Source organism: Xenopus laevis, chromosome 7L (assembly GCF_017654675.1).
Source record: "Xenopus laevis strain J_2021 chromosome 7L, Xenopus_laevis_v10.1, whole genome shotgun sequence".
NCBI lineage: Eukaryota > Metazoa > Chordata > Amphibia > Anura > Pipidae > Xenopus > Xenopus laevis.
Genome location: NC_054383.1, coordinates 24,131,384 through 24,257,489, shown reverse-complemented (window position 1 = coordinate 24,257,489; position 126,106 = coordinate 24,131,384). Strand labels below are relative to the sequence as shown.

Here is a 126,106-nt window from a genome sequence, read left to right as displayed (position 1 = left end):
TTGGTCCAATAGTGGGTCCATTCTGAGGACCTCCAATCTTCTATTAATTATTTTCTTAATCTGATTTGCTTGACTACTAAAGGGAGTGATAAACAATGTTGATTTTTCGTTAAAGTGTCTTTGCGAATTATTTGTTTTTTTAGCTCGCTTGCTATTAGATTTTTTATTTGAGGTTCTACTTAGGAGATCATGTCTGGAGGTGGCCACTGCTCTCTCATAAGCCTCTTTGATATCTCTCGTATCGTATTCCCTCTCCAGCAGTCTATCCCAAAGTGCCATGGCTTGGTCCTGAAAGGCATCCCAAGTAGTGCAAATACGTCTTAGACGCAAGAATTGCCCCACTGGTATGCCCCTCAGGACCGATTTGGGATGACAGCTGTCGGCTCTTAAAATGGTATTTCTCATAATGGGTTTCATATATACATCACATTCTATTTTGTCATTAATGGTACCCTTCAGAGAAATATCCAAAAATTCAATTTTGTTTTTTTGCCAATTATGTGTAAAATGTAAATTATGATTATTGGTATTACAGTATTCCACAAAAGTGATTGCTTCCTGTTCAGTACCCTCCCAAATTATAATCAAATCGTCTATATAACGTTGGTAACTTTTTATACAATGTCTGAAGGGGTTAATGTGTCCATAGATGTTGCACCGTTCCCACCAACCCATTACTAGGTTAGCATATGTGGGGGCAAATTTTGCCCCCATTGCGGTGCCCCGTCTCTGGAGGTAAAAAACCCCATCAAACATAAAGTAGTTATGTGTTAGGAGGTATTCAATACTGAGCAGGATAAACCGTTGTGTATCTGTGTCGTAGATATTTGAATATAATAGCCAAAATTCAATGGCCTTCATTCCTGTTTCATGCTGTATACTGGTATATAAAGAAGTGACATCTAGTGTCAACCAACTATACTCCGGTGACCAGTCAATTTTTTCCACTATATTCAAGTAATGGCCAGTGTCTCTTACATATGATGGCAACAGTTTAACTATGGGTTGTAACATGTTGTCAACAATACGAGAGAGATTCTCATTTAAGCCGTCAATACCGGAAATTATAGGCCTCCCTTTAACATGTTCAATCCCTTTATGAACTTTTGGTAAAGCATGAAAGATAGGTATTTTAGAGTTGTTGGATATTATTTCATCATGTTGGTCTTTGGTAAAGACCTTCATGTCCACTCCAAAGTCAAATATTGTTTCTAAAATAGCTTTATAGTCATTAGTTGGGTCACTGGGTAACGGCTCATATGTCTCACAGTCATCCAATTGCCTAGAGCATTCCGCAAAATATTGTAGTCTATCCAATACCACCACTGATCCGCCTTTATCCGAATTTTTTATTATAATTTCTTTATTTTGGGACAGCTCTTTTAATGCTTTTTTTTCCCCTTGGCTAATATTGGAATTAGCTTTATATTTTTTTTGTACATAATTAGTTTTGTATGATAGTTTTTCTAAATCCTGTTCAACTAATTTTTGGAATAATTCAATATACTGCCCTCTATGTTGGATTGGGTAGAAGGATGAGGACCGGGCTTTGTCAATTTTCGTTGGGGTCACTTCTGTAAAAACATTTCTATCTAGACATGCATCTACAACATTACATACATCAATAAAGTTAGAGCCATCATATGTCATATTGTCACTTTCATCATGTGAATTGGAGTTTCCTTCTGAAATAGAATGTGAAGTATCGTTACAAAGAATTTGATCTACATTATGTGTCTGTTTGTGAAAGAAGCGTTTCAAAGTGAGTTTTCGTGTAAATCGGTTCAAATCCAATACTGTGTCAAAAAGAGAAAAATTATAATCAGGTGAAAAATTTAGGCCCTTGTTCAAAAGCGGGACTGTCCTGCAGAAAACGGGACTGTTGGGAGGTATGCATATGCGGATACTGTGGCCCTGCCCATCGCGATACCTGCAGAAATTCGGGTGGGCCTCAGAGCTGGTCAGGTCCTTCGGTAGCCTATGTGACCCCCAGTCCAACACTGTAGGTGACTGGTAAAGCCACTCCTTATTCCACTTGATGGTATAATTCTTTCATAAGAGCACTGTGTTTCCTTAAAGGAGAAACAAACCCTTAATTGAAAAAAAACCCTACCCCCCTACCCTACATAGACCCCCTTCCTTCTCTCCCCCAGCCTAGCTGCCCCCCCCCCCCGGGCAAATGCCTCTAACTCTTTACTTACCCCTCCGTGCAGATTTTGTCCAGCGGAGTTCATGGGCGCCATCTTCTTCTCTTCGGTAATCTTCGGAATGAGACCGGCAAATCGGTGCATGCGCCGAAACTCACGAAAATTGCAGAAGTGCCGGTCTCATTCCGAAGATTACCGAAGAGAAAAAGATGGTGCCAATGAACTCCGCTGGACAAAATCTGCACAGAGGGGTAAGTAAAGAGTTAGGGGGCAGCTAGGCTGGGGGGGAGGGGGTCTATGTAGGGTAGGGGGTAAGGGCTTTTTTTTATTAAGGGTTTGTTTTTCCTTTAAAAGGGATCTAAACTCAAAGCATGGATGAATGTAAACTTACTCGGGCTTCTCCTCTGAGCACTTTGACAACTTACATTCATTTTCTAGTTTTTGAATTTTCGCAGATATTTAAATTTTTTAGACTAACAAAAAAATCCTATTTTATCACATTAGTCAAGCAAAATAAACTTTAATTACATTATATAAATTATTTGAATCTTGTTTCCTTTGGTCTGGGACTTCATAATTATAGCAAGCAGGCAGCAGCCATTTTGTGGACACTTATTAAAGGACAAGGAAAGTCTAAAATAGAATAAGGCTAGAAACGCTGTATTTTGTATACTAAACATAAACATGAACTTATTGCACCACAAGCCTAATCAAACAAATGATTTATGCTTTCAAAGTTGGCTACAGGGCGTCACCATCTTGTAACTTTGTTAAACATCTTTGCAAGACTAAGACTGTGCACATGCTCAGTGTGGTCTGGGCTGCTTAGGGATCGTCATAAACAAAGCTGCTTGAGTTCTGCATGGCTGGGAAGTAAGACGGGGGCTCCCCCTGCTGTTCATAAGTATGATTGTTTCCCTGCTCAGCAGTTAGGGACCATCTGACAATTCCTATCCACAGCAGTAAATGAAGGGAGAATTTCACTGCATACAGTCAGGTTTCTTATAAAAATGGTACACATTTTTTAATTAAAGTATATTGGAGATAGGTTTCTTTTTCATTAAAGAAAGTAAAAATGGGATTTTATTTTTCTGCCTTTCCTTGTCCTTTAAGGCACCAGAATGGGGGACCCAATGTCCATCCCCATGCCCTGGCTACACAATTGAAAGGGGGAATGTGGGGAGAGCAGTGACATCTAGGAAGTGCTCAATGGAAAGTGAAAGTAATTGTCTGTCCCGTCTCTATGCTATTGTGGAGGCAGACAGTAAATTTAGGCAGTAACGTTCACACGTGACACCTCTATTATTCACATCCCTAAAGCCCTGTACTGTTCACACCTCCCAGAATGTAACTCATACCTCCCAACATTTTGGAAGTAAAAAGAGGAACAAAAAAAATTTTCAGCAATTTTTTTGACCACACCCCTTTCTGTGGCTGCACCCCCTAATTACCATGTTTGTTTTACAAAATTTGCCAGGTTATGAAAGTTTGAAAATATTTCTCCTTATCTAAACTGTGTTTTTGTGTCTCAAAATTGTTACAAAGTATCTTATTTGCACCTGTTAGCTGTTCTGTGCTCTCTGCTAAAAGCCAATTAAGTGAGAAACTTTGTTTCTTTTTCTGGCTGTTCAGTGCATAGAAAAGAGGGACTTTCCAGTACAAATGAGGGACTGCAGGTTGAGCTGTCAAAAGAGGGACTGTCCCTCCGAAAAAGGGACAGTTGGGAGGTATGGTTACTGACCATATTGTTCACAGGCAAAGGTTAAATGACTAAAGTGTAAAAGCTTTACAAAATATTGCAGTTAATATATGTTTCTGAAATCATTCAGAAAGCTTGCAATTTGTAGCATTTTCTCTTCCACAGATTGATAGGTACACAAATAAAACATTAAAAACATAAATGCCAGGGGTCTTCTGAATAGTTTGATACCCAATATGCATAGCCATATAGGCAGGTATTTGTCTGGCAAGAGCCAGGGTCGGTATTACTAATTTGCTGGCAATGTAGTTGCTGATAAATTTGTGATTGCCTCTCTCCTCCCCTCCCTAAAGTTTTTGTTGCTAATTCCTCCCTTTTAAACCCTTCCTATCTTCTCCCCAGCCCACCCATTTCCCCACCTGACGTCATCATTCTGCCATTCCCCACCCCATGACATCACAGACCCACCCATTCCCTACTACATGATTTCACTGAGCACCAAAAGGTTGGAAAAGTTTTGCAGAAAGTTGGCAACCCTATAAATATGTAGAGGACCCCAACATTTCCCATTGAAGTTACTAGGCCAATTATTTGGCTTCTGAGCCAACAATCAGATTGTGAATTAACCCTATGCAGGCCTTTTTGGAGGTCATATGAATGGGCCAATGAGGTCCTTGCCCAATGGGATTGTCTAACCTGCCTGTAAGATATCTGACCTGTAGTACCATTGATTGTCGCCTGGGAACAGGAGGGAGATACAGGAGGGAGATACAGATCTACAGAGTTGAAGCAAATGCTTCAACTACAGTTGGTGGCACTTAGAGGGTTAATGCTTATGTAATAGTGTAGGTGATGTCATTTCCGGACGACACACAAATAACCGCACGTATATAGAATGCAAGTTTTTACAATTTATTGGTTATACAGTAAAATATGATTTACAAACTGGTAAAGAGAACAACCCCAAACTGGAATATGGAAAACAAACACTATTAACGGGTCGGCTGGCGAGTCTCAGACGCCACTGACAATTAACCCTGAAGCTCTATCATTGACTGAAATATATTGTTGTGATTGCGCCAGTCCCGTGACTTGTAACTGCCCCGAGGCTACTCATTGTGCTACTTTCAATGTCACCTGCCTGTGCTTTCCCAGCATGCTCTGTGAGTCAATTTGTCCTATCGGAATCCCCCCCCCCGGCAATATGAAGCTTCACAGACAGAGTTTGGTCTCTGCATTGTCTGTACAACTGAAATATTTTTGTTTTTAGTTATTTCAGTAAATAAACTAGACAAACTCTAATACAGGAGTTACGTATATCCTTACGTTTAAAAAGCAAAAGCTGCGGTTTGAACTCCAATCAGAATCAAGTGCAACAGGAAAGCAGTGGCAACTTCTTGTAGGAGCCAATAGGCTTCGGTGCTACACCTTTCCTGGGATTGATCACCGAGGAGCCCTTCATCATATTAATGGTGCAAATGGAGGAAGAGGCTATGGATCCAGTAATGTGATCCAGTAATGTGAGCATGATTCTCTAGGAGGGAACTGTGAGGACGTTTTGCCATTGAAAGACTCTCTATCGATACCAAGTGCACTGCTGTTCCGGATAATAACAAAAATAGCCCCATGGCTGCATTGCTTCCGAAATCTCAGCCGAGTGACAACTCCATTGGTTTAGTTACCCAATCAGCAATGATGGGATCTTGTCGGTGGAGCTTAAAACGAGCAGGTGATAATATTTTGGATGTGCTGTGACGGAACTAAAGGAATTCCAATATCAGGCAGAAACACAACATATACTCAGCACTATCAGTTGGCAGAAAATCGGAATAAAAACAGACTTGTGCTATAAACTATTCCAGTTAAAACGCAATTCAAAAAGAAAAGTCAAATCAGCTCACAGCTTCTCCGGGTCCCAACGAACCCACGGAATTCACTAAAAAATAGAAAAAAAAACAAAAACAAAGAAAAAAGAACACAGAGCGAATTGTATGATAGTATAAACATACTGATAATGGAATATACTCTCAATGCCAACACACGGGGGTTGCTTTATTTTGTTTGGACCTAAAAAGCCTTTAAAAATCCTTAAAGGGGAAATATTCCAGGCATCTGCATTGCTTTCTTAAAGGGGAACTCTTCCAGGCATCTGCATTGCTTCTGAAATAGTTCAAGAAAAGCTAAATTTGAATTTTCAGTCCCCTTTTGGGCATGTACCAGAGCTGCATTGCATAGACGTATAAGAACAGTTGGCTGCACCTGGGGAAACAAACTTTCCAGGTGTAACAAACCAGCTGCTTTCCGACTGCAAAGTAATTGTGCTTTTGCACTAGGGAAATAAAATCACAAGCTATAGGGAAAAAATATAGCAAGGAAAGAAGCAGATTTAGCATATCATACAGTCTGTTTGTTTTTAAAGACGCTTTTCTCTGTGCGTTTTCCATGCCCATTCCAAAGCAAATTTGAACTCTTTGGATTTTAACATGACAGCTCAGCAATAGCGAATTCTCCCGATGGTCTTGAAAAGGCAGAAAAACAGCATTGGTTAAAAAAGAGAGATGGGATCGGCCCTGGGCCCCCGGCATCAGAATGGGTAGAAATGTTGCTTAAAGTATATTATTATAATTACATTATTATTTTGTGCAACAGTTTAGTATATTTATGAGAGATGGCCACTCTGCAGCACTAACAGCTCCAGCCGCTGGGAACGGTCGTTCAGCTTCGGACATCGCTCGGATTTGGATTCCCCATTTCTGTTTTTCCAGGGGTCTCCTCTGTTCTATGTTTGGCCCTAAGAAAGTAAGATGATGGCTGCCGCTAAGGTGAAATCTGAAGCCCCCCTTTGGGTTGTTAGAAATACGGATCGATTCCAGATGAGAAAGAGAAGAGTGGGGAGTGAATACTGTGCTGTGTCTCCCAGAATAGAGAGCAAGCGATTCCTTCATGCACTTGCACGGAAATGCACGGGAAACAATAACAACGTGCAAATGTCTCGGATGGGAATAGAAAACTGAACTGCAGGAGCCGCTCAGTTACACGTTCAGTACATATCTGCTGGTTCAGCACGGCAGTAAGAAATATCCTGTGTGGATATTCCATTGCTTTATTCTTCTTCTTCCTCCTCTTCTTCCTCCTCCTCCTCCTCCTCTTCGTCGTCATCTTCATCGTGGCAGTGTGTTATTTCCCGGGGTTTCTGTGGGAAGAGGTTGGGTGGTTTAATCTCGCTGATGGAGCGGGTGAGATGGTGCCGCTTGAATTCGGAATCCTTGAAATCCAGAGAGCACCTGTTGCGAGTGGCCATTGGTGACTCTGATTCATGAATGTCCACATGAGCGTGTTCCACGGTGGATTCATGGGGCATCTAAAACAGAAGAAGAGCAGAGCACAAGGTGAGAAGTATGGCACCGACGTATTGGGTTACTTGTTAAATGGAAAGGTCAACAAACAAGAAGATTTCTGCCATCTAAACCCTAAATATGAATGTGGCTAAAAAATGACATATTTTATATACTGAACTTATTGCACCAGCCTAAAGTTTCAGCTTCTCGAAAAGCAGCAATGATCCAGGACTTCAAACTTGTCACAGGGGGTCACCATCTTGGAAAGAGTCTGCGACACTCACATGCTCAGTGGGCTCTGAGCAGCTGTTGAGAAGCTAAGCTTAGGGGTCGTCACTAATTATCCAGCAGAAAATGAGGTTGGTCTGTAATATAAGCTGATGCTACAGGTCTGGTTATTACATTCTGATGCTAATTGCACTGGTTTCTGTTCTGCCATGTAGTAATTATCTGTATTAATTACTAATCAGCCTTTTCTTGTGACATTTCTATTCTATGTGTACTGTATATTGTGAGTGGGTCCCTAAGCTCAGTAAGTGACAGCAGCACAGAGCATGTGCAGTGAATCAGCAGAAAAGAAGATGGGGAGCTACTGGGGCATCTTTGGAGACACAGATCTTTACTGCTAAAGGGTTGTGGTTGCCTTGGGCTGGTACAGAAGCACAAAACATAATGTACAACATTTCTAGCTACTTCTTTAGTTAAGCTTTAGTTCTCCTTTAAGCCTGGGTGCAGCGCAGCGCCCATTCAAGGGAGGACACATTTTTCAGTTTATTGTACAGCCCAACACACCTATTTAGGTGATCAGATCTGGTCACCCATTTATTGCCAATTATTGTTTTTCTTTTTTTCAATTATTATTATTATAAGTCTCCTGACTTGTATAAAAGCACTCGGCCTGCAGACTTTATACAGTCATAGAACTCCTAATCGATAACCTATATTTTAGGCTCTGTGGGGCAGGGATTTGCCACCTACCCAGTAGCTTCTTAATTAAACTATATGTATATGTATTTATTGCAGTATTTGTTCCCACTATTTGTAAAATGAATGACAATGTACATTGTGGTAGCCAAACATTGCCACCTATTGGGCATTTGTGCTACTGATTTTCTCAAAGAGAAATATGTTTTTCCCTTTTTTTCTTTGGATTTATTAACATGGTGTTTAGTGTACATATTTGATAGCTATTAATTATGGGCAACAAGTCGAATACACCCTCTTTCACTGCTTATTTGATTGAATGCTGCCTGGTAGACATGAGCAGCTTTCCCGTTTCTGGAGAATAAGGCACAATGCCATTGACATGTGTTACATAAATCATAGGGAGACATTTGTAGCACACGCTTCTTTCTGTCTCTGCACTCGTGTTTGGGGAATGGAGGGAGCCAGTAAGAAATTATGTAGGGAGGTACTCACCAGGACATGTGCAGCTCTGAAGAGGTAACTGAATGGATAATACAGAAGATTGATGAAAGATGCTGCATAGAGATCAGCGTAACGCATCACCTGACTTGCAAAGAGAGTCTGTCGGGAGCCACTGCGGAACAAGCTCCCCATCATCCCGTAGCACATGTCCATGTCATGTGTCACTTTCTGTACAAAAATACAGGCAAATAAAGAGGAAGAAGTGAACAGAAGTTTTCTACCTTTATTGCATCATTGCACCGATTATCAGTGGTTTTCAATTGAATGGAGCGACAAGACATGGAGGGGGTACCGTAGAAAAAGGACCTGTGGGACCCCATGAGATGGAAAAGCTTCATTTATGGAAGAGAGAGGGATTTGGTCAAGGAGAGGATCATGGGCAGACTGGAGCTTGGGAGTAGTGATGTGCGGGTCGGGTAAAACCCGCTCTCCCTCAACCCGCGCCCGCCCAACTTCTGGGTTCCTTTTAGAGACCCGCGACGACCACACACGTCTATAAAGGCCTCCCCACCCAGAGGTAACCATTGGACTAATAATTAGGGGCCTCCTGGCGGAAGGAGTCCGGCTAACTTAGTAGTATTGGGCCCGTGATTAGTGATGGTGGCTGTAAGAACGAACATAATGCAAATCTTAAAGGAAAACTATACCCCTAAACAATGTAGGTCTCTATAAAAAGATATTGCATACAACAGCTCATATGTAAAACCCTGCTTCATGTTAATCAACCATTTTCATAATAACATACTTTTCTAGTAGTAAATCCCCTGGGATCGTACGATTCACAGTGCACACAAACATACCAACAAACTATACTTGTAAGGTCACATGAGCCAATTAACAGACAGAGTTGTGTCTTTTGCTTCAACACTTCTTCCTGTTACAGTTAGAGCTGCAGTATTTCTGGTCAGGTGATCTCTGAGGCAGCACACAGACCATCACGAAATGGTGGTTCAAGGCAAGAGATGTAAAAGGGCAATATTTACTTAAATATATATTCCAGTTGGGTATGTCACTTAATATGATATAAACTATCTTTTGCTCAAGTGTTCATTTTGGGGGTATAGTTTTCCTGTAAGAAAAAAACTAAAGTGCAACTTTGTATGAGGTCCCAGTCTGTTTTGTGTTCTAAACTGTTGCTTATGAAAAATAACATCCACTGAAAAGATTTTTGCATGCCGATATGAAACGCTGCTTTCCAAATTGGTGTATAAACCGTGAGTGCTTGTCGTTATACTGGGTCTCATAACAACCCCAGGTGGGTGGGGGGAGGTCTACATTTTTTTCAACATTACCTTAACACGCCTCTGGATGGAGCTGATATCTGGCCGTTCATTGCTGCTACTGTCCAAGTGCCTAAGAGTTAAATTGACAGAACACTTAAAATGCATACGAGGCTTCAAGGGGAAACATTACAAATGTTAAATAAGTCTACATATTATCTTCTGTGGTCCACTATCCTGCCCTCTGACCCCAGGCAAATATGTGTGGCTAGTTATACTGTATGTGTTTTCAGACTCATGGGCAGGCAGTAAAAAGCATCCGATTTATTTAGTACTGAGAAGGCTGGCCCCCGAATCTGACAGATAAGCAGTACCAATGCTCGCCTAGTACAGAAACCCCCAGTGGAAGCTTAAAGGGATTCCATTATGATTTTTATTGTGTCGTTTTTATTTCTAAATTACACTGTTTACATTGCAAATAATTCACTCTACAATATAAAATTTCATTCCTAAACCATCAAGTGTATTTTTTTTTTAATTTAGAATATTGATGTGTAGGTGCCATCTCAGCTCATTTTGCCTGGTCATGTGCTTTCAGAAAGAGCCAGCACTTTAAGATGGAACTGCTTTCTGGCAGGCTGTTGTTTCTCCTACTCAGTGTAACTGAATGTGACACAGTGGGACCTGGATTTTACTATTGAGTGTTGTTCTGAGATCTGCACACAAACTTCCAGAACGAATAATTCCACCGGCACACAGGTCTTTAGTTGCAAGCATGTTGCATCACGCAATTATCCCTGCTTGCAACTAAAGACCTGTGTGCCGGTGGAATTATTCGTTCTGGAAGTTTGTGGGTTTCCGAAGCCCTCTCGGCCAGGCACCGGGCAATATACGATTTGGAGAGCCAGGGTGTGCAAGCTGGTAACTATATCTTGTTCTTAGATCTACCAAGCAGCTGTTATCTTGTGTTATGGAGCTGTTATCTGGTTACCTTCCCATTGTTCTTTTGTTTGGCTGCTGGGGGGGGGGAAGGGAGGGGGTGATATCACTCCAACTTGCAGTACAGCAGTAAAGAGTGATTGAAGTTTATCAGAGCACATGTCCCGTGACTGGGGGCAGCTGGGAAACTGACAATATGTCTAGCCCCATGTCAGATTTCAAAATTAAATATAAAAAAATCAGTTTGCTCTTTTGAGAAACAGATTTCAGCGCAGAATTCTGCCGGAGCAGCACTGTTAACATTTTTTTCCCATGACAGTATCCTTTTAATGGCAGGATTAAGCAGAGTAATCAGTGCTATGGTACACGTTCTTTATTACCCTGTGTGCTTTGTGTGTGGCTTATCAGTGCAACGCACATCCCCACAGGTGAATACGTAAAGCTGCAATAAAACACTCCTGCGTCACGACTTACTTGTACAACTCAGCTAAGAATATATCCAGGCTCTGGAGCTCTTCAAAAAGGGCTGTTTTAAAACGAAGGGGAAAAAAAAGCGAAATATTGAGCAAAGGCATTTGGCTTCAATATATAAAAAAAAAAAAACCACAATAATGCCTAACATAAGCACTATATAGAGAGAGACAACAGAAAGAAAAAGACAGAGCAGGACTTTTCTAGGACACAAAATAATGACAATTATAGAAGTACGGATAAAGGGGAGCACTGTGTGGGGAGACAAACTGCCCGAATCATTACAAGCACAAACGGACGTTAACCCTTTTGCTGCCGTGGACACTTGAAACAAGTACAGTCTGTGGCAGTAAGAGAGATAAGAAGAGAAATGGCTCTGCTAATGTGCAAGCTTTACCCGGAACATTACATGCCAATCATAACATGATGACTGAGCACAGTCGGGGCACATTAACATCGACATGGAAACAGCCAGAATGGAAGAGAACAAAAGAGAAACGTAAGCGAAAGAATGGCAGCGAAAGGGGAGGGGGGGTCGAGAACTAAAAAGCGAATAAAAGAGATACACTGTAAATGTGCAGATATATTTATATAAATATATATTGAGTATACATTTTATCTGAAGCAGCACTCAAATAGGATTGAGGGGGGAAAAAAATAAATCTTACTTTTGGCACTCAGCAAAAAAGGTTGTGGACCCTTGATGAGGCACCTCATGCACATGTGATGCTGCAATCCTATGTAGGGTTAAAGTTCCTCTGGGTGACATGAAAACATGTCCTGCACAATATAAATATTTTAACCCTCACCCCTGCCATCATCATGATTTCACCTGAACACCCCAGCAGGCATTAGAATGTGCGGTTACCCAAAAAACCATTACATGTCTTACTTCTGTAACTTACACGTGTATATTCCCTGTATTTCTGCTACAAACCCCAGTTACCTTATTACCTGCACTCACAAGCCACCTCAGCAGCCATGTTGCTTTTAAACTGCTTGTTTATTAGTGGGGACAATTTGTTTTTCGGTCTGTAAATTGGTTTTGCATTATTTCCGTGAAATAGATCCTGGTACAAGAAAAGCCCCTTTAGTGGCTGCAACGAACATCTCCCACTATCCTTTCAGCTGCTGGGAGCTGAAGTTCAGCAATCAGGTCACAAAATAATAAGGTAACCGGGAGTTTCAGTATGTATAAGGCACAACGAGTACATTCTTTGGCTAGCAACTGTGACGTGATACAAACTTCCAGGTGAGTGACTTCTGCTCCGTTTAGAATGTGACAAACACATTCAAAGTCCTAAATCAGGTATAATTAGGTATATAGATGACACCTCAAATCCTCTCTATAGGCCATATCGAAAGTACAGGACAGGGTGCAAAGTGCTCCCATGTGCTTATCCCATGACCACAGCCTTGTCCATGTTCGGCAGCCCTGTAATCATGAGGGGCAACCCCTTAAATGACTCTTAGCTTGTGTGTCATTTAAGAAGAATGAAAACTACTAGGGATGCACCGAATCCAAAATTCGGTTCGGGATTCATCCTTTTTCAGCAGGATTTGGATTTGGCTAAATCCTTCTGCCCGGCCGAGCCAAATCCGAATTTGCATATGCAAATTAGGGGTGGGGAGGGAAATCCTGTGACTTTTTGTTTCCCCCTTCCCCACCCCTAATTTGCATATGCAAATTAGTATTCAGATTCTGTATTCGGCTGAATCTTTCACAAAAGATTTGGCCGTTCGGCCGAATCCAAAAGGGAGGGGAGGAGGGATAGAGGAGCAAACTGAGCATGCTCAAGCCCTAGCCCTGGAGATTTATGGTGAAAACAGGAAGTCCGATACAGAAGCCCATGTATACACAATAGAAGGAAAGAAATGTGATGTTTCTTTTGACAGAGGACTCAGAGCAGCATTACTTTGAGGGTTTACTGGTGTATTTATATAGACCTTTCTGATAAATCTTACTTCATTTTAGCCTTTCTTTCTCCTTTAAGATTCACAATATTCATTGAAAGGTGCAAAGGGCAGGCTGCGCTGAAATCCCCTGGATACAAATGCTCTGTATTTGAGCACTAAGTTGTGTGATTTTGGGAAACTGATAAATTACCCCTTTAGGAATCAAACAAACTAAGCAGCTGAACTATGAACTGTGGCTGGAATGGAGCACGATTTCACCCTCATACCTCCCAACTGTCCAGTTTTCAGAGGGACAGTCCCTCTTTTGACAGCTCAACCTGCAGTCCCTCGTTTGTACTGGAAAGTCCCAATTTTCTCTGCACTGAACAGCCAGTACAAGAAACAACGTTTCTAACTTAATTGGCTTTTTGCAGAGAGTCGAGAACTGCCACAGCTACAGATAAGATAGTTCTGTAACAATTTAGAGATAAGCAAATATTAATTGTAACAATATAAGATAACCGGCCTCTTGGGAGAAGCAGCCAGACACTCCCATTGTGGAAGTTTGTATCAATACACAGCACTTCAGCAGCCAAATAAGGTACTGGAGTTTTTATCTTCTAACAGAAATACCAGGTCACTGCTATAAGACAAAAATAAAAACAGAAACAAAAAGTGTTGTTAAAAACAACATTCAAATTTACAATATCAGATTTCATATACAACTATAGCTATACAGATAACCTGGATTTGTAACAAAGTGTGATGCTACTATCACTTTACATAGTATTATATACAGAATATGGAGATCAAAATCACACACACACTGATAAAATGACACACAGTGTTCAGTAACTTTATCTTCCTGGTCTATTCACATTGGAACTATACTGCGTATGTATATAATGTAGAGAGATTGTCCTCACCAGCTCATTTAAACAAATGTACAGAAATGTTCCCATTGCCTCTAACTTCCATTCTCCTCACATAAACCAAGATAAGAGGATGCAAGCTAACACTACCACCCCCCATGGATGGGATAAGCTACCACTGGAGGTCCTACTGTCTATGAAATAACGTTTCTACAGAGGTTAATTATGTGACTAATTAGCTGAAGTATAATTGGCTCACACACACACATTGGGGTTCATTTATCAATACACGGCAAATCTGCCCATGGGCAATTACCTTTAGCTTTTTAAAGGCAGCTACAAGTAGAACAATGAATATAGAAATTTGATTGGTTGCCATTGCCCATGGCCAAATTTGCCTAGTGTTGATAAATGACCCCCAATTGTTGGGTAAAGTGCCCTGATCTGACCAGTTGGGCATCAGTCAGACCACTTGGCAGATATACACCAACATACTGTTCCGATTTCTCTAGTTTTGTGAAAAATGTTAAATAGGAGGACAGGATCCTCACTTGTTTGATCATCTTACACAAATGCTAAAAACTGCAGAGACATAACCCATTAGGGAATGCCTGATGGAGCTCGAACGCTGAAAGTGTTGGAGCCCATTTCCCTGATTGTGTGAAGTTGCTACTTAATACTTCCATGCTGCATTCATTTAAACAATATGGAATGCCTTACAGCTTTTGTCAGTCCAGACGTGAAGTTCTTGTGCCAGCTCGGGAATGACCAGGAATGTTCTCCATCCCTGTCGCTTCTTCGATTTAAGAATGTCGCCAAAGATGTGATCACCAATATACAGGATATCTTTTCCTTTTGCACCCAGCAGGTCACACAAAATATCAGAGGAACCTGGATGGCAACATTAAAAGGATTCTGTCATGATTTTTATGATGTCGTTTTTATTTCTAATGTACACTGTTTACACTGCAAATAATTCACTCTACAATATTAAATTTCATTCCTGAACCAGCAAGTGTATTTTTTTAGTTGTAATATTGGTGTGTAGAAAGAGCCAGCACTTTAGGATGGAACTGCTTTCTGGCCGGCTGTTATTTCTCCTACTCAATGTAACTGAATCAGTCTCAGTGGGACCTGGATTTTACTATTAAGTGCTGTTCTTAGATCTACCAGGCAGCTGTTATCTTGTGCTAGGGAGCTGTTATCTGGTTACCTTCCCATTGTTCTGTTGTTAGGCTGCCGGGGGAAAGGGAGGGGGTGATATCACTCCAACTAGCAGTACAGCAGTAAAGAGTGACTGAAGTTTGTTAGAGCACAAGTCACATGACTGGGGGCAGCTGGGAAACTGACAATATGTCTAGCCCCATGTCAGATTTCAAAATGTAAAAAAAAAAAATGGATTCTGTGGGAGATGGCCTTCCCAAATTCAAGCTTAAGTACATAGGTGCTTCAAAGCAGATTAACAATAAACATACAAAAACAACACTTCTGTTCTTTCCCTCCACCCCTACCCGTTATCACTTATTGGTACATTTTTGTAATGATCATTATCACTTTGAAAAATAATTGCCATAATTTGTTACTTAATTTTCTTTCCATGCTGGAACAATTTGTTCCATTGTGTAAAAGAATTGACCATTTCCTCTCCAAATGCAGTTTACATCAGGAACGAATGATTCAGAAAAGAGTTAATATGCAGTGCTGTACATGAGCTGCCCTGAGCGCTGACACCAACTGAAAATCAAGGTGTGACTGCTCAAAGCAGTCAAAGACATTCTGATGTCGATTTGTAAACGCGCTCCTAGCAGATAAGCATTGTTAAATAGTAAAAAAAAAATCACCCTGCTGGGATTGCTTATGGATTCTCCAGTTCAATCTACCATCTCACATATCTCCAGCATGATTTTCCAACATAATGTCCAAGGTTAGAGCTTTACACACAAACCTTACCTCCTGAATATACAATTCCATGTTGTAAAGGACCGGTGTAGGTACCGATTTTCAGTTTGCCCGTATTCTGCATTGGGAAGAAATACTGGAAAGTTAAATCCCTGAAGAAAAGTCCTAATTCAAACGTCAAATTAGTCTTTCCATCAAGTGACAAAAGGGGGCAGCAAAGTTACAGATACAGTTAGAGTAACTGTCTGGATTCGCATACAGGGCCTTATTGAAAGGTGATGAAGTGTTGATGATGCCAGTAACCAGAGCCCACATTAAATTATACTGCAAGGCGGACAAACAAAAACACCAATACGTTTACCTAGCACGGTCTCAATTTTCATGTCAGTGGAGTGTAACCTGGTACTTACCGTATCCACTTGCCGTAACACTGTTCCTTCTCCAAAGAACAAGGGCTTGCGAGCATCAACTAATATAAGGTCAAAATAGGACTGCCAAACTCTGTGAGAGCTGTCAGGCTGGAACGGCAAAAGAAAATCATTATAACAAAGCTATTCCTTATCACTGAGCCATTTCTGTTAATATGAGAGTGTGCTGCAATGAGCTGTCAGCACTTCAGAATAGAAGTATATACAAGCAGCATGCATCCTCGTGCCATAAAGTGTGGCAAGTGTTAACCAGCATAAAATCAGCTTGTTTTATGTGTTTTTTTTTTTTGGTCACTGATTTTATGCTGTACTTTCATCGACATGTTTTTAATTTCCACCAAGTTCTTCCAATGTTAAACTGTTAATTTATTATGGTGCCAACCGTCACTCTGAAAGATACCACTGTCCTTGCTTTGAGGCTAGTAATAATTATTAGTGATGAAACTGGATGGATCTAGAGGGAAGTCTGAAAGGACAGATAGAGAAAAAAAAACTAAAAAGTATATGAGACTTTTTACTTTTTCTCTTACTAGGAACACAGTGTAAATCACATAAAAGTAAACGAGGGTCGGGGGGGGGGGGGTATACCTTTACACAGCCTCTTCTCCCAGGCAGCATCTGTGCATTTTCTTTCTTTGGTTTAGGAGAGAGACAGACAAACACATAACTGTCGTCTCCTTGTGACATGTCTCCTCTCCATGCTGTCTGACCCTGCTAATGTGCATGTCCCCAGCACTGGCACAGCTAACCTTTAGTGCTGCAATTGTGACTTCACCCTGGCTTTATAATACAAAGCTGTGGGGATAGTGTGTTTATAGATATAACAGTTGCACTTTAAGGAAGACATGGGTACCTTATATTATATAAGTTGTGGCTGGATGCCCTTCTTATTGATCACTGGCCAATTGGCTGTGCCCAAAGGCAGTTTCCTATGCACCTTATCTTCATTATAGTGACAGAGAGTGTGGGTGCAGGTGCTTGTGACTAATGCAAAAAAAAGAAAAAGGTTTTTGCAATTCACCTGCCTTTGCTCCACTTCCTCAAGCCATGATAACCAAGCCCCTACTTCTGCCAACCATTTGCCGTAGAAATTGCTATTGTGTATAAGCTTTAAGCAAAACGGTCGGTGGAGTGGTATTTAAAAAATTCCATGGGCTCACACTAAAACTTGGTTAAAATAGGAAATTGCCGGTATCACAATGTATGACTAATTTTATTTGCACATTACCTTCGGTCCGTGTGGCAAGTCAAACAAGTAAGTCATGATTTTCTGTAAGGGAATAATAAAAATATAAATAATTAGCATTTCACCCTAAATGTGATCAGTAGGCACGTAATCATTGGTTTCAAAAATTAAAGGTGGCCATACACGGGCAGCTTATTGGCCCGTGTATGGGGCCACCTGATCGAGATCTGGCCGCATCTGTTCGTTGATGAGGTCCCGCGATCCGACCGCCCGTTTCCCAAGCGTTAGGATCCGATAGTTGGGCCCTAGGGCCCACGATCAGATCAGCGCGACATTGCCCACCTCAAGGTGGGCATATCGGAGAGAGATCCGCTCACTTGGCGACATCGACAAACGAGTGGATCTCTCAGTGTACCTTAAGTCTGTATGTGATATCTTAAAGGGATTGTTCATCTTTAAATGAACTTTTAGTATGATGTAAAGACTTATATCCGGAGACAATTTGCAGTTGGGTTTCATTTTTTATAATTTGTGGTTTTTGAGCTTTTTATTCTACAGCTCTCCAGTATGCAATTTCAGCAAGCTTGTTGCCAAGGTGCAAATTACCCTAGCAACCATGCACTGATTTGAATAAGAGACTGGAATATGAATAGGAGAGGCCTAAATAGAAAGATGAGTAATACAAAGTCGCAATAACAATACATTTGTAGCTTTACAGACCATAAATCCAAAACTATAAAAAAATAAATTCCAAAACTATAAAAAAATAAACAAAAAGACCAATTGAAACGTTGATTAGAATTGGCCATTCTATAACATACTAAAAGTTAACTTAAAGGTGAACCACCCTTAAAAGCAGGGGTCCCCAACCTTTTTTACCCGTGAGCCACATTTAAATGTAAAAAGAGTTGAGGAGCAACACAAGCATGAAAAAGTCCCTTGGGGTGTCAAATAAGGGCTGTGATTGGCTATTTGGTAGCCCCTATGTGTACTGGCAGCCTACAAAAGGCTCAACTTGGCACTATACTTAGTTTTTATGCAATTAAAACTGGCTTCCAAGCCTGGAATTCAAAAATAAGCACCTGCTTTGAGGCCACTGGGAGCAACATCCAAGGGGTTGGAGAGCAACATGTTGCTTACAATATAGTCCTGCATCGGGTCGGGTACCCGCAGAATACCAGCAAGATGGTCAGGTTTTGGGCCTGATTGTGCAGGTATTCCACAGGATTGGTCCCTCCGCTTCCGTTTATTAAAAGTGACGGCCCTTTGGTTTTGTGAACAAATGGTTGGGGACCACTGGCTTAACCCAAGTTCTAAGGATAAGCAAAGTACTTACGTGGGTATATTTATAGTCGCTGTTAGTGACTAAGAACACTTTCCCAACCTCATTCATGCGGCTCAACAATAACGGCAACTTGGACTGCAGAGAGAATAATGATGATATTATTAGCATTTTTATTTGAGGTGCCACTGGGAATTTAAGGGCACTAAATGTTTTCTATTTAAAAATAAATGAGATTTTTTTGTTGTGCTGTAGACTTATTTAGTTAGTTGACTACCAATTCTGATTATTTTGTTTTATTGCAGAAAAACAAATCTGAATATTTAGAAAAACGCAACCAATATATCTTTCATTTGTTGTCACATTTGTGAATTTCAGCCAAAGGCAAGTATTGGATAGGGCTGTAACAGAAGAGCATGAATGGATGAATGCTTTGTGCTGCAGATGAAACAAGTTTACAATGAAATAAAGCATTTCCCAGACATACAGACCCTCATCCGTCCGTCATATAATATAAAATATACAGAAATAAATATACATTGCTGGAAACCCTTTGCTCTTGCTAAGGCAAAGTAAAAGTTAATGGGATCCTCCACCACTTTAACTGCATAATGAAAGAAAATGTACACTCAATATACATTGGTTTAGCATTTTCACTGGTTGTAAAGTTATTTATATTGTTTATATTATTTACACTCCTGCTATAATGTGGCAGAAACCACCTGATTCACAGACCTGGAATAGAACGGACTTGTGCTACAGTATTTCAAGAGTCTGAAATAGAACAGACAGAGGTGATTTAAGCAGGTGTATTTAAGATAGGCAGGTACACATATAATTGTTTAGTGAGTGCCTTTAAATACACTTGTTTAAATCATCAGGGCAAACTAGTGCAGTGAATCTTTCATCATCCATTACCATTTGCACTTTGCTTTGCTGCGCTGCTGTTTTTCTATTGCTATGACAAAGCATTTTTGATTTTGGATACTATAAGAAGCAGATGATAGCACTAGTAGTGAAGGGCAGAGCCAAGGAGCAGCTGTGAGATGAAAATAACGGACAGGAGCATATAATGACAGCAGCAGACAGAAAGGCCAATTACAAGTGGCTTGTGCAGCAGACTCGAGTGTATTTCATAGATGTATAAGGTACAAAATTTATGCAGCAAGAAAGTGAGGTTGAAGCTATAATGAAGAGGGTTTAAGCGGCACAGAAGAAGCCGACAGAGAGAACTTTAGCTGTGCAGTTTATGAAGTGTTAACCTTCAGTCTAGAGAAACAAATGCAGGGTCGGACTGGGAGGCATGGGGCCCACCGGGGCTACTGCCCCAGGGCCCCCTCCAGCCGCCACTGCCGCTCCGGAGTGCTGCAGGCGGCTAGTGCGCATGCGCGCGGCGCCGCGTTTGTGCGCATGCGCGCGGCGCCGCGTTTGTGCGCATGCGCAGCCCTTCTATTCTACCGCGACCCCAAACAAAGTGGGGTCGCGCCGCCCCACTAAGTAGCGGATCTGGGCCGGCGGGGCCCACAAGAGCCCGGGGCCCACCGGGGTTTTTCCCGGTGTCCCGCCGGCCCAGTCCGACACTGAACAAATGCATCTAGTGATGTAAACAATTGATTTGATGATGTAACAAATGCATCCGGTGATGTAAAATGCATCTGGTGATGTAAAGTAGACAGAAGAAGATAAGTGGTACAGGTGCAGGTTGTACCATAAGCAAAGGTGATATTAAAGGAAAACTATACCCCCAAAATGAATACTTAAGCAACAGATAGTTTATATCAAATTGAATGACATATTAAAGAATCTTACCAAACTGGAATATATTTTTACATAAATATTGCCCTTTTACATCTCTTGCCTTGAACCACCATTTCGTGACTCTATCTGTGCTGCCTCAGAGATCACCTGACCAGAAATACTACAACTCTAACTGTAACAGAAAGAAGTGAGGAAGCAAAAGGCAGAACTCTGTCTGTTAATTGGCTCATGTGACCTTACATGTGGTTTGTATGTGTGCACAGTGAATCGTGCGATCTCAGGGGGCGGCCATTATTTTTTAAAATGGCAATTTTCTATTTATGATTACCCAATGGCACATACTACTAAAAAAGTATATTATTATGATAATGGTTAATTTACACGAAGCAGAGTTTTACACATGAGCTGTTTTACTCAGTATCTTTTAATAGAGACCTACATTGTTTGGGGGGTATAGTTTTCCTTTAACTGACCAGGTCGTACCATTTTAGAGCGGAGATCTAGAGCAGAGGAACATCACCCTTATGTCACCTGCACAGCATTTGCACACTGGTGAGGATAAAAGGAACTGTAGCGTGTGGTGTTAAATAGAGAGTAGACAAGCATGTCACATATACATTGTGAGGGGCTGCTCAGTGTGCCCAGTGTGGGGTAAAAGACTACAGCACTTTTTTTTGGGCTTATTTATGTTCTAATTATTACCGTACATGGGAAATACAGAGGCAAAGAATTTACAAATGCTGCTTTTATTTTGATTTGTATTGCCCCCAGCCTTCCTTTGTCGATCTATACTAAATTGCCACCATTTAGGCAGACTGATCATTCAGCATGTTTCGTTATAACAGCCTTCATTTTAGTGTCAGTCTCCTGGCACTGTCTCTGCTGAGACCATTTTAATCCGGGTTTAATCATTGCTGGGAAGAGGGCAGATGTTATATTAGTGTAGAACGTCTTTTATGGCTTGCACATTTTTTTTTTTAACTGCTGCAAAATAATTTACATTCGTTTCAATATGAGTGTCCCTTTAAAGAAAGGAAAGAATGTTTAAGTTCACCAATTAAACCTATTTCATATTTCTCTACTGCTTAACCTGCAACAAGACAAAGGAAGACTTACATCTTTAACAACATACTTCGTCAAATTCTCAACCGTCTTTTCCTTGAGGGATCCCTGGAAAACAAAATGAAAAGAAATCTAATGTTAAAGCAGCAATATGCAAAGATAAAAATAACAATGGTCTGCCCGAGTCAACAGCTTGGCCTGTGTATGGGGCCTGCCCAGTTCATATCTGGATGTATGGCAGCCATGTTATCTATTGGCAGGTTTAAAAAATCCAATTGGGAGAGATGTTATTCGCTCCCCCAGGCAAACAAACAGATTCACCCTGTATGGTCAGATCAAAGACAATGATCACCTTCAATGCGTCTGGCCTACATTCTGAAGATCTAGCATTACCTTATAATGGACCCAGTCAACAGCATCTCTGACATCCTGAAACATGCTCCGAAAGGACATGAAGAGGTCGCCATCTTTAAACCCCGTTTCACAGCTGCAATAAAGCAACAAACTTTAGAATCAGGTTAAGACAGGAGAGAACAAATAAATCTACTGACACAATGAACCTATAACTAGGCAGTGTTCATGGAGGATTCCTTTTCTGACTTAAAGGACCAGTAGCAAAAATTATTTATTTTTTTTTTTAAAAAAAAAAAAAAATTAGTTTCTAGATAACGAAAAAGAAAACATCAAGATACACTAAAGTGGACCTGTCACCCAGACACAAAAATCTGTATAATAAAAGTCCTTTTCAAATTAAACATGAAGTCCAATTTCTATTTTTTATTAAAGCATTCATAGCTGTTGTAAACTCATTTAAACATCTCAGCTGTCAATCAAATATTGTCTGCCCCTCCTCTATGCCCTGGGCATAGAGGCAGGGGAGACAATTACTTTCACTTTCCATTCCCCCCTTCTGTTCACCATTTAATTGTGTAGTCAGGGCATGGGGATGGACATCAGGTCCCCCATTCTGGTGCGCAAACAAGATTCTGAGATGATACAAGGCTTTCCTTAAAAACAGTGTCCACAAAATGGCTGCTGCCTGTTTGCTATCATTTTGAATTCCCAGACTGAAGGAAACAAGATTCAAATAATTTATACAGTGTAAGTAAAGTTAATTTTGCTTGACTAATGTGATAAAATCGGATTGTGAATAATTTTTTTTGGTGATGGGTCCCCTTTAAAAACTTTAAATTCACAAAGTCTTACCCAAACTCCACTTCTCTTCAGAAAAGGCGGCAGGGCGACGATACATCGTGCGGCGCTCAATTTCTCTTCCCTGGCTATCTCCTGTACAAGGCAGGGAGGAGAAATCGAGCGGTGCACGATGGATCATCGCCCTGCTGCCTTTTCTGAAGAGGAGTGCAAGCAGAGTATATAAAGACTTTGCGAATTTAAAGTTAAGGGGCAGATTTACATAGGGTCGAATATCGAGGGTTAATTAACCCTCGATATTCGACTGCCGAATGTAAATCCTTCGACTTCGAATATTGAAGTCGAAGGATTTACTGCAAATAGTTCGATCAAACAAAAAATCGTTCAATCGAACGATTAAATCCTTCGAAACGTTCGATTCAAAGTATTTTAATCCATCGATCAAATGATTTTTCTTCAACCAAAATAGAAAGCCTATGGGGACCTTCCCCATAGGCTAACATGGCACCTCAGTAGGTTTTAGGTGGCGAAGTAGGGGGTCGAAGTTTTTTTTTAAAGAGACAGTACTTTGAGTATCGAATGGTCAAATAGTCGAACAATTTTTAGTTCAAATCGTTCAATTCAAAGGTCGAAGTAGCCAAAAAAATACTTTGAAATTCAAGTATTTTTTATTCTATTCCTTCACTCGAGCTAAGTAAAATGGGCACCTAAATGTGTCTTGGTGGTAGAAATGTAGAAATTCATTTATTTTTTTAAAAAAAAATTATGTTACTGGTCCTATTGACCTTTGTACTTTACAAACAAGAAAATAGGGATGCACCGAATCCAAGATTCGGTACAGGATTCCACCAGGATTCGGCCTTTTTCAGCAGGATTCAGATTCGACCGAATCCTTGTGCCTGGCCGAACCGAATCCGAATTTGCATATGCAAATTAGGATTCTGATTTGGTTCGGTATTCGGACAAAACTTTCACCAGGGATTCGGGCCGAATCCCAAATAGTGGATTCGGTGCATCCCTACAAGAAAATGAAGATTTGTAATTGCAAAGTGATATTCTGGATGATTTTTTGAATCGAAAGAGAATCAAGAGTACTAAATTGCTTAGTGATAGAAATTTCTAGTGCTACAGCATAAGAGAAACTCCCACATTCTAACTACCGGCACCTCTGTAATTGGTTAAAGGTGGAAAAAATCCTTCATGTGTATATCAGCCGACCTTGGTTCTAAGATCCAAAGTTCACTACAGTACAAGATGTGGAGTTTTATATAAATATCTGATACCATGTACTACATCGTTTTGTAGCAAATAAAAATGTAGAAATCACAGAAAAACTTGTCTATTTTCCAATGTAAATACTGCATATCTTTTTCTTGTGTACATAATTCAGAAACATCTTGTTTCTCCCACAGTGGAGTAACTACAATACACCAGGCCACTCGCCAAAAAGTAGTTGGAAGAGCCTGGCACACAGAGCACCCCCCCCCCACTAAACCACTTAGTTCACATTCCCTAGCAACAAAGTGGGTAGGAAAGCAGCTGGAGGGAATTCTAGCAACTATAGAGGAATCAGACCCGCAGACTGGGCCTCCCTGTATCCCAAGCCCACCTGCGAGGTTTGCTTCCTCTATAGCTATACCAGCGTTTCCACAGTAAAACTAAATGATTTGTGCGAGTTCAAATCAATAGTTGAAACTATCCGGTTAGTAATACCATGTAACCTGATTGCAGACCTACCTTGAGTACCTGTCGCAATTTGTAAAGAAGTCCACCAGGCAAGCCAGAAGGTAGGTTTCTGAAAGAAAGGTGAAAGAATTGTGTTATTTCATTGAATTCCATTCAGAATTTTATTCATACAAATACTCAGATCCAGCATATACACTTGACCAGTTCTAACAGGGGAACTATTGCGAAAATGAAAATTTAATATAAGCTTCCTCGTAATGAAGTAAGAAAATTTCTAAATACAATCAATTAAAAGTTCTGCAGTGTTTCTGAAATAATTAAGTTTATATTCAATATTCCTCTCTCAGTGTCTGTTTCTCTTCATTCTGTCTCCATGCAGCAGTTGGGTGTCAGATATTCATTGACAGTTAGATCCAATATATCTCATAGGGGGCTCCTTTTGCCTAGAAGATGTATTAGAGCTCATTCTATTAAAATCACCAATACACAGTCTAGGGGGGGCTTTCTTTCTCAAATAACGGATTCCGGTACAAACAAAATAACTGCCTTTTGCACAAATTCTGCGTGTAGAGAGAGAATTTTTGGTGATTTTAATAGAGTGAGCTCTAATATATCTTCTAGGCAAAAGGAGCCCCCCTATACGATATATTGGATCATTCATCTCTGAATGAAGACAGAATGAGGATAAACAGATGCTGAGAGAGGAATAGTGAAGATAAACTTGATTGTTTCAGAAACAGTACAGAATTCTTAATTGATTGTATTTAGAAAGTGTCTTATTTCAGTATGCTAAAGCTTATATGAAATTTTCATTTTCGTGATAGTTTCCCTTTGAAGGGGTGGTTCACCTTTAAGTTAACTTTAAGTATGTTATAGAATGGCCAATTGTAAGCAATTTTCCAATTGGTCTTCAGTATTTATTTTCTGTAGTTTATGATTTATTTTCCTTCTTCTTCTTCTGACTCTTTCCAGCTTTCAAATAGGGGTCACTAACCCATGTAAAAAACATACTCTGTAAATCTACAAAATGTATTGTTATTGCTACTTTTTACTACTCACCTTTCTACTCATCCCCTCTCCTATTCATATCCCCGTCGCTTATTAAAATCAATGCATGGTTGCTAGGATCATTTGTACCCTAGCAACCAGACTGCTGAAATCGCCAACTGAAGAGCTGCTGAATAAAAAGCTAAATAACTCTAAAACCACACATAATAAAAAATGAAAACCAATTGCCTTTTGTCTCAAAATATCACTCTCTGCATCATTATAAGTTAATTTAAAGGTGAACAACCCTTTATTAGTAAAAACCCTACACTGAGCATTTCTTCTATGACATTTTAACTAAGAGTCATCTTCAGCAACTATATTCTCCCCTGCTAAAAAGTCACCCAGCGAAAGTCATTAGCATTCCTGTTAGCTGTTATGAGCAATATGGTCACTGGCAGGAAATTATGCCCATGATTTTACTCTGATTTAATAAATTAGGCCTTTGTTTTTTAGGTAACTTTAACAAGCTGAATGTCAAAAGTGCACCACTACTGGTCCACAGTTTTGCACCTTGATGGTACAATTTGGTCCATTGCCAATTGATGGCTCTCCCGTACACTGATGTGCAGCACTCTTGTAAAGACAGTATTCCATTAACTATAATCTATATAATCTATAATCCATATAGTCTGCACAGGCTTGTATTTAGCCGTAGCACTCTGACTACTGCACCCTATCTAATCTCTGAAAGCTAGGAAATCTTTTGAATGGTTTAAGCCGACATTTAGCAAATAAGGTGCATCCATTTAATAATGACTTTTGCATCGGTACCGTTATCTGCAGGAAATGACTAACCAATGGAAAAGCAAATAGCAAAAATACTAAAGTAAAAGAAGCAATGAACCTGAATTGGCTCAGATACCTGGTAAGTTAAAGAGCGTGTTGAGGATGTAGAATCGGTCGGTGTCATCTCTCTGGATGAATTTATTTGGGTATTGCTCCCTTGTTTCTGGCCTGCGGGGGGGGGGAGGGAGAGAGAGACCATTTTTTTATTGCACAGTTGAAATATGTGGGTCTGGGAAATGAAAATACTGTCCTTTAGCAGTGCAGGTCCAGCACATTTGCCACTTTACATCCAATATTAAAGGGGTTGTTTTTGGATGGATCACCAGAAATAATGACTTTTTCCAATTACTTTCTATGTGTCACAGTTTTTCTAATATTGAAGTGTAAAGTTTCATTTTTCAACTTCTAAAGCAGCTCTGGGAGGTAGGGGTCGCCGACCCTGTAAACTGTTCTAAATTGATACATTTAGTTGATACATTGCATCTCTGGGTTTGATTACAGGCAACTGCTGCTGAGAAATGTATCAACTAAATGTTGCAAAATTGTAACAGTTTATAGTCTGCACCTGAATAACTGAGCCGCCAGACTCAGACTCAACTTTAAACTTAGATTTTGGAAAACCAGTAAAAAATAAATAATGGAAAATAACTGAAAAAAGTCTTTATTTCTGGGGAACAATCTTAAAAACAACTGAACTGGAAAAAAAAAAGTGTTTGGAAGGTGAACAACCCCCTTTAAGACTCACACTTGAAGATCACTTAGGTACCTCTCTTACTATTGACTAACTCCACCTGCGTCAGTACTACTTATATTATTACGGTAACTGTCTGAATAACGACTGCCTATCAACGACTTGTGACATCAAATAATAAACTCACAACTCGAATGGTTTCTCATTTCAGAAAAAACTGGAATGTAAAAAACTGGAATCAATGTAGTCTGAACAACCCGAAAACTCGAATTGATTGACTTTTCCCCGTGGTTTTGAGCGAAACCCACCGAAAAAAACTCAACACGAAGGCTATTACCATCTTGAAATGGTTCAAGGGAACTCTGACATTGACTTCTACATGACCTTAACAGGTTTTAGATGGTGTATTTTCAGATTCAAACTATTTCCAGCTTATAATAAATCTAGGAAAATTTAATTTTTTTTTTTATCTTGAAAATCCAAGTTTTGACTTAAAAATACCCTTACAAACTCGAATATTTTGAGGAAACAACTTGATCTTTAATAAGTCTCCCCCTTTAAGTATAAAGATCCAAATTAAAGAAAAAGAGCTCTTATCTGAAACCCCCCCATGTTCCAAGCATTCTGGATACTAGATCCAATACCTTTAAGTAGTGCCTGCTGTCATTGTAATAAGGAGATGTCCGCAGACTGCAATTGCTACTACTGCTGTCAGAAGCTGAAAAATTAAAAATAAAAATAATTGCACATAAATGCTCATGTGCAATTACCCACACCAAGACATTAGCTAGATCAGCTTAGTGCAAATTAGACTTACAAAGGCTTAAGATGGCCAATAGAATCTGCAGATAGAGCGAGTGTATGGGGCCCTCCTATGGGCTTCCTCAATCAATAACAGGCAGAGAGTCGCGCGGATGTCGATCGGGCATGGCAAAAAATCCTGTTGGATTGTTGATGCTGTCCCGCAATCCGACCGCCCGTATACCTTTCATTATGATCCGATCATTGGGCCCTAGGGCCCACGATTGGACCAGTCAGATATCGGGCATATTGGGGAGTGATCCGCTCATTTGTAGACATCGCCAAACGAGCAGATCTCTCTGTGTATGGCCACCTTAAAGGGATACTGTCATGGGAAAAATGTTTTTTCCAAAATGCATCAGTTAATAGTGCTGCTCCAGCAAACAGATTTTTTTTATATTTAATTTTAAAATCTGACATGGAGCTAGACTTGTCATTTTCCTAGCTGCACCCAGTTATGTGACTTGTGCTCTGATAAACAGCAGTCACTCTTTACTGCTGTACTGCAAGTTGGAGTGATACCCCCCCCAGCAGCCAAACAACAAAACAATGGGAAGGTAACCAGATAGCAGCTCCCTAACACAAGATAACAGCTGCCTGGTAGATCTAAGAACAACACTCAATAGTAAAATCCAGGTCCCACTGCGACACATTCAGTTACATTGAGTAGGAGAAACAACAACCTGCCAGAAAGCAGTTCCATCCTAAAGTCCTGGCTCTTTCTGAAAGCACATGACCAAGGCAAAATGACCTGAGATGGCTGCCTACACGCCAATATTACAACTAAAAATAAATACACTTGTTGGTTCAGGAAAATAAATTTTACATTGTAGAGTGAATTATTTGCAGTGTAAACAGTGTAATTTAAAAATAAAACTCATGGCAGAAACCCTTTAAGTCTAAACCTTAGTGTACCTAAACTAGCAAATGTGCATTTGATTTTTTTTAGTATCACATTGTTGTAGCTCTGCAGTACTGTCATGCTTTTGCTTATAGTAATACATGAAGAATGATAAAATCATTGGTATAAAGAGAGCAGACAAGTCTGAGGCTACATTTAGATACATCTATGACTAATCTAATAAATAACTTCCCTATACGCAGGAAACGGCTGCACGTGTGTTATTTTTAGACTTGCCTTAATTATACAATATGCAACTTAATTGTGTCATTATAAAACACACTCCTCGTTATTATTACTGTTTACGCGTGAGGGTACGTGACCAAATGTAACACAACTGGCCTCTCCCGCTGGTTGAGTGTGTTCTGATGTATGATCCGAACACATTTAAAACGACACGGTAATTAAACAATTAGTCACTGTGTTTCCTCTCTTAAAAGTCACATTGTTCAAATAAAGCACAAACAGGTTTGTTGCTTGTCAGAATGAAGCAACACAGAGAACACAGGACTTTGAATGGGCGTGTTACTGCTCATCAGGTTTCCTTTCTTTAGGTTGCATCATGTGATGACCAAATAATCAGTCCATTCTGAGCTGTAATCAGTAATATATAGAATAAACACCGGAATATGAATACTAAAAAGGTATTGTTTGCAGACAAATGGCTTTTTAGCTCCTTTACAAACACTGGTATCAGTTTTTTAACATTGCTAATTACCCGTGTATCGAAGCGACTGTTTATATGGTTTCCTAAGCTATACTGCAGTGCTACGGACACTGGTTACAAGCCCTGTATGGTTTTGTTCTTTTGGTTAAAGGAACAGTAACACCAAAAGGAATGACAATATAATGTACTATTGTCCTGCACTGCTTAAACTTGTGTGATTGCTACAGAAACACAACTATTGTTTATATAAACAAGCTGCTATGTAGTCATGGGGGCAGCCATTCAAGCACAGGATACACAGTAAATAACAGGTGATTTCTGAAGGACCCCATTGTATACTACAGAGCTTATCTGTTGTGTAACCTGTGCTTGAAAACTGCACCCATGGGCTACACTGCGGTTTGTTTATATAAAATATTTCTGTAGCAAACACACCAGTTGTACCAAGGCAGCACAACAGTACATTATATTTTCATTAAATTAGACTTGGATTTTTTAGTGTGAAGGTGGCCATAGACGCACAGATAATATCGTACAAAACAAATTTTCGTCCGATATTCGGTGTGTGTATGGTGGAAAAAGAGCCAACCGATATCGGCAGAAGACTTGGATATCGGTCGGCTCATCGATCTGGCTGGAGGGAAAATTTTGATCGGGTGCCTTTGAAGGGGCCCAAACATCGGCCATTGCTAGTGCTGAATCGTCAGATACAGGTAGAATTCTATTGTTTCTTCCCGTATATCTACCTGTATATCTGACGATTCAGCTCTACACGTGTATAATGGTTACGTCTATGGCCACCTTTACTGTTCCTTTAAGTCAAGCAAGCATTATATTATTTTGCTTATCTCAGTTTAATAGCACAAGACAGAGTTTCCCAAACCATAATGGAGGTACAAACGATAGATAAGGGAGCCCAGTGTGTGGGTAAGATTTGAATCAAATGTTACTTTAATGGTCCTGATGCTTGGTGAACTAGGCAGAGTTTATAGAGAGTGTCAAATGCATGTAGCCATGTTATTGGTTTAAATGGGCATAATCAATACCAGCCCAAGGCAACCACAGCCTTTTAGCAGTACAGATCTGTGTCTCCAAAGATGCCCCAGTAGCTCCCCATCTTCTTTTCTGCTGATTCACTGCACATGCTCTGTGCTACTGTCACTTACTGAGCTTAGGGACCCACTCACAATATACATTACACATAGAATAGAAATGTCACAATATAAGGCTGATTAGTAATTAATACAGATAATTACTACATGGCAGCACAGAAAAAGTGTAATTAGCATCATAATCTTATAATCAGCTCTGTACAGGCCCGGACTGGCAATCTGTGGGTTCTGGCAAATGCCAGAGGGGCTGCCATAAGGTCCCATAGAAATTCAGTATTCAGTGGGCTGGTGGGGGCTGTTTGGGCCTCTGTGTTGGCTGATTGGGCCTCTATGTACCTGAAATTGCAGGGCCTATTTTAATTCTCAGTCCGGGCCTGGCTCTGTAGCATCATCTTATATTACAGGCCAAACTCATTTTCTGCTGGATAATTAGTAACAACCCCTAAGCTTAGCTTCTCAACAGCTGCTCAGAGCCCACTGAGCATGTGAGTGTCACAGACACTTTCCAAGATGGTGACCCCCTGTGACAAGTTTGAAGTCCTGGATCATTGCTGCTATTGACAAGCTGAAACTTTAGGCTGGTGCAATAAGTTCACCATTTAAAATATGCCATTTTTTGTTATCGCTACTTTTTATTACTCATTTTTCTATTCATATTCCAGTCTCTTATTCAAATCAATGCATGGTTACTAGGGAAATTTGGAGCCTAGCAACCAGATTGCTAAACACTGCAAACTGGAGAGCTGCCGCATATAAAGCCAAATAACTGAAAAACCACAAATAGTAAAAAATTCAAAACCAATTGCAGATTGTCTTAGGATATCGCTCTTTACATCATACTAAAAGTTAACTGAAAGGTGGACAACCCCTTTACCAAAAATGTGCAAAATAATATATGGTTTCTCAACGCTCTCTACTAGCTAACCTCTTATTGCGACTTTCTGAGGCAGCTTTATTCTTATTTACAAGCTTTTCCGCTCATTTTATTGTTGTTAGTGCTGGCTCATTACTTGCCACCTGTCGTTGCTATTGCTTTTAGTGCTGGCTCAGTGAGTACTCTCCTGCTCTCCTTGCTGCTGCCTAGCCTCTAAACTGTCAGCTTAGTGCTCACTATGCAGCCTTTCCACATGCTTTGCTCCCATAATGAAATAAATCAATTTTTATACAAAGGGTTGCCACCTTTGTAAAAAAAAAAAAATTACCGGCCAGCGGGGGGTCGGGAACTAAAGGGGCGGACCGTGGTGCAAAAAGGGGTGGGGCCACACCACAAAAGAGGCAAAGGCAAATTGCGCGAGTGCAAGATGAGGATGGAAAGGTAAGTTTCCACCCGAGGGCAAGGCCTTTTCTTAATGGTATTACAAATTACCAGCAGCTACATTGCCGGTAAATTTGTAATACTGGCCCCGGCAGGTGTTTTACCGGCTAGGCTGGGTGGCAACCCTTACACAGGCCACCCTTCCCAAATACATTACCCAGACCTCAGAGAGGGGCTTTCTGTTCCCTTGTACAGGCATAGGAACAGAGAGGAATAGGGAAACCAGTCCAATCCATTCTCCTTTTCCCTTTAACATGGAAAATATTTACGGTGTGGTTTTTTTGGTGCTTCACACCTGCCACAAGAGACCACTGATGATGTTAAAATATTAACCCTTTTATGTGTACTTGGGTAAAAAGAGTTTCTGTACTTACCCTCTCATGAAGTTAAAGCCATGTGCACAGACAAGGATATTACCATAGGCATCAACCTTTATAAGATTTCCATAGGTTGAATCAAAAACAAGACCCCTGTGGAATTAAAACAAAAAGAACAAATTCCTTTTACAATTTATAACAGGAAATCCAAATTCACTTAAAGGACAACGAAAGCTAAAACATAAGTAAAGCTCTATGGCAATTCTGGTAGAGTAATTACTTACATAGCATAGTAATTCCTATCTCCCTGGTGTCTAGCTGTAGTAAACGTGCTCTAATGATAATGCGTCCGCAGGACTCCAGTGATGTCACTGAATTTTCCTCTAGTTCCTTTAGGCTGCCCGAGGCTGCCTTGAGTTGGATTGGGCCAAATTTGCTTCTATTGCACATGCTTCAGAGGCGCAGTTTTCCTGTCATCTACGACTGTTTGTTTAACGCAACGGCATTAGCGAACAAGAGGAAAAGGAAGCCTGTAATACTTTACCAAGATGGCGGCCGCGGTTTACTGAATGAGAGCTGAACATGATGCACAATTTACTAGTTATATATACACATAGGTAAGCTAAAACTAATGCGATTTAAGACATCTAAATAAGAACTTTTGAGTGAGGTAGTTCATAGCTTTTGCCTTTCCTTCTCCTTTAACAGTGCTATACATGACCGTCTTGTGTATGCCTATACGTATAGGATCCGTTATCAGGAAACCCGTTATCCGAATTACAGAAAGGCCATCTCTCATAGACTCCATTTTATCCAAATTTTTCAAAATGATTTCCTTTTTCTCTGTAATAATAAAACGGCATCTTGTACTTGATCCCAACTAAGATATAATTAATCTTTATTGGAGGCAAAACCAGCCTATTGGGTTTAATTAATGTTTACATCATTTTATGGGGCCTGTTATCCAAGAATTCCGGATAACAGGCCCCATACCTGTATTTCTTAGTAATTCAGATCCAACTAGTTGGTCTGACATAACCTTGACAAAGATAATACTGCAATGCATTCAATGGCAGTTACATGGACTCATGTTAGCTATGCAATTTTGGCAAAACTGTTATACACACAGCTAGAGATGTGGCAGTGTGTTACGCTGGCCATAGACGCAAAGATCCAATCGTACGAATCCTAGATTCGTACGATTTTTGGACGGTGTGTGGAGAGTCCCAACATTTTTTGTCCCATGGAGATCGATCGTTTGATCGCCAGGTTAAAAGATTTCTGTCGGCTGCCGATAATATGTCTGCATGTATTGCCGATCTGGCATTTTCAGTGGGAGACTCACCAGCTTTGTCGGACATAAACTTTTGTATGATTGCTGTCAGGGGCAGAACATAGGCTGAACTGTTCTTTTACTACTTTATTTAAACTGAAGGTTAGTGGCAGGCCGGGAGATGGGGGAAGTTCGATGGTTCAAGGATATGAACAATCAGATCTTTGCGTCTATGGCCAGCTTAAGGCTGTTAGAGGTACAATTTTCAGTGGTACTAGCACATTTTACAGCCAAGTACCGTGCTTTTGTTTATAAGAATGAAACTGCCCACCCATTCAGACATAACAACAAAAGTACATCTAATAGAAGTGGGAAGACAAGCTCAGGCTGCTGGGGTTAATATTCAGCAATACAATGTGCCCAGCTTGTAAAAAATACTCACCTTGTAGGAAATGTGGGATCGTAGACAAAGTTTAGAAGCTCTTGCGGGTAACCAATGGATACAAGTCTTTCGACTGTAAGATCAAAGCCAAGGGATTCATACTCTGGAGACTTGTATACTGAAACAGAGCAAATATATATATATTTACAGTGAGTCAGTGTGCATGCAGCAGAAGGCAGGTAGGTTGAAATCAATATGCTGAAAGTGAAGGCTGTATTTTATTCAAATATTAGCTTGCTTTTACTCACTGCATTCTGTTCAGAATGTACACATGTTTGTACTGAATATTGGATATTAGAAACCCCTACTGTAAAACATAAGGATATTAGAAGTCACTGAGGCCTTCCAAGACCATATGAAGGAACAAGCGGAGTATGTCCAGGTTGAACTCCAATATATTTTATAAAGTAAGTAGGTTCATTATTCCCTATAACCTATATTCAATAGTTCATATCACGTAAAAGTTATCACTACCCAGTAGGGAATAATGCACTCCTTATTGTAAAATATAAAGAAATTAGAAGTCTACATTATAAAAGTTTTCATCAAGCGCAATGTTTGCTTTATTCACATTAATATACGATAAAATAGCATTGGAGTTGATCCATAGTCTTAGAAACAAAGAAATGGCTGATGGAAGAAGCTGGGGGTTTCCATTAACTGAAGGGCAAGGAAGTTAAAAGCCAACTAGCAGCTTGAAGTATATATAGTGGATAATGTACCCCCTACTGTAATTTATAAAGATATTATGTTACCGAGGAGTTATGTGACCATATAAAAGCACGAGGCCGCAGGCCGAGTGCTTTTATACAGGTCACATAACTCCGAGGTGACTATTAATATCTTTATAAATTTTAAGTGGGGGGTACATTATCTATTATAATCTACAGTTTCTGGGTTCAGTTTTACTTTTTTTGAAGTGTCTCTACAAGTTGATTTTTATCTTTAACTGCAGCTCTTTTAGGTACCTGTATTTTATTGTTGCTTTCTAAATGGCACACCTCTCCTGCAGCTGCCTCCCTGGTCTCGCTCTTTTCCTCACAGGATTCCTCTACATTTTCACTTCCCCTCCCGTCCACTATCTAAAGAATCACTCCCCCTCTGTGTCACATAATTTTCTTTTACCGGTCATGCAGGGAAGGAGGGGGAGGGAGTGGACGGGAGGCAGAGCGAGACTTTGTAGTGTAAGGGAGGCAGAGCGAGATTTAGGCAGTGTAAGGGAGGCGGAGCGAGACTTCAGACACTGGACGGGAGGGGGAGTGAAAATGGAGCCGAATCCTATGAGGAAAGCGACACCAGGGAGGCAGCTGCAGGAGACTTGTGACAGGAGTGAGAGATGCGATGAAGGAAAGAGAAGCCCTTCATCGCATAAAAGGGTAAATCCGTTGTGGGAAGTGACTAAATGTGGAGCCCGAAAGCTATAGCGGTGGGAAGCAAGGCAGCAGCTGCGAGTGCTGTCTCTTTAAGCTTATAATCGGCGCGTTCTGACGAAAGAACGCGCCGTTTATAAGGATATAATTTACAGTCTGGTCCCATAGGGAAATGACCAGACTGTAGATTATACAGGTATAAATGTTATAGAATGTCCTGTTCGTAACAACTTTTTAATTGGTTCTCGTTTTTTATAGTTCTATAGTCTGCCTTCTTTTTCTGCCTCTTTCCAGCACTGACCCCGACTGACTGTCGGTTTTGGCCCGCTCCTTTTCATTTTCAGTGTATTTCAAATCACTGCCTAATTGTCGGGGTAGATTAGACCCTAGTACCATGATTAAATAATTGATGAACAAAAAGAACAATCATTAAAAAATCCACACAAAGTAAAGAATGAAAAAACTACGAACTTTGATTGAAATTCACCCTGTCTACATCATATTTAAATTTACTGTAAGGTTGGTGGCACACGTGAAGATTCGGGGGAGATTAGTCGCCTAGTGACAAATCTTCTCTTCTTCGGACAAATAGTCTCCCAAAATGCCTTCGCGCTGGCAAGAATACGGATCGCCGGTGGGATGGCATACATTTTCAAAGTCGAAGAGATTCATATGCCATCCCACCGGTAATTTGTATTCTTGCTAGAAGGAATTTGGGGAGATTAGTCACCAGAAGAAGAGAAGATTTGTCGATGGGCGACTATCCTCCCACGAATCTTCACCTGTGCCACCACCCTAAGGGTAAGGGCAGATTCTGGGAGATTAGTCGCCCTGGGGCACAAATTGCCTCTACTTCGGGGCACCAATCTCCCTGAACTGCCTTCCTGCCGGCTATAATGAAAATTCGCCAGCGGGATGGCACTCGCGGTGATTCGTTTTCCAAAGCTGCAAGAAAGTTTCCTCATGAGGCAACTTCAGAAAACGAAGCGCCACGAGTGCCATCCTGCTGGCGATTTTTCATTATAGCCGGTAGGAAGGTAGGGGAAAGCAGTTCGGGGGGATTGTCGTCCGGAAGAAGAGACGATAGTCGCCGGGGCGACTAATCTCCCCGAAAAGGAGAAGGAAAGCTACGGAGGCATTTTATTGCCAATAGATTAGCTGCAATAGTGCAAGCTAGAATGCTATATTTATTCTGTAGAATGTTTTACCATACCCGAGTTAAAAGCTCTTTTGTTTAGGATAGGAGCTGCAGTATTAAAATGGTGTGACATCACTTCCTGCCTGAGTCTCTCCCTGCTCTGGGCTCAGATTACAGTAGAGAAGGGAGGGGTGGGGGGAGAGGAGCAAACTGAGCATGCTCTTGCCCATGGCAATGAGGTTTAAGCTGAAGGCAGGAAGTCTGATACAGAAGCCCATGTGTACACAATAGATGGAAAGAAATGAAGTGTTTCTTTTGACAGGGGACTCAGAACAGCACTACGTTGGGGGTTTACTGGTATATTTAGATGGACCTTTCTGATAAGGCTTACTTAGTTTTAACCTTTCCTTCTCCTTTAAGGTAAACTACCCCTTTCATGATCAGCACAGTAACCTATTGATAACTGTTTGAATGAAAATTCCATTATGTTATAATCAATCAATCGGTGCTGGTAGATGACACAGCATAAAAACCAGTAATTCATGCTAGGCGTCTAATAATAGAGAACTACAGTACTGAAACCAATAAAAAGTGGGTAAGGCTCCAGATAAGCACAGGTATTATCAGAGTGTTGCTGAAAACTTTATCCTGAGAGGATTAGAAAGATTCTGGCTTTATCTTGGGAATGTAGGAAATTATAACACAAGAAGCACTTGGATTGCACTGTTTTATCCTGCGTGGGCAATTTGCAAGTTAAATGGCACAGGACTTTTCCCCACTGGATCCCTGGAAGCTTGTAATGTCAGCATATACATCAGCGTTATTATTACACATATATCCTTCAACAGCTGCTCATTAAAATAACTTCTAAGTGTACTGAGAAGCATCAGGCTCTACAGGGAACATTATATCTCTCATTCTCCAAATGAGAAACAAGAGGAAATTGCAATAGGGCTATGGGAGACTTTTCCATTTCCTTCAGTTTTTATTAAGGTTTGCACAGTAATATGAGGGTGGGTGTTCCTGAGCATATCCAGTGTTCTGTACCCCAGCAATGTGTGCCAATATGTTAGGCCCCAGTAAATCAAATAGGGTTGCCACCTTTTTCATTTATTGAAACCAGCCTTCTGGTCGGTGAGTGGGCAATGATGTCATATGAGGCGGTCGGACAATGACATCACTAGGCAGGGGAATGGGCAGAGTGGGTGAGGGAATGGGCAGAGTGGGTGAAGAAATGGGCACATTGGGTGGGGACATAGGCGAGGAATAGGCAGTTACTGGCAACAGAGAAAGTCAGGGAACTGAGGTTTTTTTTAGGATGTTACAAATATACCGGAAAGAATTCCTAAGTTCGGCACCGGCACTAGGGTCCAGATTTATCAAAATGTGCGAATAGACTCACCACAGAAAAACTTTCTATTTATGGGACCTATGGGATTTTTAGAATCATATTTAGCAATGGAGTTCACCATTTGATAAATGAAAAGAAAGTGAGTTTTTCTGTGGAGAGTTGTATTCTCACATTTTGATAAATCTGCCCCCAGCCGTTTCTTTTTTACTGGGCTTGTGGCACAAAAAGGTTTTTCCCAGGACTGGCACACTTTTTAGGGAAAAAAATTTACCAGCCAGGGAATAAAAGTACCACAGTTCCACACCACCATCTTACAGACTTAGAAGCAGATTTATAAAGGTTTGAGTTGTGTTTTCCACAAAATTGCGTTTTCGAGGTTATTTTGGAGTTAAAAATCAAATTTTTCAAATCTGAAAATACACCATCTGGTCCCTTGAACCATTTGAAGATGTTTGTAGTCTTCATCGTATTTGAGGTTTTTTTCTGAGGGTTTTGCTTCAAAACTCAATCAAGTTAAGTGGTTTGAGTTTTTTCACCAAAAACATAATCAATTCAAGTATTCGGGTTGTTCACACTGAACTCGCTGATTCAAGTTTTTTCTTAAATTAGAAACCATTTGCAAACTGAGTTCATTTAAAATTCGACCTTTGATAAATAACCCCCTTAGACTCACACATGCACAGGATTTTTTGATCTTATTTTACTGAATATTTAAACCATATGTCTGCGCTAGGGTAGCCTGGGAAAATACACATTCTCAATGATTTTAAAGTATTAATAAATGTCAACTTTAAAATTGTTGGAAATGTTTACTTTATGTATATTGGAAAGTTGCCAGGAACTGCATTTTCTTTCATTACACAAAAAACAGTTTACGTGTGGACACGGCCTTTAAGGCTAAATTAAAGGCATGCTAAACTGAATACAAGTACTTCACCATATTGATCTTAAAAAGGTGATGAGCAGGGAAGAGAAAGCATTGGCAGAAAGATTTATTTTTCAAGAGAAGAACAGGGACTAACAGCAATTACCTTTAGTAACTTGAAAGGCATCTAAGAAACGATACTTCTGGGCAGTGTCAGACTTCTTGGAACACACTTTAGGGAGAGACATACTCCCTGCTTTTAATTGCAATGGAAACACTTCCCAATCTGGCACCAACAGCCACCCATGGGGGTCAGACACATTAGTGTCAGCTGACAACTGCACATGTCTGTGGTAAGATAATAGTCTCTCTGTCTCAAGGCAGCGAGTCTCCTAATTACAAAAAGATTCACCATACACCAGTAGTAGCTTGCTATGTGGTTCATCATCTGGGAAATCCCCTCCGTCTGCCTCCAAATCCAACAAATAAAAAATGGCACAACGAACAACTAAAAGCTCTCTATACACAATATGCCTTCACCACAAATCTCACCTTTAAGGAACAGTAACACCAAAAAAGGAAGTATGTAAAAGAAATTAAAATACAAAATACTGTTGTCCTGCACTGGTACAAATTATGTTTGCTTCAGAAACTCTACCATAGTTTATATAACAAGCTGCTGTGTAGCCATGGGGGCAGCCACTGAAAGCTGAAAAAGGAGAAAAGGCACAGGTTACACAGCAGGTAACGGATAAGCACTGTAGTATACAACGGGATTCTGCAGAACGTCTATGTTATCTACCGTGTAGTCTGTGCTTGAATGGCTGCCCCCATGGCTACTCAGCAGCTTGTTTATTTAAACTTTAGCAGTGTTTCTGAAGTGAACATCAGTTTTACCAGTGCAGGGTTACACTACATTATATTGTCATTCATTTAAAATACTTTCATTTTTTGGTGCTACTGCTCCTTTAACTGGCCTTCAGACAACAGTTTGGGCACTAAACTCACTAAGTCAATCATTGGCCCAATATATTGGACATATGGTGTATAGTGGAGCTGCCAAATTAATTATTGCTGGCAGGTAATGTTATGTTCGTGCTGCTCATGAAATGGAAGTGTGTAATTTTGCGGTCTAGGCCATATAACGTGCAGTGGGCCAGGGGCCAGAAAATGCTTTCTTGTCAGCACTGCTAGGGTGGGAGGATCAGGGTCTGTTAGTTCTTCTTGGAAAGATAACAGACTGTTCAGGACAGGATATATTTAGTACATAGTGCAGGACCCAGAGCAAAGTATGCAGGCTGATGGACAGCATATCTGATGGCCAGTGAGAGAGAATACAATTCTGTGGAGAACTAACTCCCCCCAATAAGAAAAGCCCCTACCTACTAACCCCTCTCTGCTCCCCCCCCGCATAGTTGGTTACCCCTGAAAGTGCCCCTAACACATTACTCGTGTATCGGTGCAGTGTAAGAAAAGCAGAGCTCCATCTTACAGTGCTTCAGTATTCTTCGGGTCATCTTTCTTCCCTTCAGCAATTTCCAGCACTTTTGGCGCATGCGCAGTTGCTACAGACTGCTGCAACTATGCATGCACCAATATCGCGTTCACTTAAGGAAGAATGCCGAATAGCCAGTAGATGTAGCCCATGAACTCCGCTGGGCTCACTATGCAGCGATATGAGAGTACTGTGTTAGGGACACTTTTAGGTGTAATCAACAATGTGGGGGGGAAGCAGGGAGGGGGGACTATCTAGGGTAGTAGGTAGGGGCTTTTCTTATTAGGAAGGTTTAGCTCTCCTACATGTTTGCTTTTTGTCCTATGCCTTTGTAGAAACCCAAGACCAATTCAGGTACAATTTGGTGTCTGCCACTAGAGATGAGATGGTTGGAAATTTTACAACTTGAAGACCTTGCCAATTGTATGACCCATTCAGATAGTATTACAGATGGGCAGAATCAGCACAGTATTACTGTAGAGGAACATCAACATGGAGAAGCCCCTTTGAAGTTTGGTCCATCAGCCAGTGTCTTGATACGAACACATCCGACCCACAGATCACCAATTAACGTTTGCTAAAAATTCTTGGGATGATAAAAGATCTAACTTAATGTTTTTACATATCTGTCACTTAATGAGATATGGGTTCCAGACCAAACTTTGGACTAAATGGAAAACTTATAAAGATTATAAAGTCTGAAAAAACAAGAAATTTGAAATATATCCTGTTCACTTCAATAAGCCTTCATTGCCCTTTTCTGCCATTACTGGAAAAATGTTGGCAAGAATTCAAAATGCACAGTATTGTATTATTTTTAGGTGGCCCTGGATCCAACGAGTCAAATTCTTTGGCTGTTGTATTAGTACAGGGTGTTCTGAATGCACAGCAAGGGGGTAGGGATAACAGAAACTATAGTAAGAAAGAAACCATATTACAAGAAGGAATAAAAGAACTGGCTGAGGATGAAAGGAAATTACAGAGATAATGTTTGTGCATGTGCGGTACTGATATGCCATACCCCCAAGGAAAATCAATTTGTACAACTGAATTCCAGGAACAGTGAGGGTGAACTTTAAAGACGGAAAGTTATTCAGCATATAAAAGCCTATAATTACCACCCTCAAAAGGTCAGGAATTATAGATGTATATATCTGCAATTATAGCTGGCACTTGCATAGTGTAGATTAATATTAAATCCGATGCACCGAATATTTAAATATTTAAAATATAGTCCATGCAGTTCATCATATAGACAAGTGTAATATACATTGGGATTGAATCTCATAATTTGATGGCACGGTTTGTACTCCATTCTTTTTTTCTACTGGGTTCTAGGAGCAGGAACATAATGTGAGACTGTGATCCATTGGCTGCTGGAGGGTACAGGGGTATAAAGGACTGGTAGGGGTTAATTTACAAATGCGCGCGAGGCATGCAAAACAGATTATCCTCTTAAATTGAAATGAAGCTCACTTTTTCACAGATTTTTTAAATGTAAACATGCAGATACATAGTAATAGGCCCTGTTTGCCTACTATAATGGCTTAAATGATGGTGTTTGCTTGTTCCTAGAGCAGTTAAGTCTCATAAAGGGCAACTAAGGATTCAGTGTAACACTAGCCTTACCACATATAGTAATTGACGGCACCAGTCAGCGATTTATTATCTTAAAATGCCTTTATTGGGACATAGGCTCTGACCCCAAACACCCGGCAACGTTTCAGACCACTCTCGGTCTTTTCTCAAGCCTAATAATCTTCACCTCTATGGCCAGGTTAAGGCAACACAGACTAGAGTCCTGCAGTGGGTCGGGTACATGCGGGTTCTTATTTTATATTATATTGTCTATATTTACTCCTTTTAAAATTTTACAAAAACTTGTTTCTGTCCCCACCCACTTTTGATGATGTCACTTCTGGTTTGCAGCAACATCACTTCCTGTTTGATCGTGGTTGGCAGGTTGCGGATAAGGCAGTTGTGGGTCCGGTAGCGAATCAAAGTGGGTAAATATGCGGGTTGTGGTTCGGGCATGCGGGTTTGGGTCACTAGACCGTCACTATTTATTGTGCCTCTGGGGGCTTTTTGGGTCTCTGTGTACATGAAATGCCAGGGGATATTTTGAATCCCAGTTCAGACCTGCTTTAAACCTGCCTAAAGGACAAGCACATTTGCATGCAGTTTACAAAAAGATACAACATGTATCACTTACACGCAGTAAGAGGGTACTATCTAAAGCAGTGATCCCCAACCAATGGCTCGTGAGCAACATGTTGCTCTCCAACCCCTTGGATGTTGCTCTCAGTGGTCTCCAAGCAGGTGCTTATTTTTGAATTCTTTGCTTAAAGGGAAGCTTCAGTTACAAAAAAAACATGTGTATTGCCAAACAGAGCCTCCTGTTGGCTGCAAAACAACATAGAAGCTACCAAATAGCCAATCACAGCCCTTATTTGGAAGCCTCAGGAACTTTTTGCATGCTTTTCTTGCTAACATTGTTTTTCACTTGAACGTGACTCACGGGTAAAAAAGGTTGGGGACCCCTGATCTAAAGTAACTCTGTGGTCTCAGCACATATTTATTGTTCTGTTACAGCATGTGACTATATTGTGATATACAAGCTTCCTTATGTGTAGGTGTTCTCAGAGAGTGGCCAATTTGGTTTCAACTGGATATTTACATATTACATACTGCTGTTGTCTTTGAGGTCTCCATTTAGTCACTGCAGAATTAAACCCACCAGGTGTGTTAGTACACGACGTATGGAGTAAAGTGCTACTTGTAACTGGTTTGTATTATATGGCTTTTGAGCTCAATAAGAGCTCAATCAGTGTGAAGGGTTTTAACCACCAAAATGTTCAACTATGCAATGACCCCAAGAAACCCATGACGCAACAAGCGATGCACAGTCAGAAAGCTCCGAAATACAGATAGTCCATCCCCAAAAACTCAATTTTATCCAAATAATCCAAATTTTTAAAAAGGATTTCCTTTTTTCTCAATAATAATAATAATAATAATAATAATAATAATAATAATAATAATAATAATAAAAATAAAAACAGTACCTTGTACTTGATCCCACTAAGATATAATTAATCCCTATTGGAAGCAGAACAAGCCTATTGGGTTTATTGAAAGGAGAACTAAGCCCTAAAAATTAATATGACTACAAATGACATTTTATATACTGAATTTATTGCACCAGCCTAAAGTTTCAGCTTCTCAATAACAGCAATGATCCAGGACTTCAAACTTGTCACAGGGGGTCACCATCTTGGAAAGTGTCTGTGACACTCACATGCTCAGTGGGCTCTAAGCGGCTGTTGAGAAGTTTAGCTTAGGGGTCGTCACAAATTATCAAGCAGAAAATGAGGTTTGTCTGTAATATAAGCTGATGCAACAGGGCTGATTATTAAATTCTGATGCTAGTTATAACATTTCTAGCTACTTCTTTAGTTAATCTTTAGTTCTCCTTTAATGTTTAAATGATTTTCTAGTAGACTTAAGGTATGAAGATCCTTAGTACAGAAAGATCCACTATCTGGAAAACCCCAGGCCCCAAGAATTATGGATAACAGATCCCATACATGTACAAAAAAACATAAAAAAAAGCATTGTGGCCGGCTCACAATGAATAACAGCTGAGAATATAAACAGGTCTCTGCTGTACACAGAAAACTGAAGCAGCTATCCATGTTTACAAGTATACTGGCTTGACAGACAGGTGATTTTGAGCCGCACTGCTCTCATGTTTCCAGAAGCTGCCATTCAATAGCCCTCATGTGAATGCAACCCCATGCACGGTGTCTCTAATGTTCTGAATGCCAGTGATCCGTGAACTTAAAGCAGCTTAAGGGGTGCACAAGTAACCCAATACACAAGTATTGAAATAGACTATAATTCCAAAAGCTTTAAGTGTGATGCTTGACGAAAATGACCTCGGTGCCCCTTCCAGCACTAGGCAGAATAATTCTTTGCCTCTGGCCTCTCATGAAGAATGGGGAAAATACTTTTCCGCAGCATTTGATTGATATACGGTAGGATGGCTGACGTGTTTGTTTATATAAGAGTCAAATATCTGTATGTTGACTTAAACAGTATTCTGTTTCATAGGACAGATTTTGCAATGTACTGCACACAGCCATAATATTTTATAAGACATTTTTATTACTTGTAAACCAAGCAGAGAAACAGACCCCCTGGCATGCCAATAACTCATTCAAGGAGAAGGAAAGCTACCGAAGCAGTTTATTGCCAATAGATTAGTCACAATATTGCAGGATACAACACTATATTTATTCTGCAGAATGCTTTTCCATACCAGAGTAAACAGCTCTAGAAGCTCTCTGTTTGTTTAAGATAACAGCTGCCATATTAGCTTGGTGTGACATCACTTCCTGCCCAAGTCTCTCCCTGCTCACTCATAGCTCTGGGAGGGGAGAGGAGCAAACTGAGCATGCTCAAGCCCTAGCCATGGAGGTTTATTCTGAAAGAAGGAAGTCTGATGCAAAAGTCCATGTATACACAATAGAAGGAAATAAGACATTACTTTGAGGGTTTACTGGTGTGTTTATATAGACCTTTCTTATAAATCTTACTTAATTTTAGCCTTTCCTTCTCCTTTAACAACTTAATGATGTAGTGTGCTACCCCTAACCAAACCAATTGCATATGCTCAACACAATCTCCATCCTTCCTTCCATCCCCACATTATCTCTATACTAGACTAGACTTTTTCCATATGTTTTTGTTATCTTGATAATGAAGAAAGACCTCCTAGGGCCCACCATATATTATATATATATATATATATATATATAAATAAATGATATATATAAATGATATATATATATATATATATATATATATATATATATATATATATATACCATTTATTTATTTTTTATAGGCCCATGATGGACATGAAGATGGATTGACATAAATTCTTCTAGGCTGGGGCCGACTGGAAGATCCTCTGGTACTCTTGTCTGACCCTGTTCAATACTATTTCTTCAACATATACTTAAGTTCTACATCTTCCCCATATACTTGCACTACATCACATTTTATGCAAAACTGACAATGACAGAGCGAACTGGTGTAGGTTTCTTAAATGAACAAAAAAAAGGAAATGAAGAGGACAACTCAAGATGCCACCAAAATGACATACAGGCTTCTAAAAGAACGTTTTAGATGGTTTGTACTATTTTCCAATTTTTGCATTGCACAAGCCAAAATACTACTTTGACTGACTAATTGCATTGTGTTGTATTGGTTTGAATTAATGCAAAGTTGGAAAACAAAGGTAACCCTTTAATTCAGCTACATTACAGCTGCAGAGAGGCCAGTCACCTATATTTATCATGATTTCATTAAACAGACTTTTCAGATGGACAAAAAAAAATGACAGAAGTAAGAACCACCAACACAACTATCCTGTCTATGAAGAAAATGAACATGTCTTCATGGGAATAAAGTGAATTGCATTATATAATATTCAACTATAGCTTAGGTGATTAGGTAGAACGAAGAACCATTGGGAAAATAGGATAAATTTAATGCTCTCTCCTGAATTTGGCCGTAAAGATTATGATTTTTTTATACTGCCCAGCCGACGTGCATGGGTTAAACTAGATAGTCAGTATATAAGGGGTAATGTTGACCCAAATAGGCTGGGAAATCTGTCAACTTTTGTAAAACCAAACGCAAACTAAATATAGGTCACAGCACACTAGACACTTTGTATGGCCTCAGATTCTTTCCATGCTCACCAGCGAGTGTATAATCCATATCGAATCCAAAGCACTTGATTTTTTCCATGGCAAGACTTCTGTTCACAAAGACCCTAAACGACAAGAAAAGAAATGACATAAGTGAGATGGTTAGGGAATGATACGCAAGCTTATTTTATTGCTTCGGTGAAGCGAAATAAAGTCTAACAACTGCTTCTCAGGATATTATATCACCGTAAGCTAAACTTTCCTCGCATATCAAATGTACGTAAAGAAAATCCCAGAAATAAAACAAACAAGGAAAGTTCTGTTTTTTAAGACTCTGATGTCTGCTGACACATTGTTTATGTTACTGAAGGATTTAAATCTCGGCACAGTGACGGAGAAAAGAAAGTTTAGTAAAGCACAGCAAAAGAGAGACATTTGAAAATGAATACGTGTTTTCACAGCAGTTATTAGCAAATAAAACTGAATTGGAAATCATTGGAAAAAAAAGGAAAATATGAGGATGAGAATGTTCATTTCCATTTATGAAACGCTCCTGTTTCCAGCCTACCTCATAACAAAGGATCCCCTCCACTGAATCCCCTTCAAAACTCCTAGAACAGAATGGATGCATCTGTTTATAGAGCTTTCTAAATGCCAGCTGCATCCCTGATCCATTTCAATCAGGTCTCTACAAAGACCATTCTGATGAGAAGCTTTAGTAGGTCAACAATGAGATTCAAGCTACAAAGGAGCAAGGTGTTATTGATATTGCATTCCTATATACCCTCATTCAGTAAAAAGTGGTACTCTTGCCCACTCTACTCGAATACATAACCTTATAATCAGATCTTGGTTCAGAAAGGGTCTCCCAAAAAAAAAAAACCTTGGGCTGAACCTCAGACTCTGCTCTGGATGTTGATTTGCTCAGTGGAAAACATCAATATCATTACATACGGTATGTATATTATTCTAAATATTTGCTTCTGGCAGTAGAATAACAACTTATAATGAACGATGTCAGATGATCGATCTGTTGCAATAATGACTATTTAGCAGAGCAAACAGGGTCATATAAGATAACATAAGTCAGCTGTGGGACCATAGCAAAAAAAGTAAACAGGGTTGGCATAGCAAGTCATTGTTTGCTCATAACCACACACTGCCTCAATTCATAAACAAACCCAGAAGCTTCCAAACCATGAACATTTCAATGCAGATACAATATAAAGGTATAGGACCTATTATCAAGATGCTTGGGACTTGGGGTTTTCCAGGTTAAAGGAGAATTCAACCACTTATTAAAAAAAAACCCTACCCCCCTACCCTACATAAACCCCCTCCCTCCTCCCACCCAGCCTAGCTGCTCCCCCGGGTAAATGCCCCTAAATTTTTATTACCTACCCCTCAGTGCAGATTCTGTCCAGCGGAGTTCACAGGCACCATCTTCTTCTCTTCGGTAATCTTGCTGTATTGGCACATGAGCAGTTGGCGCAGACTGCCGGTCCTGCGCATGTGTCGAAAGTTATGGCAATTGCCAAAGCGCCAGAAGACCAGAAAATTACCGAAGAAGAATAAGCTGGCTGCTGTGAACTCCGATGCCCTGAATCTGCACCGAGGGGTAAGTAAAAAATTAGGGGCATTTACCCAGGGTAGCTGCTATGCTGGGGGGAGGAGGGAGGGTGGTCTATGTTGGGTAGGGTTTTTTAATAAGGGGTTGAATTTTCCTTTAAGGGGCCTTTCCGAAATTTGGATCTTCCTTCCATAAGTCTACTTTAAAACCATTAAACATTAAATAAACCCAATAGGCTGGTTTTGCTTCCAATAAGGATTAATTATATCTTGGATGAGTGGTGAAATGTTTTCAAGAAAAACTCTAAATGTCCAGTTGCCTTTGGCTTAATTCTTTTAGATACTGTATTCCTCCTATACTCCTAGAAAAAATAGGGTTCCATGCACCCCTCTGATTAACTGCCCTTCCAGCTCTTTTTCCACATGAAAACAAAATCTATTTCTGCTTGTTTAGACGCCTCGGTCCACTCTTTTCTTTGCTTTCTACAGTGGATAAGACAGTTACAATCCTTTGAACTACAACCCTTATGATAAGTACATAATAGGGCATAGAAAATTAATACTAAACATACAGAATAATTTTTCTGGACCAACCACTGCTTACTAATGCCCCGATATATTAAAAAAATGTTCTTTAAATATTAAATCATGTTACTGCTGTAAGAGGTTTTGTCTACTATCTTGCTTTCCTATTAATAACACTGACAGAAAGAATTATATTTACAAGCCTGGTTGTTAATATACCTATACTTGTTGCCCATCAGATGCGGTTTACTACAATTTAACAGAATTTACATGAAAAAAAGGACCAAACAACTGCATTGTGCACAACAGCAATTGGCATTTATCCAGTTCAGCCCTCAGCAATCTAATCACAAAAGACTATGAACAAAAACCCAACAGAAATCCAAGAACCTCCAAAACCATGCAGTTTTTCTATACTAGCCAATAGATCAGAGAAGAAAAAAAATACATGGGTGGCAAAAATGTGATACCTTTATTTGACAACTACATATAATTGTACAAATTAAACCTTATGGACTCTGAGGTCCCATATTCAGGCTAGCTTTCTCAACAGAAGTCCAAAGAATCCCTGAACGGTCAACTCATGGAGCAGTGGGTGACTAGTTTTGATGGAGCAGTGGGTAACCAGTTTTTGGTTAGAAACCACCAAATTGCCCCTATCACAACTTATCTAAAACATAATAGTGACCAAAAAAAAATACCATTTAAAATGAATGCTAAAGAGAACCCTGATGTCTTTATTAAAGTAGCTATTAAAGTAGCTTAGTTCATGTTATAGGATATAGCTTCTAATTAAAATATTTATATGGATGAAAGGATTACCATCACTCATCATTCTTTTGTTTCGTTACAGGTTTAATCTATCTGTTTTGCTGTGTGCTGAGCTGACATACTCAACATGGAATGTAAGGCAGCCAATTAAACAGATACAGCTCTTGGGAACTCACACAGGGAATCTCCAAATGGGTTATTGAAAGAAAGGCTCCATATATATTTGTTTCAATCCCTTTAAGTTGCCTGTTGTTTAACTTCAGGCATGTGGTACAATTTTTATTTATTTTGGTATTGCAGGCTTCTTCAAGGAAAACGATATATGGAGATAATGGAAGAAACTATGACTGGAGTGGAAAAAGTCAGGAATTATGAAGTAAGGAAGTGCAAGAGAGAGAACGGTGTAAAGGGCAGGGATACAAGTTGAGATAGGAATAAGATAATAATGAATTCAGTGAGAAATCCATCCTCTTATTAAGGAAGGTCCTAAAGCTGATGGAAAAAACATCAATAGACCAATACTATTAATTTAACAAAACATCTAAATCAATATCTCAGAACATAGCCATTTCAAAAAGTTACAAAGAGGATGGTGTAGAGTAGACAATAATTTAAAAAATTAAAAACTCAACCAGTAGAATAAACACAACTTTTTGGTTCCCACCTAACAAGAAACACAAGAAAAAGTGAAATCTTTCAAAAACACTCATGTAGTCAGAAGGGCCCAAGAGCCAACGATTTATGATAAAGTACCTGAGCTCTCCCTCAAGATCAATGCTGTTACGATGGGTAAAGTGTACCACACTCTTCTCCATTTCGGAATCAAGCCAAATTTTTTAAAGGAATCAGAGAGAACGCAAGCTGGCCACCAATGGAGGATGATATTGATGCCAATTGTAGACACCAAGGGCACAGCTTCAATCCACTTTTTCCAGCAGAAATTTCAGTCTAGTGTTTACGCGAACACACAAGGATATGAGGACATTTATTGGGCCTGACAGCAAAACAAGCTCAAATAGAGGGCGGAACATTTTTGCATCCAAATATTAATACAATGTGTTACTCACCCACATCAGTAAGACATTGTAACTGATGTTTATGCAATGACACAGCTTTTGGCCCCACCCAGCAAAAAAAATCACCTGTCTCTTCTCACAAACAGGGATACAGAAAATCTCTTGATGTGACCAGCTAGGCATTCTAAGGCTCCACTGATCCCTTAAGTATGAACTGTGATTTTGTAAAACTATGGGTTTCACTAGAGTATGCAAAAGCAGGTGCCGTGCATATTATACTCGTTGCTCCTATCAGTGATGGAAGTAGAGCCAGTAAAGGGATGTCCAGCTACAGGGGCAAAGTTTGCTCTCAAATCTCCACAAGTAGGGAAGATTAGCTGGAATGGGGAACATATCTATACTAGGATTTGTGGGACATACCTCCCCTAACAATTCCCAATGACCATGCAGCCATTATAGGTCCGTTAAATATTCTAGGACACTAGGAGATGTCATGATTTGTCCAAACTCATAAGGAATTTTCAGTGGGAATTACATGAGGTCACTTTCTTTAGATCCAGTGTTTGTCATTGGAAAAGTTTGCTTTGTTTTCACTAATATCGCCAACAGCATTAGGGCAATGGCACACCAGGAGATTAATCGCTAGCTATAAATCTTTGCTTCTAAGGGCGTCTAATTTAGTATAATCTCAAGTAAAAGCTTTCCCATAGGCAATAATGTGATTCGCTGGTGGTAAAACTCATGCGTCATTCAGTCTCCCAAAATCGCTTCCTCTTGCAGCAACGACAAATCTTCTCTACTTCGGGCAACTAATCTACCCAAATGCCTTCCCGCCGGCAAGAATACGAATTGCTGGCTGGATGGCATGCGAATCACTTCGGATTTCCTAAATCACCGGAAGTTTCCTGGTGACGCAACTTCGGGCGACTTTGGAAAACCGAAGCGACACTTAAGACATCCCGTCGATTATTTGCATTCTAGCGGGAAGGCATTTCTGGGAGATTATTTGCCAACAATAGCGAAGATCTATCGCTTGCCGACAAATCTTCCCATGTGCCACCACCCTTACAGAATGAAACATGAGGATTAAAGGGATTTACAATCTAAACAAAGGTAAGGAAAACAACACATACAAAAAGCTGCTTGATGATTATCATAATGGTATGTTGATAGGCTGCATCAGACAGGCCTACTTAATCAGGTGTGTCTCTTGGGAGGATTTGGAAAGTCAAGAGGAGAGATTGATTGGCCACGGCAGGAAAATCCATAGAAAAACAGAAGTTTGATGTAACAGAGCAACAGAAGTTGTAATGAGTATAGAAAAGGAAAAAATAGGCCAAGGTCAGCTGTAGACATTGAACATTGAAGGAGGATAGTTGAAGATGACAGGTGAGCTGCAGTCAGCATATGCATTATTAACGATGTGAAATGTTAGTGTTAACTCACTGAATTTGAGTGAAAGCTGCTAAAGAGATGTGAATAGAGGTGCAGCAGATACAAAACACTGGGATATGAGGATAAATCTAATAGCAGAATTTATAGCAGTCTGATTGGAAGACCACGGGGAAGATAGGGCGTTTGCCACCCATATCCAGCAACAAAACGCCCTAAACTACCTTGTTAACGGGATTAATAGAATAGATGTAATGTTGTCGGAGTGTAATATAGTAATTGTTTTCTTTTTGGGCCTAAGAGAAGGCAGAAAGTGAACTAAAGCTTAATAAAGGGTAGAAATGCTACGCATTATGTTATGGGCTTTTGTACCAGCCCAAGGCAACCAAAGGCCATTTGCGGTGAAGATTTGTGCATCCAACATTCCTCTACTGGCTACAAAACTTCTTATATGCTGATTCACAGCACCTGCTCTGGGCTGCATCAGCTTATATGCAAAGCAAACCTAATTTTCTTCTTAATGATTTGCAATAACCCCTAGGCTTAGCTTCTCAACAGCTACCTAGACCACACTGAGCATGTGCGGTGTCACGGACACTCCTAATAAAATCCAAGATGGTGAACTATGATAATTGTGAAGGCCTGGAACATTACTGTTATAATGCTGTCAAAACTTTAGGCTGCTGCAGTACATTCTTTGTATTTGTATAAAATATGAAATTTCTAGCCATATTCACTTTAAGGGGATGAGATCTACCTTGAAGTAAAGGGAGTCAGTCAATTTGAGATTTCTGAAAATCTACTACACAGATCTCAGAGGTGTGTGTATCTTTAGTGTAGTCAAGGGTATGAGATTATGAGAATGACTGTGCTGTGATTGCACAGAGGCATGGGAGGAAACAATGAAGGACAGAATCAAGTAAAAAAGTAATAAAAAAATGACTCGGGATCTAAGAAAATGGCAGGAGAGACTGAAACGGACAGTTAGCTACAGCAGATAGGTCAAAGTGCAACAATTCTATGAAACAGCTGTTTTTGTCCAATGCTTAGAATCAAAGAAAGAATCAATGGAGACAACAAGAAGGCCAAGACTGGGAGTGGTCCTCAGTGTGGCAGCTTATATGCAAGTGAAACTTGAAAATTAAAATGACATTCTCTTGTTACCCCATAAATCTGTTTTCACACAGAACTTGGCCGTGGAGGTCAGCAGCACATATCTTAGAATATGCAGAGAATGCTCTCATTCACAAGGATAACTATACCTGAAAAGGTATATTCCCTTAAAAGAGAACTAAACCCTAAAAATGAATGTGGCTAAAAATGCCATATTTTATATACTCAGCTTATTGCACCAGCCTAAGGTTTCAGCTTCTCAATAGCAGCAATGATCCAGGACTTCAAACTTGTCACAGGGGGTCACCATCTTGGAAAGTGTCTGTGACACTCACATGCTCAGGAGGCTCTGAGCAGCTGTTGAGAAGCTAAGCTTAGGGGTCGTCACTAATTATCAAGCAGAAAATAAGGTTGGACTGTAATACAAGCTGATGCTACGAGGCTTTCTAAAATTGTATAAAATTTTGCTGCTAGTTGCACTGGTTTCTGTGCTGCCATGTAGTAATTATCTGTTTTAATTACTAACCAGCCTTTTATTGTGACATTTCTATTCTATGTGTACTGTATATTGTGAGTGGGCCCCTAAGCTCAGTAAGTTACAGCAGCACAGAGCATGTAAAGAAGATGGGGAGCTACTGGGGCATCTTCAGAGACACATCTTCCTTGCTAAAGGGCCTTGTTTTCCTTGGGTTGGTACAAAAGTCAGAACATAATGTACAACATTTCTATCCTACAGATTAAATTTAATCTTTAGTTCTCCTTTAACCGACTTTAAAGAACCAAACATGACTATGCAGTTTGTAGGTATATTAAGTAGATTCAAATTAATTAGAACCAACAAACCACTTCCTGCTTAGCACGGCAATATGTCACAATGACAAATGTGTTCACTATTCCTGCCGTCATATGCTAGAGACATTCATTTATTTCCCCTTATTGCCTAACTGTGAGCTAAAGTATTACCAACACTTCAGTATTAAGTAATATGAAAAAGGAAACACCTAGCCTTTCCCAACACCTTTTATTTGAAGACTCCATTTGCAATCTTGACTTCTACGTGCAAAGGTAATTTATATGACACAAACGTGATCTGGGAAGAGTCATTGTCAGTTGTTAGGCAATTGTAAGGAAGTACAGTAATCAGGAATATTCTACAATTGGGTAACATTTCAGGGCTATTTAAAACCAAACCTTCTTACATTTAATTTTCATTCAATTTATCACCAAACATTCAATTCAACACCAAACCCTCTCACAACCCTCCTACATGACAAATGTTAGTCACCCCCAATTGATTGTATTGACTTACCTGAAACCCCGGGCTGGTGCTCCTATCAGCAGAAAACTGCACCAGCCCAAGGTTTTTCTAGCGAGCACCACAGAGAGATCTTCTTCCTGCTTCCTCTTTCTTTGCTGGTTGCGAATGCGCAGTACAATGAAAAGCCAAACTTTAATTAAAAAGTCGGCTATTTCATTCTACTGCGCAGGCGTTTGCCCGGGAAATTTGAAGAAAGAAAAAGACGGAAAAAGATCTCAACGTGGTGCTCACTGGTAAAACCCCGGGCTGGTGCAGTTTTCTGCTGACAGGAGCACTGGCCCGGGGTTTCAGGTAAGTCAATACAATCACTTGGGGGTGTCTAGCATTTGGCACCCCTCAAGTTGAAACAGACTTTCCTTCTCCTTTAATAGTGACTTCTCAACTCCCACATTCCTGCTTATGAAAGCATACCTTATGCCCATATAGGCTTGCATTTCAATATTTATTGAATCAACAGAAGCAATTTTGTTAAAAAAAGTAATCATTGCCACTAGCTTTCTATAAGATATTTGGCATAGTCTGGGCTAATGATTGCTGAAGGCTTGGGCAATAATAAATATTGATATTTACTGAATCTATTAACCTGAGCTATGACATCAGTCAACCAGTTCTATTCATAAAAATCCCAATCATAGTTTGAACAACTGTGAATCCTGCAATATTATCAGCCTCAACTTTGCCCCTCAGTGTGTTTACTTTCCATGTACGGTAAATGCACTAGAGTCGAATTCTGTATATTTATGGCACTTGGCTGCTCAGAGAGACCTTCAGATTTCTCAAGTCATAGAAAATTAAGATGTCCTTCTTACCTGTGGTAAGCTTCACGTCTATACTTCTTTAAGGCATGTCTATCCATATTGGCCGGGAGGTCCGCAGCATTTTGGAGGCGATCACTCCAAGAAGTTGTCATTTTTAAACGTGGACCTTGAATCTGCACAAAACACAAAGTAGGTAAATGTGATGCTAAATAAGTAAAAAAAACAGGTATAGGCAGCATAAAGAGATAAACATTTGCTATTAAAATCACAGATTAACCCAAACTAGAGGATAAATTAAAACAGATTTACTAACAACAGGCAAACATTTGTCTATGCAGATTAGCATTTACCTTTGACCAACCCAATGCAGGTCGAATATAGATAGAAAATAACTGGCTGGTTGCTATGGTTTTATTATACCATGCAAATTGGTTTCTATGGGTTAAATATACAATTTTACAAGTGTTTGCTGAACTAGCCCACAAAATTATTTTGCATATTATCGGCCAATACAAAGAAGCTGGTCACACCCATATTGGATACCCTGCTATAGTACAGGTATGGGGATCGTTATCCAGAAACCTCTGAATTACAGAAAGGCCATCTCCCATTGACTCCATTTTATCCAAATAATTGAAAATTTTTTTAAAGTATTACTTTTTTCTCTGTAATAAAAAAACAGTACCTTGTACTTGATCCCAACTAAGATATAATTAATCCTTATTGGAAGCAAAACCAGCCTATAGGGTTTATTTCAAGTTAACATGATTTTGTAGACTTTTGTAGACGGAAAAATCCGTTATCTGGAATACCCCAGGTCCCGAGCATTCTGGAGAACAGGTCCCATACCTGTATAACACAAGACCCCCCACACATACAGATTGCAATATAAATTCAATACAGAAATGAAAAGTACAGATGACTGTCACTGTCGTTCCCCAATTGGCCATATTGCTTAAAATAATATTTTGCTCCACTTGTGCATTTGATTTCACAGCACAATTGCCCATGGTGAAAGGCGATTACTACATTTAAATGGAGAAACCGTGGGAGGCAGAAGCTGTTTGCAAACACGTATGCAGTCAAATAATCTGATGTTCATCTCTAGTTTTAGAAGAGTTTTCCAAAACAAAGATGTTAATGCAAGCCAAACACCAGGCAAATGCTCTGATAAAATAACTCTATATCACAATTCTATGTCTCGATGTATTCTGTTACATTTATTATACATCACTTTCAAAGTTAGTCTTTGACATTTGTAAACGAGAAACCGTACCCTACTAGACTGGGCAATCATTTAGCACTGGTCTTCTAAAGAGCTCAGTAACATTAAGCGCATTTCCTTCCTCAGCAAGTTATTTTTGTAATGACCCTTAATAAATGGATCCTTATAGCCGAAATAAAGTCCTTTTACAGAGATCATGCACTGAAGCATAGTGTGAAGCTAAATGATTTACACTCACTAGATGGTTGCTCTGCATCATCTTGACAGTCTGGCTGCTAATGCACTTTATTCAGCAGCCGCAGCGCCTTATATTGGCTGTTATTTATTATAATGAAAGGGACACCGGTGTCATACTATACCTGGCACAGACTCTGCCAGTGACCAACGGCTTTAGGAACACGATTACAGACACTGCGTTAAAATAGAAGCTCTGGTAATAGCAACTTTACTTTTAAAATAGCAGCTGTGTTGATAACATTAACACTGAAATATGCGGAGGGGGATCTGTGATCTCTATTGTATGGTGTTATGTTCTTCACCTATTAAGGTCAGACACAATATTAATGTTAGAAGGACACCTCTTCGGCTTAGTAAAGGAATGGCTGGCATCCCACAGATCTAAGATGTAAGGAAATGCCTTCAATTTTAGACAGGGAGTGGAATCCTGCAACTGGCTAAGGACCCGACATAACAGGTGCTGGGCGGTAGATTGTTGGTGCAGTGGATTTACCTCTTGTATACTGTGGTTTCTTGCATGTAAGCAGGCAATGAATTGGGCTTTTAGTAAACACATAGGGTTGCCACCTGCCCGATATTTCACCAACCAGGCCGACATTACAAGTTTACTGCCAGTATACTTGCCTCTAAATTTGTAATGACTGGCTGTTCTGCCTCAACCCAGCCTGCATTCCCCCCTCTCCATCTGGCCCATCACCTGCCTCCACCCAATCCTGGTCCTCTTTAGCCACAGACGCCCGCCCCACCCAACATTATAGCCCTGCCTACTTTATGTCACAATCCGCCCCTTTCAGTCCAGCAAACCCCCCCCCCCGTTCCTCTATCATTGGCCAGTCGGGACTAATGAAAAGGTACCTCCCCTTTGCATCTCCCTTTTTATTTATAAAACTGAAGAGCTGGACAGGATCTATTTAAAGCAGGGATCCCCAACCTTTTTTACCCATGAGCCACATTCAAATGTAAAAAGAGTTGGGGAGCCAAATAAGGACTGTGATTGGCTATTGGTAGCCCCCAATGGACTCACAGCCTACAGGAGGCTCCGTTTGGCAGTACACCTGGTTTTTATGCAATTAAAACTTGCTTCCAAGCAAAAAGAAACACCTGCTTTGAGGCCACCGATGGCAACATCCAAGGGGTCAGTGTTCCATTCTCACAGAATTCCCTCTAAGCACCCAAAGCTTAAACACTAGGTTTTTAAAAGTGCAGGAGCATGAATGCAATAGTTATTTTAATGTATGTGCATGTAAATAAAGTTGACTATTTAAAGGGTAGCTTCCCAGCACCTTTGTTGCACCCTAGGCAGATGCCTTTTCTGCCTACCCCTAGTTCTAGCCATGACCTTTGACTATATGAAGCCGTTGGAACATGTGCAGTTAGGTCTAGTCAGAAATCGGCTTCAACTCTACCTGTTCCCTCAGGCTTAGGGTCTGTGGTGAGACAGGAAGAGAATGTGAACGGGCAGGAGATGCCCGGGAACTCTGCTGCTCAGCATTTTAGGGTCAGATTTTTTTTTAAGGGGAACCTTTTTGACTAATGCACAGTGCGGGGAAGGAGAGGGGAAGGGGCGATGGCAGGCAGTTACGGGGGGCTTTTGTTACTGGGGGGGTTTAGTTCTTTTAAGCAACTGGACTTGCTGAGTAATCCGTGTCCCTTTAATAGTAAATATTAAACTTCTGATTAGGTCAGACTGTTCTACAACTTTATTAATAAAGTCCAGCTCTCTATAACAGGTGCCCATTAAACCATAATCTCTGGCTAAAATACTTAATCTCTACACATACGAGGATAATTTGCTACATTCTTTCCGTACTTGAGAATTCTTTGAAGGATAACGGATATACAGTCACGTGACTGAGTTACTTTAATATATGGTCACATGTAAAGCGTTCACAGACTGAAGTGCCACTTTCAAATGTAATTTAACCACTAAAGGAGGATAATATTTTTCATGGCTTGTCAGTTTTTAACTCTATTAATTGGAATTGCTGAACACGTTCTTTATCAGTACGCCCATCACAGCAGTTCCCTCTCATGAATAAATACCAATATGAATGGGGAAGAAAATAAGGATACCTCTGCAGCATTTACTATGCCAATATATTGTATTAAACAATGGGAAAGAGAAGTCACTGTAAACCCAAATTACAAATAGGATGTATCTCTGTAATTTTACTTTGTGTACAATCAATGCCAGATTGGCACAGGGTACAGGTATGGGATCTGTTATCCAGAATACTCAGGACCTGGGGGTTTTCGGATAATGGATCTTTCTGTAATTTTTGATCTTTATACTTAAGTCTACTAGAAAATTATGTAAACATTAAATAAACCAAATAGGCTGGTTTTGCTTCCAATGAAGATTAATTATATCTTAGTTGGAACTAAGTACGAGGTACTGGACCCAGACTATTTATGACTTCTGTTAAAATATGATATTTTACATGCCCAAAAATAAACCATTTTCAGGGACAAAATGTCAAATCCAAGAAGTGTATCTACCTGGAAATTAGGGAAAGCTGGGGAACGCAATATAATTAAGTCAACAAACTGGACCAGTTTCACCCAAATTCCACTATGATTCATTTCATGCTGCCCAGGACTGGGGGGCCTGGGGCCCACCTGTGTTGCTGTTTTAGGGGGCCCCCTCGGCCTCTCTGGTCCCCCCACCCCTGATGCACACCCATGAGAGGCAGGGTCCATCGTTTTTTCCCCCGGTCCAGTCCAACCCTGGGTGCCGCTACTCTGCCGCTACTCTACTCACATCAATATCCGAAAATCCCATAAATTAGATAGTCATACTTCATATAAATAACAATGGCTCACATACATTCCATAAAATCCTTAGAAATCCCTAAGACTTTAATCATCCAGTAAATAATGTAAATGCTAAATACAGTTCAAGAAGGAAGGCAGTTTAATGTCTACAATAAATGACTACGTATGAACTCATTCTAATATCTTTATGCAGACTGACAACGCCACACTCAAATAAAAAAAAAAAACCACACCCTCCACTTTTGACCCAAGACTGATAAGAGCAAACGTCTCAATGCTGCAGATCAGAATTGCAGGATACAGCTCATATTACCCAGTACACCGAGCATAATAATGATACCGAAAGTCTGGAACTGACAGCAGATAAGAACCTGCTCACTCACAGCTCAGACATTTTCATCTGTATCGAGTGATTAGAAGAGCTATGCATCCCTGGGATCCTTGTAATGCTCCTATCATTTCTGCATGTGGCCCATTTCATACATTTATGAAAATATATAAATTATATTTAAGCTAACAGCACCAGGAACAAATCCTATAACAGCAAGGTCTGGAAGCCCTATTAAACTATTTATACCATTTGAATTTCGCGCCCTTGCACGCTGATGTCATCACGCCAGTGCGCCTGCGCCTTTAAATATCTCAGTAGTGCACCGCGCGCACCCTAGAGAACAGGCGCCTGTGGCCTAATAGACACAGCACGGAGCGGCGGGGTCCCTGCCGGGGGGCGGCAGGTGTCCCACCACCCTCACCAGGTGAGATCGCTACACTCAGAACTGATCACGACATCTTCAAATTGTAAAAAGGACATCTGCAGTTGACTTCTACATGACCTCGACAGGTTTGAGATTTTGGATTCGGACTTTTAGCAGCTTCGGGATATAATAAATCTCAAAATGTGAGGTTTTTTTTTTCCCACAAAAAATTCGAGTTGTTCCCCCCCAAAAAATGAGGGTTCGTAAATGTTGAAAGTGATGCTATTTGCACCCACAATTTGCAAAACTTGCTTGTGATTTAACAACGTGTGTAGCGCACACAAATTCATGACCAGACCCAATTAAGGTGATATTTTGAAAAAAAAAAACATTGGTCATGGGGTTTTAAAAATGGCAGCTTATTTATGTTTTATCACTTGCCTTACGCTACACACATAAGATGATGGTTTTCCAATAACCTCATGTTATTATTATGACATTTCAATTCGGTTTGGCCGAATCTTTCATGAAGGATTCGCAATTCGGTTGAATCCCAAAATAGTGTTCTTTTTTCCAAATTTGACGAAGAACTATTTATTATTTTATTTTGAGGGATGCACCGAATCCTTTGCGAAAGATTTGGTCGAATTCAGAACCGAATCCGCATATGCAAATTAGGGGTGGGAAGGGGAAAATGTTTTTTACTTCCTTGTTTTGTGACAAAATGTCATACAATTTCCCTCCCCGCCCCTAATTGGGCATATGTAAATTATGATTCGGATTTGGTTCGCACGGGCCTGAAAAAGGCTGAATCCTGGCCGAACCGAATCCTGGATTCGTTGCATCCCTATTAATTTTGGACCATGCTTCTCACATGTCTCCAAACTGCATTGTACCAATTACCCCTTTACATTTCTATCAGACAGTAAACTATATCTAGTGGTACTAGAGCAAGCGAAGTTAAGCTGCCAGCAGTACTGTACTTACTTTGCCTTATATACATAACCGATAGTGATTTACTCAGCCTCATAGCTTGAGCTAATGTATCTGACCTCAAACATATCAAAATGGTTTACACATACTTTCTAGGTTACCTATGAAAAATAGCACATGATCAGGGACCAATTATGATGGCTATACAAAGATGTCTACTAATGTAGCCTAACATAAAGGAGAACTAAACCCTAATAATGAATTTGGTTTAAAGTGCCACTGAACTTATTGCACCAGCCTAAAGTTTCAGCTTCTCGAAAAGCAGCAATGATCCAGGACTTCAAACTTGTCACAGGGGGTCACCATCTTGGAAAGTGTCTGCGACACTCACATGCTCAGTGGGCTCTGAGCAGCTGTTGAGCAGCTAAGCTTAGGGGTTGTCTCAAATTATCAGAAACAGAAAATGAGGTTTGTCTGTAATTTAAGCTGATGCTACAGGGCTGATTATTAAATGCTGATGCTAGTTGCACTGGTTTCTGTGCTGACATGTAGTAATTATCTGTATTAATTACTAATCAGCCTTATATGTGACATTTATATTCTATATGTGCTATGTATTTTGATGTGGCCTCTAAGCTGAGTAAGTCACAGCAGCACAGAGCAGTGAATCAGCAGAAAAAAAAGATGGGGAGCTACTTCAGAGGCACATTATCTTTAGTGCTAAAGTGGTTCCCTTGGGCTGGTACATAAACCCAATTATAATATACAACATTTGTGCCCTACTTCTTTGGTTAAGCTTTAGTTCTCCTATAAGCCAAACTGACTAGAATACACAGTTTAGGCCTTCAGATGCAACATGATGAACACCGAGTCCAAAGACCTCTAGAATGTTTTCTCCACTATGAACTACTGAGTCATAGGCAGCTTGTTAAATGAGAAACAGTCCATCCGACAGTTGGCACTGGCACCTTTCCTTGACTGTCAGCTGTCAAACAGAAAATCCACCTGTTTATCGTGCTGCAGGGCCTATTTTCACTGCTGAATTCTGGTCAGCGGGATTGCGCCAGTAACAAGAACCGATGGACTAAACTTACACTAAAATTGCTGCGCTGATATGTAATTTTACTTTATTTGTTCATTGAGACTTCCATTTATCCCATATAGTACCTGGTTATCAGCCGTTTATTCACCTCTTTGCACCTACACACACACGCAATATGCACACAAGCAGATCGATGGGTACAGAAAATGTGTTTGCTATCTTCTAGTTATCTTCCATGAATTGCTTTCCTAAACGTTAATGTTAACAGGAGTCAATACTGCCATTTTCCATATATGCTGACTGTAAGAAAAACAACATGGTCTCTATAGAACTGTATTAATCGGAATGAGAAGCCTTTGTCACTGCTGCATAATATTGCATAACATATAATCTTCTCACCTTATAGCTGGAGAAAAGAGGGCAAAAGATGAAACAGTTGCAAGCCTCTGAAAAATGCATCAAGGTCATTAGGCCTCTGCTCTGCTTTACTGCCTCTGTCTTGTGTAAGGCACTGGGAGCCTAACATTCTAGGTAGAAGGCAACAAGGACATTACACCGACATGTAACAAAATAAATGGAAGTAGGACATTAAACCTGACAAACTATAACATGCAACAATGAATTTCAGAAAAGAAACACTCATTTTACCAAAAAGCTTTGTCCACATACCATATTATAACCCACTAAACTTACACATACACAACAAGGACATAAAACCGTGCTAGGTAATTGCTAATGCCCAAATGGAAAACAGAGACTCTCCTAACAGCAGAAAATGACATAGCTTGTAGTAATGTATGGAAGACTCAACCCACCCTAACCCTAACCTGTGGCCGGCTTCACTACATCTTTTATAGACCCACCGAAGACTTCACAAAAGGGGCAGGCGCGTGCCTATAAAACCGGAAGCCGACAGTCTAAAATCACAACCCGCGGGTATGGGCCTGGCTCGCACATTAGTATCTGGATTAGCACGTATTTTAAACATGCGTACAACATCTGAGCTCAGGCGTTTTGAACTCATTAATCTCTGCAGGCAAAGAAACACTGGGTTTAAAGGAGAATGAAAGGTTAAAATTAAGTAAGCTTTATCAGAAAGGTCTATATAAATACACCAGTAAACCCTCAAAGTAATGCTGCTTTGAGTCCTCTGTCAAAAGAAACACAGCATTTCTTTCCTTCTATTGTGTATACATGGACTTCTGTATCAGACTTCCTGCCTTCAGCTTAAACCTCCAGGGCTTGAGCATGCTCAGTTTGCTCCTCTCTCTCCCTCTCCTTATCCCTCCTCCCTGCTCCTCACCCTGGGCAGGAAGGGATGTCACACAAGCTAATATGGCAGCTTCTATACTAAACAAACAGAGATTTACATGACCAGGGGCAGCTGGGAAATTGACAAAATGTATAGCCCCATGTCAGATTTCAAAATTGAATATAAAAAAATCTGTTTGCTCTTTTGAGAAATGGATTTCAGTGCAGAATTCTGCTGGCGTAGCACTATTAACTGATGCGTTTTGAAAAAAACATGTTTTCCGATGACAGGATCCCTTTAAGTCATGTTCACATTAAATTAACCCAATAGGCTAGTTTTGAATCCAAGTAAGATTAGTTATATCTTATTTGGGATCAAGTACAAGCTACTGTTTTAATAACATAGAGAAAAATGAAATATTTTCTAAAATTTTAATTATTTGATTAAAAGGTCGTCCAGGGGAGATGGCCTTCCTGTAATTTGGAATAATGGTTTTCCGGATAACCGATCCTACTGCCTTAACTACTTTATTGAGGGGTTCACATGCTTTCTAAATGACTCAGTATTACATACCATATGGCTGAAGCTTTATATATGTAAAGCTCCCTCTCTAATTTCACTTGGATGGATTTATTTTTCAGTTTATAAATTTGCTCATTTTGGAGCAATAGTAACATTGTATTAAAACACTGTATGTGGTTCATCTTTCAGTCTTTCCTGTCTTATTTGTAGCAACTTTGCAATTGGTCTTATTTATTTTCAATAGTTTTTCATTATTTGCCTTCCTCTTCAGCAGCCAAAAAACTATTGTTCTGTAAGGCTACAATGTATTACTTTTGTTCATGTATCCTCCTATTCCGCTCCTCTCCTATTCCAGCCTCTCATTCAAACCAATGCCTGGTTGCTAGGGTTAGAAGGAGGGTTAGAAGGACCCTAGCAACTAAATAACTGCAGAAATTCCAAACTGGAGAGCTGCTGAACAAAAAGATTAATAACCAAAAAATAAATAAATGGAGGCCAATTACAAATCATTTCTACATCATACTGCATAATTTAAAGGTGAACTACCCCTTTAAGACATCATATCAAATTGCTTCATGGCCATCATGGCACCTGCTGACAGCTTTCCCACGCTGCAAACATGGGGTCCAACATTACTGTGGGAAAATGTGGAAGAAGGCATATTCCTCCAATTAAGTCTGATTGTTCAATATAAAGTGTTTTCCATGGGGTGACCCACATTCTTCTGGATTAAAAGGTTTTTTCAGGCTCTTTGTTGCCCATGTGAGAGGCAACAAAGTGGTATGTGAGCTATTGCAAGACTAGCATTGACATATTGGCATATTTTTATGGATTTAAAATGCCTTTATTCAACTACATGTACTAGGAGTTTATTCAACTTCTTGGGCAGGTCACATAGAAAGGTTTCTGAAAGCCTCGGCTAGATATCAAGCTCAGCCTAGTTCCTTTATCAGCTGGATACAGTGCCTACGCTTGCCTGAAATCTTGCGGTGTGGAAATAGTGGAAATACCCTGAAGTTAAATAAAGGCATTTTTTATCCTTAAATAAATGCCGGTTCATGCTATTCTATACTGATTATCCAGTGGCTACTTTTGAACAAGCGCTAAAGAATTACTGTACAGTGAAACCTCGATTTTAACTCCCCTAATTTTAAGTTTTTCCGCATTTTACATTTTTTATTTGTGGTCCCACCAATTTATAATGCATTTCAATAGGTGCATTTCCCTGATTTTAAGTAATGTTTTCCCAGATTTTACATCAACATTTTGTCATGCTGTACCCAAAACCGCTTTTTTTCCCCCTATGAATGTTATTATTTGTGAAATAAAGAGGATTAAAATACTAACCAGATGTATCTTTTGCCATGGTTCTGCATGTAAATGGTCAATTCCAATTAGTCTGCCCCTTATACAGTCCTGTACCAATCACGTATTGCTTTAGGTTGTGTATGTGACTGACAGAGAGTCTTGCACTTGCCCCCCATAGTGTAATATTAATGCTGCAATGCTTAACCCTTGTTATTAACACAGTAAATATTGTATCTCAAAGTAAAATGGTCTCCTGTGCTTATATCCTTTCAGTACTTGAAGAAAAAGTTACTTTAACACATTTCCCTGATTTTCCCGGATTTTACATAGTTCTTTCCTGGAAAAATGGGGGTTCTACTGTATATACACAAGAGATTATTTTGAGTACAAACCCCCTTTGCTTGACGCTGAAAGAATTCTAGGCATATGTATTTTTCACAAAGCAGCAGGAGCAAAGTAGGTTAATGGCACATCCTGAAATGGAACAGTGCAGTTTTTTGGTTTCGCAGTATGAAAATAACGTAATGCACATGCACAGAAGCGACATTATTCACGTGTGTATTACATCACCTCCGTCTGCCACAGATTAACCTGGTAACCCCTCAACCTACAGCAGTGGAGGCTTTTTTTTTTTTTTAAACATTTTTATCCACCATATAGGCACCCAAGGGCCACCCCCTAAAACTGCCGCCCTAGGCCCTTGAAAGCCTATACGGTAAATTTGGCCCTGGAACAGTACTGAAAAAATATTGGTAAATGAGATTTATTTTGAAGTCGAGAAGCGAAGCTGAGGTTGAGGGGATACATACATATATATATATATATATATATATATATATATATATATCATCAATAAGGAGATGTCAAATGTAAATGCACTCTATATTTTTGGAATTATTCCATGACTAAGCCTATCCCCTACCTCTATTTAATGCTATGCTGTCCTAACTTCTGCCAATTATCAGCAACATAATTACCTTTTCCCTCAAAATATCACTTGTCAATTCATAACACAAACATTGATCTCACTTTTACAGTGTCATACTTCTACCCACCGCATATGAAAATCAAGCCCTGACCAGCTCTGTACACCACAAAAACTGTCCGAAAAAGACCTGACAAACCTTTGCTCCATGCTCTTCACTTGTCTCGCTGCAAATTCTGCACATTATTAATCAGCCCTGAGCAAACATGCTACAAAGTCCCGCTTGCCTGTCTTAGTTCTTAAGCAAATCAATGTACGATCGGACTTTCCCATCTCCCGAACTGCCACTAACCATTCGGATCAAAGTCTTACAATTCCGACCAAATAAAGTAGTTAAAGAACAGATCAGCCGATGTTCTGCCCCTGACAGCAATCGTACGATAGACAAAGTTAGTGACAGTCTCCCACTGAAAATCGTACGATCGGCAATACACGCAGAGATATTATCGGCAGCCGACCGAAATTTTCTAACCTGTCCGATCGACCAAAACGACCGATCCCCGCCAGACAAAAATGTCGGGACTCTCCACAAACATTTCGAAAATCGTACGATGAGATCTTTGCGTCTATGGCCAGCTTTAGTCTTCCATCCAAATATCTTATCAGTACGACTTGTTGTGCTTCCCCTTATATTATTAAGCCATATCTTCTTCTCTCTTTATACCACGGCAACAGACAACTAAGTACATTCCTGCCATCTAGCATATTTACTGGCCTACAGCAGCGCCCGCAACATTTTCCACTTATTTCTTTATTCACCAATTTATCACAAGCTGTATTAATAAATGTAAGGTGCTCCTGGACAGAATAAGGGAAATGAAGACCCATTGGAAGGCTAGCAACTGGGTATCCCTATCATATGGTAAATCTAAATGATTGTGTTATTATTGCAACTTACTTGCACTTGTATTCCTGCAGTTACCCATTGTACCCCAGAAGTTGGATAAATTACAACTATTTTTATTTCCCAAGCATGTATATCCGTGCCATAGAGTAGACTATAATTGATGGTTTGGTGCATTGTTGCTATTATGAGCATGCCCCAGGCAAAGATTTTCAACACAATAAGGATAATGAACACCATTAGATGCAAAATGTAACAGTGACAGAGCTGACCGTATAACAGAAATAAGGTTACAGTTTTTTTTTGAGTAGGTAATTGGGCCTAACCTCGAATTGCTTCTCCCTGTGCCACTGCCAAAGCCCTCAGTATTGCACTTCTTCTCTCTGTGCTCCAATGCTACTTATGATTCATATAGATCTGCTCCTATCACTGTTGCTCCCTGTATAGCACTGTGCTTCTATCTTTACCACTCCAGGTGACTTCCCTCTGTATAACACTGCCCCATTCCTTGTGACATTGCTGAACCTTGCTGCCCTCTGAATACCACCGGCGCTCTCCCTGTGCCACTGCTAAGAACTAGTGCCCTCTCCATAGCACTGATCTCTCCTTCTGCCACTTCCAATCTTAGCTGCCCTTTGTATAGCACTATTCCTCTCCAGGCCACAGCCAATCCTAGCTGCCCAGGGTATAGCACTACAGCCTTCCCTGTGCCACTGCCAATCCTAGTTGCCCCTGTATTTATGGTTGCCACCTTATCTGGAAAAAAATACAGACCATACTATATATTTATCTTTTTTAACAATGAATAAAATTGGGATCAACCATCGTTTTTACAAAATACTGGCCAGGTTGCAACACTACCTGTATAGCACGGTTCCTCTCCTGTGCCACTAGCAATCCTGGCAGCCCTCTGTATAGCACTGTTCTTCTCCCTGTGCCACCAACAATCTTAGTTGCCCTATGTATAGCACTGTTCTTCTCCCTGTGCCACTAGCAATCCTGGCTGCCCTATGTATAGCACTGTTCCTCTCCCTGTGCCACTAGCAATCCTGGCTGCCCTATGTATAGCACTGTTCCTCTCCCTGTGCCACTAGCAGAGCCGGACTGGGAGTAAAAAGCAGCCCGGGCAAAAAAAATCAAAGCAGCCCACATGTAAACACACAATTCTCTTGGTGTCCACCTCGTAGGTCTGTTCACCCTCCATGTATGAAGATAAAAATGATCCTCAAAATAACAGTAACGCTAGAGAAAAGTCGCCATTGTTCGATGCCCGAACGAAACTTTGCATTTTAGTGAATTAGAATATTTGTAGTGTATTTGCCCCTGGCAAAGTGGCGCGATGGGTGCAAAGCTGACGCTGGCGAAAATTCGCCCGTTAGTAAATTTGCCCCATAGTCTGAAAAATTTGGGCTTTTTGGGAAGGAAGGCTGGAAAAAAACTACAATTTGTATTTTTTTATGTTTGTCCCTGATATAATTCAGAAAAATCTGGACTTTGATAAATAAGGCCCATAGTGTTCTAATGTTTACATTATATAAGGTCACTTATGTCTGTCATAGGTGGAGGAGTTCCCAATTATTTTAATGGAAAGTGAGCACATGCAAACAAAAGCTTTTACCACAATGGTCAGAATGATTCATGTGACATGCCCAAGTGTTTCCTAAACATATGTCCATACAGCATTACTCCAGTTGTTGGGGAACTACTTTACATGATTCTAATCTAAAGCAATATATAACTATAGCGGAAACTCTGCAATGTACAGAAGTTACTTATGTAGATCTGAATGGTAATTCATTTGGTGAAACACCCAGGAAAATGCACAGCAGAAGATTAAGAAAATCGCAAAGAGTTGCAGTCAATAGAAGGAATGCAAATAGCGTTAGATCTGCCTATTTGCCCGATGGCCCAAACAAGAGGAATTGAAAGTAGGAAGATCTGTCAATGCCTCCTGTACATGTTGAGAAGAAGAGGTGCCAGTAGATTAGGTTGTACTTTCTTGAAAAACTGACTGAGATCTGGTGGGAATTCAGAAAAGTCTGTACAAGCTGCTTTATGAATCACCCACAGATGCAGCGATATGTGGGTGCTCAAGCCAAATTTGATCAAATGGCTAAAATATATCCTTGCATGTATGGAAATCTTTAGAAAACACTGCACCCCTTTTAGGCACAGACAGCACAGCTCATCTTGTCTTAAAACCATGTTCTTATATATACTTTAGTTATATTAAATCAATATAACAGCTTCCAATAATAAGCTAGATTTAATGACACACACATCCCCCCCCCTCTCTCTCACACCCTCTACCTCTCCCCGGAGCTTCTTATTCCAAAGAACGAGGACACAAACTCTCGTTTGCTGATTAGCTTCTCAACCCGTCTGCTGGAAAAATGCGGGGGCGTGGTGTCACGGCCAGTCATAGGAGGAGGGAGGAACGAAGGGGCTGCTTAGTACGTCTGTGTAGGGAGAAGCACAGGGACAGCGTGGAGTCTCTACCAGCCCGCGATAATCACTACAGTTCTTCACAAACAAGAAGCAGCCCATTTTAACTGTAAATGCAGCGGCCCTTCGTGCAATTGCCCGTTCCCACAGATTCCCAGTCCGGGCCTGGCCACTAGCAATCCTATTTGCCCTCTGTATAGCACTGTTCTTCTCCCTGTGCCACAAGCAATCTTAATTTCCCTATGTATAGCACTGTTTCTCTCCCTGTGCCACTAGCAATCCTAGCTGCCCATTGTATAGTATTGTTCCTTTCCCTGTGCCACTAGCAATCCTGGCTGCCCTCTGTCGCATTACATCTCCCTGTAACACTGACAATCCGTACAGTCCTGTATAGCACTACAGCCTTTCCTGTGCCACTGTCAGTCCCAACTGCCCTCTGGAGAGAACTGTTCCTCTGCCTGTGGCAATCTGTGGGTTCTGGCAAATGCCAGAGGGGCTGCTATAAGGTGCCATATAAAGTCAGTATTTAGTGGGCTGGTGAGGGCTATTTGGGCCTCTATGTGGGCTGATTGGGCCTCTGTGTAGCTGAAATGCCAGGGCCTATTTTAATTCTCAGTCCGGACCTGATTACAGCAGTGCCAGTGCCACACAGAATTCCCTCATTACAGCCGGGCCCAGACAGACAGCGCTCCCATCACCGACACAAGGTGCAGCGCTAATCTCTTTCTACCAAACATGAACCCTTCACCCAACTGCACTTGATGACACACGACATGTTACATGAGTACAGCGCTGGTGTATTGGGATCCCTCCCTCACTGTCACACAGCCCGGGTAGCCCTGTTCTGCAAGCCTCTGCTGCTGTAGCAATAAAAGCATTTGTTACTAACAAAGAGACGGTGCAAGTAACTCCCCCTCCCCTCTGAATTAACCCCTGTTATCCCGAGTGCACGGAGCCCCCCTTACCTTCCGCTTCTGACAGGAGACAACAAACTGCACTAGCTGGCTCACTACGTATATGCACTGCTCAGGGACAGACAACAACTGCAAACCTCTGACACAAACGAACACCACAGCTCCCGTCTGTAAAAACGTCACTGGCCTGCCTTACTGAGTGACACAATCTCCTCCTACAAAGTAAACATGTGGCCCACGCCCCAATTCCACCACTTCTATTATTATTGGATTAAATTCTGCAATACTTCCCGCTCCAGCCAATTGGAGCACGCAGAGGGTGGGTATTTGTCGGTAACACCGATTGGGCTGTTTATAATAAACATGAGCCAGCCCCCTCTGATTTGTGGATGGTTGACGCTTGCTAGGGGTGGGACGGAGGCGGCAGATGACCCTGTAATGATAAAAATATAGGTGGAGTTGGGGGAGGGATTACACCTCACTAAGGAGGAGGACGCTAAAATGCCTGCTTACTGAGGATTGGGAGGGTGTAAACCAGTGATCCTCAACCAGTGGCTTGTGAGCAACATGTTGCTCACCAACTTGTATTTTGCTCCCATTGGCCTCAAAACAAATGCTTATTGTTGTTGCATAAAAACAGAGTGTACTGCCAAGCAGAGCCTTCTATAGGCTGCCAGTCCACATAGGGGCTACCACTGGCCAATCACAGCCCTTATTTGGCATCCCAAGAATTTTTTATTCTAGCGTTGCTCCGCAACTGCTTTTACAAGTGAATATGGGTCACGAGTAAAAGGTTGGGGACCCCTATAGATTTATTTCAAGTGATCTTGTAAATTACAATGGATATTTATGTGAAAAAAAAAGAAATAAAGAGGTTTTGTTTGAACTTGATGTGCTTATTATTCGGGCTTGTTTACGTACACTTTACATCAGGAGTGTCCAACCTTGAAACGCTCGGTTGCGCTCAATATCACGTAACGACCCTTAACCTCCCTCTTACTTGCTGGCATCCATCACTTCTCAGCACGCAGTGGTGTCCATATATATATATATAGAGAGAGAGAGAGAGAGAGAGAGAGAGAGAGAGAGAGAGAGAGAGAGAGAGAGTGTGAGTCCAAAGAGGTGCACACCTTCCTTGTAAATAACTGCCCAGGTGCTGGTAAACGAATAGTATTATATTGTAACAAAAAAACCGCACTCACAGGACTTCAAAAGTAAGCCGCAAAGGCTGTGATTTATTGATCCGACGTTTCGGCTACAACTCTAGCCGTCCTCAGGAAGAACTTATATATATATATATATATATATATATATGTGTGTTCATTGGCAGCACTACCCTCCATCAAGTCACCCAGTAGCTGCCCCTGTGCACAGAAGGATCAAGGATCGGCATGCACCATATAGTAGAGGGGAGCCCTTTATCCCTTCTCCCTTTTCCTCTCCCTGGGCAGGAGGGATGTCAAACAAGCTAATATTGCAGCTTCTATAGTAAACAAACAGAGAGATTTCTTCATTACAGCTATGGAAACTGACAATATGTCTAGCCCCATGTCAGATTTCAAAATTGAATATAAAAAAAGTTTGCCTTTTGGAGAAATGGATTTCAGGGAATTCTGCTGAGGCACTATTAACTGATGCATTTTGAAAAAAACATGTTTTCCGATGACAGAATCCCTTTAACAACTAAAATCAGTTGACATTAAATTAGCCCAATAGGCTAGTTCTGCCTCCAGTATGATTAGTTAATCTTATTAAAAGTACAAGCTCTTTTAATAAATAGAGAAAAATGAAATATTAACTAAAATGTTTTAATTATTTGATTAAAAGGTCGTCTAGGAGAGTTTCCTGTAATTTGGAATAATCTTTTTAGGATAAAGATCCTATGCCTTAACTACTTTATTGAGGGGTTCACATGTTTCTAAAGATCAGTTTACATACCATTGGAAGTTATATTTAATCCCTCTCTAATTTCACTTTATGGATTTATTTTTCAGTTTATAAATTTGCTCGTTTTGGAGCTATAGTAACATTGTATTAAAACACTGTATGTGGTTCACCTTTCAGTCTTTCCTGTCTTATTTGTAGCAACTTTACAATTGGTCTTCATTATTTATTTTCAATAGTTTTTCATTATTTGCCTTCCTCTTCAGCCTCTGACCAGCTCTCAAGCAGCCAAAAAACTATTGTTCTGTAAGGCTACAATGTATTACTTTTGTTCATGTATCCTCCTATTCCGCTCCTCTCCTATTCCAGCCTCTCATTCAAACCAATGCCTGGTTGCTAGGGTTAGAAGGACCCTAACAACTAAATAACTGCGGAAATTCCAAACTGGAGAGCTGTTGAACAAAAAGGTTAATAACCAAAAAAACACAAAAAATAAATAAACAAATCACTTCTACATCATACTACATAATTTAAAGGTGAACTACCCCTTTAAGACATCACATCAAATTGCTTCATGGCTATCATGGCACCTGCTGACAGCTTTCCCACGCTGCAAACATGGGGTCCAACATTACTGTGGGAAAATGTGAAATGAAGGCATATTCCTCCAATTAAGTCTGATTGTTCAATATAAAGTGTTTTCCATGGGGTGACCCACATTCTGGATTAAAAGGTTCTTTCTGGCTCTACATGTACTAGGAGTTTATTCAACTTCTTGGGGCAGGTCACATAGAAAGGTTTCTGAAAGCCTCGGCTAGATATCAAGCTCAGCCTAGTTCCTTTATCAGCTGGATACAGTGCCTACGCTTGCCTGAAATCTTGCGGTGTGGAAATAGTGAAATAGTGGAAATACCCTGAAGTTAAATAAAGGCATTTTTTCTCTTTAAATAAATGCCGGTTCATCCTATTCTATACTGATTATCCAGTGGCTACTTTTGAACAAGCGCTAAAGAATTACTGTACAGTGAAACCTCGATTTAACTCCCCTGATTTTACGTTTTTCCGCATTTTACATTTTTTATTTGTGGTCCCACCAATTTATAATGCATTTCAATAGGTGCATTTCCCTGATTTTAAGTAATGTTTTCCCAGATTTTACATCAACATTTTGTCATGCTGTACCCAAAAACTGATTTTTGCCTCTATGAATGTTATTATTTGTGAAATAAAGAGGATTAAAATACTAACCAGATGTATATTTTGCCATGGTTCTGCATGTAAATGGTCAATTCCAATTAGTCTGCCCCTTATACAGTCCTGTATCACTTATTGCTTTAGGTTGTATATTTGACTGACAGAGAGGCTTTGCACATGCCCCCATAGTGTAATATTAATGCTGCAATGCTTAACCCTTGTTATTAATACAGTAAATATTGTATCTCAAAGTAAAATGGACTCCTGTGCTTATATCCTTTCAGTACTTGAAGAAAAAGTTACTTTAACACATTTCCCTGATTTTTCCGGATTTTACATAATTTTTTTCTGGAAAAATGGGGTTCTACTGTATATACACAAGAGATTATTTTGAATACAAACCCCCTTTGCTTGAAGCTGAAAGAATTCTAGGCATATGTATTTTTTACAAAGCAGCAGGAGCAAAGTAGGTTAATGGCACATCCTGAAATGGAACAATGCAGTTTTTTGGTTTCGCAGTATGAAAATAACGTAATGCACATGCACAGAAGCGACATTATTCACGTGTGTATTACATCACCTCCGTCTGCCACAGATTAACCTGTAACCCCTCAACCTACAGCAGTGGAGGCTTTTTTAAACATTTTATCTACCATATAGGCACGCAAGGGCCACCCCCTAAAACTGCCGCCCTAGGCCCTTGAAAGCCTATACGGTATAATGAGATTTATTTTGAAGTAGAGAAGCGAAGCTGAGGTTGAGGGGATACACCTAATTACTATATATCTATATATATATATATACACACACACATATATATATATATATTTATATATAAACATCAATAAAGAGATGTCAAATGTAAATGTACTCTATATTTTTTGGAATTATCCATGACTAAGCCTATCCCCTACCTCTATTTAATGCTATGCTGTCCTAACTTCTGCCAATTATCAGCAACATAATTATCCTTTTCCCTCAAAATTTCACTTGTCAATTCATAACACAAACATTGATCTCACTTTTACAGTTTTATACTCTTACCCCACCGCATATGAAAATCAAGCCCTGCCCAGCTCTTTACACCACAAAAAACTGCCAGATCTCGCCCACTGCTTTGCTGTCACTGAAAAAGACCTGACAAACCTTTGCTCCATGCTCTTCACTTGTCTCGCTGCAAATTCTGCACATTATTAATCAGCCCTGAGCAAACATGCTACAAAGTCCCGCTTGCCTGTCTTAGATCTTAAGCAAATCAATGTACGATCGGACTTTCCCATCTCCCGACCTGCCACTAACCATTCAGATCAAAGTCTTACCATTCCGACCAAATAATAGTAGTTAAAGAACAGATCAGCCGATGTTCTGCCCCTGACGGCAATCGCTGACGATAGACAAAGCTAGTGACAGTCTCCCACTGAAAATCGTAACGATCGGCAATACACGCAGAGATATTATCGGCAGCCGACCGAAATTTTCTAACCTGTCCGATCGACCAAAACGACGATCCCCCGCCGGACGAAAAATGTCGGGACTCTCCACAAACGTTTCGAAAATCGTACGATGAGATCTTTGCGTCTATGGCCAGCTTTAGTCTTCCATCCAAATATCTTAGTCAGTATGACTTGTTGTGCTCCCCTTATATTATTTAAGCCATATCTTCTTCTCTCTTTATACCCAGGCAAACAGACAACTAAGTACATTCCTGCATCTAGCATATTTACTGGCCATACAGCAGCGCCCGCAACATTTCCACTTATTTCTTTATTCACCAATTTATCACAAGCTGTATTAATAAATGTAAGGTGCTCCTGGACAGAATAAGGGAAATAAAGACCCATTGGAAGGCTAGCAACTGGGTATCCCTATCATATGGTAAATCTAAATGATTGTGTTATTATTGCAACTTACTTGCACTTGTATTCTGCAGTTACCCCATTGTACCCCAGAAGTTGGATAAATTACAACTATTTTTATTGCCCAAGCATGTATATCAGTGCCATAGAGTAGACTATAATTGATGGTTTGGTGCATTGTTGCTATTATGAGCATGCCCCAGGCAAAGATTTTCAACACAATAAGGATAATGAACACCATTAGATGCAAAATGTAACAGTGACAGAGCTGACCGTATAACAGAAATAAGGTTACAGTTTTTTTTGAGTAGGTAATTGGGCCTAACCTCAAATTGCTTCTCCCTGTGCCACTGCCAAAGCCCTCAGTATTGCACTTCTTCTCTCTGTGCTCCAATGCTACTTATGATTCATATAGATCTGCTCCTATCACTGTTGCTCCCTGTATAGCACTGTGCTTCTATCTTTACCACTCCAGGTGACTTCCCTCTGTACAACACTGCCCCATTCCTTGTGACATTGCTGAACCTTGCTGCCCTCTGAATACCACCGGCACTCCTCCCTGTGCCACTGCTAAGACCTAGTGCCCTCTCCATAGCACTGATCTCTCCTTCTGCCACTTCCAATCTTAGCTGCCTTTGTATAGCACTATTCCTCTCCAGGCCACAAGGCCAATCCTAGCTGCCCAGTGTATAAGCACTACAGGCCTTCCCTGTGCCACTGCCAATCTTAGTTGCCCCTGTATATCTGGTTGCCACCTTATCTGGAAAAAATACAGGCCATACTATATATTTATCTTTTTTAACAATTAATAAAATTGGGATCAACAATCATTTTTACAAATACTGGTTAGGTTGCAACACTACCTGTATAGCACGGTTCCTCTCCTTGTGGCCACCAACAATCTTAGTTGCCCTCTGTATAGCACTGTTCCTCTCCCTGTGCCACTAGCAATCCTGGCTTCCCTATGTATAGGCACTGTTCTTCTCCCTGTGCCACCAACAATCTTAGTTGCCCTATTGTATAGCACTGTTCCTCTCCCTGTGCCACCAACAATCTTAGTTGCCCTATGTATAGCACTGTTCCTCTCCCTGTGCCACCAACAATCTTAGTTGCCCTATGTATAGCACTGTTCCTCTCCCTGTGCCACTAGCAATCCTAGCTGCCCATTGTATAGTATTGTTCCTTTCCCTGTGCCACTAGCAATCCTGGCTTGCCCTCTGTCGCATTACATCTCCCTGTAACACTGACAATCCGTACAGTCCTGTATAGCACTACAAGCCTTTCCTGTGCCACTGTCAGTCCCAACTGCCCTCTGGAGAGAACTGTTCCTCTGCCTGTGGCAATCTGTGGGTTCTGGCAAATGCCAGAGGGGCTGCTATAAGGTGTCATAGAAAGTCAGTATTTAGTGGGCTGGTGGAGGCTGTTTGGGCCTCTATGTGGGCTGATTGGGCCTCTGTGTAGCTGAAATGCCAGGGCCTATTATAATTCTCAGTCCGGACCTGATTACAGCAGTGCCAGTGCCACACAGAATTCCCTCATTACAGCCGGGCCCAGACAGACAGCGCTCCCATCACCGACACAAGGTGCAGCGCTAATCTCTTTCTACCAAACCTGAACCCTTCACACAACTGCACTTGATGACACATGACATGTTACATGAGTACAGCGCTGGTGTATTGGGATAATCCCTCCCTCACTGTCACACAGCCCGGTTAGCCCTGTACTGCAAGAAAAGCATTTAAAAGCATTTGTTACTAACAAAGAGACGGTGCAAGTAACTCCCCCTCCCCTCTGAATTAACCCCTGTTATCCCGAGTGCACGGAGCCCCCTTACTCACCTTCCGCTTCTGACCAGGAGACAACAAACTGCACTAGCTGACTCACTACGTATATGCACTGCTCAGGGACAGACAACAACTGCAAACCTCTGACACAAACGAACACCACAGCTCCCGTCTGTAAAAACGTCACTGGCCTGTCTTACTGAGTGACACAATCTCCTCCTACAAAGTAAACATGTGGCCCACGCCCCAATTCCACCACGTCTGTTACTATTGGATCAAATTCTGAAATACGTCCTGCCCCAGCCAATTGGAGCACGCAGAGGGTGGGTATATGTCGGTAACACCGATTGGGCTGTTCATAATAAACATGAGCCAGCCCCCTCTGATTTGTGGTTGGTTGATGCTCGCTAGGGGTGGGACGGATGGGGCATATGACCCTGTAATGATAAAAAATAGGTGGAGTTGGGGGAGGGATTACACCTAACTAAAGATTAGGACGCTAAAAAACACAGTGGCTTGTGAGCAACATGTTGCTCACCAAGTAGTTGTATTTTGCTCCCATTGGCCTCAAAACAAATGCTTATTGTTGTTGCATAAAAACCAAGAGTACTGCCAAGCAGAGCCTTCTATAGGCTGCCAGTACACATAGGGGCTACCACTGGCCAATCACAGTCGTTATTTGGTATCCAAGAATTTTTTATTCTAGTGTTGCTCCACAACTCCTTTACAAGTGAATGTGGGTCACGAGTAAAAGGTTGGGGACCCCTATAGATTTATTTCATGTGATCTTGTAAATTACAATGGATATTTATGTGAAAAAAAAGAAATAAAGAGGGTTTGTGCGAACTTGATGTGCTTATTATTCGGGCTTGTTTACGTACAGTTTACATCAGGAGTGTCCAACCTTGAAACGCTCGGTTGCGCTCAATATCACGTAACGACCCTTAACCTCCCTCTTACTTGCTGGCATCCATCACTTCTCAGCACGCGGTGGTGTCCATATATATATATATATATATATATATATATATATATATATATATATATATATATATATATATTATATAGAGCAGGAAAACCGGCACTCACGAAACCGCGGTCAAAAGTGCCTGGGTGCAGTCCTAGATAGAAATCATCAGATGTAGAAATAGTGAAGATCGCACTCGCAGGTCTTAGTGTAGCAAAAAATTTTTTATTCTGGACAGGTGCTGACGTTTCGGCTGATACAACAGCCTTTTTCAAAGTGAAAATATCACACAAAAACGGAAACTATATACACGGTGTGGCGGGAACTTAAGGGTAATTAAAACTAAAAACACCGGGGCAGAGGAAGTGACGTGTAAAGGTTAAAACACAAATTGCAATCGAAAGAACACAAAATATAAACAAAAAATAAAAATAGAATCAGGTTAAAATCAAAGCAATAGTAGCGAAAATTAATGAATACATATATAGACATCCTTAGGATATATGCTCAGACAAGACACCGTTCAGCGTGAATACGGTAACCTAGGGCGATACAGTATAGCAACATTTCTGGAAAGACTGGATCCTGTGTCGGAAATTGTTACTTTCACAAAATAAACGTATTTCTTAACTGAGGCCACTCTATAGCAAATAGAATAAGCAGCTCGGACCCGACTAGGTACAAAGTGTGTAGATACGAAGAATCAATGTGTCAGAAGAAATTTAGGAAACGAGTGGAGTATAGGTGAAGAAAGAGGAAAAGAAAAAGCTGTAAAAATGGCACAAAATGCAAAAACAGTTCAAAGTATATAAAACATAAAAAATAAAATAAAGGATAAAAAGTATCTCACCATTGTGCTGCTTTAAAGGAGGACGCAAACAAAAATCAAGGATCCGATGATAGAGGTGTTACCGCATATTGGTAGAGAGAGTATTTGACAAAAGTCCGTAGCTCGAGGTTATCCGATCACTAGTGTAGTGGCCAGTATTTATTCATTACTGAGTCCGTGAACCAGGGTGTCACATAGGTCGTAAGACGGTTGGTTCGTGGATCGAGGTAGTGTGGAGGCTGGTATTAATCCATTGTAGAGTAGGCGAAACAACAGTGTCAATCAATCAGTGACTAATTGTCCGGTGTTCAGAGGGAGATCCCTTCAGTCTGGACACGATCACTCGGAAGCATACTCACTCATGGACCGTCACATATTCTAGCAGGTGCTCGTGTTGCATTGTAGCATCTAAGGTTCGAAGGTATCACATCGCAGAGCGGCAGCGATCGAAAAATCAGCTGTCACTCCGCGAATGGACAACACCTCATACCCAGGGATGTGCAGTGTGCTTATCCTGCCGACTTGACACGATTGCATTCGGAGGTCGACCATCCACCAATGTACAGCCAGGGGGTATCGGAGAGGCTTTAGCATGGCAGTTCACCGGTTGCAGCGCCTTAAAGCAAAGTAGTGCGGATCATACCATACTCAATGGACAACCTATCGGTTCCGGCCAGTAGTGCTTCAGATAGCCAAAAAGCTGCAGCGGAATTGGCAACTCTTTTTGTGGTTACAAGTATAGACTAGGCACGGATACACATGTCTATGAACAAAAATGCTTAGAGATCCACAGCAAGAGGGTCCCAAAATCAAAGATTAGTGTTGCAAAAGCGAAGATCACTCGAGCATAATCAATAGATATATTGCAAAAGCAGCAAAAAACAAAGAAAAAATAAAGAAAAATACTTTTTATCCTTTATTTTATTTTTATGTTTTATATACTTTGAACTGTTTTTGCATTTTGTGCCATTTTTACAGCTTTTTCTTTTCCTCTTTCTACACCTATACTCCACTCGTTTCCTAAATTTCTTCTGACACATTGATTCTTTGTATCTACACACTTTGTACCTAGTCGGGTCCGAGCTGCTTATTCTATTTGCTATAGAGTGGCCTCAGTTAAGAAATACGTTTATTTTGTGAAAGTAACAATTTCCGACACAGGATCCAGTCTTTCCAGAAATGTTGCTATACTGTATCGCCCTAGGTTACCGTATTCACGCTGAACAGTGTCTTGTCTGAGCATATATCCTAAGGATGTCTATATATGTATTCATTAATTTTCGCTACTATTGCTTTGATTTTAACCTGATTCTATTTTTATTTTTTGTTTATATTTTGTGTTCTTTCGATTGCAATTTGTGTTTTAACCTTTACACGTCACTTCCTCTGCCCCGGTGTTTTTAGTTTTAATTACCCTTAAGTTCCCGCCACACCGTGTATATAGTTTCCGTTTTTGTTCGATATTTTCACTTTGAAAAAGGCTGTTGTATCAGCCGAAACGTCAGCACCTGTCCAGAATAAAACATTTGTTGCTACACTAAGACCTGCGAGTGCGATCTTCACTATTTCTACATCTGATGATTTCTATCTAGGACTGCACCCAGGCACTTTTGACCGCGGTTTCGTGAGTGCCGGTTTTCCTGCTCTACATTATCCCACATTAACCTGGCACCCGTGTGTGTTACTACTATCTCCAACTTCTGTTACCTACGGATGAATTACCGGTATGGCTAGCGCCGACGGCAGAGACATTATTGACATCCCCCTCACCGGCTACCAGTTTTCAGACGCTGAAGCAGCCGACATACTATTCACTGAAACAGCCAACACCGTTACACCTACAGCATCGCATACGGATCTTTTTCATGAACTATTACGGTTACGAGAACGAGAAACAGACCTGAAACTACATTTATTTTATCTGATTTATCTGTCAGATTTTTATAAGAAACAACATATCCCTAGGGGATTTCGTGTCCGTAATATTCCCACCAAACGCTGGTGTCAGATCCTCAACAAGTGTTCTATGGACTTGATGCTATTAGTTATTGAGGAGGTTTCTAAGAATTTAACAGCTACACGCAATGAGATTTCTGCGTTTGAAGGGGCACATCTCTCCACTCTAAGACTGGATAACGACACCAACTGGCTCGACAAGCTTCAACAACAGCTCACAAGATACACGTCTGAGCTACATAAATTTAAACAACACAAGGTCACTGTCGTGAATGCAGACTATTAGAATAGGAAGGTCTACAGGTGGTTGACAGGTGGTGATGTGAATTACAACAGAACATCGAGACAGAGGGGTCACTATCTTGCTACTGGGGTAGATTCTTCGCCTTATACCAGCAACTCATCTGATGTTGACACTCCCACCCCCACACGCGGACGTGGCTACAACAGAGGTCGCCGGGGGCGGCAGACGTCTATGACTGACGGGCAGTCTTCACATACCACCCCGCTCTCAAGCTCCTCCCCTTTTTTAGGCCTAGGCCCCCAACCCGATCGGGACGCCCGCACAAAAGAAGGGGTGGCAGGCAGCACCCGTTCCACAAGACAATACAGACCCCCGAGGAAGTAGTTTTCAATCTTAGCACTCACCCATTGTCACCGGCTGAAATGTGCCTACTCTCCAAGGGCTTATCTTTTGTCCCCACTAACCATACACAGTCGTTGGAGATCATGACGGATATACATCGATTTCAAAGATCCCTGAAACTTAAAGAGTACTTTAGAAACTCAAGTGCACAACCTCCTGTGTTTAAAAGACCAAGCCGGTTCGAGCCTATCAATACACCGAAAGCCATTGAAGCCTATACAAGACTTTTAATTGACGAAACTTATAAATTAAAGCCAACACGGCAGATATACTCCAACTTATCTAAAGCTGAAAAAGAAGCACTCGTCAATTTATCTAAGAACCCCAACATTATCATAAGACCAGCGGACAAAGGGGGAGCGGTGGTCATACAAGATTACAACGATTATCGTATTGAAATCATTCGTCAATTATCGGACACTGATGTGTATCAACAACTACCTGGTGACCCAACCTCTAATTTTAAACGTCAAGTTGATGCGATTATACAAGCAGGGCACTCCAGTGGCATCCTGACAGAAGGCACTCGAGATTTCCTGATACAGGATTTTCCCGTCTGCCCTATCCTGTATACCCTCCCCAAGATACACAAGGGTTTGTCAAACCCCCCTGGTCGGCCCATAGTGAGTGCTAGGGATTCACTTTTGCAGCCGCTAGCCATCTACGTTGATCATTTTTTGCAACCCATTGTGTGGACTGTACCCACATACATTCAGGATTCAAGTGACTTTCTCATCAAATTACACGCAGCATCACCATTTCCGAGTGGAACCAAGTTGGCTACTATGGACGTGTCATCCCTATACACGGTTATACCTACAGACGAGGGCATATGCAATGTTAAAGACTTCTTAATAAGGCACCCTGAACATACGAGACCACCGATTGAATTTTTATTACAATTACTTCGACTTTGTCTGACTTGTAATTACTTCAAATTTGAGTTGTCTTATTTCTTACAGATAAGCGGGACCAGCATGGGGTCAAATGTCGCGCCATCGTTTGCGAACTTGTACATGGCAAATTTTGAGGAAACATTCATTCTACCCAAATACGGTTCCTATATCCACAAACTGTATCGTTTCATTGACGATTTGTTCCTTCTATGGACTGGCTCCACTGAGCAGTTTACCACCATGATCAATGAACTGAATGCCTTACCAACAACTATACGGTTCACGGCCACGATCGACAACAAACAAATTGCTTTTTTGGACTTGCCTGTGTCCCTGAGTGATAATGACTTCAACACCACTACGTATAGGAAATCGACAGACCGTAATACCTTGCTACATCACACCTCCTGTCATCCTCCTCACATTAAGAGGAGTGTCCCCTACTCGCAAATGATACGCATGGTTAGGAACAACTCTGATCTAGCACAACTGTATATACAGCTGGATGACCTAATACTGAGACTAACCCAGAGAGGATACCCACTACATGAGCTTCTCGCCTGCAAAGAAAGGGCCTTATTACATACCCAACGTGATTTACTCCAGAGATCGACCATCACACCGAAACCTAAAGGGAAAGAGCCTCTAGTCTTTTTGGCTACGTATACTCCCGAAGTTAAATCCCTTACACGAGCTGTACAGGAACATTGGACTGTACTTGAAAGGGACACTACACTCCCTCCCATTTTTCGAAACAGACCAAGAATAGCGTTCCGTAGAGGGAGGAACCTGAGCGATATACTTGTAAAGACTGACCCTCACCATTGCTACCAACAAAGCACCACAACAACATGGCTTAATACGGATAAGAAGGGCTGCTTTCGATGTCCATCCTGTATCACCTGCAATCATCTCATCACGGGCTCTGTATTCAATCATCCCCACTCGGGTAAACCTATCATGATCAACTACAAACTAACATGCACATCTAAGTTCCTCATCTATTTTATTAAATGTCCGTGCGGACTGCTTTATGTTGGAAAGACTATCACCACATTCCGTGAACGGATGGCCAACCACCGCTCCGCGATCAGAACAGCACTGTCTTCAGGGAAGGCGGACACTCCGGTTGCAGCTCACTTCCTGCACCACAAACACACATTGGCAAGCCTACGGTGTATGCTTATAGACCATGTACCCCAGCCTGTACGGGGTGGCAATCGTGAGAAGATGCTGCTCCAACGAGAACTAAGATGGATTCACAAACTCAACACCATTAGCCCACATGGACTTAACAAACTAATTTCCTATACTCCGTTTATACACCAGTGAGCCTGTTTCCCCGCTTCCTTCTCTATGTTTTCTTTGTGTTTGTAGTGAGTGACTGCCCTCGGATTCCTTATCATGGGATTTATGATGCAGGCTGGTATCAAGAAATTTGGTAAGAAATAATGTTTGTCTTTTTGAAACTGCACTTGCAGCATACGGTCCCCGTAACAGCTGGTCCCTGACTATTTGGTATTTATTTCGATTTCCACTCTCTCTGCTCTCACTCTTTCGGCTATTTGTACTTAACCTGTCTCTATCTCTGAATTCAATATCTTTGATCAGGGTAGCCTTGGGTGTGGTATAGGGGCTCTTTTTGTTTCTATATTTTTTCTATTTTTGTATTTTTTCTATTTTTTCTATTTTTTCATATTTATTTATTTTTTCTTTATTTTTTCTTTGTTTTTTTGCTGCTTTTGCAATATATCTATTGATTATGCTCGAGTGATCTTCGCTTTTGCAACACTAATCTTTGATTTTGGGACCCTCTTGCTGTGGATCTCTAAGCATTTTTGTTCATAGACATGTGTATCCGTGCCTAGTCTATACTTGTAACACAAGAAGAGTTGCCAATTCCGCTGCAGCTTTTTGGCTATCTGAAGCACTACTGGCCGGACCGATAGGCAGGCCCGGACTGGCAATCTGTGGGTTCTGGCATATGCCCGAGGGGCTGCTATAAGGTGCCATAGAAAGTCAGTATTTAGTGGGCTGGTGGGGGCTGTTTGGGCCTCTGTGTACCTGAAATGCCAGGGCCTATTTTAATTCTCAGTCCGGACCTGCCGATAGGTGTCCATTGAGTATGGTATGATCCGCACTACTTTGCTTTAAGGCGCTGCAACCGGTGACTGCCCATGCTAAAGCCTCTCCGATACCCCCTGGCTGTACATTGGTGGATGTCGACCTCCGAATGCAATCGTGTCAAGTCGCAGGATAAGCACACTGCACATCCCTGGGTATGAGGTGTAGTCCATTCGCGGAGTGACAGCTGATTTTTCGATCGGCTGCCGCTCTGCCGATGTGATACCTTCGAACCTTAGATGCTACAATGCAACACGAGCACCTGCTAGAATATGTGACGGTCCATGAGTGAGTATGCTTCCGAGTGATCGTGTCCAGACTGAAGGGATCTCCCTCTGAACACCGGACAATTAGTCACTGATTGATTGACACTGTTGTTTCGCCTACTCTACAATGGATTAATACCAGCCTCCACACTACCTCGATCCACGAACCAACCGTCTTACGACCTATGTGACACCCTGGTTCACGGACTCAGTAATGAATAAATACTGGCCACTACACTAGTGATCGGATAACCTCGAGCTACGGACTTTTGTCAAATACTCTCTCTACCAATATGCGGTAACACCTCTATCATCGGATCCTTGATTTTTGTTTGCGTCCTCCTTTAAAGCAGCACAATGGTGAGATACTTTTTATCCTTTATTTTATTTTTTATGTTTTATATACTTTGAACTGTTTTTGCATTTTGTGCCATTTTTACAGCTTTTTCTTTTCCTCTTTCTACACCTATACTCCACTCGTTTCCTAAATTTCTTCTGACACATTGATTCTTCGTATCTACACACTTTGTACCTAGTCGGGTCCGAGCTGCTTATTCTATTTGCTATAGAGTGGCCTCAGTTAAGAAATACGTTTATTTTGTGAAAGTAACAATTTCCGACACAGGATCCAGTCTTTCCAGAAATGTTGCTATACTGTATCGCCCTAGGTTACCGTATTCACGCTGAACGGTGTCTTGTCTGAGCATATATCCTAAGGATGTCTATATATGTATTCATTAATTTTCGCTACTATTGCTTTGATTTTAACCTGATTCTATTTTTATTTTTTGTTTATATTTTGTGTTCTTTCGATTGCAATTTGTGTTTTAACCTTTACACGTCACTTCCTCTGCCCCGGTGTTTTTAGTTTTAATTACCCTTAAGTTCCCGCCACACCGTGTATATAGTTTCCGTTTTTGTGTGATATTTTCACTTTGAAAAAGGCTGTTGTATCAGCCGAAACGTCAGCACCTGTCCAGAATAAAAAATTTTTTGCTACACTAAGACCTGCGAGTGCGATCTTCACTATTTCTATATATATATATATATATATATATATATATATATATATATATATATATATATATATATATATATAAATGTGTGTTTATTGGCAGCACTACCCTCCATCAAGTCACCCAGTAGCTGCCCCTGTGCACAGAAGGATCAAGGATCGGCATGCACCATATAGTAGAGGGGAGGCATTGGATCCCAATTACGATAAAAAGAAAGTGAAGCAGGACATATCAAACAGTCTATTGCACAACATTGGGTAATGCAAGACACCCCATTTCTTCATTTACATTTATGCCAATTGACTGTGTAAAGACTCCCTATAGGGGTGGAGATATAAACCAGTTACTGTTACAAAAAGAAGCCTTTTGGACACATGGATTGGGATGTGAGGCCCCAAGGGGACTGAATACTACACTCCAGTTGAACTGTTTTTTAACAAATAAACTCCAGTTGAACTGTTGGTTTAGGAACGGATCAGGTTCTGTCCATTATGAGGGATTCAAGCCTATTAAAAATTAACCTCTTTTGTAAAAAGAAATCTATTATTAACTATAGATATGTTTTAATGTATTGGATTATACATAATCATGTGAGTTTTGTAAATGAACAGGGAATAGGCAAGTATCTATAATATGGTACGTTATGCACGGCTATGGTTGTTTCTAGAGATTTTTCATTGGGTTTATTTAATCACAGATGTAAGCACTTTAAGGCACTGACACTTTAAAATGCTTTTAGGATCCTATTTATTTATATTAATATGGTATTTTTTTATATATATTGTTGCACATTGCACATTTCATGTTTACATATTTATTGTGTATTTTTAAGTGCCTTTTTGTGATATGTACTAGCTGGAGCCACGTCGTCTCGTCTCACTGTATATTCGTTTACTGCTGAGATAACAATAAAGTTTACTTTGACTTTTGACTTTGTCGTTTACTAAGACTTAAGCTCCCCATAGACGCGACGATTCTTCTTGCCGAACGACCGATTTTAGGGAAGCCCGACCAATTATCGTGTGGTTAGTGGTATTCGAACGATCGTACATCTTACGATTTTTCGGCCGACATCTGTCGGGAAATTGATCGGCCAGGTCAAAAAATCTTTGTCGGTCCCAGTGCAATCTCTCTATGTTTGCAGGGCCAAGCAGGCAGCTCCCCTTTGTTTTCCTGGTAAATTGGTCTTTGTAGTTGATGGTAAATTCGTACGATCGTACGATCGTTCTGAGAAGATCGCGGTCTCACGATCAGGATCTGATCTTTTAAAAATCTCAACATCTATGGCCAGCTTAAGGGTGTTATTTATTAAAGTCCGAATGCTAACAACTCAAAACAATTTGAGTTTTTTTTACTATAAAATCCGAATCTTTACTGGGGAAAAAACCAGAATTTTTCTAGATTTATTATACCCCCAGGATGCAAAAAGTCAGAATCCGAACCTGTCGAGGTTCTGTAGAATTTAATGGCTGAGGTCCTATTTGAAATTTAGAAGATATTAAGGTCTGCGCTGGGTTTCATACGATAATCCAAACATTTCTGGCTTCTACACCGATTTTACGAAAAATTTTGGCTTTTTGGCCGTCAAATCCAAATAATTCGGATTTTACGCATGACAATCCTAAAAAGTCGCAGTTTATGTGCGACAATCCGACAAAGTCACGGTTTTTCCAGATCTGATTTTTTCATGCGTTTTAAATGATAAATAAGGGTAAATTGTGGACTCTACTTTGGTCAGACTTTTTTTTATTTAAAACATGAGAAAAAATCTGCCCCTTAGTTTCCGGCCATACAAGATTTAAATCTGCACATGATATCACAGGCACTTTCATATTATGTGGGTGGAGGCTATTTAAGTAAGAACTATGTAAGTATTTTCACCTTGAAAAAGGTTCCAATGGGGACAGAAATGTCAGTTGTACATACTATGCAATAAAACACTACTTTTTTGACACTGCAAGACCTTCAGTGCTCATTTTTGATTATTTTATATTGTTTTGAGTCATATGCCCATGTAGAACTATTGATACACTTCAATGAGGGTATCTAGCAAGTACCCACCTTTTACCAATGAAGTGCACATGCTTAGCTATTGGCATTCAGTTATTTTGTAACGGTCATTTTAACTAATCTCTTCTACTGTAAAAGGCACAGGTCTATACATGAACTAATATTATTAAATATGACACCAACATTTACAGCCTGATTTGATATACCCTGTATCGTTATATATGATATCTCACTATAGATATATTGTGATTTGTAAAACACTCTTTTTTTATTTGGTATTGGATTTGTCTACATTTCAGCCAGCAATAAGTAGTAATAGAGGTCTCATGCACACTATTGATGAGTGATTTGTTGGACATAAAAGCATTTATTTCAGAAGCATGGGACACATATAGATTTCTAAATTTCAGTAATATGCAACCTAAATACATAACTGCAATTCTGCATATTAATGCACAACTTAGTTTAAATAATGATTAATAGTCTTGCTAAGCGACCGTAAGAAGACATTTGGCCTATTTAAGTTTATATATTTTAGTTAGTGGCAGCTAAGATTATTTGTCAATTTTATGATTTATCACATTCAAAATGGAACTGCGTGGATTTCTTATACTAGTGTATAACCCAGTAGACACACAGTAATTGGGATAATGTCCATCGTAAATTAATTGTTTTCATGATAATCTCTTTGATTATATCATTTGGGAATCATATAATTTATTATCATATGTGTGAAAATACTCCATGAAAACAGACATTATGACATCACAGGGCAGGGAGACTAAACCAATGATGTCATAATGCTGTTTCCATGACTACCAAATGCAGGAAACATAAACAAATGAGGTCATAATGCTGTTTCCATGACTACCAAATGCAGGAAACATAAACAAATGAGGTCATAATGCTGTTTCCATGGCTACCAAGGGCGGGAAACTAAACCAATGATGTCATAATGCTGTTTCCCAGCTGCTGTTGGAGATTCACTGGCTTAACTCATTTGCTTTTTTTCTTTCGTCAGAGGAGGAGTGTAGGAGAGACGAGAGGAGAAAAGTATCTTATTTTAAGAATATTCTTTTTTTTAGAAGACTAATAACAGGTAAATGGAGGGACTTTTAATAGAGGGTAGAAAGAATTACTTTGCTTAAATATTTTACTTTAAAAAGAGATATTAATTTTACAGGACCGATAGATCATGGAAAGCAATAGCTAGATAGGTAGATGACTAGAAGATAGAAATAGATAGATTCATATGTGTCCATAATAATAGATCAAATACATTGTAATACCACAGAATAAGGCCACTAAGGGGCAGATTTATTATTTGGTGTAAAAATGGCAACATAATTCGGCACACACACATCACCAATATTTTACACATCTTTTCTTCCGGCAACTTCCATTGAACTTACTTACAAAGCCCTAAAGCAGTGTAAAATAACAACGTTAAATCTGGCACAGTGTAAAATAAGACACACCTTGATAAAGGCTCCATTTACTTTACACAGCTTTTTTACAACTTTTTAATTAGCAGATTTTATTTTAAACAGCATAAATAATCCCTAAATGTGTGATGTCACAATGATCTTGTTCTGTTTCCATGACAACCCAGCCCAGCTAAAAGTAAATGCAGGTATGGGGTCCGTTATCCGGAACCCCAATATCCAGAAAGCAAATTATGGAATGGTCGTATCCCATAGACTCCATTTTATCCAAATAATCCAAATTGTTCAAAATGATTTCCTTTTTCTTTGTAATAATAAAACAGTAGCTTGTACTTGATCCAAACTAAGATATAATTAATCCTTATTGGAGGCAAAACCAGCTTATTGGGTTTATTTAATGTTTACATGATTGCCTAGTAGACTAGAACTAGACTAGGTATGGAGATCCGAATTATAGAAAGATCCATTATCTGGAAAACCCCAAATCTGGATAACACGTCCCATACTGTACTGCTAAGGATTCAATGCCATTCAGATCATTTGTGCATTACCTTAAGATATCAATGTTTATACCTACAGCAGACTGGAAAACCTACTGTGAAAATGAAAATTCTGTGCGTTTCTGCTAAACTTGTCATTCTCTCTTTATTTTTAGATATTTACCATGAGTAATTTCGATTCACCAAACAATCTTTTTCCAAATGGAAATATCATTCTGACGTGGAATGAAACGTCGCCCATTGGAGCAGGTCTACAAAACCTGGGCAATACATGTTACATGAATTCAGTACTGCAGTGCTTAACTTATACACCGCCACTGGCCAATTATTTGCTTTCCCTTGAGCATTCTCAGACATGTAAGTATGGAAGTATCTCTGCTTTCTCCCAAATTATCAGATACATTTAAAGAAATGAGCACAGCTTTCTTACATTATGGTTCTATTTTTTTCTTTTCAGGTTCCCAAGGGTGGTTCTGTATGATGTGTTTAATGCAGAACCATATCACTAAGGTTATGGATAAACCTGAAGAAGGATTTGTTGTGCCAGTTGATATCTACTTCAACCTATGCAGTGAGTATACATCCGTGTCAACACGTTTAGGGGCAGAATTAGCAATATATGAGTTTAGAGCTAAAAAAATAAAAACTCACCCACTTTCTATTAATTCCTATTTTTATAACCATATTTATTAAATGGTGAGTTGAAAAGGGCTCCATCTAAAACACATTATTACTATCAAATAAATATTATTAAATACATATATTTTCAAATAGAAAGATATCTATTACAAAACACCAAATCTGACTCTTTTTTTCATGTCTTATTAGATATTGCTAGTCACTTCATCGAGGGACAACAAGAAGACGCCCATGAGTTCCTTCGCTATACTATCAATGCACTGCAACAGGCTTGTCTGAGCGACAGGTAAGGGCAGTGAAAAAAAACTGCAAAACCAGATCAGTAATATAAGCCATCCCTGTATGTTAGCTATTGTCTAATATCTTCTTTTCTCTTTTAGCCAATATGCAAGGACAACTTTCATTTCTCAAGTGTTTCAGGGATGCCTACGTTCAAGAGGTAAGCTTTGAAAACTTTATAAAAAAATATAATAAAGATATGGGACCTGTTATCCAGAATGCTCGGGACTTGGGTTTTTCCAATTAACTGATCTTACATAATTTGGATCTTCATTCCTTAAGTCTACTAGAAAATCATGTAAACATTAAATAAACCCAACAGGCTGGTTTTGCTTCCAATAAGGATTAATTATATCTTAGTTGAGATCAAGTACAAGTTACTGTTTTATTATTACAGAGAAAAAGGGAATCATTTTAAAAATTTGCATTATATGGATAAAATTGAGTATATGGGAGATGGCCTTCCTGTAATTCAGAGCTTTCTGGATAATGGGTTTTTGGATAACGGATCCAATACCTGTATCATTTGTTTCCATCCATCAGAACATAAGCGATTTCAAAAATAACATATACATTGGGGCACAGTGTCTCATTGAAACCCATTGTTCTATCATAAAAGAATAATGCTCCGAGGAAAGAGAAAAGGGGGTTACAGTCATGTTCCCCATAATTAGCATACACACCCATGGTACAGAGAAATCTGCCAGGTTCATTATATGACTGTTTTTACTGTTAATCCATGCGGGTAATAGAAAGGGGTTATGTGAGCGAATGCTCCATTGTAGTAATTGTGGGTTTCAATTCAAATTCTTGTCATTTTCAGTATGTTTTATTTTTATCTTCATTGAAAATAGTTTAGAAGGAGAACATTAAGCCCTTTGATATGTTTTGCTTATATAATGTTTTCTTGTGTTGCAGTGACGTGTCTGAACTGTACCGAGGCATCTGACACCTATGATCAGTTTATGGACATACAGCTGGATATTAGGGTACATCAATTTTCCAGATACAATAATATTTATTTGTTATATATTTTAGCTTGCATAAGAAGCTAATGTTCTCTTTTTTTTAATATTAGATGTCAAACAGCATTAACCAAGCCCTGTGTCAATATGTGCAGCCAGAGCAATTAGGAGAATGCAGCTACCGTTGCAGCAAGTAAGTTCCTTTTTCTTATCTGGGTTTGTTTTTCTTTGCAATTATTAAAGGGGTTGTTCACCATTCAATTAAATTTAGTATGACGTAGAGAGTTATATTCTGAGACAATTTGCAATTGGTTTTTATTTGTGGTTTTTGAGTTATTTAGCTTTTTATTCAGAAGCTCTCTAGTTTGCAATTCCAGCAATCTGGTTGCTGGGGTCCAAATTATCCTAGCAACCATAAATTGATTTGTATAAAAGACTGGAATATGAATATGAGATAGAAATAAGAGTAAGAAGAGTAATGAAAAGCAGCAATAAAAATACATGTGTAGCCTTACAAAGCATTTTTATAGATGGGGTCAGTGACACCCATCTGAAAACTGGAAAGAGTCAGAAAAAGAAGGCAAATAATTCAAAAAGTAAAATAAACAATGGAGACCAAATGAAAAATTGTTTAGAATTAGCCATTAACTTACCTTAAAGGTGAACCACTTCTTTAAAAGAACCCAATGACCAGTTAGTTGACTCGTATACCTTAAATATTCGCCTACCCTCTAGTAACCTTTCTCATTAAAAACATACTAAAAATTATATGTATAACATGTACACTATTTGGGTATATTGTGAATTTATAATCAAGAGTTCACTTAGTAGCTCATCTTAAAACTAACTTTTCATAGCACATAGAAGTCAATATTTAAAAATGAAAATAGCAATATGAAGCCAAATAACAGCAAAATCATAGAAAACTACAAAATGTAAGATAAATTGAATATGAAGGGTGTCATTTACCAACAATCAAATTTAAATTTTTTCCACGGATGTCTAAAAATTGGTGGTTTTCAAATTTTTTTAAAAAAAAGCTCCAAAATTTTTTGAAATTTATGAAGTGCAAAAAACACAGAAACCTCTAATACAAAAACTTCATAGACGTTGTCGAGGTCCTATAGAAGTCAATGGGAGCCGCACTGATATTTGTGGCCTGCTCTAATTCAGTTTGAACTTTTAGAGGCTTTCGCACTCTTCTTTCGCTAGGAATTGTCTGGAAAATTAAACATTTTTAGATCTGTGAGATATTCAGATTTTTAGCGCAGAGTTCAGAGTAATTTTCCGTTCTTACTTTTTTAATTTGGATTTTATAAAAAATCTCACAACATTCCTAGTTTTAGAGTTTGTGAGTTTAGTCGTGATTTCAAAAGCTCTAACCCCACAAAAATGAGACTGTTGATAAATAGGCCCTCCAAGAGTAGGTCAGGGTATAAAAAAAAACGTAAATGTTCATTTGAAACTTTTCCTTTGATGGATGTTTAATGGCTACAAAGGTTGGTGCTAATCAGACATTGTGTTTCTTGTATCTTTCTAGATGTCATCAAATGGTTACGGCATTTAAAACAGTTACTGTTCACCAACCATCCAATGTGCTAACCCTGTGCCTAAACAGGTTCGACATTTTCAGTAATAGGAAGATTAAAAAGGTAAGTACTAGGATGTGATGTAAAGTTCTGCCAGTATAGGTCCTCTACATGCACATAGATACCTAGTTATTCACATGTAAATTATCTAAGGGCCTAGTATATAATGAATATGAATTTATGTTGTTATAATTACCTATTTGGGCTACAAAAAGTGTAAGAGTTTGTGAGTTAAATTCAAATAAATTATTGTTATTTGTTGGAATTCTTAGAAGGGCTGGATTTAGTTCATATGGGCATGAGATAGATTTTATAAACTGGCAAATATAGAATGATTTCATCAACAGTTAAGCAACATATGAATAATTCTCTCTTATTCCCAATTCATTATGCACAGAGTGTAGCGTATCCGGAATGTCTTGATCTCCGGTGTTACACCTCAGAGCCAAATGGAACACCAATTCTTTACAATTTGTATGCCGTTCTTGTCCACGCTGGAACAACCTGCAATAGTGGACATTATTTCTGCTATGTGAAGGTAAGAAACCAGATTCATAGTGATCTTGTCTGGGCAACAATTAAGGGATGTATTTTGCATAAATATATTTTTACATATGATCCCTGATAGAACTATTCTAAGATATCTGATTTGTATTGGCACTGTATTAAAAATACTTAGCCTATGGCTCCATCTCATCAGATTAGTCTCCAAACCACTGGCTAGAATATGAAAAATGTCCAATAGCCACATAATATTGTCACTAAATTCCCATTTCCCTTTCCTTCCCACTAACCAATATTTATGCCAGGTGTGAATATTGCTAAAAACCAACCTTTCTGTAATTTCCACTTGTTTTCCAACTGTATTTTTTGTGTCCGGTGTAAATAATTTGCCTTGATCTGTTGCAGGGCCCCAATGGAAACTGGTACAAAATGAACGACAATTCTGTGACATCTGTAGACATCAAGATAGTGTTGAAGCAGGAGGCCTACCTGCTGTTCTATATCAGGTATGTGATCTTTACCCTGTTTTCTCTAAAAAATTCAACTGTTGTGTCAACCCTCATCTTGGCAAGTTGTTTGTGTTTTCAAAGCAATACTGCATCTTCCCATTGGGTGATATTAACATTTGTTAAATAAGGAAAGTTGGGAATTTGGTAAAATATAGACTGAACCATTGATTTTATCATTCTTTCTTGTTTTAAAGAACCCCGGATAACCAGACATGCACAGTATCGTCTACAGCTGATTCTGAACAGCCAATCACTAGCAAGCAACGTGGCATTTCATCTACAGCTGATTCTGAACAGCCCTAATCACTAGCAAGCAATGTGACTTTTTATCTACAGCTGATTCTGAACAGCCAATCACTGGCAAGCAATGTGGCTTTTTATCTACAGCTGATTCTGAAGAGCCAATCACTAGCAAGAAATGTGGCTTTATATCTACAGCTGATTCTGAACAGCCAAGCACTGGCAAGCAACGTGGCTTTTTATCTACAGTTGATTCTGAACAGCCAATCACTAGCAAGAAATGTGGCTTTATATCTACAGCTGATTCTGAACAGCCAAGCACTGGCAAGCAACGTGGCTTTTTATCTACAGTTGATTCTGAACAGCCAATCACTAGCAAGCAACGTGGCATTTCATCTACAGCTGATTCTAAACAGCCAATCACTAGCAAGCAATGTGGCATTTCATCTACAGCTGATTCTGAACAGCCAATCACTAGCAAGCAACATGGCTTTTTATCTACAGCTGATTCTGAACAGCCAATCACTAGCAAGCAACGTGGCTTTTTATCTACAGCTGATTCTGAAGAGCCAATCACTAGCAAGAAATGTGGCTTTATATCTACAGCTGATTCTGAACAGCCAAGCACTGGCAAGCAACGTGACTTTTCATCTACAGCTGATTCTGACCAGCCAATCACTAGCAAGAAACGTGACTTTTCATCTACAGCTGATTCTGAACAGCCAATCACTAGCAAGAAACGTGACTTTTCATCTACAGCTGATTCTGAACAGCCAATCACAAGCAAGAAACGTGACTTTTCATCTACAGCTGATTCTGAACAGCCAATCACTAGCAAGAAATGTGACTTTTCAACTACAGCTGATTCTGAACAGCCAATCACTAGCAAGAAACGTGACTTTTCATCTACAGCTGATTCTTAACAGCCAATCACTAGCAAGAAATGTGACTTTTCATCTACAGCTGATTCTGAACAGCCAAGCACTGGCTAGCAACGTGGCTTTGCAATAACTTCCATGTTAAAGGTAATCCTGTGGATTTATGGATTTATTAAAAATGTTATAAGGTGATTAGTTCAAAGAAATCATATATTGTAGGTACAAGTACTTGGATTGTTTGAGCAACATTCAGGCTGATATATAAATGATGGACTTTATGGACATGTCCCTTTTTTAATCTTAACTACTAATTTTGTATACATGTAACTAATACTAATTCTCTCTGTAATAGAACACTGTAAAGAAATCCTGGGGAGGGGGGGCAGCAGCAACTGCTGCTGCCTCAGGCGGCGGAGGGGCCAGGATCAGAAAAGGAAAAAGAAGAAGATAAAGAAAATGGAGATGAGCCAAAGAAGAAAAAAAAATAGAAATGTATCACAGCAGCAATGAGAAGAGCTAAGAAGTTTAACTGTCCAATTGGTTTAAATAAAAAATGTGTTTTTTATATTTTGATGAGATATGGAATTTGATTGTCTGTAGGACCCATAGGGTTAATGTGCCCCTATGGCTTTAAATCCCTACACTTCCTGATCTCCCCAGTTGCTGGGCAGATGCCCATGTAGCTATTTGTAATTTGCATATCCCAGTTATTGGCCAAAAAGTGTCTTGACCACTTCCTGTCACACTTTGGTATAGTGAGTGAGAAGGGGTGGACCTTCCTCTTTGGCTTCTGGTTGCTGACCCAGCTGGATGTTTCCAGGGAGTCTGGGTACAACAAGGCCCAGTAAAGCCATTCTCTCCTAAAGGGATCAGTACCTCAAAAGAGTAAAGTCGGGGAGCAGAGACCCTGTGAAAGAGGCCAGATGGAGATAGGATACTACCTTTTATAGTACTCTCTAGAAGAGTAACATAGGTAGGCAGCGCCGGATTTCTACTCGGGCCGCCCCTAGGCCGCGCGGTCCGACAAGGCGGCCGCACGGTCCTAGCGCCCGCCTTCCCAGTGCGCCGGCGAAAAAAAAAAATGCCAGCGCAGCTGGTGTAGTTCAACGGGGAAGCAAAGATCCCCATAATGCGGCTGGGCGGCATGCCGCCCCTATTTTTTGCCGCCCTAGGCCCGGGCCTATGCGGCCTTGCCGCAAATCCTGTAGGTAGCTTGAGCATGCTCAGTTTGCTCCTCTCTCCCTCCTTTATCCCTTCTCCCTTTTCCTCTCCCTGGGCAGGAAGGGATGTCACACAAGCTAATATTGCAGCTTCTATACTAAACAAACAGAGAGATTTACATGACCAGGGGCAGCTGGGAAACTGACAATATGTCTAGCCCCATGTCAGATTTCAAAATTGAATATAAAAAAATCTGTTTGCTCTTTTGAGAAATGGATTTCAGTGCAGAATTCTGCTGGAGTAGCACTATTAACTGATGCATTTTGAAAAAAACATGTTTTCCGATGACAGAATCCCTTTAAGTCTACTAAAATCATGTTGACATTAAATTAGCCCAATAGGCTAGTTTTGCCTCCAAGTAAGATTAGTTATATCTTATTTGGGATCAAGTACAAGCTACTGTTTTAATAACATAGAGAAAAATGAAATATTTTCTAAAATGTTAATTATTTGATTAAAAGGTCGTCTAGGGGAGATGGCCTTCCTGTAATTTGGAATAATCTTTTTCCGGATAACAGATCCTACTGCCTTAACTACTTTATTGAGGGGTTCACATGCTTTCTAAATGACTCAGTATTACATACCATATGGCTGAAGCTTTATATATGTAAAGCTCCCTCTCTAATTTCACTTGGATGGATTTATTTTTCAGTTTATAAATTTGCTCGTTTTGGAGCTATAGTAACATTGTATTAAAACACTGTATGTGGTTCACCTTTCAGTCTTTCCTGTCTTATTTGTAGCAACTTTACAATTGGTCTTCATTATTTATTTTCAATAGTTTTTCATTATTTGCCTTCCTCTTCAGCCTCTGACCAGCTCTCAAGCAGCCAAAAAACTATTGTTCTGTAAGGCTACAATGTATTACTTTTGTTCATGTATCCTCCTATTCCGCTCCTCTCCTATTCCAGCCTCTCATTCAAACCAATGCCTGGTTGCTAGGGTTAGAAGGACCCTAACAACTAAATAACTGCGGAAATTCCAAACTGGAGAGCTGTTGAACAAAAAGGTTAATAACCAAAAAAACACAAAAAATAAATAAACAAATCATTTCTACATCATACTACATAATTTAAAGGTGAACTACCCCTTTAAGACATCACATCAAATTGCTTCATGGCCATCATGGCACCTGCTGACAGCTTTCCCACGCTGCAAACATGGGGTCCAACATTACTGTGGGAAAATGTGAAATGAAGGCATATTCCTCCAATTAAGTCTGATTGTTCAATATAAAGTGTTTTCCATGGGGTGACCCACATTCTGGATTAAAAGGTTCTTTCTGGCTCTTTGTTGCCCATGTGAGAGGCAACAAAGTGATATGTGAGCTATTGCAAGACTAGCATTGACATATTGGCATATTTTTATGGATTTAAAATGCCTTTATTCAACTACATGTACTAGGAGTTTATTCAACTTCTTGGGCAGGTCACATAGAAAGGTTTCTGAAAGCCTCGGCTAGATATCAAGCTCAGCCTAGTTCCTTTATCAGCTGGATACAGTGCCTACGCTTGCCTGAAATCTTGCGGTGTGGAAATAGTGGAAATACCCTGAAGTTAAATAAAGGCATTTTTTCTCTTTAAATAAATGCCGGTTCATCCTATTCTATACTGATTATCCAGTGGCTACTTTTCAACAAGCGCTAAAGAATTACTGTACAGTGAAACCTCGATTTAACTCCCCTGATTTTACGTTTTTCCGCATTTTACATTTTTTATTTGTGGTCCCACCAATTTATAATGCATTTCAATAGGTGCATTTCCCTGATTTTAAGTAATGTTTTCCCAGATTTTACATCAACATTTTGTCATGCTGTACCCAAAAACTGCTTTTTCCCTCTATGAATGTTATTATTTGTGAAATAAAGAGGATTAAAATACTAACCAGATGTATCTTTTGCCATGGTTCTGCATGTAAATGGTCAATTCCAATTAGTCTGCCCCTTATACAGTCCTGTACCAATCACTTATTGCTTTAGGTTGTGTATGTGACTGACAGAGAGGCTTTGCACATGCCCCCCCCATAGTGTAATATTAATGCTGCAATGCTTAACCCTTGTTATTAATACAGTAAATATTGTATCTCAAAGTAAAATGGACTCCTGTGCTTATATCCTTTCAGTACTTGAAGAAAAAGTTACTTTAACACATTTCCCTGATTTTTCCGGATTTTACATAATTTTTTTCTGGAAAAATGGGGGTTCTACTGTATATACACAAGAGATTATTTTGAATACAAACCCCCTTTGCTTGAAGCTGAAAGAATTCTAGGCATATGTATTTTTTACAAAGCAGCAGGAGCAAAGTAGGTTAATGGCACATCCTGAAATGGAACAATGCAGTTTTTTGGTTTCGCAGTATGAAAATAACGTAATGCACATGCACAGAAGCGACATTATTCACGTGTGTATTACATCACCTCCGTCTGCCACAGATTAACCTGGTAACCCCTCAACCTACAGCAGTGGAGGCTTTTTTTAAACATTTTTATCTACCATATAGGCACGCAAGGGCCACCCCCTAAAACTGCCGCCCTAGGCCCTTGAAAGCCTATACGGTATAATGAGATTTATTTTGAAGTAGAGAAGCGAAGCTGAGGTTGAGGGGATACACTAATATATATATCTATATATATATATATATACACACACACATATATATATATATATATATATATATATATACTGTATATATATATATAACATCAATAAAGAGATGTCAAATGTAAATGTACTCTATATTTTTGGAATTATTCCATGACTAAGCCTATCCCCTACCTCTATTTAATGCTATGCTGTCCTAACTTCTGCCAATTATCAGCAACATAATTACCTTTTCCCTCAAAATTTCACTTGTCAATTCATAACACAAACATTGATCTCACTTTTACAGTTTTATACTCTTACCCACCGCATATGAAAATCAAGCCCTGCCCAGCTCTTTACACCACAAAAACTGCCAGATCTCGCCCACTGCTTTGTGTCACTGAAAAAGACCTGACAAACCTTTGCTCCATGCTCTTCACTTGTCTCGCTGCAAATTCTGCACATTATTAATCAGCCCTGAGCAAACATGCTACAAAGTCCCGCTTGCCTGTCTTAGATCTTAAGCAAATCAATGTACGATCGGACTTTCCCATCTCCCGACCTGCCACTAACCATTCAGATCAAAGTCTTACCATTCCGACCAAATAAAGTAGTTAAAGAACAGATCAGCCGATGTTCTGCCCCTGACGGCAATCGTACGATAGACAAAGCTAGTGACAGTCTCCCACTGAAAATCGTACGATCGGCAATACACGCAGAGATATTATCGGCAGCCGACCGAAATTTTCTAACCTGTCCGATCGACCAAAACGACCGATCCCCGCCGGACGAAAAATGTCGGGACTCTCCACAAACGTTTCGAAAATCGTACGATGAGATCTTTGCGTCTATGGCCAGCTTTAGTCTTCCATCCAAATATCTTATCAGTATGACTTGTTGTGCTTCCCCTTATATTATTAAGCCATATCTTCTTCTCTCTTTATACCACGGCAACAGACAACTAAGTACATTCCTGCCATCTAGCATATTTACTGGCCTACAGCAGCGCCCGCAACATTTTCCACTTATTTCTTTATTCACCAATTTATCACAAGCTGTATTAATAAATGCAAGGTGCTCCTGGACAGAATAAGGGAAATAAAGACCCATTGGAAGGCTAGCAACTGGGTATCCCTATCATATGGTAAATCTAAATGATTGTGTTATTATTGCAACTTACTTGCACTTGTATTCCTGCAGTTACCCATTGTACCCCAGAAGTTGGATAAATTACAACTATTTTTATTGCCCAAGCATGTATATCAGTGCCATAGAGTAGACTATAATTGATGGTTTGGTGCATTGTTGCTATTATGAGCATGCCCCAGGCAAAGATTTTCAACACAATAAGGATAATGAACACCATTAGATGCAAAATGTAACAGTGACAGAGCTGACCGTATAACAGAAATAAGGTTACAGTTTTTTTTGAGTAGGTAATTGGGCCTAACCTCAAATTGCTTCTCCCTGTGCCACTGCCAAAGCCCTCAGTATTGCACTTCTTCTCTCTGTGCTCCAATGCTACTTATGATTCATATAGATCTGCTCCTATCACTGTTGCTCCCTGTATAGCACTGTGCTTCTATCTTTACCACTCCAGGTGACTTCCCTCTGTACAACACTGCCCCATTCCTTGTGACATTGCTGAACCTTGCTGCCCTCTGAATACCACCGGCACTCTCCCTGTGCCACTGCTAAGACCTAGTGCCCTCTCCATAGCACTGATCTCTCCTTCTGCCACTTCCAATCTTAGCTGCCCTTTGTATAGCACTATTCCTCTCCAGGCCACAGCCAATCCTAGCTGCCCAGTGTATAGCACTACAGCCTTCCCTGTGCCACTGCCAATCTTAGTTGCCCCTGTATATCTGGTTGCCACCTTATCTGGAAAAAAATACAGGCCATACTATATATTTATCTTTTTTAACAATTAATAAAATTGGGATCAACAATCATTTTTACAAAATACTGGTTAGGTTGCAACACTACCTGTATAGCACGGTTCCTCTCCTTGTGCCACCAACAATCTTAGTTGCCCTCTGTATAGCACTGTTCCTCTCCCTGTGCCACTAGCAATCCTGGCTTCCCTATGTATAGCACTGTTCTTCTCCCTGTGCCACCAACAATCTTAGTTGCCCTATGTATAGCACTGTTCCTCTCCCTGTGCCACCAACAATCTTAGTTGCCCTATGTATAGCACTGTTCCTCTCCCTGTGCCACCAACAATCTTAGTTGCCCTATGTATAGCACTGTTCCTCTCCCTGTGCCACTAGCAATCCTAGCTGCCCATTGTATAGTATTGTTCCTTTCCCTGTGCCACTAGCAATCCTGGCTGCCCTCTGTCGCATTACATCTCCCTGTAACACTGACAATCCGTACAGTCCTGTATAGCACTACAGCCTTTCCTGTGCCACTGTCAGTCCCAACTGCCCTCTGGAGAGAACTGTTCCTCTGCCTGTGGCAATCTGTGGGTTCTGGCAAATGCCAGAGGGGCTGCTATAAGGTGTCATAGAAAGTCAGTATTTAGTGGGCTGGTGGAGGCTGTTTGGGCCTCTATGTGGGCTGATTGGGCCTCTGTGTAGCTGAAATGCCAGGGCCTATTATAATTCTCAGTCCGGACCTGATTACAGCAGTGCCAGTGCCACACAGAATTCCCTCATTACAGCCGGGCCCAGACAGACAGCGCTCCCATCACCGACACAAGGTGCAGCGCTAATCTCTTTCTACCAACCTGAACCCTTCACACAACTGCACTTGATGACACATGACATGTTACATGAGTACAGCGCTGGTGTATTGGGATAATCCCTCCCTCACTGTCACACAGCCCGGTTAGCCCTGTACTGCAAGAAAAGCATTTAAAAGCATTTGTTACTAACAAAGAGACGGTGCAAGTAACTCCCCCTCCCCTCTGAATTAACCCCTGTTATCCCGAGTGCACGGAGCCCCCTTACTCACCTTCCGCTTCTGACAGGAGACAACAAACTGCACTAGCTGACTCACTACGTATATGCACTGCTCAGGGACAGACAACAACTGCAAACCTCTGACACAAACGAACACCACAGCTCCCGTCTGTAAAAACGTCACTGGCCTGTCTTACTGAGTGACACAATCTCCTCCTACAAAGTAACATGTGGCCCACGCCCCAATTCCACCACGTCTGTTACTATTGGATCAAATTCTGAAATACGTCCTGCCCCAGCCAATTGGAGCACGCAGAGGGTGGGTATATGTCGGTAACACCGATTGGGCTGTTCATAATAAACATGAGCCAGCCCACACTGATTTGTGGTTGGTTGATGCTCGCTAGGGGTGGGACGGATGGGGCATATGACCCTGTAATGATAAAAAATAGGTGGAGTTGGGGGAGGGATTACACCTAACTAAAGATTGAGGCACGCTAAAAAACACAGTGGCTTGTGAGCAACATGTTGCTCACCAAGTAGTTGTATTTTGCTCCCATTGGCCTCAAAACAAATGCTTATTGTTGTTGCAATAGAAACCAAGAGTACTGCCAAGCAGAGCCTTCTATAGGCTGCCAGTACACATAGGGGGCTACCACTGGCCAAGTCACAGTCGTTATTTGGTATCCCAAGAATTTTTTATTCTAGTGTTGCTCCACAACTCCTTTTACAAGTGAATGTGGGTCACGAGTAAAAGGTTGGGGACCCCTATAGATTTATTTCATGTGATCTTGTAAATTACAATGGATATTTATGTGAAAAAAAAGAAATAAAGAGGGTTTGTGCGAACTTGATGTGCTTATTATTCGGGCTTGTTTACGTACAGTTTACATCAGGAGTGTCCAACCTTGAAACGCTCGGTTGCGCTCAATATCACGTAACGACCCTTAACCTCCCTCTTACTTGCTGGCATCCATCACTTCTCAGCACGCGGTGGTGTCCATATATATATATATATATATATATATATATATATATATATATATATATATATATATATATATAGAGCAGGAAAACCGGCACTCACGAAACCGCGGTCAAAAGTGCCTGGGTGCAGTCCTAGATAGAAATCATCAGATGTAGAAATAGTGAAGATCGCACTCGCAGGTCTTAGTGTAGCAAAAAATTTTTTATTCTGGACAGGTGCTGACGTTTCGGCTGATACAACAGCCTTTTTCAAAGTGAAAATATCACACAAAAACGGAAACTATATACACGGTGTGGCGGGAACTTAAGGGTAATTAAAAACTAAAAACACCGGGGCAGAGGAAGTGACGTGTAAAGGTTAAAACACAAATTGCAATCGAAAGAACACAAAATATAAAAAAAATAAAAATAGAATCAGGTTAAAATCAAAGCAATAGTAGCGAAAATTAATGAATACATATATAGACATCCTTAGGATATATGCTCAGACAAGACACCGTTCAGCGTGAATACGGTAACCTATGGCGATACAGTATAGCAACATTTCTGGAAAGACTGGATCCTGTGTCGGAAATTGTTACTTTCACAAAATAAACGTATTTCTTAACTGAGGCCACTCTATAGCAAATAGAATAAGCAGCTCGGACCCGACTAGGTACAAAGTGTGTAGATACGAAGAATCAATGTGTCAGAAGAAATTTAGGAAACGAGTGGAGTATAGGTGTAGAAAGAGGAAAAGAAAAAGCTGTAAAAATGGCACAAAATGCAAAAACAGTTCAAAGTATATAAAACATAAAAAATAAAATAAAGGATAAAAAGTATCTCACCATTGTGCTGCTTTAAAGGAGGACGCAAACAAAAATCAAGGATCCGATGATAGAGGTGTTACCGCATATTGGTAGAGAGAGTATTTGACAAAAGACAGAGAGGTTATGCACTAGTGTAGTGGCCAGTATTTATTATTAAGTCCTGCCAGGCTGTCACATTGTTCGTAAGACGGTAAATTTGTATCTCAAGGTAGTGTGGAGGCTGGTATTAATCCATTGTAGAGTAGGCGAAGAAAAAGTGTCAATCAATCAGTGACTAATTGTCCGGTGTTCAGAGGGAGATCCCTTCAGTCTGGACACGATCACTCGGAAGCATTCTACTCATATACCAAGAGATATTTTGAATACAAACCCCCTTTGCTTGAAGCTGAAAGAATTCTAGGCATATGTATTTTTTACAAAGCAGCAGGAGCAAAGTAGGTTAATGGCACATCCTGAAATGGAACAATGCAGTTTTTTGGTTTCGCAGTATGAAAATAACGTAATGCACATGCACAGAAGCGACATTATTCACGTGTGTATTACATCACCTCCGTCTGCCACAGATTAACCTGGTAACCCCTCAACCTACAGCAGTGGAGGCTTTTTTTAAACATTTTTATCTACCATATAGGCACGCAAGGGCCACCCCCTAAAACTGCCGCCCTAGGCCCTTGAAAGCCTATACGGTATAATGAGATTTATTTTGAAGTAGAGAAGCGAAGCTGAGGTTGAGGGGATACACTAATATATATATCTATATATATATATATATACACACACACATATATATATATATATATATATATATATATACTATATATATATATAACATCAATAAAGAGATGTCAAATGTAAATGTACTCTATATTTTTGGAATTATTCCATGACTAAGCCTATCCCCTACCTCTATTTAATGCTATGCTGTCCTAACTTCTGCCAATTATCAGCAACATAATTACCTTTTCCCTCAAAATTTCACTTGTCAATTCATAACACAAACATTGATCTCACTTTTACAGTTTTATACTCTTACCCACCGCATATGAAAATCAAGCCCTGCCCAGCTCTTTACACCACAAAAACTGCCAGATCTCGCCCACTGCTTTGTGTCACTGAAAAAGACCTGACAAACCTTTGCTCCATGCTCTTCACTTGTCTCGCTGCAAATTCTGCACATTATTAATCAGCCCTGAGCAAACATGCTACAAAGTCCCGCTTGCCTGTCTTAGATCTTAAGCAAATCAATGTACGATCGGACTTTCCCATCTCCCGACCTGCCACTAACCATTCAGATCAAAGTCTTACCATTCCGACCAAATAAAGTAGTTAAAGAACAGATCAGCCGATGTTCTGCCCCTGACGGCAATCGTACGATAGACAAAGCTAGTGACAGTCTCCCACTGAAAATCGTACGATCGGCAATACACGCAGAGATATTATCGGCAGCCGACCGAAATTTTCTAACCTGTCCGATCGACCAAAACGACCGATCCCCGCCGGACGAAAAATGTCGGGACTCTCCACAAACGTTTCGAAAATCGTACGATGAGATCTTTGCGTCTATGGCCAGCTTTAGTCTTCCATCCAAATATCTTATCAGTATGACTTGTTGTGCTTCCCCTTATATTATTAAGCCATATCTTCTTCTCTCTTTATACCACGGCAACAGACAACTAAGTACATTCCTGCCATCTAGCATATTTACTGGCCTACAGCAGCGCCCGCAACATTTTCCACTTATTTCTTTATTCACCAATTTATCACAAGCTGTATTAATAAATGCAAGGTGCTCCTGGACAGAATAAGGGAAATAAAGACCCATTGGAAGGCTAGCAACTGGGTATCCCTATCATATGGTAAATCTAAATGATTGTGTTATTATTGCAACTTACTTGCACTTGTATTCCTGCAGTTACCCATTGTACCCCAGAAGTTGGATAAATTACAACTATTTTTATTGCCCAAGCATGTATATCAGTGCCATAGAGTAGACTATAATTGATGGTTTGGTGCATTGTTGCTATTATGAGCATGCCCCAGGCAAAGATTTTCAACACAATAAGGATAATGAACACCATTAGATGCAAAATGTAACAGTGACAGAGCTGACCGTATAACAGAAATAAGGTTACAGTTTTTTTTGAGTAGGTAATTGGGCCTAACCTCAAATTGCTTCTCCCTGTGCCACTGCCAAAGCCCTCAGTATTGCACTTCTTCTCTCTGTGCTCCAATGCTACTTATGATTCATATAGATCTGCTCCTATCACTGTTGCTCCCTGTATAGCACTGTGCTTCTATCTTTACCACTCCAGGTGACTTCCCTCTGTACAACACTGCCCCATTCCTTGTGACATTGCTGAACCTTGCTGCCCTCTGAATACCACCGGCACTCTCCCTGTGCCACTGCTAAGACCTAGTGCCCTCTCCATAGCACTGATCTCTCCTTCTGCCACTTCCAATCTTAGCTGCCCTTTGTATAGCACTATTCCTCTCCAGGCCACAGCCAATCCTAGCTGCCCAGTGTATAGCACTACAGCCTTCCCTGTGCCACTGCCAATCTTAGTTGCCCCTGTATATCTGGTTGCCACCTTATCTGGAAAAAAATACAGGCCATACTATATATTTATCTTTTTTAACAATTAATAAAATTGGGATCAACAATCATTTTTACAAAATACTGGTTAGGTTGCAACACTACCTGTATAGCACGGTTCCTCTCCTTGTGCCACCAACAATCTTAGTTGCCCTCTGTATAGCACTGTTCCTCTCCCTGTGCCACTAGCAATCCTGGCTTCCCTATGTATAGCACTGTTCTTCTCCCTGTGCCACCAACAATCTTAGTTGCCCTATGTATAGCACTGTTCCTCTCCCTGTGCCACCAACAATCTTAGTTGCCCTATGTATAGCACTGTTCCTCTCCCTGTGCCACCAACAATCTTAGTTGCCCTATGTATAGCACTGTTCCTCTCCCTGTGCCACCAACAATCTTAGTTGCCCTATGTATAGCACTGTTCCTCTCCCTGTGCCACTAGCAATCCTAGCTGCCCATTGTATAGTATTGTTCCTTTCCCTGTGCCACTAGCAATCCTGGCTGCCCTCTGTCGCATTACATCTCCCTGTAACACTGACAATCCGTACAGTCCTGTATAGCACTACAGCCTTTCCTGTGCCACTGTCAGTCCCAACTGCCCTCTGGAGAGAACTGTTCCTCTGCCTGTGGCAATCTGTGGGTTCTGGCAAATGCCAGAGGGGCTGCTATAAGGTGTCATAGAAAGTCAGTATTTAGTGGGCTGGTGGAGGCTGTTTGGGCCTCTATGTGGGCTGATTGGGCCTCTGTGTAGCTGAAATGCCAGGGCCTATTATAATTCTCAGTCCGGACCTGATTACAGCAGTGCCAGTGCCACACAGAATTCCCTCATTACAGCCGGGCCCAGACAGACAGCGCTCCCATCACCGACACAAGGTGCAGCGCTAATCTCTTTCTACCAAACCTGAACCCTTCACACAACTGCACTTGATGACACATGACATGTTACATGAGTACAGCGCTGGTGTATTGGGATAATCCCTCCCTCACTGTCACACAGCCCGGTTAGCCCTGTACTGCAAGAAAAGCATTTAAAAGCATTTGTTACTAACAAAGAGACGGTGCAAGTAACTCCCCCTCCCCTCTGAATTAACCCCTGTTATCCCGAGTGCACGGAGCCCCCTTACTCACCTTCCGCTTCTGACAGGAGACAACAAACTGCACTAGCTGACTCACTACGTATATGCACTGCTCAGGGACAGACAACAACTGCAAACCTCTGACACAAACGAACACCACAGCTCCCGTCTGTAAAAACGTCACTGGCCTGTCTTACTGAGTGACACAATCTCCTCCTACAAAGTAAACATGTGGCCCACGCCCCAATTCCACCACGTCTGTTACTATTGGATCAAATTCTGAAATACGTCCTGCCCCAGCCAATTGGAGCACGCAGAGGGTGGGTATATGTCGGTAACACCGATTGGGCTGTTCATAATAAACATGAGCCAGCCCCACTGATTTGTGGTTGGTTGATGCTCGCTAGGGGTGGGACGGATGGGGCATATGACCCTGTAATGATAAAAAATAGGTGGAGTTGGGGGAGGGATTACACCTAACTAAAGATTAGGACGCTAAAAAACACAGTGGCTTGTGAGCAACATGTTGCTCACCAAGTAGTTGTATTTTGCTCCCATTGGCCTCAAAACAAATGCTTATTGTTGTTGCATAAAAACCAAGAGTACTGCCAAGCAGAGCCTTCTATAGGCTGCCAGTACACATAGGGGCTACCACTGGCCAATCACAGTCGTTATTTGGTATCCCAAGAATTTTTTATTCTAGTGTTGCTCCACAACTCCTTTTACAAGTGAATGTGGGTCACGAGTAAAAGGTTGGGGACCCCTATAGATTTATTTCATGTGATCTTGTAAATTACAATGGATATTTATGTGAAAAAAAAGAAATAAAGAGGGTTTGTGCGAACTTGATGTGCTTATTATTCGGGCTTGTTTACGTACAGTTTACATCAGGAGTGTCCAACCTTGAAACGCTCGGTTGCGCTCAATATCACGTAACGACCCTTAACCTCCCTCTTACTTGCTGGCATCCATCACTTCTCAGCACGCGGTGGTGTCCATATATATATATATATATATATATATATATATATATATATATATATATATATATATAGAGCAGGAAAACCGGCACTCACGAAACCGCGGTCAAAAGTGCCTGGGTGCAGTCCTAGATAGAAATCATCAGATGTAGAAATAGTGAAGATCGCACTCGCAGGTCTTAGTGTAGCAAAAAATTTTTTATTCTGGACAGGTGCTGACGTTTCGGCTGATACAACAGCCTTTTTCAAAGTGAAAATATCACACAAAAACGGAAACTATATACACGGTGTGGCGGGAACTTAAGGGTAATTAAAACTAAAAACACCGGGGCAGAGGAAGTGACGTGTAAAGGTTAAAACACAAATTGCAATCGAAAGAACACAAAATATAAACAAAAAATAAAAATAGAATCAGGTTAAAATCAAAGCAATAGTAGCGAAAATTAATGAATACATATATAGACATCCTTAGGATATATGCTCAGACAAGACACCGTTCAGCGTGAATACGGTAACCTATGGCGATACAGTATAGCAACATTTCTGGAAAGACTGGATCCTGTGTCGGAAATTGTTACTTTCACAAAATAAACGTATTTCTTAACTGAGGCCACTCTATAGCAAATAGAATAAGCAGCTCGGACCCGACTAGGTACAAAGTGTGTAGATACGAAGAATCAATGTGTCAGAAGAAATTTAGGAAACGAGTGGAGTATAGGTGTAGAAAGAGGAAAAGAAAAAGCTGTAAAAATGGCACAAAATGCAAAAACAGTTCAAAGTATATAAAACATAAAAAATAAAATAAAGGATAAAAAGTATCTCACCATTGTGCTGCTTTAAAGGAGGACGCAAACAAAAATCAAGGATCCGATGATAGAGGTGTTACCGCATATTGGTAGAGAGAGTATTTGACAAAAGTCCGTAGCTCGAGGTTATCCGATCACTAGTGTAGTGGCCAGTATTTATTCATTACTGAGTCCGTGAACCAGGGTGTCACATAGGTCGTAAGACGGTTGGTTCGTGGATCGAGGTAGTGTGGAGGCTGGTATTAATCCATTGTAGAGTAGGCGAAACAACAGTGTCAATCAATCAGTGACTAATTGTCCGGTGTTCAGAGGGAGATCCCTTCAGTCTGGACACGATCACTCGGAAGCATACTCACTCATGGACCGTCACATATTCTAGCAGGTGCTCGTGTTGCATTGTAGCATCTAAGGTTCGAAGGTATCACATCGGCAGAGCGGCAGCCGATCGAAAAATCAGCTGTCACTCCGCGAATGGACAACACCTCATACCCAGGGATGTGCAGTGTGCTTATCCTGCGACTTGACACGATTGCATTCGGAGGTCGACATCCACCAATGTACAGCCAGGGGGTATCGGAGAGGCTTTAGCATGGGCAGTCACCGGTTGCAGCGCCTTAAAGCAAAGTAGTGCGGATCATACCATACTCAATGGACACCTATCGGTCCGGCCAGTAGTGCTTCAGATAGCCAAAAAGCTGCAGCGGAATTGGCAACTCTTCTTGTGTTACAAGTATAGACTAGGCACGGATACACATGTCTATGAACAAAAATGCTTAGAGATCCACAGCAAGAGGGTCCCAAAATCAAAGATTAGTGTTGCAAAAGCGAAGATCACTCGAGCATAATCAATAGATATATTGCAAAAGCAGCAAAAAAACAAAGAAAAAATAAAGAAAAAATAAATAAATATGAAAAAATAGAAGAAATAGAAAAAATACAAAAATAGAAAAAATATAGAAACAAAAAGAGCCCCTATACCACACCCAAGGCTACCCTGATCAAAGATATTGAATTCAGAGATAGAGACAGGTTAAGTACAAATAGCCGAAAGAGTGAGAGCAGAGAGAGTGGAAATCGAAATAAATACCAAATAGTCAGGGACCAGCTGTTACGGGGACCGTATGCTGCAAGTGCAGTTTCAAAAAGACAAACATTATTTCTTACCAAATTTCTTGATACCAGCCTGCATCATAAATCCCATGATAAGGAATCCGAGGGCAGTCACTCACTACAAACACAAAGAAAACATAGAGAAGGAAGCGGGGAAACAGGCTCACTAGTGTATAAACGGAGTATAGGAAATTAGTTCGTTAAGTCCATGTGGGCTAATGGTGTTGAGTTTGTGAATCCATCTTAGTTCTCGTTGGAGCAGCATCTTCTCACGATTGCCACCCCGTACAGGCTGGGGTACATGGTCTATAAGCATACACCGTAGGCTTGCCAATGTGTGTTTGTGGTGCAGGAAGTGAGCTGCAACCGGAGTGTCCGCCTTCCCTGAAGACAGTGCTGTTCTGATCGCGGAGCGGTGGTTGGCCATCCGTTCACGGAATGTGGTGATAGTCTTTCCAACATAAAGCAGTCCGCACGGACATTTAATAAAATAGATGAGGAACTTAGATGTGCATGTTAGTTTGTAGTTGATCATGATAGGTTTACCCGAGTGGGGATGATTGAATACAGAGCCCGTGATGAGATGATTGCAGGTGATACAGGATGGACATCGAAAGCAGCCCTTCTTATCCGTATTAAGCCATGTTGTTGTGGTGCTTTGTTGGTAGCAATGGTGAGGGTCAGTCTTTACAAGTATATCGCTCAGGTTCCTCCCTCTACGGAACGCTATTCTTGGTCTGTTTCGAAAAATGGGAGGGAGTGTAGTGTCCCTTTCAAGTACAGTCCAATGTTCCTGTACAGCTCGTGTAAGGGATTTAACTTCGGGAGTATACGTAGCCAAAAAGACTAGAGGCTCTTTCCCTTTAGGTTTCGGTGTGATGGTCGATCTCTGGAGTAAATCACGTTGGGTATGTAATAAGGCCCTTTCTTTGCAGGCGAGAAGCTCATGTAGTGGGTATCCTCTCTGGGTTAGTCTCAGTATTAGGTCATCCAGCTGTATATACAGTTGTGCTAGATCAGAGTTGTTCCTAACCATGCGTATCATTTGCGAGTAGGGGACACTCCTCTTAATGTGAGGAGGATGACAGGAGGTGTGATGTAGCAAGGTATTACGGTCTGTCGATTTCCTATACGTAGTGGTGTTGAAGTCATTATCACTCAGGGACACAGGCAAGTCCAAAAAAGCAATTTGTTTGTTGTCGATCGTGGCCGTGAACCGTATAGTTGTTGGTAAGGCATTCAGTTCATTGATCATGGTGGTAAACTGCTCAGTGGAGCCAGTCCATAGAAGGAACAAATCGTCAATGAAACGATACAGTTTGTGGATATAGGAACCGTATTTGGGTAGAATGAATGTTTCCTCAAAATTTGCCATGTACAAGTTCGCAAACGATGGCGCGACATTTGACCCCATGCTGGTCCCGCTTATCTGTAAGAAATAAGACAACTCAAATTTGAAGTAATTACAAGTCAGACAAAGTCGAAGTAATTGTAATAAAAATTCAATCGGTGGTCTCGTATGTTCAGGGTGCCTTATTAAGAAGTCTTTAACATTGCATATGCCCTCGTCTGTAGGTATAACCGTGTATAGGGATGACACGTCCATAGTAGCCAACTTGGTTCCACTCGGAAATGGTGATGCTGCGTGTAATTTGATGAGAAAGTCACTTGAATCCTGAATGTATGTGGGTACAGTCCACACAATGGGTTGCAAAAAATGATCAACGTAGATGGCTAGCGGCTGCAAAAGTGAATCCCTAGCACTCACTATGGGCCGACCAGGGGGGTTTGACAAACCCTTGTGTATCTTGGGGAGGGTATACAGGATAGGGCAGACGGGAAAATCCTGTATCAGGAAATCTCGAGTGCCTTCTGTCAGGATGCCACTGGAGTGCCCTGCTTGTATAATCGCATCAACTTGACGTTTAAAATTAGAGGTTGGGTCACCAGGTAGTTGTTGATACACATCAGTGTCCGATAATTGACGAATGATTTCAATACGATAATCGTTGTAATCTTGTATGACCACCGCTCCCCCTTTGTCCGCTGGTCTTATGATAATGTTGGGGTTCTTAGATAAATTGACGAGTGCTTCTTTTTCAGCTTTAGATAAGTTGGAGTATATCTGCCGTGTTGGCTTTAATTTATAAGTTTCGTCAATTAAAAGTCTTGTATAGGCTTCAATGGCTTTCGGTGTATTGATAGGCTCGAACCGGCTTGGTCTTTTAAACACAGGAGGTTGTGCACTTGAGTTTCTAAAGTACTCTTTAAGTTTCAGGGATCTTTGAAATCGATGTATATCCGTCATGATCTCCAACGACTGTGTATGGTTAGTGGGGACAAAAGATAAGCCCTTGGAGAGTAGGCACATTTCAGCCGGTGACAATGGGTGAGTGCTAAGATTGAAAACTACTTCCTCGGGGGTCTGTATTGTCTTGTGGAACGGGTGCTGCCTGCCACCCCTTCTTTTGTGCGGGCGTCCCGATCGGGTTGGGGGCCTAGGCCTAAAAAAGGGGAGGAGCTTGAGAGCGGGGTGGTATGTGAAGACTGCCCGTCAGTCATAGACGTCTGCCGCCCCCGGCGACCTCTGTTGTAGCCACGTCCGCGTGTGGGGGTGTCAACATCAGATGAGTTGCTGGTATAAGGCGAAGAATCTACCCCAGTAGCAAGATAGTGACCCCTCTGTCTCGATGTTCTGTTGTAATTCACATCACCACCTGTCAACCACCTGTAGACCTTCCTATTCTAATAGTCTGCATTCACGACAGTGACCTTGTGTTGTTTAAATTTATGTAGCTCAGACGTGTATCTTGTGAGCTGTTGTTGAAGCTTGTCGAGCCAGTTGGTGTCGTTATCCAGTCTTAGAGTGGAGAGATGTGCCCCTTCAAACGCAGAAATCTCATTGCGTGTAGCTGTTAAATTCTTAGAAACCTCCTCAATAACTAATAGCATCAAGTCCATAGAACACTTGTTGAGGATCTGACACCAGCGTTTACAGAAATCAATGTTATTCCGTCCGATGGTGGGAATATTACGGACACGAAATCCCCTAGGGATATGTTGTTTCTTATAAAAATCTGACAGATAAATCCCATGTAGTTTCAGGTCTGTTTCTCGCAGAAAGACACTCCTCTTAATGTGAGGAGGATGACAGGAGGTGTGATGTAGCAAGGTATTACGGTCTGTCGATTTCCTATACGTAGTGGTGTTGAAGTCATTATCACTCAGGGACACAGGCAAGTCCAAAAAAGCAATTTGTTTGTTGTCGATCGTGGCCGTGAACCGTATAGTTGTTGGTAAGGCATTCAGTTCATTGATCATGGTGGTAAACTGCTCAGTGGAGCCAGTCCATAGAAGGAACAAATCGTCAATGAAACGATACAGTTTCTGGATATAGGAACCGTATTTGGGTAGAATGAATGTTTCCTCAAAATTTGCCATGTACAAGTTCGCAAACGATGGCGCGACATTTGACCCCATGCTGGTCCCGCTTATCTGTAAGAAATAAGACAACTCAAATTTGAAGTAATTACAAGTCAGACAAAGTCGAAGTAATTGTAATAAAAATTCAATCGGTGGTCTCGTATGTTCAGGGTGCCTTATTAAGAAGTCTTTAACATTGCATATGCCCTCGTCTGTAGGTATAACCGTGTATAGGGATGACACGTCCATAGTAGCCAACTTGGTTCCACTCGGAAATGGTGATGCTGCGTGTAATTTGATGAGAAAGTCACTTGAATCCTGAATGTATGTGGGTACAGTCCACACAATGGGTTGCAAAAAATGATCAACGTAGATGGCTAGCGGCTGCAAAAGTGAATCCCTAGCACTCACTATGGGCCGACCAGGGGGGTTTGACAAACCCTTGTGTATCTTGGGGAGGGTATACAGGATAGGGCAGACGGGAAAATCCTGTATCAGGAAATCTCGAGTGCCTTCTGTCAGGATGCCACTGGAGTGCCCTGCTTGTATAATCGCATCAACTTGACGTTTAAAATTAGAGGTTGGGTCACCAGGTAGTTGTTGATACACATCAGTGTCCGATAATTGACGAATGATTTCAATACGATAATCGTTGTAATCTTGTATGACCACCGCTCCCCCTTTGTCCGCTGGTCTTATGATAATGTTGGGGTTCTTAGATAAATTGACGAGTGCTTCTTTTTCAGCTTTAGATAAGTTGGAGTATATCTGCCGTGTTGGCTTTAATTTATAAGTTTCGTCAATTAAAAGTCTTGTATAGGCTTCAATGGCTTTCGGTGTATTGATAGGCTCGAACCGGCTTGGTCTTTTAAACACAGGAGGTTGTGCACTTGAGTTTCTAAAGTACTCTTTAAGTTTCAGGGATCTTTGAAATCGATGTATATCCGTCATGATCTCCAACGACTGTGTATGGTTAGTGGGGACAAAAGATAAGCCCTTGGAGAGTAGGCACATTTCAGCCGGTGACAATGGGTGAGTGCTAAGATTGAAAACTACTTCCTCGGGGGTCTGTATTGTCTTGTGGAACGGGTGCTGCCTGCCACCCCTTCTTTTGTGCGGGCGTCCCGATCGGGTTGGGGGCCTAGGCCTAAAAAAGGGGAGGAGCTTGAGAGCGGGGTGGTATGTGAAGACTGCCCGTCAGTCATAGACGTCTGCCGCCCCCGGCGACCTCTGTTGTAGCCACGTCCGCGTGTGGGGGGGAGTGTCAACATCAGATGAGTTGCTGGTATAAGGCGAAGAATCTACCCCAGTAGCAAGATAGTGACCCCTCTGTCTCGATGTTCTGTTGTAATTCACATCACCACCTGTCAACCACCTGTAGACCTTCCTATTCTAATAGTCTGCATTCACGACAGTGACCTTGTGTTGTTTAAATTTATGTAGCTCAGACGTGTATCTTGTGAGCTGTTGTTGAAGCTTGTCGAGCCAGTTGGTGTCGTTATCCAGTCTTAGAGTGGAGAGATGTGCCCCTTCAAACGCAGAAATCTCATTGCGTGTAGCTGTTAAATTCTTAGAAACCTCCTCAATAACTAATAGCATCAAGTCCATAGAACACTTGTTGAGGATCTGACACCAGCGTTTACAGAAATCAATGTTATTCCGTCCGATGGTGGGAATATTACGGACACGAAATCCCCTAGGGATATGTTGTTTCTTATAAAAATCTGACAGATAAATCCCATGTAGTTTCAGGTCTGTTTCTCGTTCTCGTAACCGTAATAGTTCATGAAAAAGATCCGTATGCGATGCTGTAGGTGTAACGGTGTCGGCTGTTTCAGTGAATAGTATGTCGGCTGCTTCAGCGTCTGAAAACTGGTAGCCGGTGAGGGGGATGTCAATAATGTCTCTGCCGTCGGCGCTAGCCATACCGGTAATTCATCCGTAGGTAACAGAAGTTGGAGATAGTAGTAACACACACGGGTGCCAGGTTAATGTGGGATAATGTAGAGCAGGAAAACCGGCACTCACGAAACCGCGGTCAAAAGTGCCTGGGTGCAGTCCTAGATAGAAATCATCAGATGTAGAAATAGTGAAGATCGCACTCGCAGGTCTTAGTGTAGCAAAAAATGTTTTATTCTGGACAGGTGCTGACGTTTCGGCTGATACAACAGCCTTTTTCAAAGTGAAAATATCGAACAAAAACGGAAACTATATACACGGTGTGGCGGGAACTTAAGGGTAATTAAAACTAAAAACACCGGGGCAGAGGAAGTGACGTGTAAAGGTTAAAACACAAATTGCAATCGAAAGAACACAAAATATAAACAAAAAATAAAAATAGAATCAGGTTAAAATCAAAGCAATAGTAGCGAAAATTAATGAATACATATATAGACATCCTTAGGATATATGCTCAGACAAGACACCGTTCAGCGTGAATACGGTAACCTAGGGCGATACAGTATAGCAACATTTCTGGAAAGACTGGATCCTGTGTCGGAAATTGTTACTTTCACAAAATAAACGTATTTCTTAACTGAGGCCACTCTATAGCAAATAGAATAAGCAGCTCGGACCCGACTAGGTACAAAGTGTGTAGATACAAAGAATCAATGTGTCAGAAGAAATTTAGGAAACGAGTGGAGTATAGGTGTAGAAAGAGGAAAAGAAAAAGCTGTAAAAATGGCACAAAATGCAAAAACAGTTCAAAGTATATAAAACATAAAAAATAAAATAAAGGATAAAAAGTATTTTTTCTTTATTTTTTCTTTGTTTTTTTGCTGCTTTTGCAATATATCTATTGATTATGCTCGAGTGATCTTCGCTTTTGCAACACTAATCTTTGATTTTGGGACCCTCTTGCTGTGGATCTCTAAGCATTTTTGTTCATAGACATGTGTATCCGTGCCTAGTCTATACTTGTAACACAAGAAGAGTTGCCAATTCCGCTGCAGCTTTTTGGCTATCTGAAGCACTACTGGCCGGACCGATAGGTGTCCATTGAGTATGGTATGATCCGCACTACTTTGCTTTAAGGCGCTGCAACCGGTGACTGCCCATGCTAAAGCCTCTCCGATACCCCCTGGCTGTACATTGGTGGATGTCGACCTCCGAATGCAATCGTGTCAAGTCGCAGGATAAGCACACTGCACATCCCTGGGTATGAGGTGTTGTCCATTCGCGGAGTGACAGCTGATTTTTCGATCGGCTGCCGCTCTGCCGATGTGATACCTTCGAACCTTAGATGCTACAATGCAACACGAGCACCTGCTAGAATATGTGACGGTCCATGAGTGAGTATGCTTCCGAGTGATCGTGTCCAGACTGAAGGGATCTCCCTCTGAACACCGGACAATTAGTCACTGATTGATTGACACTGTTGTTTCGCCTACTCTACAATGAATTTAAATACCAGCCTCCACACTACCTCGATCCACGAACCAACCGTCTTACGACCTATGTGACACCCTGGTTCACGGACTCAGTAATGAATAAATACTGGCCACTACACTAGTGATCGGATAACCTCGAGCTACGGACTTTTGTCAAATACTCTCTCTACCAATATGCGGTAACACCTCTATCATCGGATCCTTGATTTTTGTTTGCGTCCTCCTTTAAAGCAGCACAATGGTGAGATACTTTTTATCCTTTATTTTATTTTTTATGTTTTATATACTTTGAACTGTTTTTGCATTTTGTGCCATTTTTACAGCTTTTTCTTTTCCTCTTTCTACACCTATACTCCACTCGTTTCCTAAATTTCTTCTGACACATTGATTCTTCGTATCTACACACTTTGTACCTAGTCGGGTCCGAGCTGCTTATTCTATTTGCTATAGAGTGGCCTCAGTTAAGAAATACGTTTATTTTGTGAAAGTAACAATTTCCGACACAGGATCCAGTCTTTCCAGAAATGTTGCTATACTGTATCGCCCTAGGTTACCGTATTCACGCTGAACGGTGTCTTGTCTGAGCATATATCCTAAGGATGTCTATATATGTATTCATTAATTTTCGCTACTATTGCTTTGATTTTAACCTGATTCTATTTTTATTTTTTGTTTATATTTTGTGTTCTTTCGATTGCAATTTGTGTTTTAACCTTTACACGTCACTTCCTCTGCCCTGGTGTTTTTAGTTTTAATTACCCTTAAGTTCCCGCCACACCGTGTATATAGTTTCCGTTTTTGTGTGATATTTTCACTTTGAAAAAGGCTGTTGTATCAGTCGAAACGTCAGCACCTGTCCAGAATAAAAAATTTTTTGCTACACTAAGACCTGCGAGTGCGATCTTCACTATTTCTACATCTGATGATTTCTATCTAGGACTGCACCCAGGCACTTTTGACCGCGGTTTCGTGAGTGCCGGTTTTCCTGCTCTACATTATCCCACATTAACCTGGCACCCGTGTGTGTTACTACTATCTCCAACTTCTGTTACCTACGGATGAATTACCGGTATGGCTAGCGCCGACGGCAGAGACATTATTGACATCCCCCTCACCGGCTACCAGTTTTCAGACGCTGAAGCAGCCGACATACTATTCACTGAAACAGCCGACACCGTTACACCTACAGCATCGCATACGGATCTTTTTCATGAACTATTACGGTTACGAGAACGAGAAACAGACCTGAAACTACATGGGATTTAACTGTCAGATTTTTATAAGAAACAACATATCCCTAGGGGATTTCGTGTCCGTAATATTCCCACCATCGGACGGAATAACATTGATTTCTGTAAACGCTGGTGTCAGATCCTCAACAAGTGTTCTATGGACTTGATGCTATTAGTTATTGAGGAGGTTTCTAAGAATTTAACAGCTACACGCAATGAGATTTCTGCGTTTGAAGGGGCACATCTCTCCACTCTAAGACTGGATAACGACACCAACTGGCTCGACAAGCTTCAACAACAGCTCACAAGATACACGTCTGAGCTACATAAATTTAAACAACACAAGGTCACTGTCGTGAATGCAGACTACCAGAATAGGAAGGTCTACAGGTGGTTGACAGGTGGTGATGTGAATTACAACAGAACATCGAGACAGAGGGGTCACTATCTTGCTACTGGGGTAGATTCTTCGCCTTATACCAGCAACTCATCTGATGTTGACACTCCCACCCCCACACGCGGACGTGGCTACAACAGAGGTCGCCGGGGGCGGCAGACGTCTATGACTGACGGGCAGTCTTCACATACCACCCCGCTCTCAAGCTCCTCCCCTTTTTTAGGCCTAGGCCCCAAACCCGATCGGGACGCCCGCACAAAAGAAGGGGTGGCAGGCAGCACCCGTTCCACAAGACAATACAGACCCCCGAGGAAGTAGTTTTCAATCTTAGCACTCACCCATTGTCACCGGCTGAAATGTGCCTACTCTCCAAGGGCTTATCTTTTGTCCCCACTAACCATACACAGTCGTTGGAGATCATGACGGATATACATCGATTTCAAAGATCCCTGAAACTTAAAGAGTACTTTAGAAACTCAAGTGCACAACCTCCTGTGTTTAAAAGACCAAGCCGGTTCGAGCCTATCAATACACCGAAAGCCATTGAAGCCTATACAAGACTTTTAATTGACGAAACTTATAAATTAAAGCCAACACGGCAGATATACTCCAACTTATCTAAAGCTGAAAAAGAAGCACTCGTCAATTTATCTAAGAACCCCAACATTATCATAAGACCAGCGGACAAAGGGGGAGCGGTGGTCATACAAGATTACAACGATTATCGTATTGAAATCATTCGTCAATTATCGGACACTGATGTGTATCAACAACTACCTGGTGACCCAACCTCTAATTTTAAACGTCAAGTTGATGCGATTATACAAGCAGGGCACTCCAGTGGCATCCTGACAGAAGGCACTCGAGATTTCCTGATACAGGATTTTCCCATCTGCCCTATCCTGTATACCCTCCCCAAGATACACAAGGGTTTGTCAAACCCCCCTGGTCGGCCCATAGTGAGTGCTAGGGATTCACTTTTGCAGCCGCTAGCCATCTACGTTGATCATTTTTTGCAACCCATTGTGTGGACTGTACCCACATACATTCAGGATTCAAGTGACTTTCTCATCAAATTACACGCAGCATCACCATTTCCGAGTGGAACCAAGTTGGCTACTATGGACGTGTCATCCCTATACACGGTTATACCTACAGACGAGGGCATATGCAATGTTAAAGACTTCTTAATAAGGCACCCTGAACATACGAGACCACCGATTGAATTTTTATTACAATTACTTCGACTTTGTCTGACTTGTAATTACTTCAAATTTGAGTTGTCTTATTTCTTACAGATAAGCGGGACCAGCATGGGGTCAAATGTCGCGCCATCGTTTGCGAACTTGTACATGGCAAATTTTGAGGAAACATTCATTCTACCCAAATACGGTTCCTATATCCAGAAACTGTATCGTTTCATTGACGATTTGTTCCTTCTATGGACTGGCTCCACTGAGCAGTTTACCACCATGATCAATGAACTGAATGCCTTACCAACAACTATACGGTTCACGGCCACGATCGACAACAAACAAATTGCTTTTTTGGACTTGTCTGTGTCCCTGAGTGATAATGACTTCAACACCACTACGTATAGGAAATCGACAGACCGTAATACCTTGCTACATCACACCTCCTGTCATCCTCCTCACATTAAGAGGAGTGTCCCCTACTCGCAAATGATACGCATGGTTAGGAACAACTCTGATCTAGCACAACTGTATATACAGCTGGATGACCTAATACTGAGACTAACCCAGAGAGGATACCCACTACATGAGCTTCTCGCCTGCAAAGAAAGGGCCTTATTACATACCCAACGTGATTTACTCCAGAGATCGACCATCACACCGAAACCTAAAGGGAAAGAGCCTCTAGTCTTTTTGGCTACGTATACTCCCGAAGTTAAATCCCTTACACGAGCTGTACAGGAACATTGGACTGTACTTGAAAGGGACACTACACTCCCTCCCATTTTTCGAAACAGACCAAGAATAGCGTTCCGTAGAGGGAGGAACCTGAGCGATATACTTGTAAAGACTGACCCTCACCATTGCTACCAACAAAGCACCACAACAACATGGCTTAATACGGATAAGAAGGGCTGCTTTCGATGTCCATCCTGTATCACCTGCAATCATCTCATCACGGGCTCTGTATTCAATCATCCCCACTCGGGTAAACCTATCATGATCAACTACAAACTAACATGCACATCTAAGTTCCTCATCTATTTTATTAAATGTCCGTGCGGACTGCTTTATGTTGGAAAGACTATCACCACATTCCGTGAACGGATGGCCAACCACCGCTCCGCGATCAGAACAGCACTGTCTTCAGGGAAGGCGGACACTCCGGTTGCAGCTCACTTCCTGCACCACAAACACACATTGGCAAGCCTACGGTGTATGCTTATAGACCATGTACCCCAGCCTGTACGGGGTGGCAATCGTGAGAAGATGCTGCTCCAACGAGAACTAAGATGGATTCACAAACTCAACACCATTAGCCCACATGGACTTAACAAACTAATTTCCTATACTCCGTTTATACACTAGTGAGCCTGTTTCCCCGCTTCCTTCTCTATGTTTTCTTTGTGTTTGTAGTGAGTGACTGCCCTCGGATTCCTTATCATGGGATTTATGATGCAGGCTGGTATCAAGAAATTTGGTAAGAAATAATGTTTGTCTTTTTGAAACTGCACTTGCAGCATACGGTCCCCGTAACAGCTGGTCCCTGACTATTTGGTATTTATTTCGATTTCCACTCTCTCTGCTCTCACTCTTTCGGCTATTTGTACTTAACCTGTCTCTATCTCTGAATTCAATATCTTTGATCAGGGTAGCCTTGGGTGTGGTATAGGGGCTCTTTTTGTTTCTATATTTTTTCTATTTTTGTATTTTTTCTATTTTTTCATATTTATTTATTTTTTCTTTATTTTTTCTTTGTTTTTTTGCTGCTTTTGCAATATATCTATTGATTATGCTCGAGTGATCTTCGCTTTTGCAACACTAATCTTTGATTTTGGGACCCTCTTGCTGTGGATCTCTAAGCATTTTTGTTCATAGACATGTGTATCCGTGCCTAGTCTATACTTGTAACACAAGAAGAGTTGCCAATTCCGCTGCAGCTTTTTGGCTATCTGAAGCACTACTGGCCGGACCGATAGGTGTCCATTGAGTATGGTATGATCCGCACTACTTTGCTTTAAGGCGCTGCAACCGGTGACTGCCCATGCTAAAGCCTCTCCGATACCCCCTGGCTGTACATTGGTGGATGTCGACCTCCGAATGCAATCGTGTCAAGTCGCAGGATAAGCACACTGCACATCCCTGGGTATGAGGTGTTGTCCATTCGCGGAGTGACAGCTGATTTTTCGATCGGCTGCCGCTCTGCCGATGTGATACCTTCGAACCTTAGATGCTACAATGCAACACGAGCACCTGCTAGAATATGTGACGGTCCATGAGTGAGTATGCTTCCGAGTGATCGTGTCCAGACTGAAGGGATCTCCCTCTGAACACCGGACAATTAGTCACTGATTGATTGACACTGTTGTTTCGCCTACTCTACAATGGATTAATACCAGCCTCCACACTACCTCGATCCACGAACCAACCGTCTTACGACCTATGTGACACCCTGGTTCACGGACTCAGTAATGAATAAATACTGGCCACTACACTAGTGATCGGATAACCTCGAGCTACGGACTTTTGTCAAATACTCTCTCTACCAATATGCGGTAACACCTCTATCATCGGATCCTTGATTTTTGTTTGCGTCCTCCTTTAAAGCAGCACAATGGTGAGATACTTTTTATCCTTTATTTTATTTTTTATGTTTTATATACTTTGAACTGTTTTTGCATTTTGTGCCATTTTTACAGCTTTTTCTTTTCCTCTTTCTACACCTATACTCCACTCGTTTCCTAAATTTCTTCTGACACATTGATTCTTCGTATCTACACACTTTGTACCTAGTCGGGTCCGAGCTGCTTATTCTATTTGCTATAGAGTGGCCTCAGTTAAGAAATACGTTTATTTTGTGAAAGTAACAATTTCCGACACAGGATCCAGTCTTTCCAGAAATGTTGCTATACTGTATCGCCCTAGGTTACCGTATTCACGCTGAACGGTGTCTTGTCTGAGCATATATCCTAAGGATGTCTATATATGTATTCATTAATTTTCGCTACTATTGCTTTGATTTAACCTGATTCTATTTTTATTTTTGTTTATATTTGTGTTCTTTCGATTGCAATTTGTGTTTTAACCTTTACACGTCACTTCCTCTGCCCCGGTGTTTTTAGTTTTAATTACCCTTAAGTTCCCGCCACACCGTGTATATAGTTTCCGTTTTGTGTGATATTTTCACTTTGAAAAAGGCTGTTGTATCAGCCGAAACGTCAGCACCTGTCCAGAATAAAAATTTTTTGCTACACTAAGACCTGCGAGTGCGATCTTCACTATTTCTATATATATATATATATATATATATATATAATATATATATATATATATATATAAATGTGTGTTTATTGGCAGCACTACCCTCCATCAAGTCACCCAGTAGCTGCCCCTGTGCACAGAAGGATCAAGGATCGGCATGCACCATATAGTAGAGGGGAGGCATTGGATCCCAATTACGATAAAAAGTGAAGCAGGACATATCAAACAGTCTATTGCACAACATTGGGTAATGCAAGACACCCCATTTCTTCATTACATTTATGCCAATTGACTGTGTAAAGACTCCCTATAGGGTGGAGATATAAACCAGTTACTGTTACAAAAAGAAGCCTTTGGACACATGGGATTGGATGTGAGGCCCCAAGGGGACTGAATACTACACTCCAGTTGAACTGTTTTTTAACAAATAAACTCCAGTTGAACTGTTGGTTTAGGAACGGATCAGGTTCTGTCCATTATGAGGGATTCAAGCCTATTAAAAATTAACCTCTTTTGTAAAAAGAAATCTATTATTAACTATAGATATGTTTTAATGTATTGGATTATACATAATCATGTGAGCTTTGTAAATGAACAGGGAATAGGCAAGTATCTATAATATGGTACGTTATGCACGGCTATGGTTGTTTCTAGAGATTTTCATTGGGTTTATTTAATCACAGATGTAAGCCACTTTAAGGCACTGACACTTTAAAATGCTTTTAGGATCCTATTTATTTATATTAATATGGTATTTTTTATATATATTGTTGCACATTGCACATTTCATGTTTACATATTTATTGTGTATTTTTAAGTGCCTTTTTGTGGATATGTACTAGCTGGACGCCACGTCGTCTCGTCTCACTGCTATATTCGTTTTACTGCTGAGATTAACAATAAAGTTCCACTTTGATTTTGACTTTGTCGTTTATAAGACTTAAGCTCCCCATAGACGCGACGATTCTTCTTGCCCGAACGACCAGATTTTTAGGAGCCCGACCAATTATCGTGTGTTAGTGGTATTCGAACGATCGTACATCTTTACGATTTTCGGGCCGACATCTGTCCGGGAAATTGATCGGCCAGGTCCAAAAATCTTTGTCGGTCCCAGTGCAATCTCCTCTATGTTTGCAGGGCAAAGCAGGCAGCTCCCCTTTGTTCCTGGTAAATTGGTCTTTTTAGTTGATGGTAAATTCGTACGATCGTACATCGTTCTGAGAAGATCGCGGTCTCACGATCAGGATCTGATCTTTTAAAAATCTCAACTCTATGGCCAGCTTAAGGGTGTTATTTATTAAAGTCCCGAATGCTAACAACTCAAAACAATTTGAGTTTTTTTTACTATAAAATCCGAATCTTTACTGGGGAAAAAAACAAATTTTTCTAGATTTATTATACCCCCAGGATGCAAAAAGTCAGAATCCGAACCTGTCGAGGTTCTGCTAGAATTTTAATGGGCTGACGGTCTATTTGAAATTTAGAAGATATTAGGTCTGCGCTGGGTTCATTACCCGATAATCCAAAACCATTTCCTGGGCTTCTACAGCCGATTTTTACGAAAAATTTTGGCTTTTTTGGCCGTCAAACCAAATAATTCGGATTTTACGCATGACAATCCTAAAAAGTCGCAGTTTATGTGCGACAATCCGACAAAGTCACGGTTTTTTCCAGATCTGATTTTTTTTCTGCGTTTTTATTGATAAATAAGGGTAAATTGTGGACTCTACTTGTGGGTCCAGGTACCTCTTCTGTTAAATCCATTAAACAAGAGGAATAGAAAATCTGGCCCCTTATTTTTGCCAGTACAAATTTAAATCTGACTATTGATACTCACCCAGCACATTTCTATATATATGTGGTGGGAGGCTATCTTAAAGTAGAGAACTATGTAAGTATTTTCACCTTGAAAAAAGTTCCAGATGGGGACAGAGAAGAGAATGCAGTTTACATACATGCAATGAAAAACGACTCACTTCTATGTGACAGTGCGAGAGACCATTCAGATGCTCATTAGAATTATGTATTTATAATTTGTTTGAGTCAATGAACCAATGTAGAACTAATGATACAACATGTCCAATAAAGGCGTAAATCTAGCCCAATGTACAATAACCACCTATTCATCTATTACCAATTGAAGTGCACATGACTTAGCTTTATAGGCTCATGTCCAAGCTTTAATTTATGGATTTTACCATTTATAACCGGGTGCATGGTAACTTAATCTTCTTGTTCTATACCTGTAAAGGCACCAGGTCGGTAGTACAAATGAACCTACATATTATTATTAATATTGACCATCCAAACCGATTTTACAGCCTGATCTTAGATCTCCTTTATACCCTGATATCGGTTATATATGTATATCTCACTATAGATATAATTGTGATCTTTGTGTAAAAATAACCACTCATTTTTTCTTTAGATTTTTGCATACGTTTATATTGGTCTCACTTTCTCTAACCAGATTTGTCAGCGCAGCAATAAGTAGTAATTAAAGAGGTTTCCTCATTGCCACCCACTAAAAAATTAGGGATGAGTGATTTGTCTGGCACATATAACAAGGCTTGCTATTGAATTCTCAAGGAAAAGCAATTCTGGTGACACATATAATTCTCTCACCTGAATCATTTCTAATTCCTAACGCTGTGGCCAGTGAATATGCAAGCCTTAAATCTACATAACTGCAATTCTTGCATATCTAATGCATATACACTTATGTGTCTTGAAATAAAATAATGGCAGGATTAAATCAGTCTGCTAACGATAGGACGACCGTTTAAGAAGACCATTTGGTCATGTTTAAATACGTATTTTAGTGATTTATATTAATGTGTTAGTGTGCCATGCTAAATATTATATGCTTGTCATATTTTTTAAATTGAGTTGTATTATCCACAATTCACAATAAATTTATTCGCTGATGAGAATATCTCCCCTCCTAACTAGGGTATAACCCAGTTAGTTACCACACAGTATATTTGGCATTATTGTCCCCATCGTAAATATTTAATTGAGTTTTTCATGATAATATCTCAAATATTGATATATCATTGAAATCAAATTAAATATCAGATGTTGAAATATGACTTCGCCAAGGTAGAATAAATAAGAATTAGTACAATAATTAATCCATTCCACAGAGCAGGGAGACCCCCTAAACAAATTGATTGATAGCATAATAAGCCCATTTTATGTCGAAGACGAACCAATGAGAACATCTCCTACTAATACTTCAATTATTGCATGTTGCACTACATATGCTTCGGATCTCCAATGAACAACTACCAATAATGCAGATAACCATAAACAAATGAGGTTCATAATGCAAATCGTTTCCCATGCTACCAAGGGCCTGGGATAACCTAAACTCCCAATGATGTTCCATAATGCTGTCACCAATGCTGCCCTGAGGAGACCACTGGGGCTTACAACTCGAGTTTCTGAGTCTTTTATTATTCGTTCAGAGGATGAGATGTTGTATGGAGCCAAGATGCGAATTGAGGTGAGAAAAGTTTATTAGCGATACTATTGATTGGATGAGATTGAATATTACTGTTTATTAGAAAGATACCTAAATCAAAGCAAGGGTAAAAGCAATGGAGGAGAGGGACTTTTGAATTAAGAGTGTAGGATAGAATTTACTTGTGTCTCTAATTATATTTTTTACTCTTGTTATAAAGATTGCAAGATATAAAATGACAGAGAGCACAGAAGAGATCAAGGCGTGTGCGGAAAATCGCTTACAAGCTAGAATATGGCTAAGC

General features: G+C 40.5%; 3 protein-coding genes across 10 annotated transcripts; 2 read left to right on the top strand and 1 right to left on the bottom strand.

Moving 5' to 3' along the window:
• Positions 1–4,737: 4,737 nt before the first annotated feature.
• nt5c2.L (5'-nucleotidase, cytosolic II) lies at positions 4,738–101,256 on the bottom strand. Of its 8 annotated transcripts, XM_041568490.1 has the most exons (20): positions 69,448–69,551; positions 68,348–68,496; positions 54,271–54,392; positions 45,809–45,882; positions 33,819–33,936; positions 32,161–32,256; positions 26,376–26,467; positions 24,515–24,572; positions 22,019–22,112; positions 21,680–21,733; positions 18,860–18,943; positions 17,566–17,607; positions 16,926–16,970; positions 16,320–16,427; positions 15,961–16,027; positions 14,731–14,901; positions 11,246–11,297; positions 9,905–9,965; positions 8,604–8,780; positions 4,738–7,207 (listed from the first exon to the last, which is right to left on the bottom strand). In XM_041568490.1, exons 3-20 carry the CDS (start codon positions 54,369–54,371, stop codon positions 6,950–6,952), a joined length of 1,752 nt encoding a protein of 583 aa, XP_041424424.1. In that variant the 5' UTR covers positions 54,372–54,392; positions 68,348–68,496; positions 69,448–69,551; the 3' UTR covers positions 4,738–6,949.
• On the top strand, positions 89,257–90,759 carry LOC121395345 (ubiquitin carboxyl-terminal hydrolase 36-like). The gene is made up of 4 exons (XM_041568675.1): positions 89,257–89,340; positions 89,598–89,694; positions 89,789–89,847; positions 90,606–90,759. The coding sequence occupies exons 1-4, from the start codon at positions 89,259–89,261 to the stop codon at positions 90,740–90,742; spliced, it is 375 nt and encodes a 124-aa protein (XP_041424609.1). The 5' UTR covers positions 89,257–89,258; the 3' UTR covers positions 90,743–90,759.
• On the top strand, positions 90,766–93,557 carry LOC121395764 (ubiquitin carboxyl-terminal hydrolase 42-like). Its single transcript, XM_041570048.1, has 5 exons — positions 90,766–90,845; positions 92,193–92,304; positions 92,639–92,779; positions 93,151–93,251; positions 93,449–93,557. The coding sequence occupies exons 1-5, from the start codon at positions 90,766–90,768 to the stop codon at positions 93,555–93,557; spliced, it is 543 nt and encodes a 180-aa protein (XP_041425982.1).
• Positions 101,257–126,106: the final 24,850 nt, after the last annotated feature.

Coding starts and splice junctions, on each gene's coding strand:
- nt5c2.L (XM_041568488.1), bottom strand. Junction 45,883..54,270: donor AGACGTGAAGCTTACCACAG/GTAAGAAGGACA, acceptor CTTGTCGTTTAG/GGTCTTTGTGAACAGAAGTC. Junction 33,937..45,808: donor TATGGATTATACACTCGCTG/GTGAGCATGGAA, acceptor GCTCTGTTTCAG/TATACAAGTCTCCAGAGTAT.
- LOC121395345 (XM_041568675.1), top strand. CDS start 89,259: ATGCAGAACCATATCACTAAGGTTATGGATAAACCTGAAGAAGGATTT. Junction 89,341..89,597: donor TATCTACTTCAACCTATGCA/GTGAGTATACAT, acceptor ATGTCTTATTAG/ATATTGCTAGTCACTTCATC. Junction 89,848..90,605: donor GGGATGCCTACGTTCAAGAG/GTAAGCTTTGAA, acceptor CTTGTGTTGCAG/TGACGTGTCTGAACTGTACC.
- LOC121395764 (XM_041570048.1), top strand. CDS start 90,766: ATGTCAAACAGCATTAACCAAGCCCTGTGTCAATATGTGCAGCCAGAG. Junction 92,780..93,150: donor ATTATTTCTGCTATGTGAAG/GTAAGAAACCAG, acceptor GATCTGTTGCAG/GGCCCCAATGGAAACTGGTA. Junction 93,252..93,448: donor TACCTGCTGTTCTATATCAG/GTATGTGATCTT, acceptor CTTGTTTTAAAG/AACCCCGGATAACCAGACAT.